The sequence below is a fragment of the Felis catus genome, chromosome A1 (assembly GCF_018350175.1).
Source record: "Felis catus isolate Fca126 chromosome A1, F.catus_Fca126_mat1.0, whole genome shotgun sequence".
In the NCBI taxonomy this organism is placed as follows: Eukaryota; Metazoa; Chordata; class Mammalia; order Carnivora; family Felidae; genus Felis; species Felis catus.
The window spans coordinates 173,478,662-173,598,315 of NC_058368.1; the positions used below are offsets into that span (position 1 = coordinate 173,478,662).

The following is a 119,654-nucleotide window of genomic DNA, read 5'->3' on the forward strand; positions in this document are numbered from 1 at the left end:
GTCCTGGAATGGAATGGCTGATACAACTAGAAAGTCCATGGGTAGCGTGCTTCAGGCATAGCTGGATCCAGGGGAACAAACCATGTTTCGAGACTCTGTTATGGACTTAATGTTTGTGTCCCCGGCTGCTGCCAAATTCACATACTAAAGCCCTAGCCCCTAGCATGACTATATTTGAAGATAGGGCCTTTACATTGGTAATCAAGGTAAAATGAGGTCATTAAAGATGGGGTCTTGATCCCACAGGATTGGTGTCCTTTATAAGATGAGACACAAGATTACTGGCACTTGTGAAGGTTCTCTCTCTTTCTCTCTCCCTGCCCTGCAAGAATACACGGAGGAAGGAGCCATCCGTAAGCCAAGAGGAGAGGCCTCAGAATGAAACCGACCTTGACTTTGGACTTCACAGCCTCCAGAACTGTGAGATATAGGTGTCTGTTGTTTAAGCCACTCAGTCTGTGGCGTTTTGTTATGGCAGCCTGAGCTGACTGGGACAGACTCCATTTCTTTCATCTCTCCTCTGCTTTCCTGAGTTGGAGTCATTCTCAGACAAACCCCCCTTTTCACGGAGGCCCCCTCAGCAGCTCCAAGCAACGTACTTACTGCTCACCACCATGGGGAGACGGCGAGAGCCAGCTTCTTTTTGTCAATAGTTTCAACAAATAGACAGAATATAGTTTTGGCAGTCAGGTCTGGATCACGTCCCCACACCTGAAGCCAGAGACCAGGGTCAGCCCAGGGGGCAAGAGGAGGCTCAGGTACCCTGTTTGCAGTGAGGACTTGAAGGCTCAGAGAGCATAGGGCCTTGCCTGTGATCCCCAGGCTCATCCTTGCCCCATGACTGCTGATTCCTCACCTTGAGCCCACACAAGGACACGTCTCTCTGTCTCACAGCCTCCTCCAAGCTTCTCCTGGGACCAGCAGGTCCGGCCCACCTCCTTCCTCACTCTTCATGACTGGCTCCTCTTAGCGTCATTCACCACAAAGGGGCTCCCTGGGCACCGGAAGATGGGTGGTTCTGCTCACCACTCACTCAACCCTCTTCATTCCCCTGGAATCCGTGTGCAGCCAGATGGATGGGTCCCAAGGAAGGAGAGTGGGGAAGCCACATCTAGATCCATGCCAGCGTCCATCTGCATGGCCCAGGGAGAGGGGAAGAGCCTTCTCCATGACCCATGTGGGAGTCCCCAGTCACTGTCCCGAGTTAAGCTGTGGGTTGTATGACTATTCAGGCCACTAACCCAACTGTGCTAAAACCACAACCATATGTTCCTACTCTCTGTATTCTTTATTTCAAACCCCACTTTCTGCCCAGCAGCAGAATGTAAGACTTGGTCAGTTTGATGATTAGGGTTTCAACTCTGTTGATTTGGAGTTCCCCTTCCCCCATCCCTTTGTCCCTGGATTCCAGTGAATGTGGATAGTGTCACCACATGGGGGGGGGGGCATGGCAGATGGGTCATATAGGTCAATGTCTTCCCTGCTGGCATCCCCAACATATGTCTTGGCTGTCATCTCCCTTGAGCATTGGCAGGAATGAGGTGTCTGTGCCCCCATCTGGTCCCTGCTTGTAAATTTGGGTGGTGGCCTCCCCTTGTCACAACTCAGAGGCCCAGTTGCCCCCCTAGTGCTCTGGGGCTGGGAAGCTCCCCGGGATGTGTCGGGCTCTTGCTGCAAACCACTTGTCCTTGTCACCACACCTTGTCAGGGTACAGGATACCGGAGGACCTCACCCAACCAAGAAACAAGGCTCAGGTGCCCCCGGCTGCTGAGCCTCAACTGCTCTGGGGTCTCCTCCTCCTCAGCCCTGCCAATGGTAGGATAAAGAGGGCATTGCAGGCATCACTAGCCCACCCTGGAAGACTTCACAGTATCACCCACCCCAGACTGGGTGGGGTCAAGCCACAACCCTAGGAGAGATGAGGCCATTTCTGGTAACACCGTGTGCTAAGAGCTACACATGAGGGTGGGGGTGGGGTGGCTGCAGAGGTGGGTCCCTCCCTCTGGAGCAGGTCCATCAAGGAATCAAGATGCCCAGTGAGGAGCTCTTGGAGGAGGTCAGAAAAACTGCCCTGCCTGCCGTGCAGAGGCCAAGTGGGTCTGGAAATCGAAAGCACCAGCCAGCAGTTGGTGAATGAGGGATTGAAATCAGGGCTGGGGGAGTCCGTTGGGCTGGATTAGGCCTGCACATCTTGGGTTCTTGTGTTCGTATTTTGTGAGACCCCAGCAGTAACAAAGCTGTGCTCAAGGGACCCTAGGGAAAGGTTATTTACATGGGAGCCAGGACATGAAAAGAGGTGGGTGGCTGGAATCAGAGAGAGAGAGACCTCCAGGAGGAGGGTGAAATTCAGGACATAATGACCCAGATTTAATTAATGGAAGCAAGAGTCCCCTTGCGGGGGCTACCAACTCAGAGGAAATTGGGCTCATCTGCCTGGTCACATCAGGGAGTGCCACCTGGCCCCAGAAGATTCCTGGGCTCCAAGCCCCTCAAAAGTACAGATGGCATCAGCCAAGTATCTTTCAGTTCCAAGAGGCCAAAGTCCCACTGTGACCCTCAACCGCAAGGGGAAATATGCTGACTTACAACTAAAAGTCAAGAGATGGCTGAGCTGGTCACTGAGAGCCTCTGTGGTTAATTTTACTTTCAACCTGACTGGACCACAGGGCCCAGACATTTGGGCGAACATTATTCTGGGGGTTCTGTGGGGGTGATTCTGAATGAGATTAACATTTGAATTGGTACACCCATAAAGTAAATTACCCTCCCCAATGCAGGTGGGCTTTGTCCAATCAGTTGAAGGCCTGAATAGAAGAAAAAGGCTGAGCTCCCCCAAGTAAAAGAGAAGTCCTCCTGCCTGACTGCTTTTGAACTGGGACATTGGCCTTTTCCTATCTACAGACTTGAGCTGAAAAATTGCCTCCTCCTGGATCCTGCTGGCCTTTGGACCAGAACTACACCATGGGCTCTCCTAGGTCTCCAGCTTGCTCACTCAGAGCAAGATCTGGGGACTTGTCAGCTTCCATAATCACATGAGCCAATTCCTTATAATAAATCTCTCTCTCGATATATATGCATCCTATCGGTTCTGTTTCTCTGGAGAACCCTGATTAATACAGCCTCCCCGGGGTCTTGAGGAAAGGAAGCTCCAAGCTTAGGCCAAGAAGTGGCCTGACACTGCCTCCCAGGGCCAGGGTCTGACTGAGACGAAGCCAACCTAGCAGAGAGCAGAGCTGAGAATGAGAGAGCTGGATAAGGTCTCGAGGATCTTGGAGCCCAGAGGTGCACCAAGCTCATGCCACCACCTTCCGAAGTTGCCTCAAAAAGCAACTCCTCCCACTAGGATGGCTAGGATAAAAAAGTCAGACAACAGCAAGTGTTGGGAGACATGTGGAGAAATTAGAACCCTCATATGTCACTGGTGGGAATGTCACGTGGAAAAACAGTTTGGAACTTTCTCATACGCAGAGTCACCACAGGGCCAGGAGTTCCGCTTCTAGGTATATACCCAAGAGAAATGATTTCCTCACTGAAAGGTATACACCAACATTAATAGCATTATTCATAATAGTAAAAAATTAAAAAAAAAAACTGGAAACAACCCAAGTGTCCATCAACCAGACCACAGTAGATGAACAAAATGTGGCCTATCCGTACGACGGAATATCATTCAGCCCTAAAAGGAATGAAGCTCTGATCCATGCTACAACACAGATGAGCCTTGAAAACGTTATGCAAAGTGAATCAAGCCAGAACCAAAAAGACATGTAGTGTATGGTTCCATCCATATGAAATGTCCATAGAGTAGTGGTTGCTGATGGGACACGGGGATGATAGCTAACAGGGTTCTTGTGGAGGTGATGAAACTGTTCGAAACTGACTCTGATGGTGGTTGCACGTATCTGTGAATATACTAAAAACCAGCGAATGGTACGCTTTAAGTGGGCGAAGTGTGTGGTATGTGAATCATATCTCAATAAAACTTTTTTTAAAGAGCCATTTGACTCCTCAGAGAGCTCTGGAACCTGAGTCCTTCCGCCAGGGTAGAGATCCTAGTCCCCACCAGGCCACCGTCCCCAGCCCCCTAAGCATCCCTCCCACATCCCTAAGGGCGGGGCCCCAGATGCTGTCACACGGATCCTCAGCCCATACCCACCGGCCCAAGTCTCTTATGCTCAGCTGGACCCTCAGGTCTCTGTGCTACCATCAGGGAGCCAAGGTAGACCCCTCCATGTCGGTGCTCTCCATCCCCTGCTCTGTGTTGATACCATCCACAGACTCAGACTTTGCCTTAGCCACCCTCCTTGGCCCTGCGGGCCAGCTACCCTGCCAGCCGCACGGTGCCCTCTGATTTCTGCCCTTACCTCCAGCCCTTGCCTGTGGCCCCAGCATCCTGTCCAGTATCATGCCTGTTGGTCTTTTGCCTCCCTCACCTTGTGGGGTCAGTCTTAGTGCTCTGGGGTCGGGTCTCCTCCCTTCTACTCTGATGTCCTGTCCACCTTGGCCATTACTACTCCCTTCTCTGCCATCCACTTCCTGCCCACGACATGGGCAGGAACCAGAGCGTGAAGCTCTGTGTGATTTCACTCACAGTCACCTGGGAAGTGACTGCCGCAGTGGGGCTGCTGGAGACAGGTGGTGGAGCCCCACAGCAGAGACATTTGGGACAGCAATTGGCAGCATCTCCTCCACCTGTAAATGCACACCCCTCCCCCTCCAGGAAGTTCAATGCTCACCTGCCCTCCAGAAACTGGCCCAGCTGCCTGGGAAGGAGGCAGGGATCCTGGCAAGGTTTGTAATTGTGAAAAGCTGGAAGCCACCGAGTGTTCGTCAAGGGAAGACTGGGTGGCTAAAACACGGGCTAGTCATGGAAGGGAAATCCACATCCAGTTCCAGGAAGGATCAAGAGCCACGTGGATCTATGCACACAGAGATTGAAAACATACTGAGTGCAAAAAAAAAAAACAAAAAACAAAAAACAAAAAAACAACCAAGAAGCTGGTAATACAGTATGATTTCTGTTTTAAAAAGAGGGGGAATCCACAAAAGAGTGCTACCTCTTTTAAGGTATCTTTATGTATTTGTAAAATTAAGAGGAAAAAAAAATCATAGTAGTTACCTCTGGGGAAGGGGGAGAAGGGGTGGGGTTGGGGCTGGTGGTCACAGGGGGCTTTATCTGGAATGTCCTAATTTTTTTCAAAAGGAGAATGGATCCTTGTATGACATGTGTAATTTATCATAACTGAAGAAGGACGAAGAATTCCAACAGCTTGGCCACATGCCCCTTGTGCCAGCCTTGCTCCTGGCTCCCTGCCCACTCCCCTCCCCCCACTCTCCCCATCTTGTCCCCTCCCGCCCCTCAGGCCTTCCTCCAGTCCCACCCCCTTCTCTCTCTGGACCCAGAGCTGGAGGCTGTTAGATCTTCCATTTAAAACTCCTCATCCGCGCCCGCACTGGGGAGTTTCTTATTCCCTTTCAGATGTAACTGTCTGTCACCAATAATAGTCTTTTTCGATTTCATTTCCTTCAGCTCCTGCCAGCCACTCCGAGAGCCTCCTTCCCATCCCAGCTGCCCCCCCAGCCCCAAGTCAGGGGAAAAAAATACATTTTTGCCTTTACTATGATGTATGCGATCCCATAAAATAGTGAAACAGATATGAAAGGTTGAGAGAAGGTAGATAAATGGCTCCTATTATTCTACCAATCAAATGAAATACCTCTCCACGTCCTCATTTGAATGATAATAAAACTCGGAGAGGCTGCTGGTTCGCTGTTGTCATCGCTGGCAGCCGCTGGAGCTGAGGAGCCACAGGCCAAGGTAACCTTGGGGTGTCCTCTGCAGCCTGCTGGGGCCTGCAGCCCCGTCTCCTCACCTCTCCCCCAACCCAGGGCTCCTCTTACTCACACCCGCATCCCCTTTTTCCTGCCCCACTGCCAGCTCAGCTCACCCACTGGACTGCTATGCACCTGTCTGCCCAGCCCCCAGCTCTCTCGGAGGTCCACAGGGCAAAGCCAGGGCCCCAGAATAAGAAACCAGGGTACCCGCCAGGAACGCCCTCCCTTTCTGCCTTCTCAGTCCTCGGAAAGCCCCCGACCTCCTGTCTAGGCTGACCACTCATGCCGGGCATTCCCACGGCACCAGCCACACACCTCAATGAAGGGGCTGTAACCTGTGTCTTGTTCTGTCTCTAGTCCAGGGCATGTCTGTCTCCACTGCTTGGCTCTGAATTCCAGAAGGCAGGGGCCATATGGGACTGGCTTGGCAGTAGCCTCACAGCCTAAGCACGTGTGCAGAGTTTTCATTCACTCCGTCGGCATTTACTAAAAGTGCAGAGAGCCCCTCCTAGGTTCAGGTACCTCACCAGCAAAGGAACTGGTGAGAAGCCCTTCCTGAGGGCACCCTCTCCACAGGCGTGGGGTGCAGTCAAGCCCCCACCCCTTTTGAGCTCTGTGATACCAAAGCCTCGAAGTGCCCATAGTTCAGTTTCTAGTGCATTCGCAGAGCCTCCCATGCATCCTGGCCTGACACCCGGGGGATACCTGTGGCTTTTGCCTTCCCTGCATTTCCCCCACTTTGTGGGGGGCAGCACCAGAGGACTCACCACTTCCTCCCCACAGGCAGTCCTGCCCGGCTGCACAATCACGGCACCGTGTACCCTGGTGTGTACTAACATAGGCCAGTGAGGCCGGGCAGACCCCTCTCTGTGACTGGGACTCTTCAGCAGAATTTTTCACCCTGATGGCCACACCCTAAAGAGACTTTACATTCTCATGACTTAAATTCCCAGCACAGCCCTGATTTCTGCCCCCGCTTCGAATGAATTCTACTTGCTTAAGGATAGCCAGGTCAGCTGCTGGCCCGAGGACGGCCAAGGTGCGGACAATGCCCCGAACTGGCTTGCAGGGCATCAGGACTTGCTCTGTCATCTGGCCCGGCTGTGATATCTCACTGTCTGCCCCTGACTCCATTAGAGCAGAGGCCCCGCTCAGTAGTCCCCTCCTTCTGTCTCCCCAGCGCCAGTGACAGCTCCTGCCCACAGGAGGCATTTGATGACAATGAATGAAACAGGGGTAAAGGTACCCATGTTAGAGATGAGGCAGATGAGCCCTAGAGGGCAAGAAACAAGTCGGGACCCAAATCCAGGCCTTCTCTCCCCTTGCCTGGGACCCCTTCCTCTGCCCCAGTGGCTCCCATATACCAGACTCTCCCTCCTTTGGGTTTCCTCAAGTCAAGGAACATCCAGAGGAAGAGCCTCCCAAGAGATAAGCCAGAACTGAGGCTTCAAGTCCATGAAGGTGGACACTACCAAGTACGGTGTGGAGGGTTAGCTGACTGCAAGCGACAGGAAGTTCCCAGAATGCACTGGAGGGTCGTCTGACAACTCACAGAATTAACAGCAGGCAGAACACACAGGCCTGGGAAGGGCCAGGAGCGAGGGCTGCTGGGAGCCTGCTCCAGCTCCTTTTCGGTCCTTGTGTCAGGCCTCAAAACCCTGGGACAGAGAAAGGCATGTGATCCTCCTCTGGCCGGGGTGAGGAGGAATGGAGCCTCTATGAGGCTGCACATGATGGGGAGTCTGCAGACAGAAATCAGCACTATCACCTCCTCAAGGGGAGTGGACTCAGAGCAGCTGAAGCCCCACAAGCTGACAAGAGAGGTCACCCAGACTGTCACTCCTGGTTGCAGCCTAGCTCAGCCTCCCAAGGGCTGCTTTGGGCCTGGCCCCATTGCACAGGCTTCCAGCAGGGTTAAGAGTGCAGGCTCACAAAGCCGAGTGTTCCTTAGAGGAACTGAAACTGAACATTTGGCAGCTGGGGAACTAAAGGCCATGAAAAGACAGTGACAGAGCCAAGGACCTTCCTACCACAGCATGGGGCTGACCCTGACTAGGGACGGAACACTCAGGCCTCCACCAGGGAAGAAGCAGTGTGGCTGAGGCAGGAACTATGAGCCATGTGACCCTCAGTAGGGCCACTGCGGATCTGAGTCCCCACCACCTCATATATGAGATGAGGCTGCTTCTCAGGACTGTTGTAAGGATTAAACAAACATGAAATTGATTTGCTTATATGAAAATACTTGGAATGGAAATGAAAACATACATCCGCTCAAAGATTTGTACATGAAAGTCTGTAGAAGCCTTATTCACAATTGTAAAATACTGGACACCATCCAAATGTTCCATCAATTGGTGAGTGAAGAAAGAAACTGGTGCCTCTACATGATGAAATACTACTCAGCACTAAAAGAAACAAACCACTGATACTCCCCAAAACGTGGATGAATCTCAAAAGCATAATGCTAAGTGGCAAAGCCAAACTCAAAAGGCTGTGTATGGAAACTCACAGGCTGTGTATGGAAAGGCTGATTCTCGTTATTCATGGCAGTTATGTTCTATAAACTTGCTAGAGACACTGAATTTGCGAATACTGAACCATTGCTCTAAGGGGAATCCAGGATTAGGATCCTGCAAGCAAGTTTCTGGTCACCTTTTCAGCAACCAATCAATACATAACTGTGTTGTATGTGTGTTTCTGTATAAAGACACTTTAGGGGCGCCTGGGTGGCTCAGTCGGTTAAGCCGCCGACTTCGGCTCAGGTCATGATCTCACGGTCCGTGAGTTCGAGCCCCGCGTCAGGCTCTGTGCTGACAGCTCAGAGCCTGGAGCCTGTTTCAGATTCTGTGTTTCCCTCTCTCTGACCCTCCCCCGTTCATGCTCTGTCTCTCTCTGTCTCAAAAATAAATAAACGTTAAAAAAAAAAAAAGAAAGATACTTTATTTAATATATATAGTTGATTCATTAATGTTGAACTCGTGGCCAACAACGCTAAAACTCAGGTATGAATAAAGCTTATCTAACATACGTAGTTTCTCCACAAGGCACATCACAGCCTTCTTGGAGCTTAGGAACACTCAATGGCCCTTCAGCCCTACACTCGGGGGCCATTTTAAACAGCAAAACCACCAACAAAGAGCACAGAAATGCGAAAAACATGATATTAAATAAACTTCACAAAGGACACTTACTTACAGCAGGAGAGCTAAAAGAAGAAAGCAGAGTGTCACCTTGTTTAACCTTATCTGGGAACTTGTGCATCGAGTGAATTACATTGTTCCCCACTCTGCACGTGTCCATGCATGACCATGAAATCACCACAAGTATTGATTTGGGGTTTACAAATAAATTTTAGTGAGTAAACGAGTTCACAAATACGGAATCTGTGAATACTGAAGATTGATTGTATGTGAAACTCTAGAGGAAAAATTCTAACTCACGGTGACAGAAGGCAAATCAGCAGTGGTTGTCTGGTAGGGAGAGGAGCAGAGACTGACGAGGAAGGAACACAAGGCAACTTCTGGGTGATGGAAACATTCTCTATCATGATTGTGGTGGGGGTTACATAGGGGAATAAATCTGTAAAACGCACCGAAATATACACTTAAAATGGGTACATTTTATTGTTTGCGAATTATGCCTCGATAAGTTGACTTTACAAAAACGACTTAGCATGATGTCTGATCATTCTGCCATTCCTTTTGGGATCTCCGGGCCAGCCTCCTTGGAAGGGTCAACCTACAATGAAGGAAGAGGCAGGGAGTGCCAACTTGGGCTCCATTTCGAAGCTGTTTGTGTCTCCCCCTCCCCATGAGATGGTATGTATGACCCAGACCATTGGCTTCTCCCAACCAGACTTTTTCATTCTCTCAGTTGTCGATCAGAACTCTTTTAGCTTTAGATGTCAGAAACCCAATTTGAACCAGCTTAGACAAAAAAGTGGGGAGAGAGTATTTATTTGCTTCTGTTATTGGAAAGAAAGCTCTGCATCAGACGTAGCTAGGTCTAGAGCTCTGGTGTGGTCACCAGGCCAAGGTTGGTCACCCTCTCCTGAGTCTCTTTCCCTGTGTCAGCTTCACTCTGGAACCAGGGGAAGGAAGGAGGTCCCCAGCAGCTCCAGAACTCCAAGGAGAGGGAACTTCTCTGTCTCAGCCAAGACTCGAGAGCAGGCATCCTTTGCCCACTTCACTGCCAAGGGGATAGAACATACTGACTGGTCAGACCTGGGTCCTGTTCTCACTTCCCATGAAGAACATAGACCAAGGGTGGAGGAGGATTCTTCCCAACCAGAATATGGGGGAAGAGATGGGGACAAGGCAGAAGCAGCAGATGCCCAACACCCAGTTTGCTTTGAGCCAGAGCTACTTTTCCTGAGCTGACTTCATAGATACACCAAGAACCCAGACATGGCAGGGAATAGATGGAAAGTCGGAATTCAACTCAATATTCTAGAACCCCATGGAAAAAAAGGCAGGATATTTTGACTTTAGTTGTCCCAGGACAAAGAGCAGAAAGAGTTCCTGGGTTCCACACCTCTCATCCCTGCAACTTCCTCTGACTAGAAGTAATTGACTGGCTTTGTTGCCCCAGCTCCCTGCTCCTCATGCAGAAACCAGGTGCCATTTGCTTCTTTTGCCACAGAGATTCCAGTGACCTAAGCATCTTGTCCCTGTTTTGAAACCAATACCAATTATTTTGAAAACTAAGTCCTTTCCTGGCATGCCAAGAGCTCTGTCATTCAGTTCTGGCCTTAGGGAAATATTGTGTTACTATCTTTTTGGAGGACATGATCATGGAATCTCCTGAGCATCAATGAATTTTCTTGGACTCTTGCTAATAGAGGATTCGTTTTGTCCCCTTTTCAAGAAACTTCTTTGAGAACACACTGAATTTTTCTTCAATTTAACAAACATTTATTAAGTATCTGCTTCATTGGAAACATGATGAAAGAGGTGGTTCTTGCCCTTGTCTCTTCCCTTCTAATCTGTATACTTATTTATTTTCTTGTGTTAGTGCATCATTTAGTGTTTCACTACAATGCTGAATGACAGCACTGATAACATCTTTGTCCTATTCGTGCTACTAATGTTTCAACATTAAGTATAAAGTTTGTTCCACATGTCCAGTAGATGCCCTTTATTGGGTTAAAGAACTTTTTTTTCCTAGTTGCTAAAAAATTGTGTTTTTTTTAAATCAGACATTAACGTTGAAGTTTATCAAATACTTTCTGAATCACATTTTACTAGGATGTATAATCAAAAAGTTTTACTATATTGAGCCCTGATAGACAACAGAAAGGAACCTACAGGAGGGGGATAAAGAGGGCCAGGGACAGCCAGGGAAACAAAGGAACATTTGAGTAGATCCTTCATGGATATGAAGAAACTGACCAGCATCAGAGTGCGGATGGCACTGTGGGTCAAGGAGGACAATCTAAGCAAGAATACGGTGGTGTGGGGGCACGTGGGTGTCTCAGTTGGTTAAGCATCTGACTCTTGATCTCAGCTCAGGTCTTGATCCCTGGTTCATGAATTCAAGCCCTGCGTTGGGTTCCATGCTGGGCATGGAGCTTACTTAAAATAATAATAATAATAATAGTAATAATAATAATAATATGGTGGTGTGAACATGCCTTAAGAGAATGGGGACTAGTCTGGAGTGATCCTTTCATGTGAGATGCCTCTTCTGGTTGGCAAATGCCTGCCCACTGTGGGTCCAGGACCCACCTTAGCCCTGCAAGAATGGCAGCTTGGGCACTTGACAATGAAGTCAGCACATATGGCAAAAATCAAGAGAACAGTCAAGATTACCCTTGGAAGTTGCTTAAGTTGTCCATAAAACACATACATGGGTTTTATGTCTAAAACCCTGTAAGAATTCTAGAGTGCTCCTGCTTGCCTGCCAGGCTAACTCCAACTTGCTTCGGTGTTAAGCTTTATCCTATAACATTAATGTTCATTAATAGATTTGTTCAGTCCTGGGGGACTTTTGAGTTTGAGTTTCCTCTCAAGTCAGCCAGAAGTTAGAGAATACAGGATGCCACTGTGATGTGCAGGTAGCAGGCCCTGGACACCTTCTCTTAAAACAGCCAAGGAGGTCTCTGTGTCTCCTCTAAACCAGGCCAAGTTTGGCCTGGACATCTCTGGGAGTTCCCCTTATCCCCCTGAAGTCTGCAGGCACAGTGACCAGGGAGTGGCAAGACTCTTCCCAAGCCTGGCTTTCCCAGAACCCTCCAGCCCAGCAGACCCAGGCAGCACTGGTGTATGGCCCACACCACCTCGGGAAAGGGGTCCGACCCACCATGACCCCGTAGACCTGGCAGCTCGGCTTCTGGTCTTGACTATGACCCTCCTTGCCTTTATTGCCACCAGTTTCTCAGCTCATCTCCTGCTCATGGGCCACACTCCAACCACACTGGTCTCTTCTTTTAAAAAACATTAAAAAAAACATTTTTTTTTTTAATTTGTATGTAATCTCTACTCCCAATATGGGGCTTGAACTCATGACCCCAAGATCAAGAGTCACATGCTCTACTAACTGAGCCAGCCACACTGGCCCTTTCTTATTCCTCAAACATCCCAAGTTTGTTCCCACCTTAGGACCTTCACACTGCCTATTTCCTTTGCCTGGAATGCTTTTCCTTCTCATTGTTCAGGTCTCAGTTCACATGTTGCTTCCTCAGGGAGGCCTCCTCAGGCTCTTCCTAAAGGGCCACTGCATTCAGTCACTGTATCACATAACCCTGTTTATTTCTGAGCACTTGTCCTCGCTTATTACCATCTTAAGTTTTTATTTTCCTAATTACTCTCTATCACCCCCTCCCCCGCCACCCACAAAGAAGGTCTTGATTGTTTTGGTCCCCTTGCCCCTACCCAGAGCCTGGCATACAGTAAGCACTTAATAAAGATTTGTGTATTGATTATGCAATGGAATCCTTGTTTCCAGTAGGCCCCATGGCTGCCTGGTCCTGCTTTGGAATGTCTCTCTCCCTCCCCCAGACATGACTAATTGAGGACACTGCCTACCTTACCTTAGGGCCCCAATGCCTTCCTGGGATGCCATCCCAGAACTCCAGTCCTGCCTCCTAGACTGGCCTACCCCAGCAGGCAGCTAAATTTGAGAGCCCCTCTGCCCACCTGTGAGTTCATCTTGCCCCAGTGCCCGGGTTGAAGGCCAGATGGCAGCCTTGGTGGGTGGGCAGAGACACCTGCAGATTCCCCATCTGAATCACAGGCCTGCTCCAGGCATCTCCATCTCCTGCCCACCTCTCCACCCCTTGCAGGCCTCCGGGTGAGCGTCCCTTGGCGGCACCTCCTGCCACATTCATCCCCATTAGCCGCCGTCCACACTGGGCCGGAGGGAGATCAATTACCAGTGCTGGCCACTGAACCGTGCTAATGAGGATGTACGCTCACGGGGCCGCCCGGCTGGAGGCAGAGACGGGTGGGAGGGGCAGGGGAGGCAGCCTAGGCCAGCTACCTCACTAAAGGCATGGTGGGGTGGGGAGGGAAGCTCCCTCTAGAGATCCTACAAGAAGCCCCCGGTGGGGCAGGGACCCCAGGCACCAAGCTTTAGCTCAAGCTGTGTGAGGGAGAAGAGGAAACAGCCTGGCTGGGGATTAGGGACTCAGGAAGCAGGGTGACTCTGCTGAGAAGAGGGGCATCCTCAGACCTGGACAAATAAGACGCCCCCTGAGTCTTCGCTCAGGCCCTCCCTCTGCCAAAGGTGCCCTCCCTGTGTCTGCCCCACACCCCAAGGACCAGTTCAGAGATCTCTGTCTCCAAACTCACCCCCAACAGAAAAATCACCCCCTCTTGGCTCCCAGGCCTCTTTTAGACCTTGCACTGCTCAATTCTGGCTATGCCAGATGGTGCCGTTCTGTATGAAAAGACGCTTGACCTCTTGTAAGAGCAATGCAAAGGAAAACCACAAGGAGAGACCATTTCCTTCTATCAGATTGGCAAAGATAGAAAAGCTGGATAAAGGCGGCGCTGGCCCTGGCTGCTGGGAGCAGGAGGGGCAGGTGGGGCTTTATGTAAACGGGTGTGATCACTTCAGAGGGCAATTTGGCAATAGCTATTTAAATTAAAAATGCACATGCCCTTTAACCCAGGCCATTCGCTTCCAGGCACTTATCCTCTGAGATATAACCGCGCAAAGACAAAAGTACAAGAGTGTTCGCTGCCTGGAAACATCCTGCATGTCCATCAGGAGTGGCCGAGAAAGTCCATGAGGCCTCATCACACAGTGGGACATCCCGGCCTCCTCGTCCGTGGAGTGAGATAAGCAGAGTGCCCATCTCCAGGCTGTTTGGGGAAGTAGATCAGTTAATATAAATAAAGTGCTTAGAGGAGCATCTAGCACATACTAAGTGTAAGTTCTCACCATTATTATCGGTTTGCTATTGTTGAAAAGAATTGGGTGGGTCTATACATACTGATATGTAATTATCTCCCAGAAATGCTGGTCAGTGAAAAAGGCAGACAGACAGAAGATTCTGTTAGAGGCGCCAGTCGCGCAGTATGTGGATTGGGTTTGGGCTTGCTTTGTTTCTTGAGGAGATCTGCTTTTGAATGCATAGACCATCTCTGGGAGGACTAGGCTGGCAGGGGACTAACAATAGTGGCTGCCTCCGGGGAGGAGAAGGTGACCAGGAGACAGGGGCCAGAAGGGATTTGCACATATCCTTCCATGCCATTTGCGGTTTTTAACCACATGCCTGCACCACCTATTCAAACACATAAATCACTTGTCAAGACTGGTGACTCACCTGCCTGAATCTCCCACTGGACCCTGAGCCCCCTCAGGACAGAAATAGTGTTGGAGCTGTTGCCAAGTTCGGGGCACCCAGCAGCACGGCCAGGCACACACAGGTACCTGCAAATGTTGGCTGGCAGGCAAACCACCACATTCCATGTGGCCCCCTGCCCAGAACCCCCTCTCCCCAGGCATGATTCCCGGGAGACTCCCACAGTGGGAGCGGGGGGCATGCTGGAGCAGCCGGGGGACAGTTTGACCTGATCAGGAGGCAGAGCTGAGAGCTGATTTCCAGAGGATCATTCCTGGAGGCAGGACCCAGGTGTCCAGGTATCTCCAGGCTCCCAGGCACCTAAGCCTCTGCCAGGGACTAGAGCTTTGGGCCACGGCAGAGGCCCCTCTGTATACAGGTTACTGATGTCCCCATCTGTCTGTGTAGCTGCACAGGGGACCAGGTAGGCATTACCAAGGCAACACTGCCAAGGGGCTAATTGTGTCTTTCACACCTCGGATGGGCTGAGTTCCAGGCCCCCAGATGCAAAACTCCGCCCATCAGGCTAATGCCTGGGCTGAGGAGCAGAAATGAGGCCCCAGGCCCAGGAAGGGACCTGCTGGGGTCAACTCTGCCATCAGCCCTGACTGGAGGCCACCCTTCTCTGTAGCCCTGTCCTCTCGTCCAGTGAATCAGTGGCCACTCCAGCCTAAACCCCAGGAGAGAGGGCTTGGCTTCGCCTCTAACCAGAGCCTGGGAGTGGAGCCCAAGTGGGAACAGCTTGATTATCACCATCCATCAGGTGAGGGACAGGGAGGCAAAACATGGCTTGCCCCTGCAGGGAAACACCCCAGCAGTCACTCAGGGAAACACCCCTACAGTTACACGGAATGAAGCAGCTTTACACGCAGAGACATGACTAAGTCCTCAAAACACATTGTGGGGGTTGGAAAAGCAAGCTGCAGCAAGACAGGGGCAGTATCCTGCCGCTTCAAACACACACACAATGATACCGAACCTTTTCCCTGTGTATGTAATACGAGTGCAAGATTTTAAAAATGTAAAAATGTCCGGAAGGATCTATAGTTCACAGCTGTGATGACAAGGGAGAAAGGCACGGGAGGGGAATGGAATGGGGCAGTAATTTAGTTTTAGTTTCATCCATTTTCTAAAGTAGATTGTGCTCCTATTTTACCTATGCTATCAAAATAATTTAAAATTAAAAGTCTTTGCTCCATCTTGCTTTTTCATAGAAAGCAAGACCACTCTCTGACCACCCCATTTAATACCAAGGCCCACCCCCAACCCCCACACCCCCAAGGCCGCCTACTCTCTCTGATATTCCCATAGCACTCACACACCTCCTCCCCTGTGAGTGCCTCATTCAACGCTCACTGTGTGGTATTTTCTTCCTTCCTAGGTGGGGTGGGCAGCTCTAGCCCAGGGAAAGAGCCCTGCCCACTGCCTGTTCTCATGTAGCTCCAGAGCTAAGAATGGTTTTATGTTTTTTAATGGTTGATTATCAAAAGAGGGATAATATTTTGTGACACATGGAAATTATATGAAATTCAAATTTCAGTGTCCAGGAAATTTTATTAGATCACTGCCATGCCCATTTGTTTGTTTTGTTAAGAGCTCCTTTCTTTAAAAAAAAAAAAATTTTTTTTTAACGTTTATTCATTTTTGAGAGACAGAGACAGAGCATGAGCAGAGAAGAGGCAGAGAGAGAGGGAGACACAGAATCCGAAGCAGGCTCCAGGATCTGAGCGGTCAGCACAGAGTCCGAGGCAGGGCTCGACCTCACGAACTGCAAGATCATGACCTGAGCCAAAGTCGGACCTTCAACCGACTGAGCCACCCAGGTGCCCCAAGAGCTCCTTTCTACCATAAAGCAGAGTTGAGTGATGGTTGTATGCCCTGAAAGCTTAAAATGTTTACTATTTGGCCCTTTGCAGACAAAGGCTGCCAACCCCTGGTCTGGACTGTGAGCACCACAAGGGTGGGGAGATCTTCACTTTGTTCCTTATGTATCCTTGTCCTACAGTGTCTGACATATCGTAGGTGCTCAGTAAATCTGATTGAGTGAATGGAGATATATGTGTTGGAACATGTTGCCTGGACCTCCTAGAGGAAGCGACCCCCCCCCTCCCCCCACAGCATGCAGGGGCCTAAAGGTGGGCTCAGGCCAATGTCATTGACTCTGAGTCCTTGGAGAAGAGTCCAGACGGTGGCAATGCCTGGATTTAGCACTGACAGGGTCACCTCCAGGTCTCTGGAACCACGGAATGGACTTGCTCAGCCACAGGGGCCTCCCCTGCGATGACGCCCACACCTGCAGCCCCTCCCTGTCCCCAGCTGATTCTGCTGCACTGCATGGACTGTGCTCTGGTGCCCTCTGGTGATCACTGGGAGTGGTTCCCTCCAAGGTACGCACTACCTTAGCCTCACTGGCCATCTTCTGAAAGGAAACCCTACCCCAGCCTCCTCAGCCCGTCTGACCTCCTCAACAAGAATTCACCAGTCCAGGATCTCTCTTTGCTTTCCAGTTCCCCACTCTGGAGTAGACGGATGTCACAGAATGCCCTCCCGCCAAGCTGATGCCAGAGGCTGCCAGCAGCATTCCTCCGGTTAGACAATGCAGGCCCAGGGCTATGTGAGGCTCCCAGGCTGCAAGAAGATGGCCACCTTTGTCGTCACTAACGTGCACTCCTCCCTGACAGAGGGTGGGTGCCCTTGGTTCCCATGGCCTAGGGACCCACCTAGAGGGATGGGCAGGGGGTGGCCTTATAAGCTTCCTTGTGTTTTCTACGCATCTGGACAGATCCCCTTCTGGGTAGGAACTCCTCAGCACAAGGAAAAGAACTGCTTCAGCTTCCACTTTGGGGACAGGAAACATGTCTCTAACCAGCATGAAGTGCTGTCACCACATACACATTATGCCATTAGCAATTGTTCCATCTGTCTCTGCCAAGAGACTGCGGGCTCCAGGACAAGGGCAAGTTTGAACTGTCTTGGTAACCCCAGCCTCCAGCCAGGGCCTGAGTGGATGGTGGTGGATGGGGGCAGTGGATAGATGGATGGATGGATGGATGGGTGGGTGGATGGATGGATGGGTGGGTGGATGGGTGGATGGATGAGTGGATAGGTGGATAGATGGTGGATGGATTGGTGGGTGGGTGGGTGGGTAAGTGGGTGAATGGTGAGTGGAAGATGGACAGATGGATATCATAGAGCAAAACTGAGCTTTGGAGAATTCTGGGTCCCCAGCCAGAGTCACAGCCACTCCTACCAGTCATACCTATCCCATCTCATCAGTCCCATTGCCAAATATATTCTGGTTCTACCACTTCCCTCTGCCTCTCAACCACCCCCACCTCTTCAGCACCCCAGGCTCCTTCATGCCAAGCCCACCCCAGCTTCAGGACCTCTAGGGAAACTGGCACCAAAACCTAGAACACTATTCCCCTGGAGCTTCCCAGAGATGGCAGCCCCTCCCACCAGCCCATTAAGGGGTCCCTTCTCCCAGGCACCCAACTGTCACTGTCTAGCCATCACTCTCTTCATAGCGTATACTACTAGCATGAATGTTTATGTGCCTACTTGTGTTTGTGTCTCCTGCACAAGAATGCAGCACAAGGGCCAGGACCTTGACCTTTTCTGCTCTACTTCCCCACCCCTGAGCAGATGCTCAGCTCACACTTGGGGAGTGATAGGTTACTGCCCCTCACTAGTTGGCATTTCAAGTGTGCAGGTTTCACCTAGACTTGGCAGAAGGGCAGGACTGGTGCAGTGCAACACCAAGAGGGGTCAGACCTGGGTGCCTCTTCCCGGCTGTGTGCTCTGGGCAACTCGTTCCCCTGAGCCAGTTTCCTCATCAGGAAAGGACTCTCCACCTCACAAGGTGTTGCGAGGTTTCAGGGAAAATGAAAATGAAAACATTTAAAATCAGAGACCACAAGACACACGCACAATATCGTGAGCTGCATTTATTGTAGCATGTATAAACCACCCGCCACCTGTGTCTTTCGGAGGCCTGAGGACACAGTCCAGCCTGCATCTGGGAGCCACAGTGCTGGGCACATGACCCACACCCCGCCCACCTGCAGCAGCTCCCAGAAGGCCTGAATCGCAGAGCGGCCAGAGACCCACGGGTGACTGCTCCAGAGGGATCCACAGTGGCACGGGGCCCAAAGCTGGCCCCCACACCTTTTGTTTGGCTAGCAGCGTTCAAAACGTTTTTTCATTAGTTGCCAACAACTTAAAAATTAAGATATTTCACATAAAACTCTGGCTCTTTGGCTTCTCCAGATGTCTCACATTAGACCCACATTCCCACTTTACAGTAACTAGCTACAGCTGAATGACAGCCACGACTTTCAGGTGGGAAACTGCTTTGCCACAGTCCCCACCACACCCATTGTAACTCAAAGCCAGTTGCCATTAGCGACTCAATCATGCAAATATTTCTCATTACAAAGCAGTCTCTGTGTCCCATCTCCAGTAATAGTGGGAAAAATCAAAGTTGCACTACAAAGGCCTCACAACGCAAAGGCCCACTTTATTTATTTTTATAACCCACCTGGCCCTGAGGGCATCTAAGTTAGAGATCTATGAACTAGCCCAAACCTCTCCTTTCATCCACAAATGCAGGGGGATGGACAGTCACTCCATATACCCCCTTTGTGCAGATCTGAAAGCAGCAGCCAGACTTCCCAAATCTGAGCCATTTTACTCCTTTAGAAGTCTATAAATTCCCTGAACCCCAAAGAGCTAGTAAGCAGGGTGGACACACCAGGCACAGGGCTATACCTTGGATGAGGTTGCCCTAGGAAAGCTGGACGCAGGTAATGCTGTGCTGATGCGCACTCTGGTGGCCATGAAGCAGCTCTGCAGGCCACCAGGAAGATTTTTGAACTGGATTCCAAGGGAGCCTAGGAGTCAAAACCATCAATGGCCCCCAAACCTGGCTCCCCCTATCCCCATGGGTGCCAAGCTCAGGCTTCCAGCTACTCCTTCCCAAAACCTTCCCGATCTCCATCCCACCCCTCAGCCCCTCTCCTGGGCATGCCTGGCACCCATCTGAGTCCCCAGGAGGACCAGACCCCTCCCAGGCTGTGGCCTCTTCGGGGCAGGCTCCAGCCTCCCCATTCTCACTCCCATGCTTCAATCCGGGCTTGGCCCACAGCAGCCTCGCAGCATTTGCAGGGGAAAACCCTGCAGAGGTGGGGGAGGCCAACTCCCAGCCTACAGGGTCAGGCAGGGCACTTAGGTGAGCAGAACACGCCAGGCAGAGAACGGGAAGCATATGTCCCAGGAGATGATGCCACTGAAGAGCCGTTGTGGCCAGATGGCCATTCTTCACAAGATGCCGGGGAGCTGGACTTTTATGTGAAATATACCAAGTTTTAAAGGTTGGCTCAATTGTATATGCTGCCTAGGCCAAGAAAACACGCTGGCAGGGTGCATCCGGGCCGGGGCCCCAGGTGGAGAGTACTGCTGAGGCCCTGCCGCTGACAGAACCTTCGAGATGGTGGGCGTAAGCCAGTGGTTTTCAAGGTTTTGTTTATTTGAGTAGTTTGTAGCCATCATCATGTTTGATCCTGAGAGGCAAGCGAGGGAGAAAAAATTCTTGGACCCATTTTAAAGTCTGAGACATTGAGGCCAAAGGGGGCTTCTGGCAGGGTCAAGGTCACAGCTAGTAGAGAAGACAGCTCTGAGGCTGCATGAGGCTGTGTCCCCAGCAACAGCAGGCCCCAAGCCTGCCCTAATAGCCATGCACACACAGACGTGTGTCTCAGCCTGAGCGGGGGGCCCCTTCCACCCCACCTCACCCCACCAGGCCTGGACCCTCTTAGCTGGGCCATTCCTAGTCCCCTGGAGAGCCCACCACCCAACCACAGCCGCAATGGTGGCTCCCTGTGCACACTCACACACACCTGCCCTCCATGCACACAGCTCCAGGACAGGCAGCCCGGGCAGAGGCACACAGCTTTCTCTACAGGTGCACAGCGCACACACACTCAAGCTCCCTATGGAGTGGAAATACCATAGCCTTGCCCATCATGGGTATAGTGGCAGGGGAAGGGGTGGGGGGCGGGTCCCTGGGTAGGCCAGGCAGGTGGCCATGGCCAGTGTGTCAGCCTCACCAGTTGGCCTTCACTGCCTTGATGTCACTCACAAGGTTCTGGGCCAGGCAGATACCAAAGATCTGTAGGACAAAGAGGCAAGTGAGGGAAAGTCTGCCGGCGGGGCAAGGGCGTGGGGGGGCATGCTGTGCTGAGTCAGTACCTGGAGGAGGGCGATGCCCACAAAGACCCCAGCCACAACGATCAGGTTGTCCTGCAGCCACTTCTCAAACTGGCCCACACAGCCTTTGGTGTGGATGGAGCCCTGCTGCTCCAGCTCCTGGGGACACACAGGCAAGGGGCTTGGCCCACCCACCCCCACAGGCCTCCTCTCAGCCTAGACTGCCAAGCTTGTCTCCACCCCAGCGCCTTACACCTTTGCACCTGCTGCCTGGATGGAGCTCTACCACAGGGCCTTTGCATGATAGATTCCTTCTGGTCATCAGAATCTCGGAACAGATGCCCCCTCCTTCAGGAGGTCTTCCCTGACCACCCGGCCCCAATCCTATCAACCTCCCTTACTTTATTTGCATTCAAGCTCTTGGTTGAAATGGTCACATTACTGTTCACATGTATTTATCCATTAGCTTTCTGTCTTTCTCCCTCTACTAGTGTGGGAGCTCCTTGAGAACAGGGGCTCTGTCTACCTAGCTCATGACCATGAATCCCTAGCATCTAGGGCACTGCCAGGTGTGAGCACCAGTGGGTGCTCGACAAAGAGCTGCAACGAACAAACACACATGTGTATGTGCTCACGGGTCCACTGCCCCCATGTTTGGAAGTACAAGCTCTAGATGCCTGGATGGTTCCTAGGACTCAGTACCCCCTCCCCCACAGAATTCCTGAGACCTCACAGAGGAACTTATGGGAGGCTGTCCTTTCCATCCCAATGCCCCCAACTCTGTCCCCACCCCTCTCACCAGCTTGAGCCGGACATCGTAGCCACACTGGGTGTTGAGGACATCTTCCTGAGGAGAAATAGGCCAATAAGCAAGTTGGTGAGGGGATATCCCACGGGGGCCCATGACACCCAGCACTGGAGTGGTTCTTGCTTCTCGGGGGAAGCAGATGGAACCATGGACTCCGCCATGCCCACCACTCCTAGACAAGGCTCACAGAGGCCCACACACCTCTTTCCTTGGTGCCAGGACACATGGCTACAAACGCCAGCCTGAGCTGCCTCCTGTTTAGGAATCCTGCCTGCTCGTGTTTTCTAAGAATGGGAAGAATCCTGGCCCTCAGTGTCCCAGGTGAACTGTGCTGGGAGAGAAGTCACCGGGAGAAGTTTCTGCTCTGAAGAAAGCCATACAAGGGGTCAGAAGCCCCACGCCCGACCACACCAGCATGGCGGCCCAGTGGTGTGGCAGCTGCCTCACTACAATCATAGAGACAGGTTTTGCTGAAGGGGCGCAGGCCCCACTGCTGCCCACGGACACAAACTCCTCAGTGTAGGAGGGGTGCTCCCATTTAAAATGACTCCCACCCCCGGCACCCAAGGCCCCCAGAGCAGGGCTGAGCCCAGCAAGCCCTGTGGTGTATTTTTCCCACACTTGGTCTGTGCACAGCAATGCCCCGCCCCTCCTCACCACATCCCACTCACCGCAGGGTCCCGGACGCAGCAGGAGAAGGGCACCCCGCAGCGCTCCCGGCTCGGGTTCAAGTCAGTGCAGTTGAAATAGATATTGAGGTTCCAATCATTAGGCCCTCGGGCTCCGCAGCAAGACCACTAAGGGGCGAGAGGAGAGCCCTAGGTGAGCCAGGCCCACCCCAGGAGCCCCATCCAGTTTGGAGACAGGCCCAGGCTACAGGGAGACAGGGCAGGGCTGTGCTGCGAGGGGGTCTAGGGGCAGCTAAGCAGGTGGGCCCCTCCTCACCCTCCCAACAGAAAGGCCAGACCTAAGCCCAGACCCATCAGAGCATCACTATGCTCCTGCCCAGGTTGGTGGGGGCAGGGGGGTACTGGGAAGGGGTGCCCTGAGAAGTGGGTATCAGGCCAAGCCCTGTGGGGGAAGGTACCACTGAACCCCATGTCTGTACTGGGTCTTCCCACACTTGCCCCAGAGATTTTGCGAAGACTTTCTCTCTTCCTCTCTGCAGGGACAAGAGGGTAACCCTGTCACCGTCATACACCCTTACACTTCATAAATGCCAAGGCAGCACCTGTATCCCCAACACCTCTACCCAGAATATCGTGCACTGCCTCCCTAGGCGTGGCAATAGTGAGTGAGGCCGCACTGAAACTAGCTCGTGAGTCAGGGGAGGCAGGAGCACATGCCTTAGACCACCCAACACAGAAACCAGCCCTCAAGGGACCAGCTTAATGCAGACAGAGATAGGCCCCTATGGGCAGAGCAGGGAGAGTGAGGCCTGGCCAGCGGCTGTGTGTGCACAGGTCCCAGCAAACAGCCTGGCCTCTGCCGGCCTCTTCTCGCTCTGCTCAGCACCTGATGTTCCTGTTGGGGAACATCTGCCCCTCTTTCCACAACCCTGCTTCTTCTCCAAGGCCTTCCTCTTCTCCACCCTTCCTCATTTCAGCTCTTACCACTATTCACAATTTTGTATACACGCGTGCGCGCACACACGTACATTTGTCTGTTTTGCTTATCATCTGTCTCTTGCCCCAGACTGCCATCCCCATGAGGACAAGTCCCAGCTTTTTTCACCACTGAATTCCCAGCAACCTTCCCAGGGTCTGGCACACAATAAACCTGTACTAATTCTGTGTTAAACAAATAAATCACATCCTAACTGCCTCACTATAGGTCTGCTCTGTCCTGAGTTGAAAAGTCCTCAAAGAGGTACCAGCTCTGGGTCATCTCTGGATCCCGGAACAGTCTCTTGGGTTGATGGCCCTGAAGGCATGTAACTGTGGAAGTGGATGTGACTGGGTGAGACTATGTGTAAGTGGGTGTGAGTGGATGAGGAGGTGCAGGCGGGAGGTGTCTAGGATCTCGTGAACTGTTCACTGACTGCTTCTTCACATTGGTTAAGTATAGAGTTTAAGAGCAGAGCTTTGGTTGAGGGGGAAAGTCTCAAACTCTAACATGTCCAGAGGCCAAACAAACAATAAAAATGAGAGAAGAGGGCCAACAGGTATAATAAAATAAAGAGTGGCAGACAATGGCAAACAGAGAGCTCCTATACCAGCAAAGGGGATAGCAGCAATGTAACCGCAGCCAAGACTATGGGTCCAGAGTTTATTAGAAGGGGAAATTTATATTTTTATATCAAATTTTCTCCTTTAAGTGTGTTGTAAACCTTGGCCTACGACCTGCCAGTTTGGTGTCTCTGGCCTCTGTTCCCCAACACTGGGTCCTTGCAGAACTAGGCATAATGGGGACCTACAGGGATCACGTAAACTAGCTTCCCCTCAGACAGGGGCCTCCTGGCTCTTTTCCCCGGGGCATGGGTGGAGGAATGGTCCCAGCACACACGGGGACTTATTCTTTCACACATCTGCCCAGCAGGAGCCTCATGCAGGTAGCCCAGGCTGGTGCTGGACTCACATATTCCTGAGCAAAGTCAATGAGGTTCTGGAGGTCAATGTCGTCCCGATAGGCCTTAACATTGTTGTTGATGAAGAAATTGAGCTGGTCTCGAATCCAGTCCTTGAATACGAAGGCCAGAATCCCTGTTGCCAGTTCCAGGAAGAAGATGAGGCCGAGGAACACGGAGAACTGGGGTGGGGGACATACAGATTGTAGGGATCAGAGGTGCAGGGCCTGCGGGTGCCACGGGGCAGAGCTCCACCCCCACCCCAACCCAATAAAGTGGACAGTCCCACCTTTTCTCCCATTAACATTGTTTTATGATGGCGAAGGACAGCACTGCTCTTATAATCCACTTATTCTGCTTCCTCTGGTAATCATCCTGTTTTCGTTGAAAAACCACCCTCCACATAGCCTTTAATTTAGTTCCTGTGGCTCAGGCAGAGCCATCTCCACCTCCTTCCCCATTCCCAGATAGAGGACATGGCCTGTGCGAGGAGCCCACCAATCAGAGCGCTACCTCTCCCAGGGCCACAGGGATTGGTCCAAAGACAGCCAATCTGGACCAAAGAGATGCAAAGAAGTGACTGCTTCTGATTCTTGATTTCTACTCAGGTCCTGCTCTCAGTCAGATGAAACCCATCTCGGGCTCCTCAGGCTCCGCAATGACAGCAAGGAGCCTGCTTGGGATTCCTTCCTTCCTTCCATCTCTCCCTTCCTCCCTCTTTCTCTCTCTTTCTTCTTTCTCTCTCTCTCCCTCCGCCCCTCCTCCCCACCTCCACTCACACATGCGCACATGCCTGCACTCTCTCAAAATAAACTTAAAAAATTAAAAAAAAAAAAAAAAAAAAAAAGACTGGATGACTGGTTAGGAAGAGAGAGGTTCAGCCTCTAGTAGGGGTTCCCGGAGGGGCAGTATGAAGCTAGCCCCCTCCCATTCGTGGGCATCCTTCCATCCCTTGGGGAATGGAGCCAACTGGAGGGACAGAGAAGAGAAACAGAGAGACCAGGCCAAGTGACATTGCGGTGGCCCCTAGATCCAAATGTGCTGACACCCAGCACACCCCTGGGCTTTCCCTAGTGAGCCCATAAATACCCTTTCATGCTTAGGCCCCTGGGTTTCAGTCATAGCAGAAAGAATCCTATATAGATAATACAATTCTGACGATTACTGTTATAATAACGTAATAATAAAACTACCCATTATTAAGTACTAACTACATAGATGTGGGAGGAGGTTGGGGTCCCCAGTGGGCCTAGGTGAGGGTGTACTCACAAACTTGAGCAGGAAGGTGTTCTCCCGGAGGGCCCCGATGCAGCCAGCAAAGCCCAGTACTGACATGACACCTCCAACCACTACAAACAGCCATACGGGGTCGAGGCCTCCCAGATCTGTCAGCGCTGAGATGTTAGAGAGAACGCCCTGTGCCAGGGGAGCAAAGGCAAGTGGTCGGCCCGATCCTCCCACCACCTCAACCCATGGCAGCCCCACGCCCTACTGCACCACCTTACCTTCTCACCCCAGGCCCAGAGGCCAATGGCCAGGAACAGGGCTCCCAGCACCTGCAGAAGCAGCATCAAAGAGCTGAGGGTTGGAGCAGCATCCTTCCCCACCCGGACAGAGCCCCCTCCCCCCTAGTACTCAGGGTCTTCAGGAAGCCAGGAGGAGAGAGAGGAGGAGGGGTGGGTCCAGGGTCCTTTCTACCTTTCCAAGAATACATTCCAGTGTTTCTCCCCCACAAAACACAGCCTGGAGGATGGAACCCACCTTAGTCCTTCCCAGAACTCAGAACTGGAGCAGAGGATGGCCAGGATACTCCTGCCAAGCAGCAGCAGCAGCAGCAGCAGCAGCAGCAGCAGCAGCAGCAGCAGCTATGTCCTGAGCCTCTCCTCCCACCAGACCTGAGTTCTGAGCTCCTAGCCTCCTTTCTGCTCCTTCCCAATCTGGCCATTCCACTGCCCTCCAACTCTGTGATGGTTGCCCTACTCCATTTTCTGTTTTCATAGCTCATAAGCAAAGACCCCTGAATGACAAGGAATCCCAATGTGAGCAGGATCCAGCTGAGGGACCCTGGTCTGGGCCGGTGGCTGTGCCCTTGAAAACTTCTGGCCACAGTTCTGCCTGGGCCTTCTAAGCACAACCCACCATCCGGCCTCAGTTCCTTACTGGGAAGAGCCCTGGATGTCAAGGCTATCAACCTGAGACTGGGCAGCTCCCCGGATGTTCAATCTCACAGGAAGAGTGTCCCTCCTGCCCCAGCCAGCACAAGGCCGTGACCCCACCTCTTCAGACCTTCCCCACCCACCTGCTTTCATAGGCTCCTCCCCTTCCCCCCACCAATTCCAGTCAATTCCACCATGATCACCCAGTTTAACACCTTCCTCTCTCTGACCCCAGACTCCTCCCACTGCTGTATTCTTCTCTGGAAATAGCTTTCCTTCCCCTCACCTCTATACTAGATCTGGAATGTGAAACCAAACATCACTTCTCCCGCCTCATCCCATTTGACCCACCCATGGCCTTTAGACAGGTGACTGACTACTACTTTCTCCTTTCTGAACCCCTCCTTGGTTACCCAACACCAATCCTCTCTCTGCTCCTTCTCAGCCTCCCTCCCAGGATTCACTGCTTCACCTGCCCTATGCACATGGCCACCCACCCCACCCCCACCCCCAACCAGGTTTAACCTTCAGCCTTCTGCTTTCTTCCTCCTCCACACTTATTATCCACACCATCAGATGCTGACATCTCCCAGATCTCCACCCAAACCTCTCCCTGGCTCCAGACTCCTATGTCCCACTGCCTGCTGCAAACACCTCCAAGTCCCAGGCCCTGTTCCGTGTGCCGGGAATACATCAGAAAATAGAACAAATGAGCTCTCTGCCCTCATGGAGTTTACACTCCAGTGGGAGAAATCCACAGTGAGCAAACAAGGTAATTTCAGATACCAACAGATCCTTTAAAGAAAACCAAACAGTGATGCAGTGGGGAGTGACTGGGGGTTGTGGAGGCATGCTTCAGTTAGGGAAAATGGGGATATTTTAGCTGAGGTCTAAATAGCAAAAAAGTGTAGTGAGAAGGAAATTCCAGGTGGAGGGACTGGCAGAGGCCCAGAGGTAAGATCATGTTTGGTGGTGCGAGGGATAAACTGAAGGGCAGCAGGGCCAGACTCCAGAGAGTGCTGGAGGCCATGGGAGGAGTCTGGACTGTATTAATTGTGGGAAGGTTCTCAGCAGGGTAGCAACCAGGGTCTGCTTTCCTTTAAAACAAACAAACAAAAATCTTGGGGCCTATATGATAGGCACCTCCCTCCAGCCACCTTGACCCAAACCTGAAACCCTCTTGGCCCTCCAAGCGTCCCAGTCCTGTCAATTCAGCCTCCTAACTTCCCCTGGAGCCTTCCTCACTTCCCACTCCCCAGCCCCTAGCTGTGCCCCAGCCCTCCTCCTAGGTCTCCCACTTCCAAGCCCCATGCCCCTCACCCACTCTCCCCATGCAGCCAGACAGATCTGCCTCTAGTACAAAAGCCAAAGCAGACCCATTATCCAGCGCTGAAACCCTCACTGCTCTACACTGCCCTCAACATAAAATTCAAGCACCAGCCCAGCCTTTCCTGCTCTGGCTCCCCACCCCCACTCCCCTGCAAAAGTTGGTGTGCCTGCAAAGAGCCTGAGTTTCTCTTGCTTGTCCCCCTTGACATGGGGGGTTGGGGGGAGGGGGGGTGGGACTCACTATGCTCAATGCTCTGCCTCACCTCTACCCACTGCCCTCTTGGCTCTGTGCTTACTGGCCCTGTCGTTCTAGGTTAAATGACTTAACGTCTCTGTGCCTGTTCCCTCATCTATAAAATATAGATAATAAATAAAATAGCTGTGTGAATACAAGTTAGAGTTCATTTAATGGGCCTAACAACCCTGAGGGGCAGGCTTCATTACCCCCACTCCTAGGAAGGGAAGCTGAGGCCCAGAGAGAAGTGACTTGCCCAGTCTCAGAGCTCTGCTTGCTACACCCAGGCCTCCAGACTTCCCCACCAGTACTCTCTGCACATTGCCCACACCCTGGAGAGCTGAGCATTGCTGGAACCAGAAGGCCCACCACACAGGGGCGACTGCATGGGCAGCACGTGGGTGGAGGGCGGTGCCAAAGTCTTGCTGAAAGAAACAGAATGGGCCCGGCATTTTGACACAAGGCAGCAGGAGCAGAGACTGCAGAGGCAGCAAGCAGCCTTGGAGACGGGATGGGGGAGGGAGAAGGGAAGATGACTTGGCAGGGCCCTGGGGGCACAGATGCCACCCGGGGAGGGGCACTTGAAGCTCCCTTCTCTGGCAGGGGCAGCAACTGCCTGCGAAACCTCGGTTTTGTCAGCTGTAGAATGTTTAATTCTGTTCCCCAGGGCCACCTCAGGACGTCTCAACAGGGCAGATCTCCTGCCCCCAGCAGAGGACTAGAGCTATTGCCCTCCCCCAGCCTGCAAGCCTCCTCACTGAGGAGCAAGACCCACACACCACCCCTTCCCCGCTCCCCCCCCCCCCAAAGGAGCTTAAGGCTGGGTGAGGGAATCCGGCCCTTCCCTTCGCGGAGACACTCCCCTCGGTGGGCTAAACAGGGGTGGAGTTCAGCGAACACCCCACACCCCAGAGTAGCAGTGAGGCTGGATGGGAGAATGGGCGACGGGGCACCAAGAGCATCCCTGGGACCCTTCCCCTTTCTCCACCTGGACTCTGGAAGATACCAGGAGACTCCACCCCCACATCCTACCCCGGCGGCGCCTGGGACCCGCCTCCAGCAATCCGGGACTCTCCGTAGTTCCCCGGAGTGGTCCTGGGAGTGGGCGTGGAGTGGGAAAAAGAGATGGGGGCTCGGGGGAGATGGGGGGGAAAGACCGCTCTCTGCCTTCAGGATTTGGGACCGTCCCCCTCCCTCCCCCCAGCCCCTGCAGCAGGGGCTTGGACCTCCTTCTCCCGCCACCTGAATTCAGCACGGGGCCCAAACCCACCCCGCTCTCACCCAGAAGACAATGTTGAAGCCAAACAGGAAGTATTTCCCGCAGCAGCCGACCTCGGGTTCCTGGAAGTGCTGGTGCTTGCCCGGCATGGTGAGCAGTCGCCCGCCGGCCTGGGACCGGAGCTGGGGCTGGCCCGGCCCTCCACGGGCCTCCCTGGGCTAGAGCCGCCCGGGGCCTAGCCCGGCGGCTGCGGCTTCATGGCCGCGGCCACACAGAGAGCCGGTCGGGTCCCGCCCGCCCCGCAGGGACCGCCCCCGGCGCCCCGACCGCCCAGCTCCCTGCCCGTTCAGTCCCCTCAAAGCCCCGCCGCCTCTAGGCCTGACTCCGCCTCCGTCCTACTCAGTGCCCTCGGAGCCCCGCCTCTAGGCCTGAGTCTGTGACCTCCGGGCTCCGCCCCAGGCAGGTTTCGCCCCAGGCAGGTTTCGCCCCAGGCAGGCCCCGCCCCTCTGCCCGACTCGGAACCCCGCCTCTAGGTCTGACTCCGCCCCGAGCGCCGGCAGCGTGCTCTAACCCCCCCCCCCCCCCCCCAGCGTCCTACGGACCTGAGAAGCTTGATGATGGCACCGCAAGTCGCAGGTACGAAACACCCTCATTACTCCCACCCCACCAGGCACAGTACCAGCGCCACTTCGTACCCAGCCTTGCTGTTGGAACTCAGTCCTGGAGAAGAGTAACTGATGCTCTAATGAGCAGATGGGGATGGCGATATGGATCGTGTTTTTAAAACACGGGACGTTTTATTACAGTGTAATCGAAGCAGACGCACTTTTCACTCAACGGAAATTAACTGCCTACACTGGCTCAAACTCAGGCCTGATGACATCTAGGTCTTGTGAGGGCCGCGGCCTCTGCTCCCCGACACTTCAGTTTTGCCAGGGGCATACACTCGACCCCCTGGCTCAATGACCCTCTGACATTGAAACCTCGCCGACTCTTCCCATCTTACCCCTCTCCCCATACTAGATGGATCCCTGATTGGGCCCTGGGGGGGGGGGGGTCTCACACGAGCCCCTCAAGGCAGGACAGGAGATTAAGGTTTTGGGGGGGCCCAAATCTTACTCAATTTTAGAACCCTCAAAAATAAGTCTAATAATTCAGAAGTGAGTGTTTATTTGGAGCAGGAACAGAAAGGGGCTTAAACTTCATCACCTTCCAGTTAATCCATCTCAAACCTAACCACCACTGTCCTGTCTCCTGTCTCATCTATCTACCCGCCTCCATTCAGCCTGACTCTGAGGCAAGGCCCAGACAGCCCTGGCCACAGCTGAGGAAAGGGCAAGTAGACACACAGGGCTCTCAGTCCTTAGCTCACCACATGTCTGTGAGATAGTGGGGTTCTGCCTGTAAGCCTCCAACCCTTTTGATCTACAACCCCACTTCCGAGGCCCCACCCACGGCTGCTTGAGGGAAGGTACAGGATACTGGGGAGGCTCCAAGGCTATAAATCTGATGAAAGGCAATTCATAAAGGTTTAAAGTAGAGTGATTACAAAGAGGAAAGCCCATCCCCCTCCTGTCCTTGAGCTCCTGCTCTCAGAGTGTCAGTGGTCTTGGGCCTGCTCCCCCAAATCGGAAGAGTCAGGCCCTCAGGCCACCCAGCCTCTTTCTCAGGGGTGCAGAGAGAGTAAGTGCTGGATTGTAGGGTTCTCTTGCCATCTTTCCACCTTCATCTGAGCTCTCCTTTCCCCAGTGACTCACCCCCAGCCCACCCCCAGGTGAAACAAGGAAACTCAAGGCTTTCCTCCACCTGTTCTGCATCCTCAGGATGGCTCCCTGACCACAGATCTATGCCTAGGCCCCAACTCATGTTAAGCAATGTTCATATTCACTCCAGGACAAGTGAGAACCCGGTTCTCTACCCCCTAGTCCTACCCAGCATCAGCACTGTAGCCCAGCATCCCCTTACTTACACACACACACACACACACACACACACAGAGTGAGAGGCTCAGGAGCAGCTGAATCACACCACAAACTTATTCTTGGCTAGGGAGTTGCTCTTGGTGGCAGTGTCTGCATGGGCCTGGTACCCAATGACGATCTTCGTGGAGAGGCCCAGGCGCTCTTTGTACACACGCCTGGGGGAGGAGTAGGAGAGGAAATTAAATAGTCAGCAGCAAGTCCTGGAGATCACCTGGGACCCTGGGTCCTTTGCCCATACGTTCTACCCTAGTTCCAGCCACCATCACTCTTGTGACGTCTTACCCTTGTGGAAACCCAAAATATGACTCTTTACGCAAAAGAAAAGAGTCCTGCTGGAAACAGCTTGAAATCTGGATTCCAAACCCTCATATACATGGGTAAGGAAAAAGGAGGAGCTAACATGGAGAGTTCCAGAGGTCTCCCTCACAGGCCAAGCCACACCACCCTCAACTTCTCCCCTGGAAGAGACCCTGTGCCAGGGATATCACTCACCCAATGTGCAGCACACCCGCCTGGTTCTCTGCCTCCCTGGTCCACACAGCAATCTTGTCTCCCTTGGTTCGGATGTTGATGACAGCCCCACACACCTCCCGGCTGTGTTCCTCAAAGCTCTCCCCGATCAGACAGAGCAGCTGGGGCCAAAAGGAAGGATGGTGAGACCTCCACCTCAGTTACAGGGACTGCCCCACTATCCTTGATGGTGCCACCACACCAGCCAGCCTCTTCTCTTGGGGACCTCCCCCGCCTTCCCTCCCCTCCCAACCCCCACTCACGGTCTCCAGCCACAGGCGGTCCAGCTCACTGTGACGCTGCTGCTTGGCAAGACTGACCAGCCAGCGGCCACCCCTCTTATTCCTGCTATCTTCCCACATGGGCTCAATGCCATCCTAAGAGGTGGAATGACAAATCAACTGCCTCCCTTTCTTCAAAGGGAAGTGGGGACCCAACCATCTTCCCAGGCGCTGCTCTGACCCCTAAATAAGCCTCAGTAGGCTAAGTTCCCTCTTGCTTCCATTCCCTCTGTATGGGCAGCTTCCACCATCAGCCACTTGACCCCCCAGACCCTTCTATGAGCTCCCACAATCCCCTGATCCTCAACACTGGTCATCTTTTGTAGCCTTGTCATATATATGTGTATGTTTGTCTCTTTTACTGAACTGAGCTCCTTGAGGCAGGAGGTCAAAAGGGGGAGGGTTGATTAAGGAAGCCTCTGGGGCTACCCTAGTGTGTGGAAGACCAGACAGCCCAGCCTGGGCACAGACCCCCTGGGGAAGTCTTTAAACACGGATGTCAGGGCCCCACAGCACACACCTGCTAGGTCAGCACCTCCAGGAATGGGCCTAGACACTGATGAGGAGTGTCCTCGGGCAATTCTGATGCATATGCCTAGTTCAGGAGCCAGGTCAGAAACCTGGGCTCCTTCCTGGTTCCCCCTTCTCCCCTCTCCCCTTCCAGACTCATAAATGTCCTATAAGTACAGCTCTAGTCTGACACTCTACCCAAGCTTCTGTATATAGCATTTCCTCAGATTGGAAGTCCCACCTTGGCTCTGAGGAAGGCTGTCTGTGGCACCCCACCCCCAAACTCTCCATGAGGGAGGAATGCAGAAGCTGAGCTGAGGAGAATCAGCCCTCCTGTGGCCTGAGGGGGCGGGTGGGCAGAGCTTACCTTGAACAGGGCGTAGTCACAGCCAGAAGAGAGCTTACTGGCCAGCTGGATGTGACTGTACATCCTGGAGAGAGCCCCCCACCCCGCCCCAATCCAGGCTGAAAGTCCAGACTTTTTAAGGCCTGGTTCCAACCTGCCTCACCGCCCCAACTTCTTACCAGACCCCACTGTTTTCCACCCACCTTCAGGCCTCCAAGCCTTTGCTCACTCACCCTTCTCACCAACCCCTTGCCCCCTTCTATCTCTACTTACCCAAACCGTCAAATCCCACCTTCTCCCTGGAGCCTTCCCTGACCATCCAAACCCCTCAGGAGGCTTTTAGATCCCCAGTGCCAGGGCAGGGGGTGTTTTGGGATTCACCCATGGACACTATCAAGCAGCCGAATCCTCACTTTGTGGCCGAGACCAGCTCAGAGAGGGGAAAGAACTTGTCCAGAGTCACAAAGCCAAGGAGTGGCAGAGTCAGGGTCAACTCCTGGCTCCTCCCGCCTCTCAGACTCTCTTCCAGGTGTGCAGGATGGTTTGGTGTTGAGCTGGCTGTATTTCATGGACGCAACACACACACACACACAAAAGCTCCCATGCTGTTCTGGCGTCTCCGCTCCTCCCCTGAGACTCTCTTCCCTAAGCCCCAAGAAGTTTTCAGGGGGGCGTAGATCCTAGTCTCAGTGACCCCCACCCCCAAGCAGAACCCACCAAGCCCCAGCCCTCAGCAAATGCTGAGAGGTTGCAGGGCGGGCTGCAAAGCGGCGTAGGAAACAGCTCCCTGGAGGGGTAGGGTCTAGGAAGGACCCCCCTGGCTCTGGCCTCCTCTACAAGCAACGGACACTCACGCCCAAAAGTCCTCCACGGTGTCAAACTTGGTGACCAGATGCAGGTTGTCCTGCCAGGCTCGGCTGCGGTCATTCTTGAAGAACCATAGAGCCCACCTGGGGATAGGAGAGGTCAGGAGGAAGCACGAGCCCCTCCCAGGCCCAGAACCTGCAGCAGGTGCTGGCAGGGAAGCCCCACCCCTTCAAGTATAAATAAGGAGATGGGCTTTAGGCACGGCCTCTGCACGGTGACTGAAGTCAGTGATCCTGAAAGGCTAGGACAGGATGGGGGAATTGAAGCCAGAATCTCTACTGGGTTAAGGCCAGAAGAACCAACAGGACCCAAGTCTTAGGCTAGCTCTGACCTTTCTTGGATGAGGGAGTGGGGGCAAGAGAGCAAGGCCGGGTGCAAGGCCACAAAGCCTGCCTTACCTGTTCAGCAGCGGGTGCAACTCCAACTTGATCTCCTGGGGGCCCCCATCCTGGGCTTCCTTCCTCCTCTGGGACAGCTGATCCCCAGGGGGATTCAGAGCTCCCTCAGCCATCAGGACAGCCACTGCTGCCCCCTCTTTCTCTTCCTCTTTCTCCTCCTCTTTCTCCTCCTTCTCCTCCCAGTTTTGGATTCCACCCTCAGCCTCTCCAACCTGACCAAAGAAAAAAATCAGGGTGAACAGCAAGCTCCAGCCCAGCCACCCCAGCCCCGTCCCTTGCTACACGAGGGGCAGGAAGGTGGACTCACAGGGCTAGCAGTAGCCATGCAGCGGCTTGGGCTTCGGCCCATTTGGCCCCCAGCTGCGGGCTTTTAACTCACTCGTGCCACCCCACCCCCCAGAGCATGGGATGGGGAGGAGTCAGCGTGGTGTTGGGGGAGCTCAGAGGGGAAAGGACTTGTGCTATGCCTTCCATCGGCAGGCATTTAGTGAGCACCTTCCGCATGCAGGGTGGGAGGGGGACAGTGTGACCAGACAAACCCAGCCCTCACCCATAGGGTGCTGGCCATGCGAGGGCTGGGACACATGAAGCTAAAGGTCAATATTAGGGGTCTGCCCCTAGTGCAATCACGTCTCACAGAGGACGGGCCTAGAGTTTAAAGTGGACCATTCGAGAGATGGCAGAAACAGGAGGTCTGACAGTGTTCATAGCCAGGTCAGACCTTATACACACATTGGGGCATCTGTCTCTGTTGCCACTCTTTTGGCTACCAATGTCATCTGACACCCACGTTTATCTGGTCTCTGGGAACATCTGAGTTTTTTAAAATACGTAATGATTTTGGGGTGCCTGGGTGGCTCAGTCAGGTTAAGCATCCGACTTCAGCTCAGGTCGTGATCTCCTGGTTCGTGAGTTTGAGCCCCGCATGGGGCTCTGCGCTGAGAGCCTGGAGCCTGCTTCAGATTCTGTCTCCCTCTCTCTCTGCCCCTCCCCCACTCACGCTCTGTCTTTCCCTCTCTAAAAAATATTTTAAAAATGTTTTTAAATACATAATCATTTAGAAACAGGGAGACTGTATATTAAAAATCTACATTTTTGGTTACTCTTGAAAATTTGGGAAAGTCTCATGACACTGGAGCCTCCACCTCACGGATCCACAATCTGATATGCACTCCTGCTCTTCTGAGTGTTCTCAGCATTGATAGGGAAGGGGGAGGGGCAGTGCAACAGTCACATAGCCTAGGTTCAAATCCTCCCTGCCTGACTTCAGCCAAGTACCTGAACCTCAGAGTTTTCAGTTTCCCTGTCTGTAAAATAGGAATGTTAATGATATATAATTCAGAAGCTTACTGTATTAAATGATATAAAATGCATAAAGCCCCTAAAACAGGGCCTGCTGCAGTGGTCAATACAAATCAGCTGAGGGCTACCTTAGGGTGCAGGAGGGAGGGGTGGGGAGGGGAAGAGGGAGGGAAAGCTCTGGCTACCCTTTCCCTGACTTCTCAGTAGCACCCTTTTCTGCAAGGGCTGAGGCCTCCCCAAATTTCTTAAGACTTCTCACCCTCCCCTTGGCCACTTTTAGGGTCTGAGATCTATAAAGTGACCAGTCTCTTCCCCTCTCCCACACCCAGGGAAGTCCATGACCACCTGGAGTCAATATCCGCCCAACCCCCATCTCCTAAGCTCTCGGTACCTGCCAGGCATGGGGGTAGGTGCTAGAAGGAGTGAGGAGCAAATAATGAGTGACCCCTGTGCTCTGCTCTATCAGGGGAGCCAGACATCAGGTCCTCTCACAAAGACCTGTGTAATCACTAACGCAGACCTCTGAAGGAAAGGAATTTGCAGATGGGAAAAGATAAAGTCCACAACCTGAACTGGGGGATTTAGAATGGCAGTTCTCAAAAAAAAAAAAAAAAGAGAGAGAGAGAGAGAGAGAGAGAGAGTGGCGGTTCTCAAGTGCACAGATCAGAATCACCTGCAGGGTTTGTCAAACAAGCTGCTGGGCCCTACCCCCAGAATTTGATTCCTTAGCCCTGGGCTTGGACCTGAGAATTGGCATTTCTCTCTCTCTTTTTTTAACGTTTACTTATTTTTGAGAGAGACACAGTGCAAGCGAGGGAAGGGCAGAGAGAGAGAGAGACACAGAATCAGAAGCAGGCTCCAGGCTCTGACTTGTCAGCACAGAGCCCAACACGGGCCTCCAGCTCACGAACCGTGAGATCATGACCTGAGCCGAAGTCAGACACTTAACTGAATGACCCACCCAGGTGCCCCTAAGAATTGGCATTTCTTTATTTAAAAAAAAAAAAAAAAATATTTTTTATTAAAAAAAATTTTTTTTTAATGTTTATTTATTTTTGAAAGAGACAGAGACAGAATGTGAGTGGGTTAGGGGCAGAGAGAGAGGGAGACACAGAAGCAGAAGCAGGCTCCAGGCTCTGAGCTGTCAGCACAGAGCCCGACATGGGGCTCGAACTCACGAGCTGTGAGATCATGACCTGAGCCAAAGTCAGACGTTCAACCGACTGAGCCACCCAGACGCCCCTAAAAAAATTTTTTTAACGTTTATTTATTTTTGAAGGAGAGAGCGAGAGAGAGAGAGTGTGTGTGAGTGGGGAAGGGGCAGAGAGGGAGACACAGAATCAGAAAAACAGGCTCCAGGCTAGGAGCTGTCAGCACAGAGCCCGACGCGGGGCTCAAACTCACGAACTGCAAGATCATGACCTGAGCTGAAGTCGGACGCTTAACTGACTGAGCCACCCAGGTGCCCCAAGAATTGGCATTTCTAAGAAGTTCCTTGAGGATGCTGGTCAGGAATCCCATTTTGAGAACCACTAGCTTAGAGGCAGTTCATGGATGAGGTGATGTTTGAGCTGATACCTAAGGTATGAGCAAGAGTTAACTAGGTGGGTGGAGAAGGGCATGTCAGGGAGCAGCATGTGCAAAGACCCTGGGGCAAAGGGAACATGGGACACTGGAAGAAAAAAAGGAAGACCAGTGTGGCTGATGCCTAAAGGAGAAAGGGATAGTAGGTCTTGATCTTAGGAAAGTGAAGGGCCACTGAGTGCTTCGGGTGGCTATAGATGGGCTTTCCAGCAAGTTCTTTGGGCTGCTGTGTAAGAAACAGACCCTGTGGTAGCAACAGGGAGTGGAAGAAGATCTATTAGGTTGTTAATGTAATTGTCCAGGTGACAAATCTGGTGACAGGGAAGATAGAACATGATGGATTTCAGAGGTGTTTAGAGGAAGACTGGGGTGTTTGGTGATGGATAGGCTCTGGAGAGGTGAGGCACAGTGTCCCAACTACCTGCTGCTACATAATAAACCACCCCCAAATTAATGGCTTAAAACAGCAATAATCATCTATTTTGCTCACAGATCTACAATTCAGGCCATGCTCAATAGGGACAGCTCACCTCTGCTCCAAAGTGCTGTCAGTTGGAGTGGCTTACAGGCTGGGGCTGGAGTCATCTGCTCACTCAGTGGGGCAGCTGATGCTGGCTGTCAGCTGGAACCTCAGCTGGGAGTATTGGCTGGGACAGCTCTATGTACCTCTCCATGTGGCCACTTGGCCTCCTCACAGCATGGTGGCTAGGTTCCCAGAAGCAGCATCCCAAGAGATGGGAAGCAGAGGCTGCCAGTTCCTTAAGGCCTGGGCCCAAAGCCTGGCACATCATGTCCGCTGTATTCTATTAGTGTCCCAGGGCCCACATTCAAAGACAGGGACATAATCCCACCTCCCAATTGGAAGAGTATCAAAGAATTTTGGACAGAGAATGCACTGGAGGAGGGCCAGGCTTGGGAAAAGATCATGAATCTAGATCTGATGGAGAAAAGGGGAGAAAGGACCCTCTTCAAGTGCCAGACATGGTCTTAGCTGCCTTAGAGTCCTGGCCTAGAGCCTGGCATGGAACGGCCCTGCCAGCCACAGTACCCCTTCCCACCATCTTCCACATTTTCCAGCATGGGGCAGCCCATGGAGTCTGGAGTTAGGTGACTAAGGAAAGACCCCAGAAACAACCCCCCTGGTCCCATGGGGTCCTATGGGTTGAACAAGCTGGGGCTCTTGAACCCCAATCCTACCATACCGTTCCTAAAATGTCTTGAATTTGCCCATTCCTCTTACTTCCCACTGTCCCAGCTCCAGGCAAGCCCTGCCATCTCTGGCCTCGGCCACTGCCCAAAGCTCTCCTAACATTCTCCTTGCTACTACTTTCCACCTCTCTATAGAACATTCTCCACTTGCCTCAGAGGGCTCATTTTAAATATTAATCTGATCACTTAAATCCTCTGTTTAAAACCCTCCAGGACACCCAGGGTGTGATCCAAAGTCCAGGTTCTGGGCCTGCTAGTTTCTGCATGATCCAGCCTCACAGTACCTCAAGCACACTGATCCTCCAACAGGCCAGATTTGCTCCTGCCTCAGGGCCTTTGCACTTGCCATGTCTCTTCCAACTCTTTGTGTGACTGACTTCTCTTTGTCCTTCAGGGCTTGGCTCAAATGTCATCTTTTTTTTTAAGCTTATTTTTATTTATTTTGAGAGAGATATAGAGAGCAAGCAGGGGAGGGGAAGAGAGAGAGGGAGACAGAATACCAAGCAGGCTCCATGCCCTGTCAGCACAGAGCCCGATATGGGGTTTGAACTCACAAACTATGAGATCCTGACCTGAGCCAAAATCAAGAATCGGATGCTTGACTGAACCATCCAGGCTCCCCTCAAATGTCACCTTCTTAGAGGTCCTCCCTGACCACCTTATCTAAAGTAGACCACTCTCCATAGCATAATTTACGGAGTTGTTAAGTCACTATGTTGTACACCTGAAACTAATTAACATTTTGTGTCAACTAGACTTCAATAAAAAATAAAGTAGACCGTTCTCCCCAATGCCGTCTTTAACTCATCACTGTTTTATTTCCTTTTTAGCCCTTAGCATCGCTCATTCATTCTGTCAGCTATCCGGTCAACAAATACCGACTTAGCAGTTACTTTGTGTCAGGCACTGTTTTAGGCACTGGGGAACACAGATGTGAACGAAATTGATGGGTCCTCCTGCTTTACAAGGCCTTGGGACTAAGCCCTTGGACTTCATCACTGCTCTGTCAGCCCTTGCCATTTCGTGATCTCCTCCAGTCATGGGCATCAAACGTCACATATACAATATACCCCTGGTCCTACGTGAAATCCAGAAGAGCACATCCAACAGCCTGTTCACAGCTCCACCCAAGTATCTAATGTGCATCTGTCTCAGGCTTATTGTATCCAAAGTGCAATTCCTGGGGCGCCTGGCTGGCTCAGTCGGTTAAGCGTCTGACTTTGGCTCAGGTCACGATCTTGTGGTTTGTAGGTGTGAGCCGTGTGTCAGGCTCCGTGCTGACAGCTCAGAGCCTGGAGCCTGCTTCGGATTCTGTGTCTCCCTCTCTCTCTGCCCCTCCCCTGCTCGTGCTCTCTCTCTCTCTCTCAAATAAATAAACATTAAAAAAAAATTTTTTAAAAACCAAAGTGCAATTCCTGACTTTCTTCTGTCTCCTGTCCCCAGACCTGCTCCTCCTATCATCTTCTCCATCCTCCCAATTGCTCATCCAAAAATTCTGGAATGATCCTGGACTCCTCTCGTTCTAGCTCATCAGCACATCATTATGTCCAGCTCTACTTTTTTAATGTTTTTATTTATTTTTGAGAAAGAGAGAGAGAACGAGCAGAGTAAGGGCAGACAGGGAGGGGGACAGAAGATCCAAAGTAGGCTCCCCGCAGAAAGCAGCAAGCTTGATCCAGGGCTCAAACTCACGAACTGTCACCAACCGGGAGATCATGACCTGAGCAGAAGGCGGTCGCTCAACCGACTGAGCCACTCTGGCGCCCCAGCTCTACTTTAAAACATATCCAGGATCTAGCCACTTCCATCCACCTCCCGTCACCCCAGCCCAAGTGGCTGTCATCTTCCCTGTATTATGGTGATGGCATCTGAACTGGCCCCCACCCGCCTTTGCCTAGGAGCAATCTGCTCCCTACACAGCAGCCGTTAAAAATGAAAGGGGTGCCTAGGTGGCTCATGGCTCGGTCAGTTAAGCGACTGACTCTTGATTTTGGCTCAGGCCATGATCCCAGGGTTGTAGGATCGAGTTCTGCGTTGGGCTTGCGCTGAATGCAGAGCTTGCTTATGATTCTCTCTCTCTCTCCCTCCCTCCCTCTCTCTGCCCCTCTTCCCTGCTTGTGTGCTTGTGTGCTCTCTCTCTCTCTCTCTATCTCAAAAAAAAAAAAAAAAAAAAGGAAAAAGATCACAGGGCTCCTCTGCTCCCAGGAGAGGGTTTGCACGGCCCCAGAATCGCCCTGCCTCCTCTCCTACTCCCTGTGCTCCAGCCACGCCACCTCCCGGATGGTCTTTGCTCAGGGCCCACTCCTGCCTTGGGACCTCACACCGGTCCTGCCCTCAATTCCTAACTCAGGTAAGGCCTTCCCTGCCCGCTGTATGTAACCGTCCAAGCCCTTAGCTCCACGCCAGCACTTTCCATGCCCTTCCTTACTCTTCGCTTCCTGTCCCAGCACAGCACCTCCCGACACACCATATAGTTCACTTGCTTATTTTACTTATCTGCCTCCTTCTACTAGAACATAAGAACCCAGGCCTCTTTCCTTCACAGCTGTGTTCTCTAGTACCTAAAGTGGGGCCTGGCTCTTAGCAAGGACTCGGAGGTCAGAGTGAGGAGGCAGGACTGACCATTAGATGGAGCAAGGTGGACATCCCTGATTTGGACAAGAGCAACACAAACGAAAGCATCTTATTTGGTCACTAGTTCTTTTGGTGTCTGTCGCTTCCTACCAGAATGTTAAGTTTTAGAAAAGCAAGGACTTCATTGGTCTTGTTTTCTGCTGAATCTCTGGTACCCAGAACAGCACCTGGCACATGGCGGGCACTCAGGAAAAGCTGATTGAAAACAATAGATGCCAGTGGCCAGTCATAGGACTTCTCCTCTTTGGGTGTTGGTTCCAACATCAGGAAAATGGGATTGAAAATGCCTGTTCTAAAGGACTGATTTTAGGGATTGATGATATAATGGCTGTCGTGCCTGGGACACGGTAGGTGTTCAATAAATATCACATTCCTCTCTCTGTTTCCAGCCCCCACCGGCCTGCCTCTCCCCCCACTCCCCACCCTGAGGCCTCTGGACAGCCGGAATGTTGATGAATGTTTAATCGCACCGTCAGGCACCACACACAGTGTTGTAAAGACCCATCTGGATTTTCGCAAAACCCAGGAAGGGCTGGGATCACCAGGAGCCTCATGATCCTCTTAAGAGGATGCTTTCTGCTCCAGCTGCTCCAGCTGTTCCAGTGAGGATTTTCTCCCAGCCCTGCCCCGCCCCCCCAAGCTTCAAAAACCATTCTCCTTAGTATATTCTCAGGAAGAGGAGAGGGAAGAGAGGAATGGAGAGACCCATTTTCCTGGGGGAGAGAGAATGGAAACAAGGAGGGGGTTCCCGAGAACTCACATGTTTAGGGCCTGGCCAGAAAGAGGCCCAGGGTCCTGCCCTAAAGGGGGAAGGGGGAGCATGTGGGCTGCAGTGTGATACAGGGTGAAGTATCCGTTGTGCTGGAAAGTGGCGGCCCAGTAAGTATGCTCCTTCTTCTGGAGATAGTACACATAGAGAGAGACCAAAAAAAAAAAAAAAAAAAAAGTAGCAGATGTTAACACCTGGTGAATCTAGATGAAGAATATTTGGGTATTGATTTTATTAACACTGCAATTTTTCTGAAGATTTTATTCACTGTGCTATGCTTGCAACTTTTCTCTAGGTTTGAAGTTTTTCCAAATAAAAACAGTTGGGGGCAAAGAGAAATAGTGACAAAGATGCTAGTGGCCCACTCAGTGACCATTGTCCCCTTGTCATACTTTGACTCTGGGAAGTCGTATGCCCGGCTAGATGACCACAATTTTCCAGCCTCCCTACAGCTAGGCATAGCCAAGAGACATGCAAAAGTTGTTAACTTCCAAAAATTCCTCGTGAGAGAGACAACTGGCAGGTGTTCTTTTTACCCTACTTCCCCTCCTCCTGCTTTCTGCATAGATATGATGGCTGGAGCCGCGGCAGCCATCTTGGACCATAAGATGACCTTGAAGGTAGAATCCATGTACTAAGAATGGTGGAGCAGGAAGAAAGGAGACTAGTTCCTGATGAATCTGGACTTTTCCACCTGCTGGATCCTCTGCCAAGAATGCCCACCATCACTTACTTGTAGGGTCCTTCTCATCTTTCAAAACCCAGCCAGAATGTGACTTTCTCCTGGAGGCTTTCTGTAGGTGCCCCTTCCTTCCTGGGCTCCCGTAGCCCCTGTGCTGCTGTTAAAGTCCCTGATAGCCACTTGCTGTGAATCCGAGGGCTTGTTGCTACTCATCGCTTTGGCCCCTCGGTAGCATTTAACCAGCTCTCCTCTAATCCTCTTGGTATCCCTACTACTACTCCTTCCAGCTTCTCCTCTTCCCCGTGCTGCTCCCTCTCAGTCTGTTAGCCAGGTCCCCTGCCCCTGGCCACACAGGAAGTTTGCAGTGCCTCAGGATTCTGTTCTGGACTCTCTCCTTTTCACTCTCCAGGTTCCCCTGTGCAACTGCACCCTCCCCATGGCTCCAGCCGCCACCTCTGTGCTAATGACCCCAAATCCAGCGGTGTGCTAGGCTGGCTTAGACCAGCTTATGAGAGCAGTTATTAAATCTTCAGGAATTTCTGAGCCAGGTGTAAAGTCATTATTTAAAAATTAAATTCTATACACTTATGGTTATATAAAAATTATGTTTAAAATATAATAAACACTCAGGGTGCCTGGGTGGCTCAGTGGGTTGAGCGTCGGACTTCAGCTCAGGTCACGATCCCACAGCTTGTGAGGCCAAGCCCCGCGTCAGACTCTGTGCTGACATCTCGGAGCCTGGGGCCTGCTTCAGATTCTGTGCCTCCCTCTCTCTCTGCCCCAACCCACTCACATTCTGTCTCTGTCTCTCTCAAAAATAGATAAACATTAAAAATGATAATAAAACATAATGGACACTCAAAACAGAACTTTCTAATTATTTTACTATTTTCCATTTTCTCTTTTCCATTTACTATTTTCTATTTTCTTAAGATTGTTTTTACCTATTTTGTCTGTGTGGTGAAAATACCGTAAAAGGCCATACTATGGCCCATCTCTTCCCAATTCTCTGCTCTGTGACAGTGAAATCAATCATGGTGGGGGGAGGGGGGGCGGGATTTACCCCATGGATGTGGGCAACCTCTACAAACCAAGGTACTTCTCTGCTTAGAAAGCCATGTGTTAAAGATTTCCTAGTACACCATGGCCCAGATCTATATGTGGAGCCAGCCCTGGGTGACTTCCTGAGCTCCAGGCTCAGACATCCTACTGTCTGCCAAACACCTCCTCTAGTTCATCTGTCAAGCACCACACAGTCAGCCCCAATCATGCCCCAAACAAGCTCCCCATCACCCCCACCCCCGAGGCTGCCCCATCTCCTCAATGCCTGTTTCATTTTGCAATAGCATCTCTCACCTGCTGTCCTGGGAACCTTCCCGGACTCATCCCTCTCCCTCTTCCCCAGCACCTAAGTTACCTCCTGAATAATACCCAACTATCCCTCCAGCCCTCCTCCAGCCTCCCTTCGGCTTCCACGGTTCAGGCTCCATCATCCCTCCTGTGGCTTCTGCCCCAGCTATCTTGTGATCTTCTGTGTCCTCTATCCAACCCACCTCTATTTAGTCCCACAAAACGCAAATCGCATGTTGGTCTCTCTTGTGCTTAAAATCCTCAGTGACTTCCCAGTTCCTACAGTTGGAAATACAGACACCCTTCACGTGGTCTTTCTCTCTTCCTCCTGTCCCTCCTGCTTGGTCTTTCTTCATCACCGATTCTGACATTCAGGGGCTCTTAGTCAAGAGTCACAAAAATTGCTTCTGGCTAATTTACGTAGATAAGGATTTTATTATCCGACACTGGAGAGCTCAGAAACTCTCCAGGAAGGCCAGAGAGTCCCCCTTCAAGACCACACTGCCTGGAATAACGCCCCAAATCGCACGGCCAAGCAGACCCCCTGCTGCTACAGCACCCCCCCCCCCCCCCCCCCGCGGATAAGGCAGCTTTTCCTGTTCGTGCTGGACACTCCCAGAAGCAGTGTCACCGCTGCCTGTGGTCCCCGGTAGGAGCTGCTACCACCAATATCACCTGCCCTCACCAGAGCAGACTGCCCTCCTTCCCTGATTCTTCAGGTTCCAAGTCTGGGACTGGCCTGTCTGGGTTTGAAGTTACAGGTCTTGGCTGCAACAAAGGCCAAGAAAAAACCGTCAGCTCCTAGAGGGGGAGATGGACCCTGGCTCATAAAGTGGGAGATTCCCCCCCCAACATAGGAAGGGGAGAGTGTCAATGCTGAGGGCTCAAAAATAATGGCAAATGTCCCTTATGCTAGCTTTTAACACTATACAAGTAAAATACTATTCAAAGTAAAATAACCAAACAGCATAAGAAGGAAGGTGATAAAATGGAAAACTTTCTCTCCCTGAGTGTTCTCAGCCCCACTTGCCAGGGGCAACTACTGTGAACAGTGTTTTGGGAGTCCTTGCTGGTGTGGTCCTTATATATCTAGATATAAGTAAACGTGTACATATTTGTATATAAGGGGTCTGTATATAACTATGTGTACGTATGTATCAAAACTGACTAGTTCCATACATGATGGTTTAGCACGTCAAGCTGTCACCTTACACTATTTCTTGCTACACTCCATGTCAGTACACATGGGTCCTGCTCATCCTTTGTGACAGCAACATAGCATTTCACTGGGTGGATGTAACACACTTCACCAGCCAGTCCTCTATGGATGGACACAGATTATTTCCGGTGCTGCAGTGAACATCCTTGCACAAATGTCTTGCATGTTTGTGTGAGTAAATCCAAGGAATAAATTCCTGGAAGGGGAACTGTTGGCTCAAAAGGAGCATGCATTTATGTTTTTGGTAAACATTGCCAAACTGCCTTCCAAAAAGCATGCACCAATTTGCAGCTCTAGCAGTGGCCTATGAACACTTTATTCCAGGCCCTGCACAGTCTGGCTGCCTCCTCACCTCATCACCTGTCACTTATACACCCCGCATTTCCAGCCACAGTGCCTTTGCCCATGCTATGCCCACAGCCTAAAATACCCTTCCTGCCTGTCTTCCAGGTAAAAATCCTGCCTCTCTCAGGAGACCTATCACAGATGTCACCTCCTCTGTATAGACTTCCCTGACTCCCCTAAGCTGCCAGAGTCCCCTTCCTCTAGGATCCCATAGCTTCTTGGGCATAATTATGTCATAGCTCCAACTGAGGGCCTATGTGTACCTGGCATTCTATGGCCATTTGACAATCACCACCATAACACACACACACACACACACACACACACACACACACACACACACACACACAAAGTGGTCTTGTCCACCTCCTCATTCCTTCCTGGTCCTCCAGCTGCACTTCCTTTTATCTATTCCCAAGCACCGTCCTGTCTCAGTGCCTTTGCACTTGCCAATTCCCACTCTGAATCTTGTCCATGTTGGCCTTGGTCCCTCTCTGGGGTCTCTGCTCCCATTGGCCTCCTCACAGAGGTCTTCCCTGGACACTCTGTCCCAAGTCCCCCCTCTAGTCATTCTGTTACATCAGCCATTCATTATCTTCATAACACTCCTCACAAGCTGAAACAATCTTCTTAGGTGTAAGTGTTGACATGTTTGTTTTCTGTCCTGTGTCCCATTTCTGCACACACACAAACACATCATTGTAAACTCCCCAAGGACAGGGACCTTGTTTTCCTTTTCCACTGTCTCCATTGCCTCAAACTTACCTCGCACCTGTCTAAATCCTCAATCAACCTTCGTTGAGCGAATCATCCATCATCCACTATTTTACAGAAAAAGAAACTGGGGTTCAGAAAGGAGAGCTGAGTAGCCCAAGGTCCCACAGTTAATAAAAGCACAGCTGAGATTCGAACCCCTTGAATCCCAAAGGCAACTGCGTGCAGTTTTTTTTTTCCCTACTCTTGGCACTCTGCATTGTCTCCGCCGCCAGACTCGGCTCCTGGGGTCGGGACGCGAGTCTGACGCCCAAGGGTCCCCAGAGGCGCGTCGGGGGCCGCCCCCGGAGGCCAGCGGGCTCCGCGGAGATGTCACCCTCCCCGCCCCCTGTCAGTCAGGCTGAGGGGGCGGCGCGGCCGCCAGAGGGGGCGCTGAGCTCAGAGCTGCCGCAGCGCCCGAGCGGGAGCCGGAGCCCGAGCGTGAGAGCAGCAGGGCGCAAGGCGCGATCCGTGGCTGGCGACGCACCCAAGGCCAGGGCACTGCTGCGCCCCGGCTCAGGGCCCGCGCCCCGCCTGCTGCCGACGGACCTGGGCGCCTAGCGAGGCCCCGATTCCCCATCCGCCCCGAGCCCACCCCAGCCCGGCCTAGCCGAGCCCCAGCGTCCGCCGGCCGCAGCCGCAGCCGCTGCTCCATCCCAAGCCCGGGCTCAGCTTCCAGGTGAGGCGGTCGCGCTCCGGACGCCCGGGTTGGGGAAGGGCTGGGGATGGAGAGGGGACTGGGCGGGATGGGGAAAGGGCTGGGAGCAGAGTTGGGGAACCCGCTGGAGAACGGGGAGACGGCTCCGCTAGGTGCGTGTCAGTGTGTGCCCTGGGGTATGTGTGACTGCTGCTCTGTGTCTGCAACTGCCTGGGTGGCCTTGTGGACGTGCGCCCGTGCCCGTGTTCGTGTGTCAGGGTGTCCGTGCGCGTTTGAACGTCTGCGTGTCCTGTATGTGCACGTGAGCGTGTCGGTGGAGAATGTTTGTGTGTATGGTCGTGTGACTCTGTCGTGTGTGTACGTACAGGCAGGCGCTAGGGCTGCGCGCCGAGCCCAGCACCCCGGTTCCTCGGGGCTGCAGGTTGCAGGGCCCCGGATAACCGAGGCAGTGGATCCTCCCGCGTCCCTGGGTTTCAAGGACGCTAGGACTCGTCGCGGCCCTGTGGCCTCACGCTGGGCAGGGGGTAAGACGGGAGGGGGCTCCCGGTCCAGAAGAGCGCTGGAGTCTCAGGAGGGAGGGGAGGGGGCCCGGCGTCCAAGGGGAAGGGCTGGGGTGAGGGTGCGTGGCCAGCGCACCCGTGCCCGTGTGTTCGCCCTCCCCAGGCCGCCAGGATGGACGTGTTCATGAAGGGCCTGTCCATGGCCAAGGAGGGCGTCGTGGCCGCCGCTGAGAAAACCAAGCAGGGGGTCACCGAGGCCGCGGAGAAGACTAAGGAGGGCGTCCTCTACGTCGGTGGGCAAGGGGCAGGGCTTTGGGGCTACTGGGTTCCGGTCCTTGGAGGGAGTGTGGCTGGGGTCCTTAGAGGGAGGGTGTGGGGTGGGGGGAGGGGTCTGGGCAGGAGAATATGAGTCAGCAGATGGGGCCGGGTCAGCAGGGGTCACCGAGGACGGAGGCAGCCAGCTGAAGGAAGCCTGGGTCAGTGATGACACCTATGGGGAGGGGGGAGTGGGGGAAGAGTTGGTGAGGGTGGGGTTCAGCTGAATGGCCGGGGACCAATGTATTGGTCAAAGCAGGTAGCCTTTTATTTTCCCCCTGATTCTTCACATGATTAATAGTTACCTGGAGTTGGAGTTGAGCCCTTACTCTCTGCCAAGTATTGTGTCAAGTGCCATAATGCCCATTACCTCACTTTATGCTCCCGGCCCATTCCACAGAGGTCTAACTATGGTGCTCAAGGTCACACAGCTGCTGAAACCTGAAGCTGGAGTTCGAGCCAAGCTTTATGAACTCCAAAGCCCCTCTCCTTGCAGGCCCTCCCTCCTGGGGCTCCCTGTTCGCCCTTCTCTCCAGCTACTTCCATCTCTGACTTGCTCTGAGGGTCTTTCTGCCTGCCAATGCCTGTGGTTGCACCATTGCCCTCTCTCTGGGTCCATCCTCCTAGCAGCTTCCAGCTGTGTCAGGAGAAAGACCAAGTGGTTAAAATCTCTCACCCCAAGGGTGAGAGGAGAGGGAGCCCCCAGGGTCCTCGGCATAAGGGGATTCAGGGCCCCAAACTGACAATTACTGAATTTGTATGGTGGTTCAGAGCTTACTAGTGTGGAGTAGGCAGAATTACCCTTCATGTATGTTGAAGAGGGCTGGTTAATTTGGCCAGGTTTGTGGCAGATTTGGGATTGTGGCGATGTGCAAAATGTTTGTTGACTTCTTGCTATGTATGTACTAGGAGCTGCTGACTTTCCGGATAGCGATACAGATCATTTGCATAGTGGCATGTGACATCAAGTGGCTGGGATGGGGACCACTTCAGTAGGGGAACCCGAGGGGGTGGTATTTGAGCTGAACCCCAAAGAATAAGGAGCTGGGTGGGGGAGGGGAGTTGGAGGAAGCAGAAAAGGCCTGAAGGAGACAAGCCTGGAGAGCAGAGGGCAGGAAGCAATGGTAGGGGATGAGATCAGAAAAATGGGCAAGAGCCAATTCATGAGAGAGCCCTTGCGGGCCAGGGCAAAGGATTATTACAACTGCCACGAGAGATTGTAAGCTAGGGACAGACATGATCTGATTTCAGCGTAGAAAGATTCCTCGGGCTTCTGGGGAGAGACCAAATGCAGGGAGGCCTGCCGGGAGGTGGTATGGCTGGAGCTAGGGCACAGGGGATGGAGACAAGGCAGGGGCTTGAGCCCACATCTGCCAGGCCCCAGCTTTGGCCTCTCCCCTGCCTCCCCCCTGCCTCCCCCCTGCCTCCCCCCTGCCTCCCCCCTGCCTCCCCTTACCCAGCCCTTTCACTTCTATATGGATCCCTGGCTCCCTGGCTCCCTGGCTCCCTGGCTCCCTGACACAGTCTCCCTGCTAACAGACTCAAAGCACCCCCTTCCCCTTAGTTTGGCACCTCCTACTCCTCCCCCTGCCCAGGAACCCCTGACGGCCCCCTGTTCCTACACATTAAAACCTCAGCTTCCTATAGCCACAGTTCATGGTCCCACCTCAGTCTGTATTTCCATCTCTGCAGATGCACAGACAGCATTGATGTGCTCTGTGCAGGTCCAGAAAGCACACCTCATTGTACCTGTCCGCAGGGTTTCTGGTGCCTGAGATACCCTCCCCACCCCCACCCCCACCCCCACCCCACCCACACCCACACCCCCACCCACACCCCCAGTCTCCTTTCTGCGTATCTGCCTGTTCCCCATTTGTCAAGGCACAGACAGTGCTCTCTCCCCCCTTCACGTACCCTTGGAGGCTAGAAGTCCCCTCCCCACTACATGAGTTCCAGGACACCAAATCTGCCCTTCTCTTATCCCCATCCGACAGTGAGCCATTGGCCTGGGGCGTGGCACAGAGCAGGTGCCAACAAATGTTTGTGGGAGGAATGACTGGGTACAAGCAGCCCGCCTCCTGCTGTCTCGGTCTGGCTGACCTTAGCCCGGAGGATCCTGCCTTCCCATGCTGTCCTCTCCTCCTTCCACCAGCCTCAGCCCTACTAGACACCCATTTACCTATTCTGGGGTCTGCCAGCTGTTGTCTGCACTGCCAGATCCTCAGTATAGCAGACTCCCCACTTCCCTGAGGGCTCCTGCCCCCCACATCAGATCACGCCATCTTGCCTTTCCCAGCTACCTCCTAAGAAGGCCTGGCCAATGCCATGGGTGTCAGTCCCCCTGACACCCATCGTGCACCTGAGACCCCTCATTTCATCCAGAAGGAGAAATTCACACCCCAGTTAGGAGAAGAGTCTTTAGTTGGAATGGAGTGGGAGCTGGCGGGGGTGAGTGTCCATAGGTGAGGTGTGGGCAGTCAGGCCTCAAGGACACCAGAGGAACCTTTCCAAATACGAACCTCCCAGCTCCAGCCCCACCCCCACCCCCACCCCCACCCCCACCCCCACCCCCACCCCCACCTGCTCACCCTGGTCGGACAGTTAAATGAAACCGGGGAAGTAGAGTGCTGGCTCTCAGGCGGCCTTCCCCAGAGGGGTGTGGGTATCATTTCAGGTGGAGAAGGGGCAGACTGTGGGGGAGAACTCACAGTCCTCAGGGAGCAGGTGTGGAGGGTTCAGTGCAGTGATGAGGGATGTACCTGTGGGATTTGGGGGCCCAAAGAGGCGGTGATGAGGCCAGGATGCCCACTGTTGTCTGGATCCCTCTGCCCACTCTGTAAACCCCGTGCTTGCCAGAGTGTCTGTTCCCTCAGCTCAGAGTCCTTATGTGTGCTCCTTTTTGTCCCTGCAGGAAGCAAGACTCGAGAGGGGGTGGTACAAGGAGTGGCCTCAGGTACCAGCCCAGCCCTGGCACAGCCCCCTTCCCACACCTCGGGCCTGGGATCTGACTGGGATCTGGAGGTGGGGGGCTGGCGGTGGAAAAGGGTACCCCCAAAGATTCCTGAGAGTGTGCTCCACAAGGGAGGCAAGCCCTGGGACACCACGAGGGACAGATGCATCTATGTCTGCTTTACCTTGGCCCCCAATCTCCTTCTCAAATCCTATACCTGCTCCAGTGGCTGAAAAAACCAAGGAGCAGGCGTCACATCTTGGAGGAGCTGTGTTCTCTGGGGCTGGGAACATTGCAGCAGCCACAGGCCTGGTGAAGAAGGAAGAATTTCCCACTGATCTGAAGGTGAGCTTTCCTCTCGCCATGCACACGCGCACACACACACACACACACACACACACACACACACACACACATGCCAGGCAGGCACACCTGTATGGGTGCCATACCTTGTCTCACGTTCTGCAGGGCCCTGCTAGACTCAGCTCAGAATGAGTCTGCATGAAGTTGTGCATGGGTGTTGTGCTTCCTGTGACAGTGACCCAGATCTGATTGTATACATGTATCCTGCTTGTGAGCGTGACCTCGACCACTTAGGGCCACGTCTGTATGTCACTGATTGTTCATTCATTTCTTGTCATTCAATAAGTATCCATGCCAGAGAGGAATTATTCTAGGGGTTGCCACAGTGAATATGTTCATGGACCTGACACTGTAGTGGGAGAAGATAGAAACTAAGAAGCCAACCAATAAACCAGATGGTTTCAGACAGGGATAAGTGCTATGAAGAAAAGACAAAGGTGATGCGATAGAGAGTCAAGCGGTAAGGGGACTGCTTTAGTTGGGAGGGCTGCTCTGACAAGGTGACATTTGAGCTGACACCCAAGGGATGAGGCAAGCCATGCGAGAATTGTATTTCAGGCAGTAGGAACAGCATGTGCAAAGGCCCTGAGGCAGGCATGAGCAAGTGTTGGCCATGGAGGAGGGGCGAAATATGCATCACATATTTGTGCAGGCATGTTCCTCCGGGGGGAGTGACAGTGGCTGTCCACGTGCGCATGAAGGCAAATACTTTCATTAGAATACACTACAGCGTAAAAGCTGTGATCTCTGAAGCGCTGCAGAGTTGGATTTGAATCCCAACACCACTGCATCCTGACTGTGTGACCCTTGGCAGATCCCATCACATCTCTGAGCCTGATTCTTTGGCTTTAAGACAGAAGATGAATACAATAGGGCTCTAACATAGATTAGGGATAATACATATTGGAGGTTCTCAAAACGTATGTGCGCATCAGAATCATCAGGAGGTCAGGTTAAAATGCAGACTGTTGGCCACATCCCTAGAATTTCTGACTCTCTAGGTCTGAGATGGGACCCGAGAGTTTGCATTTCTAACAGGTACCCAGGTAATGCTGATGCTGCAGGTTCAAGGACCACACTTTGAGAACCACTGAGGTAAAGAGCCTGACTTGCATTCAGTGAGTGCTTAGTAAAAGATGATAGCCCTGCCATCGTATGAGTGATCCATACCTGCCCCCAGGGGCGCACGTGACCACAGGTGTGCATGGAAGTGCACCACCGTGACAGTGCACTCTGTGGTCCTATATGTCTGCCAGACATTCCTCCTGTGAGGTGCTCCGTGTCTGTCCACGTACAAGTGCAGACCGCCTTCGTGGGCGTGAGGGTCTCTTCAACTTTTGGTTTGGGAGATTAGGTACATTCTGCATGAGTGTATCCACTGGGCTCCGGGAGGAGACCCCACACCACCCTTCACTGCAGACATTTTACACAACTGGTCCTTTCCCCTGTTGGAAGTCTGGGACTTGACTCAGAAGTTCTGGTTCAAGTCCTGCCTATGCATTTTACCAGCTGTGTGACTTCCCGTCTCTTATCATTATTTCCAGGGACCGCTCCCATTCATTGATGTCTTGTACGGGCAGGCAGTGTTCTAGACACGTTACATGGAGTAACGCCACAACTAGCTCACTTTATAGATGAAGGAACTGAAGCCCAGAGAGGTGAAGTGACTTGCCCAAGATCCCAGTTCCTGCCTGTCTCTCTAAGAAGAAGGTGGTTGGGAGGATAAGCTCAGGTTACATCACCGGAGTAGCTTGGTGCCCCACAAGGCCGGCCCCTGTGCTGGGAGCCGGGGTGCTGAGAAATCCAGGTCTGAGTCTGAGTTGTCAGCCTCGAGGCTGTTTGTGAGAGGCCTTTGCACAGAACCATTTCTCTCAGGCCTCCTTCCTCCTACCAGCACTTGTGATACCTCTGCTCTAAGGGGGCTCAAGATCGTGGATTTCCTCTTTAAACAACAGCCCTTTGGGGTTACCGGGCATGGGGAACCCGTGCAAGTCCAGGATGCACATTTCTGAGTGTCTCCACTTCCCAGCCTGCTCGTGTGCATTATCATGGGACCCTCCCCACATTCCTACTCTCATTTCCCATCCAAAGCAGCTGAGTTCACGGTGAAGTGACTTAACCTGATGCCAAATAGCTAGTGAGTGGCCAGGCTGGGATGTTTTTTTTTTTTTTATTAAATTTTTTTTTCAACATTTATTTATTTTTGGGACAGAGAGAGACAGAGCATGAACGGGGGAGGGGCAGAGAGAGAGGGAGACACAGAATCCGAAACAGGCTCCAGGCTCTGAGCCATCAGCCCAGAGCCTGACGCGGGGCTCGAACTCACGGACCGCGAGATCGTAAGCTGGCTGAAGTCGGACGCTTAACCGACTGCGCCACCCAGGCGCCCCTGGGATGTTTTTTAAGTAAACATTTTACTGAGGTACAACGTACACGCAGAAACCACACGACCCCATGAAATTTTCACAGAGGGAACCCCCCCCGCCATGTAACCAGCACCCACAGCAAGACACAGATCATCAGCCCCTCAGAAGCCTGCCTTAGACCTCCTTCCAGTCCCAAACCCCCCAGGCCCAGGCTAGGGTAAGATGAGTGAGGTGTCTGGGGCACAAAATTTGAAGGGGACACTCATTCTCGGGTCTCATTTGCATGTCCTTGAGAGTGAGTACCTTCTTAACATTTGTACCCTTATTCACCTCGCCTTTGTCCTGGCCCTGCCTCCCCCTCCAAGGGTAATTGCTTCTTGACTTCTGACACCACGAATGAGTTGGGTATTTTTCCACTTCATACAAATGTTATCATCAAGTACACGCTCTTCTGTATGTAGCTTCTTTCACTCAACACTGTGAGATTCAGCCATGCATGCATTGGCATGCATTGTCATTCTTCATTCTTGTTGCACATCAACTATCGTGTGATTAGCCATAGTGCACACCTCCATTCTATTGTTGCTGGACATTTGGGTCGTTTCCAAATGATGTGCTCAAGCTATTTGTTTTTAAGAAAGGTTTAAAGTTTATTTATTTGAGAGAGCAAGAGAGAGAGGGAGCAGGGAAGGAACAGACAGAGACAGAGAGAGAGAATCCCAAGCAGGGCTCCTCACTGTCAGCAGGGAGCCTGATGCAGGGCTTAAACTCACGAACTGCAAGATCATGACCTGAGTCGAAATCAAGAGTCAGACACTTAACCAACTGAGCCACCCAGGTGCCCCACAAGCTGGGATTTTTAATACTGGGTGACTCTCAGCAAACTAATTTTTCCCCACCTCCTAGGTCTTGGTGTACCCCATCTGTACACTGGGGGAAATGAGCCAGGTCAGGAGCTATAAACTCTTGTGCCCACAGGGCCCACCTACACTGGCAATGTGAAAGAACTAAAGCTGCCTGGATAGGGGTCAGGCAACTAGACCACAGAGGTGGTCAGGCAGGCCTTCTCAGTGCCAGCCCCCCAGGCTCCCAAGATTCTTACCTCTGCCCAGTAGGGAGGGACTGTGGTTATATGTGGAAAATGGGGAGGTGGTATACCCCCTACCTACAGATTTCCCCCAGGGGTCCAGGAGTGTGCCAGCCCATATGTGGCCTTGTGCAGCCGTGCACGCACCCCAGGTTATTGTGTGTGCTGTGGGCAGCTAGCTCAGTCTTGTGTTTGTGCACATACATGTGCTCACCTGCAGGTGGCTGGCCGTGTGTCTGGCAACCCCCTACTTGTGTGCCTGCTGGTCTGCACCCATCTGGGCAGCAGATGCAGGGGGGAGGGGAGAGTCTTAGCTCACACATCCAAGCAACACCATGAGCTGTTGCTTCCAGCTTATCTTAAAATAGCAACCGCTGAAGAAATCAGGCCACACAGGACCCTGGGGGAGGGATGGGTGGAAGGTGGCAAGGGAATGGCTCAGAGCTCCTGCCCAGCCCTGTCTCAGAGCTTCCATCTCCCTCCAGCCCAGAGGAGCCTCCAGGGTTGTCTCTGGGGTCCTGATGCCCAGCAGAGGCTGACACAAGGCAGGCAGGGATAAATGGGTGATCGAGCGTACTCTCTCCCCATCCCATCCATCCAAGTGATGGAAGCGCAGGCGGCTACCAGGTACTGAGGGGAGGGATATGGAGAGCCTTGTTTCCCCTTTCCACTCCCAGCTTCCTGGTGATCTGGGGTGATTTCACCCCTCACACCTTCACTCCACTTCTGAGGCACTCCAAATAAACAATTTAATGAGAAATTCTGGTTGTACTGCCAACAAAGCCCAGCCTTCCCCCAATCAGCCAAAAGCTTCCCAGGGTACAAATTTCAGGAGCATCTCCAGCTGCCCTCATGGCCCTGTCCCTTCTCTGCCTGCAGCCAGAGGAAGTGGCCCAGGAAGCTGCTGAGGAACCACTGATCGAGCCCCTGATGGAGCCAGAAGGGGAGAGTTATGAGGAACCACCCCAGGTGAGGGGTGGCAGGGCTGGGTGGGGCTTTGGGCATCCTAGAAGATTGCCATCATCCCCAGCTAGGGTGGGAGGACCCTGGTAGGGTAGGGTTGGGCCAGGGAACTTCATACCCCCCTTTTCTAGAACCAGGCCCTAGGAGGTGGCAACAGAGAGGGAGGACAGATGGCGCCTAGCACTGGGCCCCAGGCACCCCTGCCCTGGAAAGTCCCAGCTTCCAGGTTCCTCCCCTGCCCAGGGAGAGGGGCATGCACTGTTCCTCCTTGAAGGGGAGGAGTCTCAGGGCCAGAGCCTGGCCACTTGGTCTCCAACCACTTCCTCTTTTGCTCTTCCCCACTCCATCCCCTATCCCTCTACTGCAGGAGGAGTATCAGGAGTATGAGCCAGAGGCGTAGGGGCCCAGGACGGCCCCCCACCAGCAGCACAATTTCCTCCCTGTCCCCTGCCCCCCCCCCCAGAGCCAGGGCTGTCCTTCTACCCCTTCCCCCCAAACACGAGATCTTCCTTTGCTCCGAGGGGCTCCCTTGGAGCCTGTGTTGGTGTCTGTCCATCTGTCTGTCCTACCCGCCCGCGTCCAATCCTGGGGCGCGGACAGGGCCGGGGCTGTTGCCCCCACGTATGTTGCCCTCCTCCCCACCGCATCCCGTCCAATGTTTCCGCGGGTGTAGCATGTTCTATGTATTTTTAAACGAAGACCAGAAAGCGACGGCTCCCTCCACACATCCCCGACAGAGACTCTCCGAGGGCCCCCCGGGCAGCCCAGAGCCCCCCACCCAACTCCCACAACGATCCCAAGAACGTTTGTTGTTTTGTTTTGTTTTGTTTTTAAACCAAAACCAGGAGCCAGGCTGTGCCATGCCCCCTCCCTCAGCCGGCCCAGTCCGAACGCGGGCGTCGTGTGTCGTGATTGTGGCATGGAGAGTCCCCCACCCCCCGTGTGAGCGTGTCCTGGGTGGGCGGGCCCGGGCGCCTCCCCCCTTCGCGTGTCCACGAATAAAGCCAATCTGTCTGTAGCCGCCGCCGCATGGGCAAAGGCAGGGTTGGAGGTGGGTGGGGGCGGCCTACCGGCTTCCAGGTCCCAGACTACAGGCCTGGCACCCTCAGCCCAGGTACAAGACTGACCACCTCGGGCCTCAGTTTCTCCATCTCCTATCTTCCCCTGGGATGACCTGGAGGGAGAGGGTCTACGCAGGCTGGGAACTGCTGTTGGCTAGGAGTGAAGGTGGCCTCAGGCGCCACCTGCTGGACCGTAAAGCGCCTGCTGGGGTGCAAGGCCAAGGGAAGGAAGCCCAGAGCCGCACGCAGCAGGGCAGGGTGGACGGGCTCACACCTCTCTGCGCACTCAGAGTAGGGACGCGGATGATAACGCACGCGCAGACATGTGTACGGGTATCCTGGTCCTTGCGCGCCAGCCCGAGTGTACGCACCTTAGCAGGCGCGCACGAGCAGACACGCGTGCACACACACTGATCGGCACGTGCAGACTCGCGCGCGCACTCAGTCACACGCGCGCCGCAGAGGAGCCCTCGGAAACCAGCAGCGCGGGCACTGAAAGACCCCGCTTGCGCGCGAGCAGAGCGTTTACAGGTGCATCCCGCAGCGCACACCTGACTAACACAGAAAAACGCACCCAAGGGTAAGGGGAATGGCAGTTGCCCCAGAAGGAGGCAGAGCTCGGGCAACCGATGTTCTATCCCTCCCGGAAAGGCGTCTGAAGGTTTTCGGCTTCGGCTGAGGTGGGCAAGGGTACGCAGAAAGCTGGGAGGCCGGCCAGGAGCCCTGAGAGGATCAGGATCGGCACTAGAGGGCCCCCAACACCGTGTAGGTGTGGGGAAGAAGGGGGCGGAGCCGCCGCGGTGAGGCGCAAAGGCTCCGCCTCCGGCAGGGGGGAAGGCGCTGTTCTGATTGGCATAGAAGCGCCAGCTGAGGCTCCGCCCCCACCGGTGCAGCGCTGCGGCCTCTTTTGCCGCAGTGGCTCTCTAAACCTGGCTCGAACGGAGGCCCCGCCCCCGCCCTTGCGGAAGCCCCGCTTTGCTTTGCCGCAGGGGCCCCTAACCTGGTCTGCGCAAGACGTCACCCCCTTTTCTCCCGGATGCGACCTCCTTTCCGACTTTAGCCCTGCCTCGCCCTTTAGACCCCGGGGCTGGTAGGAGCTTGCTCTATTTAATCAACTCCTAGGTGTTAGCGCTTCGTCTTTCCCTGAGTCGTTGGGGCCTGGAGATGGTGCCAGGGCCGCGTAGGCCTTGAAAGCTGCAAGAGACCGGTCACCTTGGCCTGCAGTGTGCGAGCCATGATTTCCGGAAGTAGGAGGCAGCTGGCAGACGTGTGCGTAGGGAGAACAAACCGGTGGGCTCAAGATTCTCTGATTCAACGTGTGGGTGCCAGGATCTCAGATCCCTTTTGACTGAATTAAGATACTATTTACAAACTCATAGTTTGCAGGGATTGCAAACTCGTGGCCTTCACGTTAACCGTGGCCTGTGGAGATGTTTAATGTGCTGGCACAAGGTTTAAAGGTTTCTCATTTGATTCCAGTTAACGACAGTCCCTTTCCCTCCCCATTGTATTCATCTCATCCACTTCACTCATTTTAATGAACTACCTGGCTGGTAAAGAATGTAAGTTTGCCACCTCTTTTCCAGCTACCATCACCTGATCCCCATTTTTAGATGCTAAAATCAGGTACACCATCTGGCTTATGGGGAGGTTTATTCTTCCTTCCTGAGTGCCAAGCCGCGCACCTGGTTTTCTGAACCTGGTTTTCTGCTCAGAGACCAATGTTGTCATCTGACAGGGTCACTTTAAATGCATTCCAGGCACAGGCCCAGATGCATCCGTGGAAGATACCAGCCCTGTGTCAGAGGGCAGTCCTGACTGTGGGTACACACGTGAGAGGACACCGCTGATGGGTTCCTCCCTTATGAAGGGATGGAACCATTTCTCAAGTGCCCAGTATGTCCCCAGCATCCAACACTTGTCTCCATTATTTTACTTGAAACCATCCTCAAGGATTCCTTGTTATTTTAAAGCCAAATTTATGGATGAGAGAATGGAGGCCAGACAGGCAAAGTTACCTGTCCTCGGTCATATTTCTGGGAAGTGGCAAAGTCCACATTCGGCCCCAAGCCTGAGTCCAAAGCTCACCTCCCTTGGAATTTTCCAAAACGACTTTCTCTGGGGGAGACAAGAAAACACCAACAATAGGGAAACGTGGAGGCAGCCACAGAGCAGAAATAACAGACACTTGTGCAGTTTCATGGAGACTGAAGTGAGATGAAAGGGGTTGAGCTGTGTGGGCACACTTACCTATGTGATGCAGGTGTATCTGCGTCTCCACGTGTACATGGATGTTGCTTGAGTGTGTCATGTGTGATTATTTAGTCGTTCAACAATGCCTGCTCTGTTCTTAGAAGCGAGGGGCTGCAGGTCGATGCCTTGAGAGAGCTCACATCCTCTGGATCCACGAATACTTGGAATAAGATAATTTTGAGTTTTATGACAAACGTAAAACAGAGTGATGTGACAGGATCTGACAAGGAGGGGTGGGTGACCAGTGTAAAATTGGGGTGGTCAAGTCAGGCATCTGAGGTGAGGTTAGAGCTGAAACCTTAATGAAAAGGAGGTTGGCATGGGAAGAGCTGGGGAGCAAGGGCCCACCTCTCTGTTGGCCAGTCCCACCTCACCTGACCCACTCCTTCCTTTCCTTTGCCAGTGCTCTTTCTTCTACCTGGACAGTTCCACCTCTGCCTGTTGAAATCCTTCCCTCCTCTGATCTTAGTCCGTAGCCCTCCAACCAGAAGTGATTTATTTCTCCTCATCACCCCTGTGCCACCCAGCCGTGCACAGAGAACCCACACCCCACACCGCACCCATATTAGCACTCAGAGGGTCTTTGCTGGCTGGCTAATCTGAAAATTGCCCTCTTCCCCCGATGAAGAGCTGGGGGCTGTCCTGGTGTTCCCACCATTCGCCTGTCTCCCTCCCGGTCTCCCCACCCCCATCCCTAGTAATGTGGTTCCACAGCTTTCTCTGGAACTTTATTTTTGTTTTCTCCCTTCCCTATTTATAGCTCTCTCCCCTCCGAACCATCCCTGCATCCATCCTGTTGCCTAGAAACTGGCTCTGGGCTGAGGGTGGGGGAAGGCCAGGCCCGAGCCCAGGCAGGGGGGAAGGAAGAGCTGTCACCCACTCCCCCTCTCAGCACCGCCCCCAGGCTCCCAGAAAGCCACTCCGCCCTCTGCCCAGCACCCACAGCTGTTTTATAAAAGATAAATCAAAATGTAAAAAAAAAACAACAGCTTTTGTGAAGTCCTTCACAGCCTCTAAAGGGCATGATGTGTGTGATTTCATTTGTGCCTCTCAATAGCCTGCCCTGCCAGAGGCCTGCACCCATTTCTTCAGATGAGGAAACTGAGGCTTTGGTAAGCAAAGGACCCACAGCTGAAGTCTTCTCAGTAGAAACTCCGCAGCTCTGGATTTTTTAGACTTGGGATATTGGCCTGAAACACTGAAAAGAAAAATTTTTAAGTATTAAAAAAATAACATGATCCATGAATTGCAGAGGGTAGAGAAAAATGTCATGATCCCGCTGCACACTAAGCAACCGATCACGCCTCGGCCATGACCTCCACAATGCCCCCTCCCAAGCCACTCCACCATGCCCCTTTCGATGCCCCAACAATGGTTTCACCATGCCTCCCACCATGGGCCCACTATGCCACCTCGCAGTCCCCCTACCATGTTCCTACCATGCCCCACGATGCCCAGCTGTAGCTCATCTCCGGCCCTAACACTTATCTTCCACAGATTGGACCAGGAAGCCTGAGCTTGGCTCCTGGCTCTGTCATTTCACCAAGCGGGGTGACCCTGGATAGTTCGTGGAACCTCTTTGAGCTTCAGTGTGCTCAGCTCAAAAGTAAGGATACTAATTTCCACCATGGCACTAATAAGAGAATTAAATGAGATACCGATGAAAAAGTGCTTTGCAGACTGTGGATTGCTGAAACATGTGAGTGATCAATTAGAATAATAAATATTGGGGCACCTGGGTGGCTCAGTCAATTAAGCGTCCGACTTCAGCTCAGGTCATGATCTCACGGTTTGTGAGCTCAAGCCCTGCATTGGGATCTGTGCTGACAGCTCAGAGCCTGGAACCTGCTTCAGATTCTGTGTCTCCCTCTCTCTCTGGCCCTCCTGCTTGCACTCTGACTCTCTCTCTCTCTCTCTCTCTCAAAAATAAACAGACATTAAAAACAATTTTTTAAGTTTAGAATAGTAAATAGTGTTATTGTTGTTATCATCAGGGCCAAGAGATGGGGCAGGGGAACCAAAGTGGGCCCTGGGATCAGAGAGGGAGCCCACAGCCTGTGTCCAGGAAGAAGGGCCTCTTTTCCTGGAAGAATGCAGGACAAGGGTGGAGACCACCTGAGAGCACCTGCAAACCACTGAGCAGTGGAGGACGGAGCCCCAGGTGCCTGATTCCTCTTTCTTTCTCAAGTGCCCCTGTTCCCTGTCCCTATCCCCTGCTTCCCCTTCTTCCTGTCCCCCATCCCAAGGCCCACTTCTGCCTTCAAAACAAGCTCTCTGGGCAGAATGGGGAAGAGGCCTGCCAAGGAGCAGCTGGGCCATGATTCAGCCTGAGTCACCCATCCAAATCCCAGGGCCGCCCCCAGCTGGGCCAGGGCCTGCAGCTGCCAGGGGAAGGGGGCTGGGCAGAGGGAGGGAGGGAGGGGCCTCTGTGGGCAGTGGACTGTGCTCAGAGGTGCCTAGTCCAGGAGCTTTCATGAATATAGGGCAGTGCTGTGAGGGCCCGGGTGTGATGCATATGAGGAGGTGGGGTGGGGAGGTGACCCCATAGACATCTATTTGGGCTGACTGAAGAGGTAAGGTTTTCGTCTGTGTGTGTGTGTGTGTGTGTGTGCGCTTGCCTGCACAGTCATGGGGTGTCACATGTATATCTGACTAAATGAAGAAGGGCTGATAGTGTGGGCAGAAGTTTGGCTCCCAGCTCTGTCGCTTTCTAGCTGTGTGACCCTGGCAAGTTACTTAATCTCTCTGAACTTCTGTTTCCTCACTTATGAAATAGCAATAATAATATCAATCTCAGATGGTTTTCCTTAAATGGTTTTTAAAATGTTTATTTATTGGGGCACCTGGGTAACTCAGTCGGTTAAGCCTCCAACATCCGACTTCGGCTCACGTCATGATTTCATGGTTCGTGAGTTGGAGCCCCGTATCAGGCTCTCTGCTGTCAGTGCAGAGCCCGCTTCAGATCCTCTCTGCCCCTCTCCTGCTCATGTTCTCTCTCTCTCTCTCTCTCTCTCTCTCTCTCTCTCTCTCTCCCTCCCTCCCTCCCTCCCTCCAAAAATAAATAAACATTAAAAAAATAAAATGTTTATTTATTTTGAGAGAGAGAGAGAGAGAATGGGTGCAAGTGGTGGGGGTAGAGAGAGAGGGAGAAAGACAATCTCAAGTAGGCTCTGCACTGTCAGTGCAGAGCCCAACACGGGGCTCAATCTCACAAACCGTGAAATCATGACCAAAGCCAAAATCAAGAGTCAGATGCCTAACCAACTAAGCCGCCCAGCACCCCCACTTAAGTATGAAACGTAATAAGATGATGACTGTAAAACATTTAGGCAGCCAGTGAATGGTACGATACTACCACCACCATCATCATCTAGAGTATATTGGGTTATACAGTGCTTGCATGAGAATGGACATGTATCTGAGTGTTTGTATTCCTGTGTGTCTGTACAAGCCTAGGTGGGTAGGGGGTCTGGATGAGTGTTTCTTAAAGGACTGAGTGAATGTGTATTGTGTGTGTGTGTGTGTCTGAAGCAGAGATAAGAACTATTCAGAAAGTGGGTTTGTATGGCACTGTCTGCCATATGATCCACCCCCTTCCCCCCCCCCCCATATCACACCTTCCCCAGAGGCCATCATTTGCTGAAATTCAGCCTAGACCACGACGAGCGCTCAGGCAGAGGAACGGAGAAACTGCGGATGCTGCTGTATTGGGAATCTCACTTTCTCAAAAGCCTTTAGCCTCCAGCAGATCTGGAATGGGCGTGAAAGGGGGACTGTGTCTGATGGAGTGGCTATGAACATGAGAGAGCACGAGGGGTACGTGTGTGTGCGCGCGTGGAGTTGGGGGTTGGCTGCCGTCTCTGCTCTGGTACAGGCTGCTTGTCTCCATGGCGCCTGTTGCCACACACGCTTGCTTTTCAGAAAGTCACTGGGATTGTTTATTCCGCCCCCAGCCTGGGCGCCAGCCAAGGAGCTGCAGGCACTTGTTTATCTTCTGGTGCGTACGAGCGAGCGTGTGTGGCTTCCCAGCAGCAAACCAACCCGAGGTACGTGCGCACACACACTCACACGGGTGTGGTGACCATGTTAGTTTTTACAGGATGAGCCCAAACCCCAGGATGAGTCATAACCCAGGCCCAGGCAGATTCACTCCACATAGGGACGAAGATGACCCCTCAGCAGCTCTAGGTAGACAACACACCAGTTTAGCAACCCCCAAAGCTCCAGGCAAATGTGAGAGTCAGTTGCTCTGGCTGTGGTCCTGTGCTCTGGCCCCAACCCCGGAACTAATCATTGTGCAGTGGTTGGCCAGGCCTAAGTCACTGCCCACTCCTAAAGCTGGCAGTGAGGCCCGTCCTACCCCACCACATGGGCTGGAGCGGGAAGGTGGTTCCCCAAGGAAAATGGAGGTGCTGTGGTCAGAAAAGAGTGCACGGAGCTGGGCCTGCCATAACCCTCGCATCTACCATGAGTGTGTTACACTATGCTTAGTGCTTGGTGGTTTTATTTCTCCCTATATCCTCTTCAGAGGTCTGAGAGCCGAGGTACATAGGACGATGTGGAGGCTCAGACAGACTGCAGTCAAGGCTACATAGCTAGTAGCCATCAGAGTCAGGATCTGAACCCACACTGCCTACTTCCATGCGCTTTTTGAGCTCTCACTCTGTCTTAGCAAGTGTTTTATTCTGTTGTCTGGAAATTTTCATTTTTAAGCATGTTTCTATCAATAAGTTTGCATGGAACAAAAGTGGTTGGAGAGTGTGGCAAAGGGCACAGGTGGAGAGAGGCCCTGACTGTGCCCATGTAGCAGACACAGCTGGATCTCTGACCACATGCCTTCAGATGCCCTTACAATTTCTGTACCCGCCAGCTAGACTCCCAACAGGTGGTACCTGAATCTTTGTCAAAAATCTGCCCCTGGGTTTTGGAACCCACTTTATCCACATGTACTGTGGGCCAGAAGTGCCTGGGAATTAACACACAGCTCCACGGGTGGGCCCTTCATCAATGTCTGCCAGGTGCTGGGATATAAATACACCAGCTCCTCTGCCTTCAGCCACAGGAATTCTGAGGTGTACATTTACCCCATTTTCTAAAACTTCCTGCAGGATTAAGCTTCAGCCACCCACTGGGGTAGCTGGCTTAATAACCACCTCTTATTGGATGCCTTCCCCTCCTGGGTCACCTTTCCACTGCCCTGCTGGTGTCCCTACACCTCCCCAATAAACCACATTCCCTCAATCTTCATCTCAGGGTCTGTGAGCTGCCCCAGGACTCTGGATCCCATCCTCTTCTTCCATCCTGAGCATCTGGGCCCAGTCATTATGCTCTCCCTTCCTGGCATCTTTCCTTTCCCTCACTACTGGCCTCTCTCATCAGAATTCAAATGCCTCCAAATCTCCTCAACTTAACCTCCTATCCCACTCTAGAGATTATGATATTGCCTGTCTCCCTTCAAGCCCAAATTTGCTGAGAGAGTCATCTCCTTGCTCTCTCTACTTCTTTACTCCAATTTACACATCAATTCCCCCACCCCAAGTCTGCCTTCCACCCCCACCACTCCACTCACTGTGCTTTCATTAAATTTCCATTACCCTCTTTGCAAGTCCAGAGATCGCCTCTCAGGCTATATCTTGTCTTCCTGATGCAGTTGACCGTACCTTCCTTCTGTAACATTCTCTTCCCTTAGCTTCTGAGACATCATTATCCTGAGTTTCTCCTGGTTTATCAGACTACTGTTTCTCATTTTTCTTTGCAGTCTTTTCCTAGCTGGTACCTTAATGTTGGCATTCCTCAGGGTGGATGTGGGGCCCTTGTCTCACCTTATTTGGCCTATACCCTTCCTTCACATACTGACACCCCTCTTGTGACTTCCGTCACCAGAAACCTGGTCTGTTTCCAGCCTGGACTACTCCAGATCTCAGGTTTGGATTCCGATGTCTCAGCATGGCCACCCCACATTCTTTCCCAGGGCTCATCGGGTATCTGTCCTCCATCCAGTCATCTCTGCAAGGCAGAACTTCAGAGAAGCAGCAGAATCCTCTCTCCCTTCACAGCCACAACCATCCATGACCAAGGCCTGTTGGCTTTACCCCTAAATAGGTATCAAACGTGTCCCCTCATCCATCCCAACAAGCAGTGCCATGGTTCAGGCATCATCATCTCTCACGTGGACAACTTCACGGCTTCCTCACTCATGCCCTGGTTCTACTCCTATCCACCCTCACCCTGCCCCAGGGGGACTTTTTAGGTCACAGGTTGGTTTTTGCCACTTTTCGTGTTTTAAAAACCTCCCCAAGACTCGATGTCTTCATCCGTATCATGGGGCTGGTAATGTTTACCTGGAAGGATTGTAAAGGGAATAAAATGAAACGATGGATGTAGAATAGGGTTTGTAAACTGTGAAGCGAAGTGCTTTTGTGGGCATGAATGAGCAATTTTCAGGGCCTGAAACGTTAGGAAGCAGCCCTTGTGTGGTTGTTGTCCGTGGTGCTGAACACTGGTCCTGTACCCTGAGGTTTTCTGCTTCTCCGGGATGTTGGCGGAAAACGCCGGTTGGATAGACCTTCTTCTTTTAGCATCTGGATTTTAAAAATGATTTTTAAAAAGATAGCGGTGATTTACGGTTCACTAGGTAAGCGGGAGGAATAGAAACTAGGGGGTTTAGTGTGAGGTTTCAGGAGTTAGCTCCGCCATTAACTAGGTGTGTGAACCCAGACAATTAACCCATCACTATCTCAGGTTTCTTATCTGAAAAATGGGAATATAATATATAAATATTGTTCCTAAGTGATTGGAAATTGAAATTATATGACACCTGTAACAAAAACTTAGAATGGTGTCTACTCGTAAATAAGCGTTACATTAACGTTAGTTGTTACCATTTTTAATAGGGGGTTTCAAGGTGCAGGTGAGAAGGTTTTATCACCTCTCGGCAATTACAGAATTATTTGTTCTCCTCTGGGAAGTCAAAGAGGAGGGGACTATCTCCTCTTTCTGAGGAGAAACGTCAAGAAGGCCTCATGTCCTTGGCAATTCATATTCATCTGGAAGCCCCTGAACAGCTACTTCAGGTTCCTTCATCTTTCCAAGACTACTGTGAGATGATTAATGTTGGTCCCATTTTCTAGATTGGGAAACTGAGGCTCAAAAAGGTGAAACAACTTGCTCAAGGGTACCCAGAGGGAAGAGAACCGAGCTTGCACAGACCAGAGAGTAGGCGGGCACTCTGGCTGGGGAGGCCCGTAGCGAGGGAATCGAAGGCGCCTCCCTCCGACCCTACTCGTGTCGCCTCAACTCGTGGGAGCGTGGGCGGCGGCGAGACAAAGGGGCAGGGGCGGGGCGCGGTGCGGGGAGAGACGGCCGGAAGTGCGGCCAAGGCGGAGGCGGGAAATTTCCGCGCAGGTGGATTTCGGAGATCGCGCCGACCTGGGTCCCTTTCCAGGCGCTGCGTGTCTTTGGACAAATGGCTTTCCCTCTCTGAGTCCCAATTTCCTCCTCGGTAATACAAGTAGAGGGTGTTCGCGGGGCTGGATTGAGTGAAACCTGACGAGCAGCGCGCCCCGCCCTCAATACGCGCGGCAAATGGGCAGTCGCTCCGCCCCTCAGTCTCCCTGTCTGTGAAATGGGAACCCGGTCGAGAGGGGCGGGGAACCCAGGAGCCCGGGAACCTCGGTGAGGAGCGAGGGGCTAAGGGCGCCCCTCCCTCTCTCCGGCCTCCGAGTCCTCGCCGGCACCGCCCCCTCCCGGCTCCGGAGACCGCTAGTCGGCCAGCGCGCATGCCCGGGGCGGGGCGCTGGGCGGGAGCGCGGAGCCGGCGCGGGGGACGGCGGCGCGGAGTCCGCGGGTCCGCCCGCCAGCCCCGCCGGAGGCAGCCGAGGCCGCTCGGGCGGCGGCGGCAGCGGCAGCGGCAGCGGCTGGAGCTGGAGCGCAGCGCGCCAAGGAGACGAGCGGTGGCACAGCAGGGTAGGTGCCGAGCCCGCACCTGCTGCCCGCTATGGGCGGGCGGCAGCGACCCCATTCCTCTGCCCGCGGCCGCCCCAGAGCCGCTGTCCAGGGTCCTGGAACCACCTGGGTGGAGGGGCTCGCGCACCGTGCGAGGCGTGTGCCCAGCGTGCGCCGGTGTGTGTGTGTGCGCGCGCGGCCGGGGGCGGCGGGTGTCCATTTCCAGGCTCCTCGCAGGGGTGGGGCGGGGCGGGGGCGGGTCCCGCAGCCTGGGGCCCGGCGCTCGACGGACCTTGAGGGCCAACCCTCCCTGTGTGTAGGACTCGGACCCTGCGCCCGGCCTCGCCGCGTGCGGCCGCATTGTTCGACAGGGTTGTGCGGGAGGGGGCGCTTCCCGCCACCGCGGGGAAGGGGGTCCGCCCGCGTTGATTCATCTGCCCCCTGGAGCGAGCTCTGTGCTCGAGTGGCTCCACTGAAACCACCGGCACTACTGAGCACACTCGCTGTCGCACACTCAGTATGGCATACACTCTGGGGCACCATCACACACCCCATTACACACTCACCGCGTTCATACATGGGCATCCCACTCCCGGGTGAGGCCACGATCTTCTCTCTCTCTCTCTCTCTCTCTCTCTCTCTCTCTGTCTCTCTCTTTCTCTTACACACACACACACACACACACACGCACACACTATGGCCCTTGGTCATTCCATCCTACACATACACACGGCCACCTGTGCACCCACCCAGTACACTAAGTGGGAGCCTTGCGTATATACCCAGGCATAGCTACGCATTCACACCGGCCATTGCCTATCACAGAACACCCAACTCAACAATAGTCGCTTATCACACCACACTCACAGCCACCCTGCTCTGACCTGCTTCTGCCCATTCACATTTACTCATGGTATCCCTCACGTACCCCTAGACCCTGGAGTAGGCTGTGCACACACTCCCTCTCCCACACTCTCCATATCTTAGCTTGCTGCCCATCCCCTGCACTCACTCAGCCCAAGTATGTGCACCCCTGATTGTCCACTCTTGCCCTCTTGTGGATGAACGGATGGATGGTCTGGGTCCATTTCTGGAAACAGGTATGGCTGTCACCCTTTGCTAGACTCTTTCTCCCCTACGGCCCTAGGCAGGAAGCTTTGCTGCTCCAAGGATACTAGGAGACAAGGGGCGGAGAGGGTGAGGGGCAGCAGACCCAGATTGTCAGACACACACACAGCCATACACTCACACCTTCTGGAGTACTGCAAGCCTTTGTTGGTCTCATCACCATGGGAGGAGGTGTTTGCAGGTGCCTGGCAGCCCTGGCTTCATATAGAGAAGAAGGAACGGACTGGCCAGGTCTCTGGGCTGGAAGAAGAATTCACAGGGGCTCCTCTGCCCAAGCACCTGTGCCTACAGCCAGGCCAGGTCTCCATGAGTGAGACCCTGAGGCCATGTGGCCACACATGTGTACACCCACAGGGTCCAAGTGGCCCCCACAAGACATAAAGACATAGGCCATTCTGCACATACAAGTTGCATGTATACACACGCAAGCTTTTCTTGAGCAGAATGCAGGAGCCAGGTCCTGCCTCTCCAGGCTGGCTTAAGCTGGCACAGACATCCATAAGCAGTCTGCATGCTCCTCTGCATGCGAGGTGAGCTGGCCCACACACCTAGGGGATCATTTCAATCTTCTACCTCAGTCAGGCCACATAAGTGTGCAGGCTTATCTGCTCATCTTGGTGGGCGTGTATCTGTTGGGACATGCTTCCTCACGTCCAAGGGATCAGGAGGACCCTTGGCCTGACCCCAAAAAGCAGAAAGGGGCTTTAAGAGCCAAGCGTCAGTGTCCAAAATCTTAGCTGATACAAGCAGGAAGAACCCAAGATTTGGGTTGAGACACAACAGGCTCTGAACCACAGCCCCCCGGCACCAGCTGTGTGCCCTTGGTCAAGTCTTTTTTTCCCTTTGACTTCAGTGTCTTCATCTGTGAAATGGGATGATAATGCCCCCCCCACCCCACCCCCCCACCATGAGATCGTTGTGGAGTCTAGATGACAAAATAAGCCTGAGAGTGCTGGGCCCAGGACTGAGCACACAGTGGGGAAAGTGATGGAGCTGGGTTCCAGTGCGAGGGTAGGGCATAAGGAGGGGGTGCCCCAGGCCTGGGCTGCCTCTTGGAGAAGTGGCTTGAGGATACTGAGGCTCCATCAAGAGCCAGGAAGCACCCAGTAGAACTGTGAGCAGCAGAGCCTCTGAGAATGGTGTCTTGGCAGATCTTAAACCCAGGGCTGGGCCAGCGATTCTAGATATAACTACATCCCTTCCCCCATTTCACAGACTGAGGCCCAGACTGGAAATATTCACTCAAATTCATGGAGCAAGTCAGTGACCAAACTGGCACCTGACGCCACATCTTTCTAATGCCCTGACCAGGCTCTTTGTCCCTACCCCAGACCTTCTAGCATGTCAGAAAACAGCAAGCTGGGAACTGAGAAGCCAAACTCTTCCGGGGGGGGGGGGGGGTTGCGGGTGGCGCTTTCAGAAGAGGCGTGTTACCCTCTGGGCCATGCCTGCCTCTCAGTGTCCACTTCTGGAAAATAAGAACACAGCACCTGCCTGGAAGGTGTATGGGGCCTGCACATAGTAAACATACTATAGGCTTGATGTGTGTGAGGTCATCTCCCACCCTTCTCAGCATCTAGGTCAAGTGTCAAAATTCAGGTGGCTAGAGGCCAAGGGGATAGCCTACATGAGAAGCTGGCTACAAGAAAAACCTTCAATGATCGATAGTAACGGGCAGCCAGCCTCAGTGCCCAGGACCCCATAGGGAGGGGTGGAGATTGTGGCTTGTTGGAGAGTGCACCCCCATCCAAGAAGGCAGCCACTGCTTGGCTCCAGCTGACTGTTGGCATGCAGGAAGCATGCTCAGATTGCCAAATTCTAGTTTTCTAAGAGAATCTGGAAATCTGATTTTGCACATGAAATCTTACAATTTTTAAATGTCGATCAGTTAATTCCTTTAAAAATTTCTTCTTAGCACTCTGGGACAAACAAGCAGGTCTGAAGGTGAGATTTTGCCAGTTTGTGCCCCTGCTGTAGCTACCTCCCCCCCCCCCCCGCCCCATCCCCTGCCCCCTCCTGGGAGCACAGCTGGGCTCTGACAGGCTGAGTAGATAAAAACAGGCCTTCCGTGTACACAGCCCAGCCCCAAAGTGAGCAGAGCCCCGCACACCCCTCATCTTCTCTAATCCTCACAACAGCCCTGTGGGAGCAGGGGAGGCCTTGTCAGGGTCCCCAGTGAGGAGAAGGGACATGCCTGTGCTCATAGAGTTGCTAAGTAGGGAACTGCTTCCTCCTGCTCCCCTTCCGACTTCACTCCATTCACTCCAGCCGCTCCGGACTTTGTATGGCTACTTCAGATGCTGCCCCCAAACCAAGTGCCCCACTGTTGTCTACAAGATGGCCCCTACCCCAGGGTCCCCATTTTGGTGATGACCCTCATCCACCCAAGTCCCATAAGCCCAAAGTCTGGGGGACACAGTGGTGAATGGTCTCAGCTGCGTCCCCATTCAGGGACTCGAGGTCTAAGCAGGGACCTAGAGGTATAAACGGCACATAACGTGTGTCTGGCTAGGGGAAGAAGAAGAGGCCATAGGAACTCCAAGGAAGCTAGTGGACAAAGAAAGCTCACTGGAGGAGGAGGTGTTTGAACGGGGGCCTGAAGGTTTAATGAGAGCCAGGCAAGAAGGTGTGCAGAAGCTGAGATGCGAGGACTGTGAAGCCATGGATAAGCCCAGAGAGGTCGTGGTGCATGTGTGTGTGTTTGTACGCACTGTGGGGAAGTGCATACTGAAAGATAAAGCTTAGTGGGTTAGTAACTACACAGGGGCTTGGAAGCACATTATAGAATTGGACTCAACCCTAAAAGTAATAGGGAGTCACTAAGGTTTCTTTTTTTCCCCCATTTTTAAAAAGAGTGATATGTGCACACATAACCAAAATTTCATGAATCACAAAGGGGCATAGCAAAGGAAGGAAGGAAGGAAGGAAGAAAGGAAGGAAGGAAGGAAGGAAGGAAGGAAGGAAGGGAAAGGAAGAAAGAAACAGGAAGAAAGAAAGAGGAAGAAAGAAAGAAAGAGAAAGAAAGAAAAAGGAAAGAAGGAAAGAAAGAAGGAAAGAAAGAAAGAAAAGAAAAAAAGAGTCTCTTCCACCTCTGGATCCCTGGTCTCACTTCCCAGAGGCAATTGCTACTAAATTTCATGGGTTTCCTTCCAGAAATTTTCTTTTTATAAATAAACCCATATATGTGTATCTGACCCTTTTTGTATCTGCATGCAGGGGGTCCCACTAGCCAGGCTGTCCCTGGATTTTTTCACTTAATTTATCTTGGGCATCCTTCCTCATCACTCCGTACACTCTGACAGCTGTGGGGGCTCCGTGTGGCTGTCTCACATTTCATGAATTAGCTTCTTGGTTTTCTTCTCGTCACCAACCATGTTCTCTTGCACCCTCGGTGCACCACCGATCCTTCCTCATGACCATGCCTGGAGGTGGGCTTGCTGACCTAAATGCCAAGTGCACTGTAAACTTTGATGGGAATTGACAAATATCTTTCCAAAAAGATTACAACCAGTTTACTTTCCCAGCAAGAACAAAGACGGGTTGGAGCCAATGAGCGGCATAGGTGGACCAACATATTAGAAAGATCTTTCAGTCCTTCGTTTAACAAATATTCATAGGGAGCTACTTGCTTACCCTATGCCAATCATTGTTCTCAACCCTGAGCTTATATCCATAAACATGACAACGTTCCCATCCTCCTGGAGCTGACATTCTAATGGGAGAGACAAACCACAAGTAATAAACAACTGTATGTAATATGTCAGATGGTGACAGGTACTATGAAGAAAACTGAGCAAGACAAGGGCGATGGAGAGTGCCACGGTGCTGGGGACTATGGGCCAGGGAAGGTCCCAGGAAGGCGACCATGAAGATATTGGGAGAGAAGCCCTTCCAGGCAGAGGAAACAGCCAGTGCAAAAGCCCCAAGGCAGCGGGTGTCCAACGATCAGCAAGGCAGCCGGTGTGGCTGAAGCAGCATAATTGAAAGTAGTAGGGGGGCGTCTGGGTGGCTCAGTCGGTTGAGCATCCAACTCTTCATTTTGGCTCAGGTCATGATCTCACGGTTTCGTGAGTTTGGGCCCCACGCCGGGGTCTGTGCTGGCAGCTCGAAGCTTGCTTGGAATTCTCTTTCTCTCTTCTTCTTCTTTCTCTGCCCCGCCCTCACTCATGCTGGCTCTGTCCTCTCAAAATAAATAAAAATTTTTTAAAATTAAGGAACAAAAAAGTAGTAGGAGACAAGGCCACGATCAGTGATGGGGCCAGAAGATGCAGGGACACGTAAGGAGTTTACTTTTACTTCACACAGGATGGGGAGACACTACCTGGTTCTGAGCAGAAGAGGGATGATCTGCCTTGGATCTTGCTAAGATCCCTCCAGCTGCTGTGTTGAGAATGAACTGTTCGGAGCAGAGGAAAAAGCCAGGATAATCCAGGTGGGAGATAGTGTGAGTTTAGCCCAGGAGATATTCTGGATATATTCTGAAGGGAGGTCCATTATGTTTTGCTGATGGATGGGATGTGGGGTGTGTGAGAAAAGTCAAGGGTGACTCTAGGGCTTTTGACCCGAGCATTAGTGAGGTGGCTTTGGGAAAGATGTCAGGCAGAGCAGGCTTGGGGGGAACCCAGTGCCCTGCTCACTCTGGCTGCTGATATGTAGTGGGATGGAGTTGCTCACAGATCCAGCTGCCTGCCAGATCCTCTCCCTGGATGTCCCCCAGACACCACACGCTCAGCTTGTCTAAAACACAACTCTGTTTTCCCCCAGATCTCCTGCCTCACACACACACACCCCCACCCTGGCCAGAATCCTGAGGGTCGCCCCTACTGTCACCTCCTACAGCTGGCTGGCTCTTGTCAGTTTTCCCCAAGATTGCTCAAGTCTGCCAACTCTCTATCCCTCGGACCTTTACCGTACCAGCTCTCATCTAGATTATTGCAGAGAAGGGCTGGGTGGAACGAACGAAGAATTGGAAGGATGAGAGATTAAAGAATGATTGGCTAACCCCTCTCCTCCAGCCTCCACCCCAGAGCAGCAGTCTTTGAAAGCACACATTTCAGACTATGTCCCTCAACGATAAACCATTCACGTCTCCCCAGGGCCTACACAGACCCAAACTGGTGGGCTACAGACGTGTTTTGTTTGACCCACATAGTGTTGTTTTTCTTTTTTAACCTTGAATTAGGGTATTTTACATTAAACTTCTGGATTTCCTGCTCCTCACTGATACTACCAGGATGTACTTCTCCAAAGCAGTCCTTGGCTGGTGGAGTAGTGGCCCCCACTTCAGACAGGGCATGCACTCTCTGGTTTGTCCCTTTCCCCACCATTTCCTATTGTTTTCTATCCAGCCTGCTCCCCTCACTTAAATTACCTGCCTGGCCCCTATGGCATCAGAGTTTGTGACTCATGGTCTGGAAGACAAAAGCGTAACTTCTAGGTAGCATGCTGCACGGGGTGGGCTGACGAGGTAGATGAAGGGTGCATGCTGCATGGGTGATGGTACATAAGCTGAAAAGTTAGTTGCGAAGGGCCTTGAATGCCATTTTGAGAAGTCTGACCTTTATCCAGAGGGCCACTGGGAGCAGAGAAGCAGGGGAGTGATATGGTGGGACAGGAGTGGACCAGATGGGGGCAGAGAACCCAGAGGAGGCCCAGCTGCTAGAAGACAGGTGGGAAGGAGAATATAGAGACTCCTCCCCACTAGGTCGTCCTGAGTCTGAGTCTGTTTTCTCTGTGTTTCAGAACCAGATAGCAGCCTGGGGCACAGGTATGGTCACGAGGGCAGTTGGGCAGTGCTGAAGACCCAGCCTGGCTCCAGCTTCTTTGAAAGAACTCCAGCCCCCCAGCACCTCAGCCCACAGCCCTCTGCTGCCCACAGGATGGGAGCCTGGGGGCTGGGAACCCAGCCATGAGGGACTCCTGCCCCTCCCAGCAAAAGGCCAGCCCTGCACTCCTGAGGCACACCCCTACCCAAAGCCCAGGCATGGACTCTAGACACAGCAGCCCCATTGGGGCTGGGGAAGGGGCCTCCTGTTCTGAGGGCCCTGGCAGGAGCTTGGCCTGCCCCTCCCTGACCTGCATCCCTCCCCAAGAGGCAGCCACCAAGGAGACATTGGGGGCACATGGAGCCTTGATCTCAGGGACACAAGAAACCACCTTCTCTGGGAAGCCAGACCCTGTGTCCTCAGTGAACACTGATCTCTCATCCTTGGAGAATAGAAATCCTGTGTTTTTAGAGAAGATGGAATCCAAGTCTTCAAAGCAGGCAGATTCCACTTCCATGGGAGAGGAAGATGCTGGGCCCTTGAGAAAGGCAGAATCCATGTTTATAGCAAAAACAGAGCCTGCAGTCTTGGGAAAAGGGGATCCTGTGGCTCCTAGAAGGATGGACCCTGTGACCCCAAGAAAGGAGGATCCTGGATCCTTGGGAAAGGTAGATCCTGTGTGTTCTGACAAGGTGGATACAGTGTCCCCAGGGAAGGAGGGTCCTGTATCTGCTACCAAAGTGGATCCTGAGTTCCCAAGAAAGGAGGAGCCCAGGTATTCAGGAAAAGAGCTTCCTGTGGCCTCAAGAGAGGTGGCTTCTGCATCTGTGAGAAAGGCAGATCTTGTGTCCTTGAGAAAGAAAGATCCTGGGCCCTCAAGAAAGATGGATCCTGTGTCCTTGCTAAACGCAGATGCTGCATCTTCAGAAAAGACAGATCCTGGGTCTTTGGGAACACTGACTCCAGGGTCATCAGGCAAAACCGAGCCTGTCTCCCCTGGAATAGCAGCTCTGGGGTCCTCAGGAAGGATGGATCCTACTCGCTTGGGGATGACAGATCCTGCATCTATGGGAAATACAGAAATTGTGTCTCCCACAAAAGAGGACCCTCAGTTCCTGGGGAAGGTGGACCCTGCCTCCTCAGGAAAGGAAGATTCCATGTCGACGAGAGTGATAAAAACTATGTCTGCTGGGCAGATGGGTGGTCCTGTGTTTTCAGGAGAGATGGAACCCACATCTTTGAAAAATATGGATCCTGTGTCTTCAGGCAGGGTGGGACCGGTTTCTTTGGGGAAGGTGGAGCCTGTGTCCTCAGGAAAGCCAGAGCCCTTGTCTCCCGGGCAGGCAGAGCCAACGTCCATGGGAAAGACAGAGACCGTATCATCACAAAAGGAGGACCCAGTATCCTCCACAAAGGTGGACCCCATTTCTCTGGGAAATACAAAAACAGCATCTTCTGGAAAAGTGAACCCTGAATCGAAAGGAAGAATAGACCCAGTGCCCTCAGGTCCAGAGACTCCCAAATTCGTGGGGACAGCAGGACTCTCATCCTCTGTAAAAGGCGAGGCAGTGACTGGGGGGGAAGCAGATCCACTGTCCTCAGAGAAGGCAGGTCCTATGGCCTCTGGAATGGTGGGTCCCACAGCCTCAGGGAAGGCTGATCCCCTGGCCTTGGGCAAGGCAGACACTGTGAACAGAGGGAAGGCAGAAACTATTCCCCCTGGGGAACTGGACTCTGTGTCTTCAGGAAAAGTGGACCCCATGACTCTAGAAAAAACTGTCCTGGCATCCTTGGGAAAAGCAGAAACTGTGCCAGAGGAGAAGGTGGATCCTGTGCCTCCAGAAAAGGGGAATCCTGTGAACTCTGTAAAGGTGGATCCCCGGGCCTCGGGGAAGGCAGAACCCATGGCTGAGGGCAAAGCAGAAACAAAGCCCCTTGGGCAGCAGGGCCCTGCGGAAAAAGCAGAGGCTGCATCTCTGCAGAAGGAAAAGCCACTGGCTTTGGAGAAAGGGGAGCCAGAATCCTCAGGAAAAGCAGACCCTATTGCCTCTGGGAAAGTGGAGCCTGCGGTCCTGGGGAAGGCCAACGCTCCAAGCAAAGCAGAGCCCTCATCCTCCGGGAAGTTGGGCTCCCTGCCTCTGGAGAAGGCGGAGGCCTCCTCTTCCAGGCAGTCAGATGGCAAACCCTGCGGCCCAGGCGCTTCTCCCGCGGGTGCCGGTAGCGGCGGAGGCCTCCTGGAGCCAGCGCCAGCGCCCAGCACAGCGGTCTCCAGCCCAGGCCAGAAAGACCCGACGGTCGCCGGGACCGAGAAAAGCCCCGGCCCAGAGGCCGCAGGGCCCCCGGTGGGGCCACGGACTCGCGACAACTTCACTAAGGCGCCGTCGTGGGAGGCCAGCGCCCCGCCGCCGCGCGAGGACGCGGGCACGCAGGCGGGCGCACAGGCCTGCGTGTCGGTGGCCGTGAGCCCCATGTCTCCGCAGGACGGCGCGGGCGGCCCGGCCTTCAGCTTCCAGGCGGCGCCTCGCGCGCCCAGCCCCGCGCCCAGGCCGCCCTCGCGCCGGGACGCGGGCCTGCAGGTGTCGCTGGGCGCCGCCGAGACGCGCTCGGTGGCCACCGGGCCCATGACGCCGCAGGCAGCCGCGCCGCCCGCCGCGCCGCCCGCCTTCCCCGAAGTGCGGGTGCGGCCCGGCTCCGCACTGGCAGCCGCCGTGGCGCCCCAGGAGGCAGCCGAGCCCGTGCGCGACGTGAGCTGGGACGAAAAGGGCATGACGTGGGAGGTGTACGGCGCCTCCATGGAGGTGGAGGTGCTGGGCATGGCCATCCAGAAGCATCTGGAGCGACAGATCGAGGAGCACGGCCGCCAAGGGGCGCCCGCACCGCCGCCCGCCGCCCGTCCGGGCCCCGGCCGTGCGGGCTCCGTGCGCGCCGCACCCCCAGAGGGTCCCGCCAAGCGCCCGCCTGGCCTCTTCCGCGCGCTGCTGCAGAGTGTGCGCCGCCCGCGGTGCTGCTCCCGAGCCGGACCCACGGCCGAGTGATCTCCTCCCCTTTCGTACGCCCGGGTTTCCAACCTTTTCAGGTTCCCTTCTTGACCCCAAGCTCCTAGAAGGGATCCCTTAGACGGGCGGGAGGCCCACGAGGGGTGGGCAGCCTCTAGGGCCTTCTCATCCTTTTCTTTCCAGCCTCCTCCCCCGCCAGCCACACAAATGAACCCTCGCTACCCAGCCCCCTCGTGGTCATGAGGCCACGAACCCAGCCCTGACACCCACCCTCCTGTCCCCTTACAGCTCTCAGCTCCACTCCCTCCGGGTCACGCTGGGTGACCTCGGGGCCCTGCTCAGCAGGCCCAGCCCTGAGAGCTGAGGCAGGCTCCTGAGATGTCCAGATTGGTAGGCTGAAGTCATCAGTGGCCGCCCGGTCCCCAGAACAGGAGAGACTGTACAAAAGCTCCAAGTGTGCAAGGATTGGTGTGTGAGATCCCTGAGTGTGCAAGGCTCCAAATGTGAGGCCCCTGGAAGAGCGTGAGTGTGTGTCCATGCAGTGGGCTGGCCCCCATGGCCCCGGGCATGTCTTGCATGCTGGTAGTCATCCCCAATTCCTGTCTCCCTCTCACCTGGCCCCATCCCCAGCCCTATCTCCACCCTCACTGGACACTTGTTCACAATTCCTGACAGGGGGAAGGCAGCTGCAGGGGTGCCCCTGGGGGGGCACAGTTCTAAGAGTCTCAGAAAGGTCAGAGGCTCTCAGACAGGTCTGGGAATCACAGACAGAAGCTCGTGGAAGGTCTTGGGTCCCAGGCAGCCTGACAGCTGGTCTTGGGTATTGGGGGCAGGACGGAGAGCTCATTCTACAACCCCAGTTGTCCTCTCAAGGCTGCCCTCTCCCACCCCTCGTCCCCCCTGTGCTGTGAGCCCCACGAGTCCCTTGTGATCACTCAATACCCGTTTCCCCCCACCCCTCCAGCCACAGTTTTTGGCTACAAACTGTCACAATATACATTGGTAATAAAAATTTCCCCCAACTGTTGTCAGCTGTGATTGGCTACAGGCAGAAGGGGGGCAGAGCAGCAAGATATATTGTTGTGTTCAGGGAGGGGTAGGTGTCATTTGGGGGTGACAAGACCTCTTCCAAGGTGCAACGGAAGAGCGGGGGCCATGTGGGGTTCTGCAGCCTGGGTCCTGTGGCAGCGACATCACAGGTCTGTGGTGTCCAGGCCAGCATTGGTGAAGGAGAGCTCCTGCTGTCCATCTGTGTCCACCTTCCTTCCTGACAGCACTGCACCCAGGGGTTCCGTTTCTAGCTCCACTGGACTGTGTAGGGGCTCCTTCTGTGGGGAGAAGGAGGGAAGGTGTGAAGGCAGAGACAAGATGGAGTGATTTCCTCAGTCCTTAGCGGAGTGGGCCTTCAAGCCCACGACAGGTGGCTCCTTTACAGGGGTCCCGCCTGTTCCTCCTAGGGCCTCAGTTTCCTGGCTGTGTCCCAGAGGTGGCGACAGCCCCTAGTGGTGCAGACACACTCAGGTGAAGGGGTGGGCCTGAAGGGGGTCTGTTCTGGCCTTTGCCCCAATCCACGGACAGAGGAGCACTTTGGTGTTCTTCCCAGTCCTGAATAACACCAGGCCCTGTGTCCTGGGCCGAGGAGCCAGTCCTGTCCACTACCTGCCACCTGCATCCCAAGGCAGGCCACCGTGCTGGGCACAGTCCGTCCGTGACCTAAAGTCCCCACCGGAGCCCCCTGGGGGAGGGATCACGTACCCCGCTTTACAGATGGCTGAGGCTCAGAGGGATCGCATGGCCAGGAAGAGGCAGAGCAGGGTTTGGATCACTGGTTGTTTTGACTCTAAAGCCTGTCCATCGCTGCCTCTGGTTGAATTTGGCATCTCCTTCTGCCACAGTCAGAGGGACACATCCCACCCGGGGTCCCACCTGTAGTTCATTATGGCACACACTCCCTAATTGGTTCTAATTGAACCAACTCGTCTACTGAACAAATGATGGCACTGCTGATTATTCGAGCCTACACCCTGCCAGCTTTCATATAAAGGGTACGAACAGAGGGAACCAGGTTTTTTAGCACTTGTGTCATGCCAGGTGGTTTTTTATACCCACTCAAACTTCATCCTCACAAAGTCCTGCGTGGTTAGTGTTCTCATCCCCATTTACAGATGAGAAAACTGAGAGCTAGAAGGAAGCCGCCCACCCAGAGTCACGGCGAATGAGTAGAAGAGCAAGGATTGGACCCCATTCCGAAGCCATGGGGCTTCCCGGGGCCTGGCGCAGGGACATGCCCATGTCATCAGCAGGTCCTTCAGCTCTGTCCTGAACCCCACCCCTTCAGAGAAGGACCCCAAGTCAGAAGCCCCAGGCACCCACTCATCCCCCATCTTGCCTTGGTTTTCTGCTTGTCCTTTTCCAGGTCCACAGAGTTGTCATCCAGGGAATTGAGGCTGTGGGGGAGATGGTGGGGCTCACATAGGTAGCAGCCCCAGTCCTCCCTGTCTGTGGCCAAGAACCACCATTGCCTCCATCACCACCACCACCGACCAGCCTGGCTGTGTGGGCCACTGCTCACCTCATGTGGTCTAGGTCACTGGAGGAGGATAGGGACTCGAAGTTCAGATCCTTTGTGGGGAGGTTCAGCATAGGGTTGGCCCTGGAGAGAAGGCCTGTTTAAGCAGTTGGGAGCCTCAGACACCGCACGGGACCTCTTACCCACCCTTTGACCCCCGCTCACCGCTCAGTGGTATACATGTTAGTCCCAGGGATGGCAGAAGCTGAGGGCATCACCCCTGCTGCTGTCCTCCGGGCCTCTTTGGCAGCCTTCATAGCCCGAAGCTTTCGGTGGTAGCTGTGGAGAACCAGGAGGAGGTGGGGCGCTACTCTCCCTGCACACCCACTGTGTGCCTAGTGCAGGCCCTGCGAGTGTGACTTCACAACAACCCTGGCAGGTGAGAGTGTTAGCTCTATGTACGGAGGGTACAAGTAGGAGCCGGAGATAGGATATGATTTGCCAAAGGCCACAGCTGGCCAGCGACAAGACCTGGAGTCAAATCCAGAGGTGGCTGCTGCCTCCAAATATATTGGAAAGGGGAAAAGAAGCAGTATTTATAAATGGATCGTAAGTGCCAGACATCCTGCTGGTTGCAAGATGCACACTGCTTCCTTGTGTGCTTTGAGGAATCTAGTGTTGTGCTCATTCTGCAGATGAGGAAACTGAGGCTTAGGGAGGGCGAGATGAGCTGTCCAAGTTGTCACGACAGGTCTCTGGGGATTAAATACAGGTATACCAGATGCCTACACCCAAGCTCTTTCTACCCACCATATGTCTTAGATGGTGGGAAAGGTGGGGTTGAAGATGGAAGGGGTGATGGGAGCAATACCTCTTCCGGGTGCACACAAGGGCCACAGTCATGATCACGATGACCAGCAGCAAAGCCACTCCCAGTCCTATGATGACACTGCTGAGCAGCTTTGGCAGGTCTGACTCCTGGCTCTCCTGGGAGCCCTGGAGAAGAAGCATGAGGGAGGTTGTGGGTTGACATTCCCCCTCCCAATGCCCCCATTGCCTCCACCATGCTGACACTCACCAGCACCACCAGCCCCAGCTGCAGCAGCCGCGTCAGGGAGTCCTGGTCATTCCGGATCATCCTGGCCACAGAGCCCCACTCAGGCCCGAGGGACATTGGCATCCCCCAGGCTTCCTGCTCACCCTCCTGCCCACCCCAAGGGCAGCCCCACTCACACACTCAGCTCATCAAGTGTCAGGGCAGACCCATTCGAGAAGACAAAATAGGCATCGAGGTAGGAACGGCCCCGGGCCCTGGAATGGGGCAGGGATGAAAAGTAAACAACCCAGAACCACCCAGCAGGTCCCTCATACTGCTGCTTCTTGTCCTCCAACCACTGGGACTGTGGGCACTCACCGAGTCATGGATTCTATGTCCTGAATGCTCACAACGTAGACAGTAGTCCTGGTGGCCTGAATGAGGGCCCTGCAAAGGGGGAAGATGTCGCAGAGGCATGGGGTAGGGGCCCTAGTACAGCCTGTGGCCAGTGGAATTAGGAATTGTGTTAATTAGAAAGGGGCGCCCTCTCTGGACAGCTTCATTGGCTAAGCAGGTAACACCTCTGCAAATCAGGCAAGGCAGCCCCTTCCTTTGGGGCTGGGTTTATGACTTAGCAAGCAGAATGCCCTTCTGCAGTGCACAGCCTTCACAACTGTACATGGCGGCCCTATTTAGGCCTCTCTCTACCCAGCCAACCCTAGGCTTCTAGGAGCATTGAGAAAGGAACTGCAGGTACAAGTACTGGATCAAAGACAGAGACAAAATCAGGGGTAGGCCAGGGACAGAATCGACATACATTCCATCCAGGTCCTGTCAGGGGTCAGACTCCCAGGCCCTGTTCTTCCCCACAGGCCCCTCTGGATGCCCCAGACCTACGCTGTAATCTCTTCCATGTTGGCGCCCACCTCCTCCTTGTTCATGGAGAACTGCAACCTTACACGGTAACTTTGGTCCACAGTGAAGAGCTACAGGAGGAAGGCATGGTGAAGATGAGGCACGAGGGACCTGGGAGCAGGCAGAGGGTACTAGAGGCAGGGCCAAACACTCACATTCAGGGTGATAATGGCTTCCTGAGCAGGACCCACAGAAGGTCTGTCCCGGGCCTCGACTGTCACTTGGTAGGTGCCTTGGAGGGTGGAATCGAGGTTGGTCACCAGCCTATTGGAGATGGAAGAGCACAGCTTGGTCTTGGGACCGAACTGAAGTCCTCTGGAACCTACTTATGTACCTGCTAGGATGAGGAACTCACTGTCTTGAAGCCCTCCCTTGGGTCCCCCCCCCGCCATCCAGGGGCTGCCCACAGTTACTCAATGTTGCCAATGAACACATTGGCCTCCAATGAGGTGGAGACCCGGAAGAAGCCCTGGAAAGGGGTCGTGGTCCCATCCTTGGCGATGAAATCCACTTGGAAGATGGAGAACAGGATGGCCCCGTTGTTCCCTGAGTCATCGTCTTTGGCCTGGGAGAAAGAGTGGATGGCACCTGGGAGCCAGGCTAGGCACCCCTCCACCCCCAGCAGGACTCAGCAGCTAAGATGTCCTGGGAGACTGGTCCCATTATCTCCATCAGCCTTCTCCAGGCCACGTCAACTAAGCAAACATTTTAGGCAATGTTCTTGCTCTGCAAATCCAGGTTTGGACAAGTCCCTGCTTCTGGCCCCCTAACTCATCAAGTCACTGCCCAAAGCCCTTCCCATGTGGAAATCCTGCCTTGCTTCCCCTCACCCACTGCCACACACACACACACACACACACACACACACACACACAAGCACAAGGACACTCAAATTTCCTGAGTAGCTACTGTGAGCCAGGCACCTTCCCTTAGATCCCTCATTTCAGTATTTACCGACATTGGTACAAATTCCCCTAGTAGGCCATGAAAGCGGAGGTGAGGGCACAAACATTCTTATTCATTCTACCGCCTTTAGAGAAAAATATACCAACATACAGACCATGAGCCTACTGTTCAGAACGAAGCCAACACTGGTGTTTATGTTTCAAAAAAGAGCCAATTTAAAGAAAACGGGTCAAAGTTATGGCCAGACTCATGACATTGGACTGCAACCGGCTGAAGATTTGAAGACTCTTTCAGGCTTGAAAGAACCTGGAGAGGGAGAATTACTATCCCCATTTTGTGAAAAGAAACCAGCGCTCTGAGAGAGACGCTGTGCTGCTGAAGGCCCAGCTCGAAGTAGGGAAGGTCAGGCCCAGCCATCTCCAACACCCGTGCGCTTTCCACAGCCCAGGGACTGGCACAGGCATACCACTCATCTGTTAACCCCAAGACTACTGCTGGGAACTGCCAGCTTCTTGCCCAGGAAGGAAACTGAGCTCCAGAAAGGCAGGCAGCTCCCCGGGTCGGTAAGAGGCCCGAGCAGGCCTGGTCCCCAGGGCTGTGTGGGAGGTCTCAGCCTTCTGTGAGGCGTGGCCGGCACCCTCTAACAAACACACCCACATCCAACACCATAAAAACGCTGAAAGTATGTTTATAATTTTACTCTGAAAATTACTTATCTCCAAGGAGCTCGTTTAATTTACAGTTGCTATGATTTCTCCGTATTGCTCAAGAATTCTGGCGTAGTGAAAAAAATCTGGCCTGCAAATGGTTTTTATGGTCATGAAAATTTTTATAAAAACTAAATAACAATTAATGGAGTTGAATCATATCAATCAGGCATGTGTTTGTTTCCATCCTGGGGTTTTCTCTTCATGTGTTGGAGCCAACAAATTTCCTCTCTAGTGTTAAAACATTTTAGGGGCAGCTGAAAGGCCTGAAGGCCTTGGTCCTGTGTCTCCTGGGGCTAACGTGATGGACAAAGGTGGGAGCCAAGGACTTACCTGGACAGAAGCCACCTGCTGGTTGGGCACCACAAGTTCTGGGATGATAACTACAAATGTGGACAAGAAAGGGTCAGTGGAGTCGGGGCCCGTGCCCACTTGTCTGAGGTGCTGACCACAAGCCCAGCTCAGAACTCATTCCCCCAAACTTTCCCTCGACCTCTTTGTCACCAGAAACCCCCATTACAATGGCCTCTGAGCCGTTAGTTAGCAGCTCATCCACCTCCCAGTGTGCAGATAATGAGGAAACTGAGGCCCAGAGAGGGAGGGAGGGACTGGCCCAGGGTCAGATATGAGTTGGGGCAGACCTGGGATAAAAACTCAGATCCCCCCTCCTTTTGAAATCCTGGGAAAGAGGCAGGATTGGGGAGCTTTCTTTCTTTCTAAGGGTCCACTTGGGGCCTGAGGAGGGTCTATGGGAGCTACCTAAAGGTAATTCTAGCAGAGTATGGAGGGAAAGGCTGACTGCTTACCAAAAGTCTTATTGTCAGGCAGAAAATAGGGTTTATTATCATTCGTGTCCTCGATGGTGATGGCGAGGCTTCCTAGAGGAACAAGGTTGGCTCGTTCTGGTCTCTAGGCAAAGGCCTGACCCAGAAAGCCTGGGCCTCAGGCACACTCCCAGCTGCCTCCCTCCATGCATCTCCCATTCTCAGCCCCCTCCCCTGCTTTTGACCTGAGGTGTCCACTCAGTCTCCTCTGGTCTTTGTGGCCAGGGTGTATCCTCCCCATACTTCAGAGAAGGTAAGCAAGTTGTCCAAGGTCATCCAGCAAGAGCGTCAGGCCAGGATTGAGCCCAGCCTGGATATGTCCCACCTGACCCCAACATTGTCCTGACACTTGCTAGCTGTGTAAGCTAGGTTATTGAACTGGCCGCTGTGTGCCTCAGTTTCCTCATCTATAAAATTAGATAGGGATCACCTACCCCACGGGTTGTGTGGGAATAACATAAGGAAATGCTTATAAGGTGCTTGGCATCGCTCTTGGCTATAGCAAGCTCTCAAAATATGCTAGCTCTTAATGTGGTTATTATTGCTACCATAATCAAAGGCAGGATACGAGCACTCTGAAGCGTGTTCCTTCCTTTACACTGCCTCACAGAATAATAGCATTATTATTTTACACGCGTGTTTTCTTTTAATCTGTACAGCCAACCTACTACCCAAGTCCACTTGACAGATGGGTAAACTGAGGCTAAAGGAGGTGTCACAACTTTCCCAGTGACACAGCTGATAAGGGCTGGAGCCAGAATTCAAACCCTGACCTTGTAGGTCCCAGCCCATGGCTGCTATGCCGCAGCCTGCCAGGCCACCTCACCATTGTCACTGTAGGCCTGGAAGCGGAGGTCCGTTGTGAGGTCACAGGCCCGCACGACTAGCGTGACCAGGTCACAGGTCTCATAGTCAATGGCCTCACTCTGATTGATGAACACAGAGCCATTGGCCGACACAGAGAACCAGCCACGGCACAGGCTGCCCACGTTGACCCCGGCCTTGGTGCAGATGACGTTCACAAGCTCTATCTCCAGCTGGGCCATGGTATCCACATCGCGAGCAACCACCTCAGCCACCAGGCCACGCTGAGAGCCATTCTCAGCCACACGGACGCCCCGGAGTGAGGCTGAGTCCAGAGTGGGCGGTTCATCATTCACATCCTCCACAGCCACAAGGATTTCTGCTGTGGCCTCTCTCCCATGGGGGTCTGGGTTCTCAGCACTCACTGTCAGATTGAAGAAGGGCTGTGTCTCGTAGTCCAGACTCACATCCGAGGGCAGCCGGAGGCGGCCCTCAGCCCACCCAGCCTCCAGCACCGAGCCTTGGAGCACGAAGTTGTTGGCACCACTCCCTGAAAGACTGAAGCTGATGCGGTTGTTGGCTTCCGTCTGATCCGCATCCCAGGCCTTCAGCACGCCCACCAGCTCTCCTGTGGGTGAGGGCAGAGTTCACAGGGACCCCTGGCCCAGGCATCGGCGGCTTCATCTGCTCTCACCTCCCTCAACTGCACCCTGGGGGGACCAGATGCCTCACTGGGCCCCAGCCCCAGTGCCTGGCCTGACCCAGGAAGGACTTACCTGGGTCCCTCTCCTTCACCGAGAAGGAATAGATGGACTGGTTGAAGACGGGCAGATTGTCATTGATGTCCTGTGGGCAGAGGTAGTTCTGAGCCCAGGGACCTCAGGAGCACCCACAGTTCGGCCTCCCCCGAGCCCATCTGAGAAATCGGTGCTTCCTCTGACCCAAGGCACAGAGGCTGTCAGCGTCTCCTCAGAGATCACCGTCCGCTTTGCAGATGAGAAAAGGGCCTTTGAGAGGACGGAGCTAGCCCAGAGCGCACACCTGGGGCTCACAGACCGGTCGCGGGACCTCTGAAGCTAGTTCTACGATTTCAGGGAGCCCCACCTCCTTCTTGTTTCTCTGACCACAGCTCAGAGGCACCTTAGACCCTGCCTTCCAGAAGGGTGGTTGAGTACCCCCATCAGTGTCCCTGCTGGCCCAGCTCGACTCCCCATCTCTTGGATTTATTGTGTTGGCACCAATGCCACTGTTTCCACAAAGGCCCCGCAGCCCAAGCTTTCCCTTGTCACGTCTTTTCTCCCGTCCCTCCTGCCCTCAGCCGACCTCAGGACACTCGCTCCTGTGCTCAGGCAGAGCTGAGTTCAGGGTACCTGCCAGGGCTTAGACCTGGTCCTGCCCCCAGATGCCCACTGTTTTCTGTTCTCACCTTCCTTCTCTGGCCCTGGCCACTCACACCTACAAATGCTACCACTGTTGTTACAGCACAGAGCTTCCTTCCCAAACACTGGTGTGTGTTGGGGGGGGGGGGGTGCCCTTGGCTTTTCCAGCCCTTCCCCGGGGTGGCCCACAAGTGTCTGCTTTTGCTTTCAGTTTTTTTTAAATAACGGTTCAACAGACATCTTTGAAAACAAAGCCATGTCCCCCTTAACTAGATGTATTTTCTGGGGGTGATTTCCCAGAATGGCATTGCTGGCTCAATGCACACGGCCAGCTGCCTCCGAAGTCGCAGGCGTCGCTAAGAGCACAGCTCTGAGTCAAATCCAGCTCCCCCTCGGCTTCACGCATGACTTTGACTTCTCTGGGCCTCAGTGTTTTCATTCTGCAAGATGGGTCGTAGTGCCCAGTCTAGGGGCTGTTATGAGGACTAGTTCATGGGTGTGAAAGGACCTACTTGCTCAGCTAATGCAATTCTGCTTGCTTCCTTCTTCGTGACCTACTTCACCCCAAGGACAGCTGAACAAGCTGGCAAGTCCTAATTTGGCTTCTGTTCCTCCATGTTCCCTGAGGTCTCACTCTGATCCTTGTAGGAGAGCAGTGCATCCCGACCCAGTGGGACACAGGGCTGCTCTGTGGGATGTTGCGGACTGTGCATCGCACAGCCCTAGGGGGCGCCAAACACATCACGGACATTGTAGAGGTGCACATTTGTTGCAACACTTTTCTGAAGGAAGGTGCCCTGTGGGCTGGTGGCGGCCTTAGAACCAGAGAGACTGGGTTCAAAACCCGATTCTGCGACCCTAGGCAAGCTACGCCACCTCTGTGCCTCAGTTTCTTGATCAGTAAAATGGTAATAACCATCCCTACCTTGCAGGGGCAGGTGTGACGGAAACCCCATAAATGCTGATTTTCATCCCTTCTCTTTACCCCGGAGCGGTGGTGAGGAGCTAGGAGAGTTTCAGGTAGAACTTTGTGAATGATAATTAGAGCCAATACAGTGAGTAGTTCCTGCCTTATCTGTGGGAGAAACGTTCCAGGAGCCCCAGAGGATGCCTTTAACGGCAGATGGTACCGAACCCTTATATGTACTGTGTTATTTCCTATACGTATGTACCTATGATAGGGTTTAATATATAAATCAGGCACAGAAAGAGATGAACAATAGCTGATAATACAATAGAACAATTATAACAATATACTGTGATAACTGATAATGCGAATGTGGTCTCTTTCTCTCTCTCAAAATAGCCTTTTGTCCTGTACTCATCCTTCTTCCTGTGAGGCTGTGAGATGATGAAATGCCCATGTGATGACATGAAGTGAGGTGGATGACATGGGCGTAGTGATGTAGCGGTGGGTAGCTACTGACCTCCTGATCATGTGTCAGAAGGGTCATCTGCTTTGGGGACGCTATTGACTGCGGGTCACTGGAACCGAGGAAAGCGAAACCGTGGATAAGGGGGGCCTGACTGTATTCACGGAGTACCTTCCTTGGGTCAGGCACTCTTCAAAGCCCTTTCCATTCACTAACTCACTTTAGGTTGTTTTTATCACCATTTTACAGATAAGGAACATGAAGGCACAGGGAGTTTGAGTGATTGCCTAAAGCCACACAACGGAGCCAGAATTCTAACCCAGGCAGCCTGGTTCCAGACCCCTCTTGCCCACCATACTGCAAAGGGCAGGAATGTGACTCAAGTTGGAGGGGGGGGTGCTGGCCGTACGCAATGAGCTCCCCAACACAGGGCCCACCCTGGCACCCCACCTACGGCCGAACCAGGCCTTACCTCCACGTTGATGGTGATATTGACTTCAGTGCTGAGGACAGGCACACCACAGTCAGCCACAAGCACGGTCAGCACAATTCGGCCCCCCAGGGCAGGCTCAATGGCCTCTCGGTCCAGGGGCCCCAGGTTTCTGAGGATCCCTTTATCAGGGTCCACTGAGAAGTTGTGGCTGTAGGGGCCAGGCAGCAGGCTGAAATGCAGATGGCTGTTGTTGGTGTCTGGCTGGTCGTTGTCATGAGCCTGTGCGGATAACCAGCATTGGGCCATCAGCTCCCAGATGCTCCCCAGCCCCCCTTCTGCAGCCTGTCCTCCCCCTCCAGCACTGGCACGCAAGGGCAATAATTAGGCCTAAAGCCAGTGGGACGCTGGCCAATCTCTCAGCCTCAGTCTCCCGTCAGAGGGTCAGAGCAACAGCTTGCAAGAGTTCTGAGGTCTTAAGCTCCTGATGTCAATCATTTGCCCCACAAATATTTCCTGCCTACCTACCGTGTGCCCAGCCCTGTTCTAGGCACTGGACAATCAAGAGCCATGATCAAGGCAATTCCCTCATGGAGCTGAAATTCTAGTGGAGAGGGGGCATGGGGGAGTATGTTATAGCTATTCAAAATTCAAAAACAGGGGTGCCTGGGTGGCTCAGTCGGTTAAGCGTCCGACTTTGGCTCAGGTCACGATCTCGCGGTTGGTGAGCCCAAACCCCGCATTGGGCTCTGCGCTGCCAGCTCGGAGCCTGGGGGCTGCTTCCGATACCGCGTCTCCCTCTCTCTCTGCCCCTCCCCTACTTGCTCTCCGTCTCTGTCTCTGTCTCTCTCTCAAAAATAAATAAACATTAAAAAACGAAAAAAGTAACAAAATTCAAAAACAAACAAGTAGGTGCGCCTGGGTGGCGCAGTCGGTTGAGCGTCCGACTTCAGCCAGGTCACTATCTTGCGGTCCGTGAGTTCGAGCCCCGCGTCGGGCTCTGGGCTGATGGCTCAGAGCCTGGAGCCTGTTTCTGATTCTGTGTCTCCCTCTCTCTCTGCCCCTCCCCCGTTCATGCTCTGTCTCTCTCTGTCCCAAAAATAAATAAACGTTGAAAAAAAAAATTAAAAAAAAAAAAACAAGTATAAAATAAGTGTGAAGTCCAACCAGTTTCTGATTTTCCCACAATGACTACTTCAGTGCTGTTGTTTTTTTTTTTTTAACCCGTTGATTCTTCCCCCAATTCGTGTGTGTACGTGTGTGTGTGTTCCTGTCCCGCCAGGGTCCTGAACACATGTGCTTGGTTTGCCTTCGGGGTGATCCAGCATGGAGAATGCATCAGGTTCCTTCAGCCCTTTGCGTATGCCTTCCCCTCACCCCAATGCCTTCTACGCCTCTCTGCCTGACTCCAGGCCAGGTTGGTGATTGCCCGGGGCCTCTACGTCCCCTGTGCTGTCTTTAACACAGCACGGGTGACACCCTTGGGTGACTCTCTGGCACCCTCCCCTAACTGAGAGGCGCCTGCAGAAATATGGTGGATTCATCTGAGAGGACCTGGGGCCCAGCAAAGGGGCTTTGAATCCAGGGCTGGGCTACTCTGACTTGGAAGCAAGTCTTCCTCCTTGCCCATCCCCCACCTTCAGCTCTTTCATCTCAGCTCCACTGGGACTTGGTTATTAAACGCCTCCTGTACAGGCAGCCAGAGATGTTTGCTCCAGAAGCCTGACCCTGTCTGTTCACCCCTCAGCACTTTGAATTTGGGCCAGCTAATTCACCAAGCGCTTCTCGGGGCTAACGCCGGGCACCGTGGTTACAGCAGCAGGTCTGAAATGCTCCTGCCCCAAGGAGCTCACAGAGCAGAGTGAGAAGTTATCAAGGAAAAAGAAGAAAAGGCTCAGGTTTCAGGGCAGAGAGGTCTGAGCTCTGGCTCCAGGGCTGCCTCTTACTCGCTGTGCAAGCCCCCAAAAGTCACTGAACTTCTCTGAGCCTCAGTTTTCTCCTTCTGTGAAATGGGGATCATTACAGCATCTGCTTCACAAGTCAGTCGAGACACCAGAGGTGGGAATGTGCCCTGGAAACCACACAGCCCCAGAAATACGAGAGCGTTCTGTGGCCACATGATTGTCATTCTGAGGACCTGGTTTCTTTCCCGCTTCTTACAAGACCCCCTTTCAGATGACTCAGGGGAGATGCTTGTCTCTGATGTTTCTTTGGAGCCAACAGTGGGTTTTTATCTCATAGACTCTGTGAACCTAGCCACTGATATTTCCTGTGTTGCGTTGGCCATCAGGGAGCTCAGAACTGAATTTTCAGCCCACTCTTAGCAATTGTGTGGCTCTGGGTTCTAACTTTACCTTTGTGCCCATTAGCAATACCATTCTTATTTTCTCTTTTTCCTTATTTCCCCCCATTTTTACCTTACTTTTAATCAAAATCACCTCAAGTCCCTTTTGGAATGAAACGGGGGCTGAAATTAAAAAGACCTATATGTTCTTGAGGGCTTGCTCTATGCTAGGCTTTACACTGAGCACTCTGAATGCATTATCTCATTATTCTCGAGTGGCCGCAATTGTCCTCATTTTCCAAAGAAGAGACGGAGGCCCGGAGAGACAGATTAACTTTCTCAAGACCACAGAGGAGAGCCCAGATTCCATCTCAGGGCTGGCATGACTACAGAGCCAGGCTTGGTCCCTTGTCCCTGTTCCACCTGCCAGGTCCAGGCCGGCTCGCACCTGGATGGTCACAAAGACATTGCCCTCCTCCTGGACAAAGATGTTGTAGGAGCCGGTGACCACAGGCGGGTTGTCATTGACATCCAGCAGGATGATATGCAGTGTGGTGGAGGTCGACATGTTCCCGCCGTCTGTGGCCTGCAGCGTGAGGTAGTACACAGCCTGCTTCTCACGGTCCAATAGCTCGCTGTTCCTCACTGTCACTGTCCCTGAGTCTGGATCCACCTCAAAGACGTCTGCCCTGCACAGGGTGGCCAGAGTGAGCAAACAAAAATGTAGGATGCCCACTCAAATTTGAATTTCAGGTAAGCAATGAAAAAATATTTCAGTATGTCCCAGGCAATATTTGCAATCTACTTATTCTAAACAAATTATTTGTCGTTAATCTGAAATTGGAATGTAACCTGGTATCCTATTTGTTACCCACCTACAATAGCCCCACTGTGAGGCAGAGAGGCGGGCCCGGGTCCCGCTCATCCACCTGCCCCCTGCCCATGCTGAGACCTTACCCGTTCCCCGGAAGCAGGCTGTAGGTGATGCGGCCCCCATCACCCGTGTCAGGGTCGAAGGCCTGTGAGCAGAGAGTTAGACAATGGGACACTGTTTGGAAATGATGTCACTCCCTGTCAGCTATGCAACTGATGGGGACAGGGCTGTCCTGCTTCTTGACACAAAGGGAGAACCCCTAACACACTGAGATTCACAAATAGACTCCCCACGCATATGTGTACACACTGGCTAGGACGTGATGACATCAGGTGACACAGAGACATGGCAGGGTCACGGTCCCCAGGTCTGCCCTTCTCCATGTCTCTCCTGGCCCAGCCCACTCAGGTCCCCGTCACTCACATGGATGCTGTTGGTGACCACAGTGCCGTCTGGACTGTTCTCCGAGACACTGAGGTTGTACAAGCTGTGGGTGAATGTGGGTCTGTGGTCATTAACATCCCTAATGTGGATGGTCACCAGGGCAACGGAGGAGTTTCCACTGACTGAATCAGTGGCCACGACCTGAAGACAAGGGAAGAGCAGCAGCATTGGGACCAGAGCACCCGTGGACCGCACTCCCCGGCACCCCAGAGCACCCCTCACCTGCACCAGCATCACTGTCTGCTTCTCGTAGTCCACCAGTGCGGGAGCTCTCACAAGCACCTGCACATCCATTGAGCCCGCCGCCCGCTCGGGGGAGACACTGAAGGCTTCGGCATCGGGGCCCCTCATGGACAGCAGGAAGGTGCCATTGCTGCCCTGTAGAGTTGGGCATATAGTAGAGCAGAGCCCCCACCTCCTACAATGCACCAACCTGTATCTTGCCTGTAATCCCTGCCCATAGGCTCCTGCCTCAGGAAGCCCAGACTTCTGAAGTCCCATAGGTGGGGCATTGGTGGGGGGCTCTCAAAACACTGAGGCAAGAGGGCCCTGGGGAAGCTGGGCTGTGCACTCCCTGCAAATGTGAGCTCATCGGAAGAAGACATCTCTAGGTGCCTGGACTCCTGGCTTGGGCTGGAGAGACAGAGCCTGGACACATTCCCCTCACTCCCAGGAGACGTTACTGAGTCTTGCTTACGAGCTCCCACTCAACATGCTCCACCACCCGTACCAACACCAAATACCAGTAATGCCCAACATCACCCCATTACCCATAGCACCCTCCATCCCACACCCCCTCCGCTCTACTCAACACCAACCACTAACTCAACACATCTCCCCACCCACCACCACCCAGTGCCGTCCTCCCCTCTACATTTTGTATCAACTCAATATCACCCAATACTACCAAATACCATCCATAGGTATTCCTTGCTCAACACCACCCCGCTCAACTTCCACTTAAGAATACTCTCCAACTTAGCACTCATTCAGATCACTTTGTGCTCAGCACTGCCATTTCCCCAATATCCAATACTGCCCAACACCCCTCAACTTCACCAACCACCCATCACCACCCCCTCCTCAACACCACTGAAAACTATACTCCATTCAACATTATGTAGTATCCGGTATTAACCTCCGCTCAACACTGCCTTTCTTTTCACCACCACCTAGCATTGCCCTGAGCACATGACTACCCATCAGCGTAACATAACCCAACATTTCCAAGTATCGCCCAATAACTCCAATTTCCTACCACTGTTCATGATCAGCACCAGCAACACCCACCACTCACCTCCCCACCTTGCATCTTAGTACCGCGTTCTATGGGTCAGTCTCCACCTCCCTCCCCCAGTCATCTCCCAGCATCACCCTCACCCAACCACCCCTTGTCTGGGTGCACCTGCCTTGTCTGGGTCGTACACGACCATGGTGAGGTCATCGATGGGGATGCGGGTGGAGGCATGCTCATCAACATAGCCAGTGAAGTTGACTTGGGTGTCTTGGGGGGTGAAGGTGCAGGCTGGGAGGCTGCAGTTGTAAAACTCGGGTTTGTGATCATTGACATCTGTCACCCTCAGCGTGACCCATATGCTCACCTTGGCATCTTGCCCGTAGATGTTTTGGTGCTTCTCGGTGGCCTGAGAACAGAGCAGAAGCCAAAGGGCAGCACTCAGAGAACAAAGGCTCAGAGAGAAGGGAGATTTAAGGCCAGAAGCTGAGAGTTGGGGTGCAAAAGGGGGCAGTGGAGCCCTCACTCACCGTGACCCGCACCTTCACCTCTTCATCCTCCTCCAGCAGCTGCTCACGGTCCAGGGAACCACTGACCGTGATCACCCCATCTGGCCTGATGTCAAACAAGCCGGGCCTTGTGGAGTCTAGTGACAGGCAGTAGGAGCTGCTGCTTCCAGTGGCTCTGGCAGAGCCCCCATCCCTCCCCCGGCCTGGGAACACCCCCATTCTCACTGGAAATGCTGTAGATCATCTGGGAATTGATGCCTCTGTCACTATCCACAGCCTCCACCTTCAGCACTGAGGTTCCCTGCGCAGAGAACCACCTGGTTCAATGGCCCAGACCCTTTCCTTGCCTCTTGGGCCCACCCAGGCCCCCTCCTTGTCCTCTAGCACACCTGGGGTGCATCCTCAGCCACAGAGGCTGAGTAAAACTCTCTGATAAATTGGGGGTCCAAGTCCGGCTGGTCGACCACAGAGATGGACAGGAAGACAGGCGAGGAGCACTGGGTGATGAGGCTGTTGTTGTATATGCCGCCTGAGTCCTGTGGGAGACAGGTCCCTGTGAGCCCGGGCCTCAGGTCACGGCACCCCTCCGTCTGTGCCCCCACTCACGCAGGCCTCCAGCTCCAGCTGATAGAAGGCACTTTTGTTGTTGTAGCTGAGGTTGCCATTGAGGATGATGGAGCCATTGGGCAAGATCCTGAAGAGATGCTGGCTGTCTCCAGTGCTAGGGATGACCTAAGGCAGAGCACAGTCAGGCCAGGCTCCCCTCTGAGAGACCTGGGTTCAAATCCTGCCTCTGGTCTTGACCAGTTCTGCCACTCTTACCAGGTCACATAACCTCTCTGAGCCTCAGTTTTCGCCTCTGGGAAATGAGCTCAGATATTTCATCGGTGGGTTGAGAGAAGGGTCAAATGAAGTAAAGTATGTGCTAGGCACATCATGGGCACTCAGTTAACAGGAGCTATCACTAGCAAACTTGTCTTCAGGAGAACTGAACACCCCTTGGACAAGACACTGAACATCTCCAGTCGGCCACCAGGCGGTGTGATATGAACTCAGCAAGGGCCCAGACAGTGCCCTGGGCAAGGAGGTGAGAAGGAGGGTCCTGTCCACAGCTTGGCCAAGTGAGGTCCAGCAGGGGCCAGCGAAAGGTTTGGGAGCTAGGGCTGGGCCACCACAAGAACACTGTCCTCAAGCCGACACTCAAGGTTCTTGCAGGTTGTGTGGGAGAGGCTGCCCCCTGGTGGCTATGAGGGGCAGTGGGCCCTATACTCCCAGGGACTTGCCAACGCTCACCGCCTGTATGGAGTACACCACGGCTCCTGCAGACTCCGTGTCCGGGTCCTTGGCCATCACAGAGAACACCAGGGAGCCGACGGGCAGGGTCTGTAATGAGGAACTCTAATCCATCCCCTCCATAACTGAGCACTCACTTCCCCTCCCTGAGCTTCAGTGTCCCCAGCTGTACCACAGGGATAATGTATTCCAGAGCCTGAAACCCAGTGTTCCCCTTTCCCTCCCACCTGGGCTGGGCCAACTGGGGGGGGGGGGAGGTAGGGAGGGGGGAAGGTTACCCCCTCTTCCTCTCCCCAACACCTCAGCTGGCTTCTGATTTGCAGAGCCCCTCAGGATAAGGATGAGCAATCATTCAGGAACCCAGGATGTGTCACTCCCCTGCTCAAACTTCCCATGGGCTCTCTGTAGCCTATAGCAGTATATTCCAGACAGCACCCTGCAAAGCTGGAAGGTTCTCTGGGGAGGCCTTTGCCAGCTGTGACCTGTCCACACCTTCACTATTTCCACAAAGTGGTCAAAGTGATTTTTGAAAATCATGAATCAGACCACATCACTCTTATGTTACAAACTCTCCAATGTTTCCCCCATTCTGTCCAGAATAAGGTCCAGACTGCCTCTATGGCCCTCTGAGGTCAGGCCACTGCTCACCTGTCTGACCTCACCTCCTCCTCACCTTCTACCCTCCGCTCACACCCGCTTCCTGGCTATCCCTAGAACACCCCAAATTCATTCCCAGCTCAAAGCCTTAGAATCTGCTGTCCCACTGACTGGACCATCCTTTTCCTGGAGCATCCCATGGCTGGCTCCTTCTTGCCAGGTAGGTCTCTGCTCACATGTCACCTACTCAGAAAAACGTTTCCTGGCCACTCAACCTAAACCAGCCCCCTTCCTGGTCACTTTCCTCCATTTTGTCTTGTTTCACGCTCTTCATAGAACTTAACACTGTCTAAAATAATCCTGCTTATTTAACGTTTCATTGATTATTATCAGTACTCTTCATTAGAATGTGAGCTACTGAGGGTGGTGACCAAGTCTGTCTTATTTACCAAATATTCTCAGCACCAAGGACACTGCCGGGTACATAGTAGGTGCTCCATCACAGTCAAATGGCTGCCTGGATTTCACTGGTCTTGTGTCTGGCCTAGAATGGGGTCCTACATCTTATCATCTTCAAAGCCACAGGGTAATGAAGATCCAGGAGTGATGTTGTATTTGCTGCTCAGGGACCATTGGGGAACCTCCTCCCACACAGGCAGTTCAAGTGGGGCTGTCCTCCCTTGCTAGAAGGGAGGGCTCATGTACAAACCTAGCCAATCAGAGCATTCCATACCTCTAGGTTCATGGGCACATGACCCAAAATGAGCCAATGAGATTCAGCTCTGGAGTTTTGGCCAGGACTATGGAGAAAGAGGCACTCTATGTTCAAGTTGCAAAGCCTAGAGTTTCAGAGAACACTTTTATCACCACAAGAGAGAATGGCCCCCTTGCCCAAAAATGGGGACAACAAGAGAAACAGAGCTGAGACATGGAAAGAAATCTCTTCTTGATCACATGGTTTGAGTACCTGAATCCAGCCATGCCTAAAGTTAGTGTACCTCTGAATTTTTCAGATACATGAGAAAACCAATTCCTTTAAAAAAAATTGCTTTCATAACTGAAATCATTCTAGTCCAGTCTGACTGATTAACATGTTGCTGTAACTATTGTTCATGGGGTTACATTCCCCTGGATTTGGTTCCTGCAGCTGCCCCTTCTAAGAGGTGCTTTTCCCTGATCTGGACCCCCTGCTGGCTGTCTCTTGTTCTTTGCACTCTAAGAACTTCTGGGATGCCCGCATCACACACACACACACACACACACACACACACCCATTAAGGCAGATGTTACCTCATTGATTTTGGTGGAGAAGCCAGTATTCTGGAAAACGGGAGCATTGTCATTTCTGTCCTCCACGATCACATGCATTTCCTTCTGCACCTGTAGGTAGGAAAGCCCAGGTGAGCCTGGAAAATGTGAGCGCTTGAGAAGACAGAGGGAGCAATGTCTGGGTTGGGAGTGCAAGTTGACTTCACCTCTCAGGCAATTAGGCAATATGTGGGATAATCTTGTATTCGATACAACGTCAAACACCAGAAAAGTTGCAAGTATAGTACAGAAAACTCCCAATACTCTTCATCTAGATTTACCCATTGTTTGATTTCTTGCTCTCCATGTGTTTACAGAACTATTTCAGAGTAAGTTGCAGACATAATTAGGTCATTTCTAAAACATCTAAAATGTGCCTGTCCTATTATAGGAATGGTCATTTTCGCTTGTTTGCCATAATTTGAAGCTGTGAACAAACCTAGGTGTCTATCAGAGGAGACCAGCTAACACAGTATGGTACGTCCCCACGCTGGAAAATACTACAAGAAACAGGTAGCTCGTGAGCAGACATGGGCAGAGCTCCAGAGCCAATTGCTGAGTGGACAGCACAGTTCAAGATAATAAATACAGTAAGATCCCACTTGGGTTTCAGAAAATGCACAAAAACAACAATCTTTCTTCCGTGGATGTATGTATATATCTACATACATACATACATACATACATGTGTGTATGTGTGTATGTGTGTGTGCGTGTAAATGCATAGTGAGGGGTGTGAAAGAGCAGTGACCGTGGACGCTTCCGCTGGGGTGGCTAGGGAAGTGTCATCCCAGGGACTTGAGCTTTAGTTGCAACTTTTGAGATGTTTACGAAGAGAGTATGTTCATGAATATCCAAGTCATTAAAGTGATTTTTTTTAATGGACAGAGTTTGCGGAATATGTTATGAAGACAAAATCCTCCACTTTCACAGACATAAGGCACAGTGGTTTAAGTGTGTGATTTAGAAACATGAGCACGGATACCAGCTTGTTCAGCCGAGGGAGTTGAAAGCAATCGGCTCAAAAGAGCTAAGGTAGGGAGGTATTTAGCACCTGTCTTTTATTACCATTTATATTAATATAAATTAATATAATTCATGTTATACTTATAAACAGCATATTTATATAACTAAATTAATAATAATATTAAAATCTTGGTAATATTGTGTGACCCAAAATGGGCAAGTATAATTTGGATGAAAATAAACATCAAATTCAGTTTTTGTTAACTAGGGCCCTCTCTGCTTGCTTGAGGTAGGGGACAGTCAGGAGTGGCCCTTGGTCCTCCACTCTCCGATCCCAGGACCACCCTGCCCTCCCTTCCCCCCTTCCAACTCACTGGGTTGTTGCGACCGTCGCTCACGGAGATAGTGATGGCGAACAGGTAGAGCGTCTGCAGCGGGCAGAGAGGAGAGTCCCTGAGGTGGACTCCTGCTCAGGGTGGGAGCACAGACAGGGCCCCCACCTCCCCGCCCCCCTCACGGGGCCCTCCCAGGCTGCTGCCCTTTACCTCGTAGTCCAGAGGGCTGGCCAGCTTCACTTCCCCAGTGGCTGGGGTGACACTGAAGAAGTAGGCAAATTGGCCACTAATCCCATAGGTCAGAGGGTCCTGGTCACGGTCCTGAGCTACCAACCAGAAGGCCTCGGCACCTGAAGGTGGGACAGAGAATGCCCACAGTCCATGGTCATTCCGGCGCTGGCCTAGCTGAGCTAGGCTAGGGGCCCTGTGTTCTCTGGGACCTCCCGGCCACCAGGGCTCTGCCCGCTGTGGTCATAAATGTCAGGTTTGGCTGTTGCTCCTCAGCACCCACTCTGTGGCCTTTTGATGACATCATGCTGATTTCCTCTACGGTGAGACCCCATCTGCACTGGCCACGGCAGGGTGGGCTGTTATCCAAGCATCTCCCTTTCCCCTGGCCCTGGGATTGCCTCCCTGGAATTGGTTGAGAAGAGACCAGAGATGACTGGAATGGAAGTATCTAGCTGCAGCTGCTGGGTGCATCCTAGACGAGGACCGCTGGAGTCCCTCTGGAGGTGCCTGGGCCTCCTCTAAGCTTTTCCTTCACCCGGAGACTGTGCCCCCAGAGCCTGCCAGAAACACCGTCTGCACAAATGAGCGTCTACTTGCTGGCCTCCCAGGAGCCCTGGCTCTTTCGTTGAGCCTCCGGAGGGCATGTCCCTGGGCAGAGCGGAGGCTCAGAGATAGCGGGGGACTTGAAAATCCCAAGGCCTTCAACTCTCCAGTCTAAAAGAAACTTTTTACAGATTCATCAAACCCTGCTCCAGGGCCTCATCTCCTTTATCACATCCAACCTCCGCTCAGCCACCTCCAGCATCAAAACTTACTCTCTCCTCAGCCACCCCCTCCCATTGTTGGACAAATGTCCATGAGCAAGGGCTTTCTCCATCTCACCAAAGTGTTTCCCTGTAACTCCCACCCACAGGTCCCCAAAGGCCATGAGCTGGGGTGCCCTTGGGCCCTTGCTACTTGTAGGGGACCCACAAGAATATTTCATTTCTGTCATAAAATATAATTTTCATATTTATTTTGGAGTAAGGGGCTCACAAAGGCAGAAGTGCCATGTGGCTCAGCGCCCAGCCTGAGGGCCTCAGGGACCCAGTCCTCCCCTTTGCCCATTCATTACAGCTTTTCAGAGACAAGCTCATCAGCGTGCCCCGGAGTCAGCTTTCTTTAGCCAAACGGTCCCAGCTCCTCCCACAACTTCTTGGACAGCTTGGTTACAGTCCCTCCCCCCAAGCCCCCTCTTCCAGGAAGACCACCAGACCACTGTTCTGCTAAAAAGATGTTAGTGTCTACTTTATTTTTCCTTGGTCGTGAGACACGCTGTCAATTTAATGACTGTTTTGGGGGGGGAGAAAAGTCACTCTGAGTTAGATGAGTATCTCAATTGTAAGACACATCCTGGTTCAATTACAGTGTAATAGGATGTGGCCCTTATGCCTAAGGAAATATGGGAGGTGAGCAGGTGGGTGTAAATCCTTATGTGTTTATATTTGTCCATGGGCATAGAAAGATGTATCAGTGGACAAATGCTCTTTAAATGCTCTTTTTTTTCAGGTTGACCTGAAAAAAGAAATTAAATATAAGAAATCAATAAAAGACATGTATTAGGTCTCTGTGTATAAGGAATTATATAGTTTGTCACTAAACGAAAATGGATATATTTAAAAATTTTTAATGTGTATTTATTTATTTTGAGGGGGGAGAGAGAGAGAAAGTGGGGGAGGGGCAGAGAGAGAGAGAGAAAGAGAAAGAGAATCCCAAGCAGGCTCCAGGCTATCAGCTCAGAGCCCGACAAAGGACTTGATCCCACAACCTGTGAGATCGTGACCTGAGCTGAAATCAAGAATTGGACACTTAACCGACTGAGTCTCCCAGGCACCCCTAAAATTGATACTTAAAACACCATAATTAGGGGCGCCTGGGTGGCGCAGTCAGTTAAGCGTCCGACTTCAGCCAGGTCACGATCTCGTGGTCCATGAGTTCGAGCCCTGCGTCAGGCTCTGGGCTGATGGCTTGGAGCCTGGAGCCTGTTTCCGATTCTGTGTCTCCCTCTCTCTCTGCCCCTCCCCCGTTCATGCTCTGTCTCTCTCTGTCCCCCCAAAAATAAATAAACGTTGAAAAAAAAATTTTTTTTAAATAAAACACCATAATTATATATTTTTAAAAAATTTGCCTGATGAAGCTAAACTATTGTATAGCGTTAGTGTCAGAAAAAGAGGTCCTGTGTGAGAGAGAAAGGACAGAGCGTGACCGAAGGGACGAGAAAGGGGACCTGGGAGTGTTGGCAACATCCTAGTTCCTGATCCAGTGGAGGTTACATGTGAATTCAATGCACTTTCCTGTACATATATTATACTTCAAAATAGAAAGTCTAGTTCGTGAGTTTGCGCCCTGTGTCGGGCTCTGAGCTGGCATTGTGGAGCCTGCTTGGGATTCTCTCTCTCTTTCTCCCTCTCTGTCTCAAAATAAAATTAAAAAAAAAAATAGAAAGTCTAAATGACATAGTTTTTAAAATCTGACTGAAAATACTTCCCATTGTAAGAGAGCTGTAGAATTTGTCTCAGGAAGAAGGAAATCATCCTTTACTTTAAAAGCCCAGGGAGGAGGCCTCCTGACTGTCGGTTAAGCGTCCGACTTCAGCTCAGGTCATGGTCTCTCGGTTCGTGGGTTCGAGCCCTGCGTCGGGCTCGGTGCTGACCGCTCGGAGCCTGGAACCTGCTTCGGATTCTGTGTCTCCCTCTCTCTGCCCCTCCTCCGCTTGCACTCTCTCTCTCAAAAATAAATAAACATTCAAAAAATTAAAAAAAAAAAAGTTCAGAGAAGAGCCATGTGGTTATAAAAGACCCTCATTTGGTATGGCTCAGGGAGGGAGGAGCACTGCTCTGAACAACGAAGGAATTAGTTTTCTGTTTCCAGGGAGGTTGCAGAGGGAGGAGTGTGCCACAGGGGAGGTGAGGAGAGACAGACAAGGGTCAGGTGAACTGACCAGGCTCCGAGTGGACACTTTTGTGACAACAGGGAGTGTGGCTTCCCGATTCATGCTGCAATTCCTGCTTTCTCCCCAAACCTTCAGTAGAGGCTGGAGCTGGCTGGAGGGGACCAGGGACTGGCCACGGAGAGGGAAGAAGGAACGAGAGGTGAGCCTCAAGCTCCAAAAGAACATCCACAGGAGGGGCCTCTGGAACTAGCATGGGGACTTGAGCTGTTTTGTTTAGACATTAAAGTCTTACCCCAGAGAATGGAGATCTTGAAGGCATTTGGGTTGTAACATCTGTGACATTTGTTTGAAGGTATGTATGTGTTTTATCTATGACCAAACAGCTATGAAAATATATGTAAATATCGTTCATGTTTACACATTACTTCTCTGTTGTACAGAGAACATTTATAAATATCAAATGGTTGGACACCAGCCCAGGCCTCCAGGGGACGTTGTGTCATCTCTGAGTGAAATGAGACTATTACCTCCCTTATCCTGGGCATTAAATTGTTACTAATATAACCCTGAATAGATCTCGCTGTCCTGGCAACCACACCCAAAGGCACGTGGCCTTTGTGCCTGCAAAGTCCATCCCCATCCTTCCCTCAGATCTGGGCATCTGAATCCCAGGACAAACTCCGGGTTTCACTTCCTTTGATGCAGTCTCTTGTGTTATGTGGCAGCTTGACATATCTGAGATCCCAATTCTGATGCTAAGACAAAGACTGTGGCTTGTCCCCCAGTAGTCATACTCCTCCTTTCCCTCAGAGTAAGAGAAGCCCAGATTCTGAGCTGGTTACATGGTCAACCAGAGCAAAGACTTCATTTCCCAGGTTCCCTTGAAGCTAGGTGTGGATATGATGCTAAAATCTGTGTGTGTGGAGTCTGGAGCCTGTCCTTAGGACAAAGGGCCAAACTCACGTTGCCCCTTCCTCCTCTGGCTGGCTGGAATAGGGTGAGGCATGAGCCATCTTGGACCACGTGGATGAGGGCCGCACCTGAGGGAAGGCAGAACCTGGACGTGGAAGGAGGGAGGGTGCCTGACACCAGGAGCATAGAGTTGGGAACAGCCTACTGTTCTCATGGAACAGAACCCCAGACAGCCCTGGACTTGTTGCTGTAGATGGCTATATGAGAGAATTATAAACCTTGACCTTGTTTACACCTTGGTTGTTTGGGGTCTATAATGTACAGCTGAGCCTATAGCCCAGTGAAAATAGTCATCTTTGTTTCTGCTTCTCCAATCCACATCCTGCTGGGAATTTGGTATTCAGTTCCTATGGTTCCTCCAAAACGATATTTCCCAAATGTCATCCCCTCTTATACGCTGCCACCATCTTTTTTTAATTTTTTTTTTATTTTTTTAACGTTTATTTATTTTTGAGACAGAGAGAGACAGAGCATGAACAGGGAGGAGCAGAGAGAGAGGGAGACACAGAATCTGAAACAGGCTCCAGGCTCTGAGCTGTCAGCACAGAGCCCGACGCGGGGCTTGAACTCACGGACTGTGAGATCATGACCTGAGCCGAAGTCGGACGCTTAACCGACCGAGTCACCCAGGCACCCCTGCCACCATCTTTACCATAACCAAATATCTCATTATTTACGATCCTTCTTTTAATCCACTTATCATTTCATGTAAGTACATTTATTTTAAAAGCAAGCTTTAGATCGTGGCTGTAAATAGAAATCCATTTCACTTGCCATAGATAGAAAGTAACTCTACAAACAAAGGCAATAAAAATAAGCAAACTTATTAACTTCTGGAGAGAAGTGTGTGAAAGGCTCTGAGTCTGAAACCTACTCTCTGTTTAGGGGCTAAAAACAGGGACTGGAGGGAGGTTAGCAAGTGGGAGAGTTGGAAGAGAAAGAATTGTCCCAAGTGGATCCTTTCTCCTTGGGGAAATCAGAAACACCAGAAAGTGATGGGAAACAGGAGGAATGTTCTCATGGGGTGTCTTGGTTATTTGATGTTGTGTGAGGGCCCTGACGCAAAAGCTGAAGAGGAGGAGAAAACAGATTTCTGGAACTGACTCCCATCAGTCCACCTTTGCCCCTTGATGAGCCACGCAGCTGCAAGGATGGGGAGCTAGCTCCTAAGGGAGACCCTGGCACCCTCTTTGGGTAAGGGTTTGGCACAGTCTCTGCACAGGGATGGTTACTCACCCACTGGTAGGTCCTCAGGCAAGTTCACTCTCGTCATGTTTCCTGAGAACACTGGGGCCACATTGGCTGCCACTGTAGGAACATAGATCACTGGAACACCTGGTTGCCATTGCAAAGCCTGACCCCCACCAGCCCCTGTGGGAGCCCATACCAGTCCCAACCTTCAGCCAAGCTCACCCGCCAGGGCCTGTATTGCTCCCCAGGCCTCCCCAAGGCAGCCAAGCATGAGGCTGGGTCGTAGGAGCTGGGAGTTTGCTGATAAGACAGTGCCCCTTCCTTCTGGAAGGTCCTGCCAAGGATCCCCAGGTTAATGCTACTCTGATAAGGGAGGAGAGGCACCCACCGGACACCATGAGGGTAGGAAACAGGAAGCAGGACAGCCACAACCATGCCATCATGTCTGGAAGGACCTAGGAGAAGAGGTGTCAGGGAAGAGGCACCTATACACAAGCCTCCCTCCCTTTGGCGGACCCCCCATCTGTCTGGGTCTGACCCAGGCCACCCACAACTACCATCAGCAGCTCTCCTAAAGGGCCCCTATCATCCTCTGCCCATTTTCCAGATGTCCCATGGTGGGAGTATTGGCGGGAGGGGGGGCGGTGGTACCCAGAGGGGTGGGCAAGGTAGCTGAGCCTGGTCCAGAATTCCATTCTGAGAATGACTCTGAACTTGACTCCAGAATTCAGTGTCTACTGTGTAGTAGGTACTGCTCTAAGCAAATTGTAGGTGTAATCTTGATATTCCTGCAACTATGAGGTGGTTGAGAGAATAAGGGGCTTTCCTGAGGCCACACAGGAAATCAATGACAAAACTACACTCTTTTGGGGGCGCCTGGGTGGCTCAGTTGGTTGAGCATCCGACTCTTGATTTCAGCTCAGGTCATGATCCCAGAGTCATGGGATTGAGCTCTGCTCAGCATGGAGCCTGCTTAAGATTCTCTCTCTCTCTCTCTCTCTCTCTCTCTCTCTCTCTCTCTCTCAGGGGCACCTGGGTGGCTCAGTCAGTTGAGTATCTGACTTCGGTTCAGGTCATGATCTCGCAGTCCGTGAGTTCTAGCCCTGCATCAGGCCCCGTGCTGACAGCTCAGAGACTGGAGCCTGCTTCAGATTCTGTGTCTCCCTCTCTTTCTGCCCCTCCCCTGCTCATGCTCCATCTCTCTCACTCTCCAAAATGAATAAATGTTTTAAAAAATTAAAAAAAAGGGGCGCCTGGGTGGCGCAGTCGGTTAAGCGTCCGACTTCAGCCAGGTCACGATCTCGCGGTCCGGGAGTTCGAGCCCCGCGTCGGGCTCTGGGCTGATGGCTCAGAGCCTGGAGCCTGTTTCCGATTCTGTGTCTCCTTCTCTCTCTGCCCCTCCCCCGTTCATGCTGTGTTTCTCTCTGTCTCAAAAATAAATAAACGTTAAAAAAAAATTTAAAAAAAAAAAAAAAAAAAAAAAAAAAAAATTAAAAAAAAAAAAAGATTCTCTCTCTCTCTCCCTCTGCCCCTCTTCCCTGCTCATGCTTGGTCTCTCTCTCTCTCTCTCTCTCTCTCTCTCTCTCTCTCTCTCATAAAATAAAATTTAGATTTAAATTTAAATTTTAAAAAATTGAACACAAGGCTTTTAGTCTTCAGAATTCACTCCCCCAGCCACTACACTACTCTGCCTATTTGAAGTGTCTAAAGCTAATAGCATCCTTCAAAATCAGGTGCCCGAGGAGGGACTGTGACTTATCCAGGACAATCCAGAGACTCTATGGGTGGGCAGGGTCCTTTGTCCTACTTGCGGACACATTTAACAGCTGCCTTTTCAGCCTTTCCCAAAGTGTGCTCTGTGGAACACTGCCCATGTAAGATGCCCTACAGCAGGAGGGTTCCCTGGTTAAGTCAGTTTGGGAAGGATCCAAAACTATGGGACAACCAAGAGAAAAAATGACCTCAATCTATGGCTGATTCCAAAAGATGGGACCCTCCAAAGGGGAGAGTAAGGAACAAGGGAGAGAGAGATTGGCTTCCAGAGCTGATCCTGACAATGAAACAGCATCAAAACCCAGAAGTCCTCTCCCTCTCACCACCCAGCCCTCTCCCAAGTCCCCACCTCAGGAATATACCCATTTGCCCAGGTTACCCTGACTTCCCTTTTCTGGAGTGCCCCACATCCAATCCACGGGGACCCCTGCATTTCTCTCCATCCCACAGAGGCCACACTCACAGGCCCCCTTCCCCCCTTGCCAGGCTCAGCCCTCCTCCAGGTCTCCCTCCCCTTAGTCTCTAATCCAGTTCGCTCAGCTCAAGTAATCCTTCCTTGTCCCCTCTGATGACCTCCCTCCCCTGTTCAAAAGCCTTCGATGGCTCCGCGTTGCCTGAGTCCACACTGCATAAAAGGGCTTCCACAGACCATCCATGCCTGACTGCCATCTCCCATGCCTCGCATGGCCACAGGTGCGCCCCGCTTTCCCTCACTGCCAGGGAAACACGGGGGTATCAGGTGGATTGGTGATTTTAAATATCTGCTGACATTTCCTGAGCACATACTATGTGCTGGGTACTCTGATTCATTCATTCATTCTTTTATAAATATTTATGGATGTCTACCATCCACCATGTGCTATACCTTGATCTCAGCACTGGGAAAATAATGGCGAACAAAAGACTCTGCGTGCTGCCTTCACCAAGCTCCTGGCTTAGTAAATGAGACAGACCCTAAACAAGTAAACACAGTGCTATCTAACTGCTTGCTGCATCCTGTGCTATGAAGGAAGAGAATGTGCCTAGTGTGGGAGCAGAAGGAGGGGGGCCACTTTGGGCACTATGGCAGATAAACTGGGCTACGCACTTTTTGGCACTTCTCCCAGCAAGAGATGAGGACTAGGTCTGCCCCCCTTGAATCTGGCCCATTCATCATGTTTTTATTTTCTCTCTTTTATGAGACTTTAACACCTGGGGGGCCTTGCTGGCCTTTCCCAAGGTGAGCTATTTCCTAGAGATGACAAATGACTTGTCTGCAAACACTCCTCTCCTATACAAACCAACCAATCCAGAGACGACACCCAAACCACCTCCTTTATCTAACTCACACACCAGGTCAATATTCCCCCTGCCCTAAGTCACCCCAGGGCCAAGCACTGGACAGCTAAGGACAGCCCCTAGAGCCTACCAAAACTATTCAAACTACTTAATCCTAATCTTGCTCTGCTGCTTGACCTGAAGCTTCCTTCCCATGGAAAATGCACTGAGGCTCTGGGTCATGCTTTCTCCTCCTTCCTGCCTCCTGGCCAAAAGCTTCCCCATGTGGCCCTGCATGGTGTGGCAAGCCACCTCTTCGAGAAAACTGTAATAAAAATTCTTACAATTGCCTTCGCCTCTCCATGTCATTACACAGTCACCTCCATGAATTAAAAATCCCACTGGTTTTGTGGGGCGCCTGGGTGGCGCAGTCGGTTAAGCGTCCGACTTCAGCCAGGTCACGATCTCGCGGTCCGTGAGTTCGAGCCCCGCGTTGGGCTCTGGGCTGATGGCTGGGAGCCTGGAGCCTGTTTCCGATTCTGTGTCTCCCTCTCTCTCTGCCCCTCCCCCGTTCATGCTCTGTCTCTCTCTGTCCCCCAAAAAATAAATAAACGTTGAAAAAAAAATTAAAAAAAAAATCCCACTGGTTTTATAGTTAAGACACCTGGGCAGGCCCCATGACTGATCGATAGAATATGGCACCAGAGATGCTATGCCGGTTTCCAGGCCTAGGCCTCAAGATACTGGCAGTTTCCTTTCCAGTGTCTTGGAACACTCACTCTTGGAACCCAGCAGTCGTGCTGCAAGAAAGCCCAAGCAGTCTCTTGAAGAGACTCATGTGGAGAAGAACCAAAGTCCCTGGCCAACAGCCTGGTTGAGCTCCCAGTGGACAGCTAACATCCATGTGAATAAGCCGGTGTATAAACCATCCCAAAATGGATGCTCTACCCCCAAATGAGCCATCCCTTCTGAGCCCTGCCCAAATGGTAGATCTCTAAGCATAATAAATGACTGTTGCTGTTTGCCAGTAAGTCCTAGCGTGGCTGGTTATGTAGCAGTGGATAATGGGAACACATAGGGCTGAGTCTCTGAGAAAGTGACGTGTCTGACAGATAAGGAAAGGGCATTGTGTGAGGAGTGGAGGAGGGAGCTTTCTGTTCAGGAGAATTCAACATTTATCTCCACTTCTTCCTTCTTGAAACCCCACTCAAATGATGGTAAAGATTTTAGAAGTTCAAAAGAGTTGATGAGAGATGAACAACTTAATCAAGCTAATGATAGTGAAAACCAGAGTATGGATGACACCCACGAGAAGCCAGCTCAAAACCCCAAAAAGGCCAAAGCATCGACGGTTCTAGAACCCTCTGAAATCGGAGGTGTGGGATGGCCTAAAAGCAGGAAAATTAGTTGAAAATTTGCATGTGGAGCCGTTAGACTCCCAGATACCGCTTCTCCACCCATGCAGTCAGGGGGCTGACATCCCACCCCCCACACACATTAGAGAACTTACATGGAGGCTACTTCCTGAAAACGCTGAATCGGAGAGATCTGGAGCCAGGGGGCCCTAGGCCTGGCAGAGGTGGGGTACCACAGCAAAACAGGGAGCTAAGTGAAAGACTGCACACTAAATGGTGACACTCTCAGCCCCTTGTCCCTTCTCAGTTCCAAAAGCACTGGCAGATGATAGGACACCTCCCCCAACCACCAGAAATTTAAAAAATAAAAAATGAAAAATGAAAAAAAAAACCAGAGAAAATGGACCCACTTAAGAGGAAACAACCCACAGATTCTGAAATGTAGGGGCTTCCATTGACTCACTTTATGGTGCGGCTTCTAAAAGACAAGTTCTGCCTTGCCCCCTGACCCAGAGCCCCCATGGATTTCATTATGTATGAACAGGAACCATCAGACATTGAAGGGAAGAGAGATGCCATAGCATGTGGGAGCTCCTACTGAAAACTGCCATAGCTTCAGGAAGTTTACAATCCGGTTGGCACGATCTTCATGGCTTGAAGTCAGGGTGGAAGTATTTACACCATGGAAATAAGCAAACACAATAAATCATGGAAACCTGCACGCCAGTGACAGACACTGAAAAATCCAAACCAAGTCAAACAAAAATATGGGGAAAGGCAATTTGGGGGCTGTTTGTTGTTATAAATCTCGTAGCATGATTTGAATTTTTTATTTTTTTATTAAAAACATTTTTTGATTATTTATTTTGAGAGAGAGAGCGCGAGAGACAGAGTGCGAGCAGGGGAGGGGCAGAGAGAGAGGGAGACACAGAAACTGAAGCAGGCTCCAGCCCCTGAGCTGTCAGCACAGAGCCCGACACGGGGCTCGAACCCACGAACTGCGAGACCGTGACCTGAGCCGAAGTCAGACACTCAACCAAATGAGCCACCCAGGCGCTCCTTATTTGAATCTTTTAAATTCAGGGCCCATGGGGCACCTGGGTGCCTCAGTCGGTAGAGTATACGACTCTTGATCTGGTGGTTGTGAGTTCAAGCCCCACCTTGGGTGTAGAGAGCACTTAAAAATAATATCTTTTTAAAAAAATTCACAGGGCACCTGGGTGGCTCAGTCGGTCGAGTGCCCAACTCTTGGTTTTGGTTCAGGTCATGATCCCAGGGTTAGGGATCGACCCTGGCATAGGACTCTGCGTGGAGCATGGAGCCCGCTTAAGATTCTCTCTCTCTCTCTCTCTCTCTCTCGCTCTCACTCTCGCTCTCTCTCTATCTCTATCTCTCTCCCCCTCGGCCCCTCTCCCCCTCTCTTTAAAATAAAATAAATCAGGGGCGCCTGGGTGGCTCAGTCGGTTGGGTGGCCGACTTCGGCTCAGGTCATGATCTTGCGGTCCGTGAGTTCGAGCCCCGCATCGGGCTCTGTGCTGACAGCTCAGAGCCTGGAGCCTGTTTCGGATTCTATGTCTCCCTCTCTCTGACCCTCCCCCGTTCGTGCTCTGTCTCTCTATCTCAAAGATAAATAAATGTTAAAAAGTTTAAATAAATAAATAAATAAATCAGTACCCATACTACTTGGCTGAAGCGAGCACTGTTACAAAGTTGCTCAGTCAGTATGAGAGGTGGTCCCAGGTCAGGTAAGAACCAGTTGTGTTCCGGAAACTGTAAGATGGGCCCTGTGGCTGGACCCAGGAGAGAGAGGGGCCGGGAGGGAGACGGGGAGGGGAAGCAGGCAGAGGCAGATCACGCCTGGCCCTGTAAGACAAGGCGAGGCTGGTTTGCTTTATTCTAAGGAAAATGGAGGGTCATTCCAGGGTTTTAAGCAGAGGAGTGGCAGGGGCTAATTTACTTTTCTAGAAGATCTTTCCAGCTGCTACATGCCGGTGGATTGAAATGGTGGCAGCAGGGCTAAAGAGAAGAGGCAGGAATAGAGGTATTTTGGGGGCAGGACATAAATTCACATCATCTCTGCACAACCCATTTTGCCGACAGAGAAACAGGCTCAGTGGAGCTCACAGCTAGAAGTGAGGGGGTCTTTCCCATGGGCTTTCCCCAGGGCTCCAGCAGGAGGCGGAAAAACCCAGTTCAGCTATGGGCCCCACACCTTCAAAACACCCGTTATTTCAGACCTAGTGATCCAACGAACCTAAAATAAAGAACTCTTGGGGCGCCTGGGTGGCTCAGTCCGTTGAGCGACCAACTTCAGCTCAGGTCACCATCTCGCGGTTCGTGAGTTCCAGCCCTGCATCAGGCTCTGCATTCACAAGGCAGGTTCTCGCTTACCCTCTCTCTCTGCCCCTCCCTCCCTCTCTCTCTCTCTCTCTCTCTCTCAAAATAAATAAATAAAGTAAGGAAACTCTTTCAGCAGAAAAACTGTTCATCACAAGTGGTTATTTGTAATCATGGAAAATGGAAGTAACCTAAATGTGGGAACACCAAGCAACAGTCAAGAAAGATGGGACGAAGGCCCCAGTGGAATATGTGGCAGGTGTTAAGCATCCCGGCAGTGAGCGACAGCAGCTGCCATGGAAGGAACATGTACTCCATGCTGGACACCGAGCTGGGCGCTATTTGACACAAGAACACTTAAGATAGGCACCATTATACCCACCTTACAGATGGGGAAAGTAGAGGTCAGAGAGGCAAAGAGCTTACAGAGCTGAGAAGCAGCAGAGGCTCTCTGGGCGATTCACTCTAAGCCCATTTCCTCCTTTGTAAGATGGACTGACAACTCTACGAAGTGATAGGGGTGGGGGGAGTGAATGAGAAGAGAATGTGCCAGCTCAGCCCCTGGCACACAGAAAGCACTCAACAAATGCAAATCCCCTCCTTCTGCCTGTTGTGCGGTCATCCTCACCATATGACTGCTCCTCCCAGTCCTACGCGAGACGTTGATGGCCGGGCGGTGGAGGATGCTGGTGTGATGGAGCTGGGGTCACCATGCAGTGACTGGGGGGGGGGGGGCCTGGAGCGGGTCGTGGAGGTGGAGTTGGGCCAGGACGGTAGTTTGGTTGGGGGTAGGGATGACAAAGGGATGGAAGCAGGGACGGTGGTGGCAGTGACGTGGGGATACCGTTTGTGATGATGAGAGTGGGGAGGCAGGTGGAGATGGTGGTGGTGGTGGGCACACAGTAGACGCACAGATGGAGCTGGACCCTGATGATGGCGGTAAACAGCTGGCATCTACTGTGTGAGCAAAATCGGGGGTACCTCAACACTGGCTGGATGCAGCCAGTCCTGATGTCCCCTTGCTGTGTGATCTTGGACCTCACCCCTCACCTCGTTCGTTCTCCCACTTCCCCTCCTTCAGGGGTGAGTCAGCAGCCACAGGGAAATTAGTCACTAAGTGTGCAAGGTGTGCTTTTCACTATGACGAAGTGCAATCGGGAACACAGGAAACCCCTGCCCTCGGGATCCAGTCCTCAAGGGGAAGGAAGCCGGCAAGGATGGCCCACGTGCTGTGGCTGGCACTTTGTACCCTGTGCCATTCAGTCCTCGGCACACCACGGCCCGGGAGCAGAAGGGACGTGACCCAGTCAGTAATGGGATCAGAACCCAAAGCAGGAAGTCTATTCTCTCTCCTTCTGGGCTTCTGATTTTCTCTTCCTCATCAGCCAGACTTCTCCCAGACAGTGTGTGCAGAGCACCCAAGGGCAAGGTAGAGGGAGAACAGCCTTAACTGGCAGGCATCCTCCAGGGTCCCCAAGGCCTCCACCTCCTGGCCTCCTTCCTATAAACCAGCTACACTCATTGCTCATGGAAGCTTCTTCCAACTTCCCCCTCCCATTGTCTTGGGGCCTCAAGAAGCCTGCTGATCCTTACTCGGGGCAACAGTGATATATCCAAAGTCTTGCCCCTGCATCTGGTCCAGGCCATCCCAGAGAGGTGGCTGTCAACCCCTTTTATTCCTGAGTCCCCGGGAAGATAAGGCGCCTGCCCAACGCCCGCAAGCCAGCCGGGGGCAAAACTGGACGCCTCCCTTCCACCCAGTCCAGTGCTCTTTCTTGCGCGGTCCTGCCTCTCCTCCCCACTTTAGTACCTCCACCCTGGGTTTCACACAATCGTGTCCCCTTGTTACAGAGACTTTTTACACACACACACGCTCACTTGATCATAATGAGGCCAAAGGTCGATGGTCCAGAGTGTCACCTCTGGATTTGGTCATTTGAGAAAAATGTACAGAGCCTGTGTGAGCTGGACAAGGAACAAGAACGAACCTGCCCCACCAGTGAGCCTTCTCGCCCGCTGGGCACAGCTACTCCCAAGCACAAGCCTCCACCATGGCTCTGGCGGCAGGAAACACTTCCTCCCCCTCGGCCTGGCAGGCTGAGTCCTCACAGGTCCTGGGTTTCTCTTCCCACACAAGCTGGTCCCCTTCCCCTTCCTGTGGTCCAGTGGCACTGGATGCTCCTGTTCTCCATCCACACCCTCTATTTTCCTCTATCCAGGCATTTGCATATGCTGTCCCCTCGCCCGGAATGCCTTCCCTCGCCTTCTGCATATGTGCAAATTCTCTCCATCCTCTAAGGCCAGGTCAGGTGCAGAGCCATGTGTATGCTTTGGTGGGCCCTCCTCCGGCCCCTGAGTTTCTGGTCTCCCAGCAAGGGCAGGGGACAGAGCAATTGCAAATGAACAAGAAGTGAATGGCGTTGCCTGTGGGCTGGGACTGGGGAGAGGCCTTGATAGTGTCCTGGCCGGCCCACCCCGGGCCTGTGCCGCTGGGCAGCCTGGGCTCGAAGAAGGCAGTCTCACCCCAGCCCCAGTACCACGCAGCCACACCCAGAGGCTCTTCTTTTCCTTCTATCCCTCAGCTTGCCTTCTAAAAAGTGGGACTATCTACATTCTAGAAATCCCAGCTTCCCTCTCCCCACACTTTCCTTCCTCTCAAAAAGTACTCCTTAAAGAAGGAGCGATGTCAAAAAAGAAGTGAATTAGGGTGCTTCTGAACCCCTACTGGCCACATGAGATGTGCAGGCCCCCCACCAGGAGTGCCCCTCTCACCCCCTCCCCCGCTTGGATGAGGCACACTCACCCTGGCCTGGGAAGCACTGGCTCCTTGACCCCAGGGGGAAGAGGCAGCAGCCACAGTTCCCAACAACCCAGGGCACCCACACCGTTTCCCAGACAGGGGGTGAGAACCCCAGATCTGCCCAGGACCTCCAAGAGGGTCAGAGAGGGTGGTGGCCCTTGTCACCCACAGGCCCCCAAAGAGCTGACTCGGCCAGCATGGCCACTGCCACCTCTAGCTCATCGCATACTGTCTCTTCCGTTCTGTTTCCTTCTCACAGCTGTGCCCCAGCTGTAGGAATTATCGTTTGGGGTGCAGAGAGAAAACTGAGGCTCCGAGAAGTTCAAAGAGGGATGTCCGAGAGCGTGGGACAGGGCATTAGACCCAGACTAGCTCCAAATCCAGGAGTCCTTGGGTGAGCCTTGGTCTGGGCTCCATTTGACTTCACGGGGCCCTACCTACACCCACAAGGCAGACACCAGCCCAGCCAGGGAGCCCCGGTGCCAAGATGTGGGCCCCAAGAGCACTGGGCTCCCTGCCACAGGGCCCCTCCAGTGCCCATCACCCCGGCTGTTTCAGCGGCAGATAGACACGGAGGCCAATGGCCCTGGGTTGGATTCCAGAATTTCACTTACTCACTGTCGCCCACCCCCAGGCAAGCCCTTGCCCCCTCTCAGCCTCAGTTTCCCTCCTGAGAAACGGGGTGAGGTTAAGAACCATGGAGTCCATACGCCGGTGGCCATCAGTCAGATCCCAAATTCCCTGAGCCCACGCCGGTGTCTGGTGCCCCAGCCGTGCAGTGCCGGCCTCAGGGAAGAGGTCCAGCCGGGCCCTGGCTCTCACACCAGGCCAGGGCTGGGGCCCGGCCTGCAGTTCGTCCCAGCCAGACCCTTCCTAGTACTGGCTGAGGTGGCACTCCAATCCATCACTGACCACAGACCCCACTGGGCTTCAGAGACTCTCCAGCTTCCTTCCTGCATCCTGACCATCCTGACTCCACCGATGTGGAAACTGAGGTCCAGAAGAGTTACAGAGCCCACCCAAAGTCAGGACGGAGCTGGGATCTGAACCCACGCAGTCGGGGTCGGAGCCCAGTTCTTTCTCCTGGAGCTCTGGAGCCCTCCGGCTCAGCCACTCTGTCTTTACCCCTCGAGCTTCTTGTGAAAGAGGCCCAGGCAGGTTAATGCACTTGCCTGAGGGAACTGCCTCCCTCCTGTCCTGTGAGAAACCTCAGTGGGTCCAGATTATCCAAGGACTTGGAAAGGAGGGGAGCCATCAGCACCTGGGAACAGGTCTTATTAGCCCCACACTGAGAAGAAACTGAGGCCTGGCAGTCAGACCGGGACTCCCTCAGCTCCAGGTCCGCCCAACCCAGAACGAGCCCTCACTCCCTCTGCCCGGGGCCCCCACCCAGCTGGGTGGGAGCCACAGAGCTCACCTTGGCCTCAACAACCTTACTCAGCCCCTACCCCTGGCCAGCAGCCCCCTGCGGCCCCGTTGCAGCCAAGCCGTGCGGTCCCTACCTGTGCCCCGGAGGGGGCCGTGGAGGCGGCAGATGGGCACCAGCGGGCACCGTCTGGGGCCTGCCACAGCATGGCCGGCAGACTTTAGCACCATCTCCTCCTCTCTTGAGCAATCATTAACCCCGCCAGAGACCACACCTCCCAGGATGAGAAGGATGGGACAGACTCCTCAACAGACACTGACTGTGGCTCTAGCAAGGGGGCAGGAGGGCAAGACTGAGGCGACCCGCCTCCGTACTCCCAGGACAGAAGGCTCAGGCCACGGGAGAAAGAGCCTGGCAGAACCCCAGCCCAGAGACCTGGGAACCAGGCCCAACCCTGGGGCAGGCAGGAGGTGGGGAGGGTGACAGTTGGTCATCAGAAGGTGATACCTAAGCCTCCCGTCTCCTCCTGGCTGTTAAGAGGCCTCAGTGACAGGCGGCCTGTGGAGAAAATGAGAGAGTAGTTAGGCCAGGAGAAGGAACTAATAAGCAATCAAATATGGAGACTCCAGTGGACATCTGTGAGGTTTTCAGAAGAGAGTGAGGGCAACCTTGAACTTGGGTAACGTACTCTCCTGCCTACTGTTGCTAATATTCCCCTCCACTGAGGCCCTCAAAGGGTATCTACCCTTCCCCAGGGGCTCATCCACCCCAGGCTGGTGTTAAATACCATCTAGGTGCTGTGGCCTCCCAGCAGGGTCTGAGCCCCCAATTCCCCCTCCAGCCATGCGGGCCCCACCATCCATCCCTGTGTTGACACAGGAGAAAGGGGACCCCCAATACAAGATCACCAGCCTCTTCTATGGTGACCCTCTCCTTATGGACAGGGACCCTACCTGACTCAATAGATACAGATCAGGCACTTTACAGGGATGTTTGTTCCCTACCCCCTCACCCATCACTCCCCCAATTTAAAATAGATTATCAAAGTACACATGCTTTGTGTATACCCATGTTCATAGCATACTTATTCGCATTAGGCAAAGCATGGAAACAACCCGATGTCCATCGGCAGATGAATGGATAAACAAAAGGAAGGAAATTATTATACACGCTACAACATGGATGAACCTTGAGAACGTTGTGCTGAGGGAAATAAGCCAGTCACAGAAGGACAAGTACCATACGATTCCATTTACATGATGTATCTAAAGTAGTCCAATTCATAGGAAAAAAAAGTAGAATGGTGGTCACTAGGGGCTGGCGGAAGAGGAATGAGAAGTTGTTTAGTGAGTACAGAGCTGCAGTTTTTGCAAGGTTAAACGAGTTCTGGGGGCACCTGGGTGGCTCAGTCAGTTAAGTGTGTGACTCTTGATTTCGGCTCAGGTTATGATCTCACAGTTAGTGAGTTCGAGCCCCGATTTGGGCTCCATACTGACAGTGGGGAGCATGCTTGGGATTCTCTCTCTCTCTTTCTCTGCCCCTCCCCTGCTTGTGCTCTCTCTCTCTCTCTCTCTCTCTCAAAAAAAAAATAATTAAAAAAAATATTAAATGAGTTCTGGAGATAGATGGTTGTGATGGGTGCACAGCTTTATAAATGTACTTAATACTTCTGAACTGTACACTTAAAATTGTTAAGATAGTGAATTTTTATTTTATTTTATTGTATTTAAAAAAATTTTTTTAATGTTTATTGTTGAGAGACGGAGAGATACAGAGAATGAGCGTGGGAGGGGCAGAGAGACAGGGAGACACAGAATCCAAAGCAGGCTCCAGGCTCTGAGCCATCAGCACAGAGCACACGGGGCTCGAACTCACAAACCGCGAGATCATGACCTGAGCTGAAGTCGGACACTCAACCGACTGAGCCACTCAGGCCCCCCGAATTTTTTTTTTTAAGTAAGCTTCCCACCCGGCATGGAGCCCAACACTGGGCTTGAACTCACAACTCCGAGATCAAGACCTGAGCTGAGATCAAGAGTCAGACACTTAACTGAGCCACCAAGGCGCCCGGATAGTGAATTTTATGTTAGGTGTATTTCAGCACAATAAAAAAAAAAAAAAAAAAAAAAAAAAAAAAGGAAGGAAAATATATGCTACAACAAGCTTAAAAAGGTGAAGAAACCAGGATGAAGGGAAAAGGTATAGGAAAAACAAGGAGAATATAGGCCTGAATCGAATCCATAGAATATGTAAATATTTGCCTTGCAGTTCTGGTTACTTGCCAGAGGTGGGTCATGAATTGGCTTCTGAGCTTCTCCGCAGGCAAAGCAAAAAGGGAAACAGGACCCATTAAGTCCAGCATCCAACCACTAAACACACACACACACACATACACACACACACCCCTTGGGTGAGTATGTCGGGGGCTAGAGAGAGAGCATGCAATGGTCAGCATCTGGGAACCATGGTGATGTGAGATCTGATACCTGAGAACTCTCGTCTGTCTCCAAGGAGCAGATGCTGCAGGAGGTGAACAGCACCTGACATGACTATTATAAGGTAGTTGTTAAGAGATGGGGCTCAGGGGCCGGATATCTGGGTTCAGTTGTGATAGGGCAAATGATACCATGTCTCTAAGCCCCAGCAACCTTGTCTGTGAATCACGGACAATGTATGAAGCCTCTCTCAGAAGGTGGTGGTGGGGATGAAATGGAGTCATGCATTTAAAGTCCCGAGCACAGTGTCCAACACAGAGTAAAGTCTCAATGAATGCTAGTGTTTGTTATAGTGTGGTGGGATTGCTCTGACCTAACTACTAAGGAGAAAGGCAGGCTGCTCCCCCCAGCACTCTGGGCTCTGGGCCTGCCCCAGACCGAGGGAGTCAGCCTGGTCTCCCTGGCCAGCTCCAGGTAGGGCAGACCCCAGACCCAAGTCCCTGCTCCCCGTCCCTGCTCTGACACCTGGGACCAACAGCTCTGAGTCACTGCTATGGTCCCATGAGGACATGTGCTAACCTGCCAGACCTTTGGACAGCATCTGCACGATCCAGGTGTGGCCAAATGGTGCCCTGCCCTTCTCAAGTGGCACCTGTGTGCCTGCCACAATGCAGCCTCAGAAGTTCACTGAGCCCGGGCTGTGAAAATGCTGATCCAAGTAATAGCCCTAGGCACAGGCTCAGCTTCAGGGAAAGGCAGGCAGCCAGTCAGAAAGTGGAGCTAAGAGGCCAGGATGTGGATTCAGATGACTTGGGTCCTAATCACCTGCCCACTGCTTACCAGCTGGGGGTCTCGGGCATCTCCCTGAGCTTCAATGTCCTCATCTGTAAAATGCGTCTCGGGCATCTCCCTGAGCCTCAAAATGCGTGTAACAGCAGAACTCAACTCAAAGGTTTATTATAAAGATTAATCAGGGCGGTGCAGCTCTCTCTCTCTCGCTCTCTCTCCCTGTCTCTCGCCCTCTCTCCTATCTGGAGAGTGTACTTTTTGCTTTAATAAAATTTCCAACTCGTGTTACTCATTCCCATTAAAAAAAAAAAAAAGATTAATCATGTGATACAGTAAAGCACTTAGCACAAGAACAAGTGATAGAGAAATGTGCACATGAGATAGCAATTCAGATACACATCAGGGTTCCTTCCCAGCCACTGTTCTAAGTGTGTGTGTGTGTTTTTTTTAAACAATTTTTTTAACATTTATTTATTTTTTGAGAGACAGAGAGAGACAGAGCATGAGCAGGGGAGGGGCAGAGAGAGAGAGAGAGGGATACACAGAAACTGAAGCAGGCTCCAGGCTCTGAGCTGTCAGCACAGAACCTGATGCGGGGCTCGAACTCACTAGCCATGAGATCATGACCCGAGCTGAAGTCGGAGGCTCAACCGACTGAGCCACCCAGGCGCCCCTAAGTGTGTGCTTTTTAAATATTTTGTTCAGAAAAACTTCTCGTTGCCTGTCTTTGCTGGCAACCTACTGTGTGCACCCACTATGTGCTCAGAAATTGACCAAGTTGAAATCAAGTCCTCACTTGCCTCTGACTAACTGGGTGACACTGGGCAAGTCACTCCTCTCTGAGCGGACCCTTCTTCATCTGCAACACAGAGACACCATGTACCCTCACCTACCCCTCCACTCCACTGTGCAGCCTCACAGGTTGACCCGGAGAGCCTGAGCCAAGAGCGGCTCTTTGCTGTGAATGTGTTCAATCCCTCCTCAGCTTCCTAGCCTTCCCTTCGTGCCGCACATGGCTTTGCAGAGTACAAAATTCCTTCATTGTTCTGTTCTACAGTAGAGGGGCCAGCCCAAGAACAACCCCTTGGTGTCAGAGACTCCGAGCCTCCAATGCTAGAAAGAATTTGGGACAGAAGAAACTAACTGCTCCCCAACCCAGACACCTGGGCCCCTTTCCAGGGCACACATTTGCTCTAAAGCACCCTTTCCTAGTGGCTGTTCTGCTGTGGCTTGCACACCTCCAGTAATAGGAAGCTCACCTTCTTACATGGCCTCCACTCCATGAGCCTAGTTGTATATGTTTCATTGAGTTGAGAGTTTCCCTGACCACTTCCACTGGGTCTACCTTCTGAGAGCACCAGATCCTGCTTCCTGTCTCCACTGTAAGACGGCTCCTCCAGAGCTTTCCCTCAGGCTCCTCCAACCATGCCCCACTACCACCACACATAGGTATAGCCGCCAGGCCAACCTGGGTTCACATTTCAGCTCTCCCTTTCCTGGCTGTGTGACCTAAGGGAAGCCACTCTCCCTCTCTGAGCCTCAGCTTCCACAGCAGGAAAATGAGGGTGGCTGTTTCCTTTCAGTCAAGTTAGTGGAGCTCCGAGAAGGAACGTAATGTCTCTGGGCCCTCTAGGAACGTGACTCGATGCCACATGGCCCTCCTGGGCCCCCTGCCACTTCAGTGTTCATTCAACAGACAGGGATTGAACATCCCTTTATGCCAGGCACTGTCCTTGGTTCTGGGCACCAGCAGAGTTGGAGGGGATCTGGGCACTCCTGCCCCACAGAGGGATAATCTGTATGACAGCAGAGTAGGCCAGGCCAAGAGGAAGGAAGGAAAGCCCAGGCAGAGGGAATAGTGTATACAAAACCCCACTCCAGAAAGAGCCCGGCCCTTGGGGGAACTGCAAGAACAAGGCTAGAACTCAGAGGCCATTTGTTCAGAAGACTGGGTTTCAAAAACGATTGTACATTAATACAGCGGAATACTATTCAGTGGTTTAAAGGCAGCTCCATGTTCATGGCCGTATTGTTCACAGTAGCTGAGACGTGGGAACAACCTAAGTGTCCATCAACGGATGAATGGATTAAAGAAGATGTGGTATACCCACAGTAAAATATCATTCAGCCATTAAAAAAAAAAAAAAAAAAAAAAGGAGGGGCACCTGGGTGGCTCAGTCGGTTGAGGGACCAACTTCAGCTCTGGTCATGATCTCACGGTTCTGAGTTGAAGCCCCACCTCGGGGTCTCTGTGTCAGCACAGAGCTCGCCTCACATCCTCCGTCCCCTCTCTGCCCTCCCCCCACCTCATGCTATCTCTCTCTCTTAAAAATAAATAAACATTGGGGTGCCTGGGTGGCTCAGTCGGTTGGGTGTCCGACTTTGGCTCAGGTCATGATCTCACGGTCTATGGGTTCAAGCCCCGCATCGGGCTCTGTGCTGACAGCTCAGAGCCTGGAGCCTGTTTCCAATCCTGTGTCTCCCTCTCTCTCTGCCCCTCCCCCACTCTCACTTTCTCCTCACTCTGTCTCTCAAAAATAAATAAATATATTTAAAAAAAATTTTTTTAAATAAGTAAACATTAAAAAATTTTTTTAAAAGATAAGTTCTGGGATCTAATGTATAGCATGGTGACTACAGTTGACAATACTGTATCTTATCCTTGAAAGCTGCTATGAGAGTAGAGCTTTAAAGTTCTCATCCTAACAACAACAAAACGGTAATTATGTGAGGTGAAGGATGTGTCGACTAAGGTTACTATGGTAACATTTTGCAATTTATACATGTATCAAATCATCATATTGTACACCTTGAACTTACACAATGTCACATATATTTCAATAAAGCTGGCGGGTGGGGAAGGATCAGACTACTAATACATAGGACCTCAAAAATACTTTAACCTCTAAAAGGGGGCGGCATTTACAGAGCCAGTCATTCCATTAGCCTAAAGTTCTAAACACACATAACTAATCTATAGTGACAGATGAATAGTTATGTACGGAGGGAAATGATGTGGAGGGGGCAAAAGGGAACTTTCCGGAGTGATGAAAACGTTCTAGATCTTGATCAGGGTTTTAGTTATACAGAGATATATATTTAAGAAAAATTCAGTTATTGTAAGCTATACACATAAGATTTGTGCATTTTACTGTACATCTGTAAAATATACTCCAAATTAGGCCTTAATTTAGATGCAGTTCTGAAGAAGGAAGGGCAAGGAGAAGGGAGAAACATGTTTGTTGAAGGATG

At 52.6% G+C, this 119,654-nt stretch overlaps 5 protein-coding genes and 1 long non-coding RNA gene across 13 annotated transcripts; 3 read left to right on the plus strand and 3 right to left on the minus strand.

The window, feature by feature from the left end:
• Positions 1-20,133: 20,133 nt before the first annotated feature.
• On the minus strand, positions 20,134-29,518 carry TSPAN17 (tetraspanin 17). 2 transcript variants are annotated; one of them, XM_003981222.6, is made up of 9 exons: positions 29,210-29,517; positions 25,714-25,764; positions 25,478-25,624; positions 24,220-24,390; positions 22,314-22,439; positions 21,634-21,681; positions 20,877-20,993; positions 20,735-20,796; positions 20,134-20,188 (listed from the first exon to the last, which is right to left on the minus strand). In XM_003981222.6, exons 1-9 carry the CDS (start codon positions 29,294-29,296, stop codon positions 20,152-20,154), a joined length of 846 nt encoding a protein of 281 aa, XP_003981271.1. In that variant the 5' UTR covers positions 29,297-29,517; the 3' UTR covers positions 20,134-20,151. The 2 variants fall into 2 exon arrangements, with proteins under 2 accessions (XP_003981271.1, XP_011283507.1); XM_011285205.4 differs by lacking the exon at positions 20,877-20,993 and having other exon boundaries at positions 29,210-29,518.
• Positions 20,509-34,501, minus strand: EIF4E1B (eukaryotic translation initiation factor 4E family member 1B). Of its 2 annotated transcripts, XR_006583872.1 has the most exons (8): positions 34,349-34,501; positions 34,042-34,253; positions 33,631-33,726; positions 32,798-32,861; positions 31,903-32,016; positions 31,622-31,761; positions 31,117-31,284; positions 20,509-20,524 (listed from the first exon to the last, which is right to left on the minus strand). XR_006583872.1 is itself a non-coding variant. In XM_045035026.1 (7 exons), exons 1-7 carry the CDS (start codon positions 34,388-34,390, stop codon positions 31,170-31,172), a joined length of 783 nt encoding a protein of 260 aa, XP_044890961.1. In that variant the 5' UTR covers positions 34,391-34,501; the 3' UTR covers positions 30,301-31,169. The 2 variants fall into 2 exon arrangements, 1 of the variants encoding a protein (XP_044890961.1); XM_045035026.1 differs by lacking the exon at positions 20,509-20,524 and having other exon boundaries at positions 30,301-31,284.
• Positions 34,502-35,216: 715 nt separating this feature from the next.
• On the plus strand, positions 35,217-56,108 carry LOC109502794. Its single transcript, XR_002161638.2, has 3 exons — positions 35,217-35,227; positions 42,541-42,543; positions 55,556-56,108. It is a non-coding gene; the product is annotated as an uncharacterized LOC109502794 (long non-coding RNA).
• On the plus strand, positions 46,276-56,108 carry SNCB (synuclein beta). 2 transcript variants are annotated; one of them, XM_003981223.6, is made up of 6 exons: positions 46,276-46,567; positions 47,210-47,339; positions 50,273-50,314; positions 50,538-50,656; positions 55,007-55,096; positions 55,458-56,108. In XM_003981223.6, exons 2-6 carry the CDS (start codon positions 47,219-47,221, stop codon positions 55,488-55,490), a joined length of 405 nt encoding a protein of 134 aa, XP_003981272.1. In that variant the 5' UTR covers positions 46,276-46,567; positions 47,210-47,218; the 3' UTR covers positions 55,491-56,108. The 2 variants fall into 2 exon arrangements, with proteins under 2 accessions (XP_003981272.1, XP_011283515.1); XM_011285213.4 differs by lacking the exon at positions 46,276-46,567 and adding an exon at positions 46,936-47,070.
• Positions 56,109-66,239: 10,131 nt separating this feature from the next.
• On the plus strand, positions 66,240-77,259 carry GPRIN1 (G protein regulated inducer of neurite outgrowth 1). 3 transcript variants are annotated; one of them, XM_023259289.2, is made up of 3 exons: positions 66,240-66,369; positions 71,782-71,908; positions 73,219-77,259. In XM_023259289.2, the coding sequence occupies exon 3, from the start codon at positions 73,385-73,387 to the stop codon at positions 76,274-76,276; it is 2,892 nt and encodes a 963-aa protein (XP_023115057.2). In that variant the 5' UTR covers positions 66,240-66,369; positions 71,782-71,908; positions 73,219-73,384; the 3' UTR covers positions 76,277-77,259. The 3 variants fall into 3 exon arrangements, with proteins under 3 accessions (XP_023115057.2, XP_023115058.2, XP_023115063.2); XM_023259290.2 differs by lacking the exon at positions 71,782-71,908 and having other exon boundaries at positions 66,249-66,369; XM_023259295.2 differs by lacking the exons at positions 66,240-66,369; positions 71,782-71,908 and adding an exon at positions 71,938-72,782.
• Positions 77,260-77,295: 36 nt separating this feature from the next.
• On the minus strand, positions 77,296-113,433 carry CDHR2 (cadherin related family member 2). Of its 3 annotated transcripts, XM_019838400.3 has the most exons (32): positions 113,315-113,433; positions 102,679-102,745; positions 102,336-102,407; positions 97,175-97,314; positions 97,004-97,057; positions 95,646-95,735; positions 93,759-93,848; positions 93,072-93,197; positions 92,855-93,001; positions 92,691-92,766; positions 92,487-92,602; positions 92,132-92,365; positions 90,945-91,100; positions 90,702-90,863; positions 90,362-90,423; positions 89,853-90,093; positions 87,163-87,402; positions 84,715-84,784; positions 83,961-84,566; positions 83,117-83,188; positions 82,644-82,693; positions 81,111-81,262; positions 80,853-80,961; positions 80,680-80,768; positions 80,161-80,229; positions 79,980-80,057; positions 79,825-79,885; positions 79,618-79,742; positions 78,972-79,085; positions 78,810-78,890; positions 78,627-78,684; positions 77,296-77,565 (listed from the first exon to the last, which is right to left on the minus strand). In XM_019838400.3, exons 1-32 carry the CDS (start codon positions 113,384-113,386, stop codon positions 77,431-77,433), a joined length of 4,014 nt encoding a protein of 1,337 aa, XP_019693959.3. In that variant the 5' UTR covers positions 113,387-113,433; the 3' UTR covers positions 77,296-77,430. The 3 variants fall into 3 exon arrangements, with proteins under 3 accessions (XP_019693959.3, XP_019693964.3, XP_044890985.1); XM_019838405.3 differs by lacking the exon at positions 97,004-97,057; XM_045035050.1 differs by lacking the exons at positions 102,336-102,407; positions 102,679-102,745; positions 113,315-113,433 and adding an exon at positions 97,476-97,912.
• Positions 113,434-119,654: the final 6,221 nt, after the last annotated feature.

Excerpts from the sequence above, each read along its gene's own strand:
- TSPAN17 (XM_003981222.6), bottom strand. The coding sequence starts at position 29,296 with ATGCCGGGCAAGCACCAGCACTTCCAGGAACCCGAGGTCGGCTGCTGC. Across the intron at positions 21,682-22,313 it reads GCTGCGTCCGGGACCCTGCG|GAAGATGTCCTCAACACCCA; the intron begins GTGAGTGGGATG and ends ATTTCTCCTCAG. Across the intron at positions 20,797-20,876 it reads TGGGCATCGCCCTCCTCCAG|ATCTTTGGTATCTGCCTGGC; the intron begins GTACTGACTCAG and ends TTTGTCCTACAG.
- EIF4E1B (XM_045035026.1), bottom strand. The coding sequence starts at position 34,390 with ATGGGCCGAAGCCCAAGCCGCTGCATGGCTACTGCTAGCCCT. Across the intron at positions 34,254-34,348 it reads GCATGGCTACTGCTAGCCCT|GTTGGAGAGGCTGAGGGTGG; the intron begins GTGAGTCCACCT and ends TTCTTTGGTCAG. Across the intron at positions 32,017-32,797 it reads GTGACTACGCCCTGTTCAAG|GATGGCATTGAGCCCATGTG; the intron begins GTAAGCTCTGCC and ends TCCACCTCTTAG.
- SNCB (XM_003981223.6), top strand. The coding sequence starts at position 47,219 with ATGGACGTGTTCATGAAGGGCCTGTCCATGGCCAAGGAGGGCGTCGTG. Across the intron at positions 47,340-50,272 it reads GGAGGGCGTCCTCTACGTCG|GAAGCAAGACTCGAGAGGGG; the intron begins GTGGGCAAGGGG and ends TTGTCCCTGCAG. Across the intron at positions 50,315-50,537 it reads GGTACAAGGAGTGGCCTCAG|TGGCTGAAAAAACCAAGGAG; the intron begins GTACCAGCCCAG and ends TACCTGCTCCAG.
- GPRIN1 (XM_023259289.2), top strand. The coding sequence starts at position 73,385 with ATGAGGGACTCCTGCCCCTCCCAGCAAAAGGCCAGCCCTGCACTCCTG.
- CDHR2 (XM_019838400.3), bottom strand. The coding sequence starts at position 113,386 with ATGCTGTGGCAGGCCCCAGACGGTGCCCGCTGGTGCCCATCTGCCGCC. Across the intron at positions 93,198-93,758 it reads TGGTGTACTCCATACAGGCG|GTCATCCCTAGCACTGGAGA; the intron begins GTGAGCGTTGGC and ends GCTCTGCCTTAG. Across the intron at positions 92,366-92,486 it reads AGGTGAAGGTGCGGGTCACG|GCCACCGAGAAGCACCAAAA; the intron begins GTGAGTGAGGGC and ends CTCTGTTCTCAG.